The sequence below is a fragment of the Pecten maximus genome, chromosome 11 (assembly GCF_902652985.1).
Source record: "Pecten maximus chromosome 11, xPecMax1.1, whole genome shotgun sequence".
NCBI lineage: Eukaryota > Metazoa > Mollusca > Bivalvia > Pectinida > Pectinidae > Pecten > Pecten maximus.
Genome location: NC_047025.1, coordinates 1,536,761 through 1,642,294, shown reverse-complemented (window position 1 = coordinate 1,642,294; position 105,534 = coordinate 1,536,761). Strand labels below are relative to the sequence as shown.

Genomic DNA, 105,534 nt, shown 5'->3' with positions numbered 1-105,534 from the left:
GATATATGTAAGTTTTGGGTATTGTTATAACAAATGTGCGTGCCGTAGATCGTGAGCTCGAGGCCCGGTCAGGACACGAGTCATAAAAGTGTCTTACTTCGTCATTTGTGTTACTATGTTAAAATATAGGTATTGATACTGTGTATCGTATGTTAAGTTGGGAATATCAGAGTGTAGTTGTGCTGTGTTGAATATATGTAATATGTGTACAATTCACATGTATATATTGCGATCCAAGTGTTCATATAATTTAATAGACGACTTGCATCTTTGATCTTGTCAGGGTATCGGGCCGAACATCATTGCGCCATTGAAACGTACTTTTTAAGAACGTGGGTGTGGCGCAGTGGTATAAGCTGTGGGTATTTCAGATTAGGCGATTGGGTGCCGTAGATCGTGAATTCGAGGCCCGGTCAGGGCACGAGTCAAAAAAGTTGTCTTCCTTCGTCATTTGTGTTACTATGTTATATATCAATTTATTAGCACAATCTAGCATATACACTATGTGTTGGTGATCCGAAGATATAGATTTGAATTTCCTGTTGTAGTTGTACCGAGAGAAATATTTTAAATATATACAGTTCGTATCCATGTATGTAAATACATTACGATCCAGGTATTCATATCATCTTATAGACGACTATGTCAGGGTAGATACGTGGTGCCGTAGATCGTGAGTTTGAGAGCCGATCAGGGCACAAGTTGCAAAAATGGCTTCCTTCGTCATTTGTGTTACTATGCTATATGTTCATACATACATACACGATTTCTGATAGTTATGAATATCGCTGAGTTTAATTGAACAATAACTTTCTGTATTTCGTCAATACATATCCAGTAGCATCATTATAAACTACATGTATATTACAGTAATAAACTCTCAACTTACATTGGAAGGTGTCAAAACCCTGTGCCTTTTCTACAATCCTGACACACTTTACTTTAAACCCAAAACAGAAAACATGATACTCCAGAAGCAGATATTATTAATTAATTCTAATTAAGTGTTTTTTATCCCTTCGTGTTCTGTCCGACAGATGTAGACTTGTATTTGTCAACTTAAATAATATTTTGTCTGACAGATAATAGAAATGGAGGGACGCAATCTATTTAAATCATTTCTACATGACATTAGTATGCATATTTACAATATTACACGAAAATCATACTGAAAACATTTTTCCCGGTAAAAAAAAAAGCTACCATTTTTTGTATTAGTTTTGAAATCCCACTAAATGTATTAACCATCAACTTAATGTGTTAATGCCATCTCCAATTATTATCTTTTAATTAAAATCAGAAAGTATGTCGTATTTCTAAATCGACACCAGCGGATACTAGGCCTATTGTATCGTTCTAAGTGGATAAAGGGAGGTCACTGTTTATAAGTACAGCTTAATTTGATTGACAGATTGACAGTAATATCAATATAAGGGAGGCAACTCTTTTTAATATTTCACTTTAATGTCGTGTCAGATGTTGAGTATTGTACAACATTTATAATTCAAAGCACAAAATCTAATTTGAAGTGTAAGTATAGTCCCATGTTGTCTTATTTGCGATTACAGCTGATTGAAAACACATGATAAATATCAAAGATACAAATAATACAATTTTAACTGCTATAATTATGATTTATCTTTAGGTTAAATTACATTTCGTTTGTTGTAAGTTTTTGGTTTTCTTAAAAAAAAAAAAAAACAACAAAAACAACAAAAGCAAACAAAAAACAAACAAAAAAAACCCCCAAAAACAACAAACAAACAAAAAAACGCTTCATCGAATTACATTGAAACCATTCCCCTAGAAACCTAGATAATATAAAACGCTTATACCTGGTACCATTACTGATATTTTTATAGACCAAAAAGACCAAAATACATGAAGCATGCAAACTTCAATGTTACTTCTAGTGTACAGATTAGGTAAGGTTTGGCTGGTTTGGTTTGCATTGTTTAACGTCCTAGAAATAGCTATGGTCAGTTTCCCCTATGGTCAGTTTTCCCCTATGGTCAGTTTTCCCTATGGTCATTTCCCCCTATGGTCAGTTTCCCCTATGGTCATTTCCCCTATGGTCAGTTTTCCCTATGGTCAGTTTTCCCCTATGGTCAGTTTTCCCTATGGTCAGTTTTCCCTATGGTCATTTACCCCTGTGATGCTTGCGTGTTGTGTACGTATGTGTTTTGGGAGACAGTTATGATATCCATCTTTGTCTCCTTGTGATAGCGCGAGACTGATGTCGACTTTATAGTGCCACCTCACTGAAGCATACTGCCAAAGACATCCAGCAGGTTACCCCACCCGGACACACGATACTGATACAGGGTGAACCAGTGGTCTCACTCCCAAAATTTGCGCGCCAAGCAGAAGTAGCAACTGATATTGTATAGAATCTGTTATGTCTAAGCCAGGGGACATACCTCAAAGTCAAAAAAAAAAAGATAAATTACGCTCTGCCGATTACTATAACGTTGTTTGAAGAATGCGAACATTTTTAGACGGGGTAAAATTGTCACGCAATACCCAGGGTTATACTGTATAAGGAAGGGCGTCAGGCAGGCATTAAGAAGGTGATTTAAAACACAAATAGAAAGATCTGACAAGAAGAAAAAAAATGAAGATTCAAAGAGTTGCACTGAGGAAGCGGTAACTAAAGGTCTCTTCAACGTCCTCATAACGGAGGCCAACGAGAATTCCACAGGGGATGACGTCACTTTGAGTCAACTCCTTCGACATTAAAAGTACTCGTGACGTATTCTTGTGATAAGTATAATGTAGACATGTCTACAGAACCAGTCATGCTCGCAACAAGATTAACACTCGGCAACTCGCCTTCATCACTTCCAGGGTTATCGTCTCTGGCGAATTCCCTGAATGAGAAGAAAGAACAAAAGCTGACTTGTCGAGTGTGTATTGCCATTTACTTACGTATGTACTTATATGACCTATTGTTACGCCTGTCATTGTTCTCAGTGAGGGCTAAAACAAAACACTACAGATATTTTCCCTCGAGGCTGTTAGGCTCCAGATGTCTGATTTGTTTGTTCATATCATGTAGTCTATGTGTTAACTTGTCGATCGGTTTGCTCTTCGAGTTTGATGATAGATGTCTGCAGACGTCATCACAAAGCTTTAAACTTTTAACACGACTATTCACTATTGAGAGGTTCACAGATAATATAGCTAAAATGTCAACATATATTTACTGTGTTACCTAGTTCAGGTCTAGCGATTCATTTTGTCTATATAAAACATATAATAAATCTCACTAAAACGTCAAATACAATATTTAAATTGAATTAAAAAATGCATATTTAAGTGTCAGTGAGTATTTATTTCAATACTGTTTACATATCTACTCAAACTAGTTTCAACTTAACTATCAATAAAATTGACCTACAGAGGAAGCTTTAAATTTCGACTAACCGAACATGCGTAACACTGCGCACTTTAACTTTAGAAGAAAAAAAAAGATAAAAAAAAAATAGCAATGATAATAAAAAAATAAATAAATAAACAGCCCAGGCTTACAAACTTCTACTTCACGTACTTTTTTACCCTGGCTAAAGAATCGTACAACATTCAAACAGGGTAATACATGTATGAGTATATTTGTCCCCTATGTATTACATTCTGTGTTTAATTTAAAGGTGGTATCTGTAGCTTTTACCAAGATTTTTATGGTTGGTGCAGTAGATGAAGCGAAAGACGCTTATCTGTCCGACACGCCTGGTCTGATGACTAATCTTTTTTATCTTATCTTTTTTTATTTTATTAATTAATTTTTTTTAAAAATTTTTTTTTTATAATTTTCTTTTTGTCCCCGTATCATCAGCTTGGTGTTAGTATTATATACGGTTTCGGTATCCTGCACAGGCGTCTGCTTCTGGTTAGTAATAATAGAAACAAAAATATAACCTACTCATACTATATCAACCCCATCAATACTAACCAGAAGCAAACGCCTGTGGTATCCTACAATGGCTTTTGGAACCATATGTACAACATTATGTATGGACTGCTTTTCTGTAATATCCTAACTAATCAATGGGGACAGGAAAATTATGAAATATATTACATGTTACATTGATGTTAAAGGCTTTAAAATTATCATCAGTTACCATTATAGGAAATAATTATCTAGTTCTTTCTCTCACTTTTACGTCAAAAGTTCGGGTCAGCGTTTCTTTATAGCAAGGTAAAAAACAGCATTTAAAAACAATTCTCCGCAATATCAGAGTCGTATATCATAACTAAGACATGACCTTGTTACAAAAAAAGACACTAATGTACATGATTCTATCTGAAATACAGATAATTAAAGAAAAGTTCCACTAAAAAAAAATAAATAAAAAGAAAAAAATATAAAAACAATCAAACAAAATAACCAAAACCGGCGTAGAATTTAAGGTAAAACCTTTAAAAGAAAAGAATGTCATTGTATTGATATCTCGGTTTTATCGCATTAATGCCACATTGGTATGATAATACTATATATATAAAATCTTGTTGTCCTGAGATGGACCAAGCCTGTATTTCCGTAAGGTTACACATTCTCCACCATAAATCGCGTATGTATACATAACATAGTTATATTGATTGATGCATGGCTTTGATTTTATAACTTGTTTTGATGTTGTTTTGATGTAAGTGTACGCCTGACCGTATTATATATATCATCCACACCGTAGTCAGGCCTGGGGTGTGGGGATACCGTACAACGGTTCAGAAACCCGGGCGAAAACATGGTCTAGCCTTAGTGACGGGTTAGAGTGTAACTGAAATGAATTGGCCGTTTTCTAATAGACATACATCATGTTTGATTGCTAAGGTCCGGATGTTTGTATACTAAAAAGCGACAAGGTATATAAATACAATACACAAATAAACATCTCGTGTTTCTAATTTATCTTTCAGCAGCTGTGACGATTTCTCGGTTGTTGCCAAGCTACGGAAATGGTAAGTATTTAAATTTATTCACTTTTTGATTGGACATTATAAAAAAGTCATATTTTTCTTTTCTTTTTCATTGAAATCAGGTTAATTTTTATTTGATTGATGTGCATAAACAAAATATTGATATAAATGTTCATAAGAAATGTTCAGAATTTCCAAGAAATAAAACGTCAAATTTTCGTGTTCCAAATGACATTTTGATTGATGAATTGGTGCATCAGATATGTTTTTACTGCCAGAATTATTAAATTATAGATAAAACATTTCTAAACAAAAATCAATTGAAGTTTTAGTATTAACACGGAGGGTTGCCGTTGGTTGCTCGAAATTCCGTTGCGATTGCGATGAAGCTGCGATTGGATACATTTTAGATAAAAATTAACAAAATAACGAAAAAAAAAACAACAAAAAAACTTATAGCATCCAATCATTTTAATTTTACTATTTTACTTTATAATTTGACATATCTATTTTTTAGATAACTTTTACTTTAAAAGCATTTAAAAACACTTTAACCATCAGCTATGTGAAAACAGCATTTTAGCAAAAAAGGACCTGTTGTTTTTCTGTATATATGTGCCTGAACAACCAACAGAGGTAGATAAAAATATGATTAATCAAGATTCACAATCTTATATATTATACAGCCGTTTCGATTTTTAAATCATTGGTGATATTTTCTAAGATATTGGAAATACATACAGTTTAGAAGATCAAATCGTTTTACACAAATGCTGGAGTATTTGAGGAAACGTCCCCCAGTTAGTCATTAAATGATGTTCCTCTTATTTGGATATTTTAAAAGAACATTCAAAATACGTATGATTAAAGAATATTTTCTTAAAATTGCTGCGTCGTCAACAATGAGTAAATTTTGATGGATTAAACGAAGAATATGTTGTTTTACATATTATACAATATCACAATTTACATATTTTACACTATTACCACCCTCCAATAGTTACATATTTACACGAGTAACGCCCTTCAAAAGTTTACTTTATACTATTTCTGCCATCCAAAATTACATACTTTATGCTATAACCACCCTCCAAAAGTTATATACTTTACTTTCTTACCACCCTCTAAGAGTTACATACTTTACACTATTATCACCCTCCAAAAGTTACATACATAAGTTCATATGTCTGTGTGTCCGTATTTCATTTTGTGTATTGTGTATGTATGTGACCGATCGTCTGTCTGTATGTCCGTACCTTCCTGTGTATTGTGTATGTGACCGATCGTCTGTCTGTCTGTCCGTACATTACTGTGTTTATTGTGTATGTATGTGACCGGTCGTCTGTCTGTCTGTCCATACTTTACCGTGTGTATTGTGTATGTGACCGGTCGTCTGTCTGTATGTCCGTACCTTACTGTGTGTATTGTGTATGTATGTGACCAGTCGTCTGTCTGTATGTCAGTAACTTACTGTGTGTATTGTGTATGTGTGTGACCGGTCGTCTGTCTGTATGTCCGTACATTACTGTGTGTATTGTGTATGTATGTGACCGGTCGTCTGTCTGTATGTCCGTACATTACTGTGTTGATTGTTTATGTATGTGACCGGTCGTCTGTCTGTATGTCCGTACATTACTGTGTGTATTGTGTATGTATGTGACCGGTCGTCTGTCTGTATGTCCGTACATTACTGTGTTGATTGTTTATGTATGTGACCGGTCGTCTGTCTGTCTGTCCGTACCTTACTGTGTATATTGTGTGTGTGACCGGTCGTCTGTCTGTATGTCCGTACATTACTGTGTTGATTGTTTATGTATGTGACTGGTCGTCTGTCTGTATGTCCGTACCTTACTGTGTGTATTGTGTATGTATGTGACCGGTCGTCTGTCTGTATGTCCGTACATTACTGTGTGTATTGTGTATGTATGTGACCGGTCGTCTGTCTGTATGTCCGTACATTACTGTGTTTATTGTGTATGTATGTGACCGGTCGTCTGTCTGTATGTCCGTACCTTACTGTGTGTATTGTGTATGTATGTGACCGGTCGTCTGTCTGTATGTCCGTACATTACTGTGTGTATTGTGTATGTATGTGACCGGTCGTCTGTCTGTATGTCCGTACATTACTGTGTTTATTGTGTATGTATGTGACCGGTCGTCTGTCTGTCTGTTCGTACCTTACTGTGTATATTGTGTGTGTGACCGGTCGTCTGTCTGTATGTCCGTACCTTACTGTGTGTATTGTGTATGTATGTGACCGGTCGTCTGTCTTTATGTCCGTACCTTACTGTGTGTGTTGTGTATGTATGTGACCGGTCGTCTGTCTGTGCGTCCGTACATTACTGTGTGTATTTTGTATGTATGTGACCGGTCGTCTGTCTGTATGTCCGTACCTTACTGTGTGTATTGTGTATGTATGTGACCGGTTGCCTGTTTGTATGTCCGTACCATACTGTGTGTATTGTGTATGTATGTGACCGGTCGTCTGTCTGACTGTCCGTACGTTACTGTGTGTATTGTGTATGTCCGTACCTTACTGTGTGTATTGTGTATGTGACCGGTCGTCTGTCTGACTGTCCGTACGTTACTGTGTGTATTGTGTATGTCCGTACCGTACTGTGTGTATTGTGTATGTATGTTACCGGTCGTCTGTCTGTATGTCCGTACCTTATAGATCAAGTTTTTTGTCAAGAGAAATACACGTCACATATAACTAACAGGAAAATCGATCTTATTTGTCGCTTTCAAACAAAGTCGATTATGCAGAAATCATAATAATGGTTATCCCTTTGGTATTTTTTGTAGGAATTCAAAATCCTCGTATTCGTCTTTTTGCTTGTATTGCCAATGGACATCGCCACTGGAAGTTATGACAGAGAAAGTGAAATCGCTCGCCTTACAGATAAATGTATGCGGTTTCGATATCAGGATCTTCCCAACCATATTTACGACATCAATACTGCTGACGTCATCAGCTTCTGTGTATTGCAGGCAATTAACACGATAAACAGAAGAATGCAAAAACCGGATATTGCTGAGGATGTTATTTTGCATAATCTTGATTTGTACAGGAATATGCTACAGCGCAATTCCGGAAGTGAAAACCTACATTCAATAAAACAACATGAAAAACGGACGCATAATGCATCCGGTCGGAATACTTTCCTAACAAGTGAGAATTCCTTGAAACCAATGATGGTAGGTATTCCTAAATAATAAAAATAGCATTTGAAGAAAGTGTTAAAATTACCTGCACTCATCTATGATTAATATATATGACTGGAGTAGATATCACTCGGAACTCCACGGATGTGGTTCGGGTCACATGACCTCAGACCTAATGAGAAAGGTTATATTTTGTAATAATTCATCCGCACAAATTTCGAGTAATCATTTTTCGGCGAACAATATGTTTTGATTATTAACATATTATCATACCATCATATCCGAGGAGTTCCGATTGAAATAGTTAAAAGTATAACTGTGTTTTCCGTGAAGGTATGAATGGATGGGTGTGGTGCTTGCTGCAGTATACTTTCTGGAAAGAAACGATATATAGAGGATATCTAACAGTGTCTTCAGCGCGCACTCGTGAAAAATATCAAAATATTAACCCCACTCGTGAACTATATTTGGTATTACTGAAGACACTGTTAGATATTCTGTTTATTACATTTTTTATCAACGAAACCCCTACCACGTATGCTAACTAGGACTACAGCGATAGTTTGTAAACAAAAAATGTAGTTCCCCCTGTCCAGGTGCTGACATATATGTCGGGCTTTCTGATATATTGGTATTTTCTAATCATTAATTTGATTTGTCAAATCAGCAAAAATGATATTTTTCACTAGTTTTTTTAAATATCTTAAAAAAAATATCGCCGACGACTTTTTAACATTTAAATGATACATGGGGTGTTTTTTTTTTATTTTAAATGTTACTTGTTACAAATTAACCTATGGCTATCAATTGAGTTGGCGTCCCGAAGGAACGATCTGTAATATTTGACGATATTTTTACTTGGGAAAGCAGACAACAAGCTCCCTGTCAATGTAGGCGGACGTGTTTTGCCTCGTCCGTGACAGCTGTCCCTGTCACAGCTCAGCCCTGTAGTAAACATCTTGCTCTGATCCATCATGCCCGGACAGATCAATAAAGAATGGGAACGGAGTATATAGTAATATATTCAGTTCTTACGTTTGTATATACGACACACGAGATATTGACACCTTTCAATATAAATTGACCGGTAGATAAAGTACAGCCAAACATTAATTAAAACTGCATCATACAGCTATTTTTTTTTTATTTATTTTGTTTTTTGCTTTTTTGTTTTTGTTTTTGTTTTTTTGTTGTTTTTTTCGTTTTTTTTTTTTCGTTTTTTTTCCTTTTGTTTTTATATCAAGGTTCATAGTTTTATTTAAAATCGTTATCTGTAATTTTATTATTATAAGATATCCAAAAACATATCCCTTGGTCGAAAAATATCATGTCAATGTAAAACACTACACTAGGGTGATATTTCCGCCATATCAATTTCAAAAATGCGTGAGAAAGGACGTAAATGTTTTGACATGCTAGCAGTTTCAGAATAAGAGAAGATAGCGATATTTCAATGTGACGAGTAAATTTATCATATTTTTATCATATTTTTATCATATTTTATCATATGACATACTGCTTAAATCATAGCAGTGTTTCTGTTTACACAGTAAAATCCTTGCCTCGTAATCTGTTTTAAAAAGCAGTACCTCATCGAATTGAATCGGGGAGTCAGGTTGTTACTACTAAGAAAATGAACGTTCATGATACAATAATCAAATTATGATTGTTTGTGGATTCTAGTAATAATGTTATGAATGTCACCATTATGTGAATAAATGTAATAATATGATTGCAGGACGAAAAAAAGAAGATTCAAATTCTGGTGAATAAAACGGAACGCAAAATGATTCCACAATTTATGAATATGTTTGGGCCTAGTATGATCAATATATTCGTATTTTAATTTACAAAAAAGACGACAGGGAATTATCTTATACTGATGTACATAGAAATACACAAACATTTCGCATTTTTATTTACTTATTTTCGAAGGAATAAAAAGTAGATGCAAGATGTATTTGATAACAAAATATCAAATATGATACTTTTACTGAATATGACAATACAAAATAAGTGGGTACAAAATCGTCAAGAATGCACAAGATATATGATATAGAATGTAACAACTTTTTTTTTGTCGAAACTAATGCTCACAGTTCGAACAAACAAAAGAGAATTATTTTTGGCAAGGGAAGTAACTCGTCTAATCTTAAGACCGTATTTAGTAAAAATATGATATCCACATCAGATCGACTAAAATGGTTCGTTTGTGAAACTGTTCGTTGTTAAATTAATCGTTTATTGTTGAACAATGATATCTTTTTAATATTTCGATATATATTTTCCACATTGGAATCAACTAAAATGTTTCTTATATGAAATTGTTCGTTGTTAAATTGATCATTTATTATTTTACAATAGTATTTTTTTTAGTATTTCGATATCTTTCTGTTATTCTGCACTCTAATACCTTTGCTGTTGACACCATACCCCCAACAGTACTGACAACAGTCATTAATGCTTATAACCAAAGGATGACGTCACATAACTTTTATATATGTATGCCTTAAAATGATACGTCTTTTCAAAGAAAAGGACAAATTACGTAATATCATCATATGATATTTTACCAGATGATACCGTTTTTACATCTGGGCCCAGTTGTTCAAAAGGTGATTAGGCCAATCACATTTCAACAACATTTTTCAAACCCTAATATGATAATTTCTGGTAGATCTAACTTGATAAAACTTCATGGAATTCTGTAATTCCTGATTCTCTGTGAAGATACCAACTTTAAATTATGCCAGTTTAAGAGGTGATTACTTAATCATTTCATTAGTGAAAATCTCATTTTACCTTTACTTCAAAACTTGCGTTTGTTTATTTCTTAAAATAGGCAGGTACGAATCGAAGAGAATGAAGAGTGAAAGAGTTTCGTAAAATATGGTCAAGTTAATTTTACCAGAAATGATTTTATCAGGATTTTAAAATTGTTGTTAAATTGTGTTTAGTCTAATCACTGTTTGAACAGTTGTTTAAGAAGTGTTTAGCTTAATCACATGATAAGTGAAGATGTCATCAAACTCTCCCTTTCCTTAGAATTGGCAGGTATGAAGACATTGACGATTGTTACAGCTTAATAAAAAAAAAAAAAAGGTCAAGTTAGTTTTACCAGAAATGAATTTATCAGGATTTTAAAATTATTGTTTAACTGTGATAAGCCTTATCGCCCCCTAAACAACTGGGCCCACATCCGTATCCTCTATATGGCATTAAGGTTCATCAGGTAAGAAACAATACGTACGGAGTGTGACGTCATTAAAATATCTTACCTCATGCTTTAATGCTTTATTTTAAAGTCTTCCTTCTTTTTAAACTAATTTTACAGCTGTGTAATGCTATTTTTTCTCTAAACAATCCATCAATTTCATTTTTTATGTGGTTACGACTCATCTAATTTATTTATGAATTGTGACATCTGTTTTTAACAGTGATCTGGTGTAATATATCTCAATCGCTTGTATCTCGTGACCTATGACGTAGCATGATTGAAATCTGACATACAACAAATGGTGATCACTGTAGTCTGTCGCAAGATATATTACTGTAATATTTCGCCACAGGTATATAGGGCTTCATTACATAGTCAGCATTAATATCATTATTGCTAATATCTAACATTTACTGTTGTTTTACGAGATAGGAATTATCGTTTTCTGTAAACCCCAATATTTTTCGCTTGACCAACACAAATAATTAATTTTATAAGTCTCTTTCAAAACTAATTCAAAACTAATTCTAACAAATAACGTCATTTCGTAACAATATTACCATAGTGTTATTCAAAAATACATACTTTAACATACATGTTTCCATATTTAATGCGAGAACAGTAACATACCTTATTAGTATAGTAACATGCCAATATGTTCACGCTTATTCGTACATAGGACGTATCTTTATGTATATAGAATACATGGCTATAGTGTCTTAAATATAAGCCGCATTTTTGCGAGATTTTTTCTTTCTGTCCAGAGCCAAAAATACAGCTTATATTTTTAAAACACTGACCATGCATTCTACATGTATATATCCTGCAACAATCATCAAAATTTAGCATTTTTAAGTGAAACGATATCAACAATGCTCCAAATATGTTCGCTTTAAATGTTATTTCACTTTGTCAGTCGAATTGACGCACGTGCTAAGTTTCTAAAATGCAGATGTTTTCCGTCATTGCTGAATACAGCAAAAATATATGTGGTGTGTGTATTACGACAATGCGGATTACTGTTGCAGGATAAATATAAATATAAGTCTGCAGTTTCTTCTTGATAAATAATCATGGTAAATTCTAGCCCGTTTCCTTTCTTGGTCACTTAGTCTACGTTGTCTACCTAAATCTTCTAGGGAGGTTTTTTTGTGTGAATTAAAACAGACTGTTTATCCGTTTATGACATTTATGACGAAAGTAAGTTTGACATGACAATGGCTATCTATAACTTATTGCTCCCCCTAATTAACCTCGACGTTCCCCGTGATTGAGTACCACTTAACAGTACATACTTAGAAGTCAATCATTTCAAAATATATAATAGAGAATATAATTTTAGTCATTCAGCAAAAAAGGTCAATTCTCATATAATCAAATTCTATTATAGCATAAAAATGCTTTGGTTCTTATTTTGAGAATGTGACTTAAACTAGATTCGACCTAGATGTGTAAGGGTGGGGGATGTAGGGGGGGGGGGGGGGGGTCGTTGATGAAACAGAAGACGTTTACTCTCCTGAGAAATCTGGTCCGTTTCTCTTTGTACTTTTCAAATGTCACCATTTCAATGTATTGTTTTTGTTCCTTTTTTGCACTGGTGGTATTCATTTTGAATTAGGTTTAATTTTGTTTTCCATTTGCCAATATTTAAAGAAAGTTAATATTGTTCTTGCAGCCCACGGATCAAATGAAAATTTTCAAGCTACAGCAGCTGCGTCAGGGACGACTGTAAAAACTGATAAGATGAAATCACATGATATGACACATAACCATCGAGTCAAACGCAACACCCACAACGCCTTAGACTGGGCCGCCATTTATGATTTCTTCCTTCGATTGCGTCAATCTACACTGCCCAGGAACACTGGTCCACAGTTCGTCACCAACAACAGACTCACTGGTCAACGATTGGTCACGAACAATGGGCTCACAGGCCCACAGCGTGCAAGGGCAGCCATAGCAGCCATTGGACCACTGCCAATCGGCCGGCGCTTTACATCTCCGTTCACGGATCCCCGAACAAGGGGCGACCCTCTACCCATTGGCCCCCTCCGTCCAAGGTTGAGGAGGGGCTTTTATCCAATCATACAGCAGAGAGGCTCTGGAAGCTTCAAAGACTACACTCGTACATTCGTTGATCCTGATGCTGGTTTGAAATTCAAGTCAATACTGACGGATGCTAGAACCAAGGGTGATCCTATGGTCATTGCAGCTTACAAACCCCATGAGAATCAAATCAAATATACAGGTGTCAACACACTGCAGATAAAACATACGACTCCACAGGCAAAATAAGTTAATTATGATGTTTGGAGACTAAAGTTAGAATATGTACCATGGTACCAAAGAGAGATACTATATCCATCTTTATCTCGTTATACTGGACATGGATTTGAGGAAACTCTGATATCCTTCCTAGGCAGATGAAACACAAATGACCAAAGTGACAAAAATGTACATATACTGTTTATTCTGATTATATAATTGTATGGATTTGAAGAAAGTCTGAAATCGGAATACATTTAAATGAGACTGTTCAGACAATGTGCAAGAGGGATACATCAGAACCGAACGGAATGCATGTTGACTTCAAGACACTTGAAGTCCATGTGAATGTTTTATGTCAATATATATACTATTTTGATGGTTGTATTCATGTTAAATCAAGGTATTTCTCGAGATTAAGACGAGGATTCGGCACTGATTACAAAGAAATTCCAAAACCAGGGAAAAATTAAATAAAATTAGAATTGTGGTAAATAACGTGATATATATATATGAATTATCCTTGAGATATGAATAATCCATGTGTCATCTGGATATAAAGGTTATGCTTATATATGATATATCATTATATCTACCACTCTATGAAATTGTCACTATATAACCTTACCAGCAGTAGTTGAGCATTACCATCTCATAAACTGACAACCGGCGCATTGATAATGTGTCACGTGAAGCACACCGCAGTTATAGAAAAAAGTAACAATTTTCCTTTGAAAAACCTGATGGACAGTATAGAGTCTGTATTTTCGTAATGTTAATTAACATTAAATATTAGTACATTGTATTTCATTAGTTATTTTCGACTGGTTTTCTATTATCTTACGCACTATTTTCTTACGCGGAACAACATGGTGGAGCTGTTAACAGGCTCACAAGCGAGAATGGCGGGGAAACTTGAATTCTGTTACTATAAGTGTTAATCCGTTCTTTTACTAAGTATTTGTAACTAGTGCAGCCAAATCTTGTTATCTCAGTGCCATTTTGTTCATGAAAACTCCAGATATCCCGATTATTTTAGGTGACTTAGTAGATTTTATATGTAAAGTTTACTAGCTGTTATAACTGTTATTTTACTTCGAGTTAAGCAGGGTTTTCGAGTCATGAGATTTTGAGATAACGAAGATTGACACTATTTATATATTTAGTTGAATAAAACGCCTTGATCATAGCAGATGTGTTGAGTTTCTTTATGTCCTATACAATTGTATGTACCAAATTATACTGTGCATGTCACAGCACTAGTACGTCGAACAAAGAAAAGATAAAACAAGTCGATACAAAACTACCTACTGGAACTGAGGAGAACCAAGAACAAAAGATAGAAAGATAATCCTCTTGTACTGTAAACGTGGTTATTTTCGCGATTTCGATATGTAAACAATACGCGTTGGGGCAATTTCCGCGATCGATCAACCTTCGTTTGTAGTTCGAGATTACGCAAATTGATATCAAAATACGCGTGGGGGAAATCTTTGCGATCAAAAGGACTTGCGTAAATTTCCACGTTTACAGTATGTTATTTCATTTTTTCATATCTAGCAACAAACCATATTAATGAACTTTAAAGTCGCAAATGAATTTAACTCTAACCCTAACCCTAACCCTAACATTAGCAACTCAACGAACTTCATTCAAAAACAAGAGACCGTCGGTCCCGTTTCAGAGTTTATCTGTGTTCCAAGTTAATCATATCTAAGCTACGAAATAATGAACTGTTAATTACTCTAATTAAACAATTATGTTAATTAATTCGCTGTAGTTTTATCAGATGCGTTAGATATATGAACCATACAATATGACAATCAACATCAGCTTCTTTCTTTGTTCCATTGGTAGGCCCTTTGCACCTTTTTAAATAGGTTATTTAATTGAATCTGTAGTAACAGGGCCTTTAATCTTATTTGTATACAAAGTAACAAGGGATCTGTAGGGTAGTCCTCCAATTCCTCCAATTTCCAGAAACGTAAAAAACTAATATCAGTACATTCCATGACACTTAAATATAAGATGTTAGGCCTTCGTCACAACCAGACGCACGGGGTTTTCAAGTGTGTGTTATCTGTGTTTTTCGCCGTAGAGGTAGCAAAGTCAGAAAAAGGTGGCAGTCAATTCGTGAGGTGAGAGAATACTCCTGAGAATTCGCACGTGCGTGCTCTTTAAAGTTAGCAAGAAGGGCACATGGCAGTCTTGCAACGCAAACACGTTCTGTGAAAGTGTGAAAGTGCGACGCCCGTACGCTAACTTTACGTCCTCTCCCTTTCAACTCCCGTGTGGACGCAGTGGCCATACAGTCGCCTTAAGTGTTTTGTGAATGAGAGTTCCTTGCGTTTGGAACCCGGCATAGTTAAGAATGTACTCCTCTTTCAATTTCAACTTTCCATTACGTTCAAGTCTCGTTTTGATCTTGTGTAAGTTTTTTTGTTATATCAAGCAAAATATGGCCAATCTTATAAGCAAACACGAATCTAAAAAAATGTGTCAAAAATCTAGACGTCAGTTGTTTATAGAACATCTTTCACAAGAATTTTGTTAAATTACCAATTTGGCGGCCAATTTGAAAATGCAACTACTTACCCTTCATTTTTCATTATAGAAAGTTCATGTTCACTGTACAACTTAGTATTGTTCAATTAATGATGTAAAATAGCATACAAAAATGCGGAAAATTATATATTTTGATATGTTCTTTTTTTCATTTCTGCTATAACTTAAACACTTTGGATTTATGATACCGAAATGGTGACAAACAACACGAATGATAATAGGACACAAAATGAAGCACACAGGCCTCCTATTTTATGGCTGACAGATTAACTTGTTTTCTTTTGAAAACTTTAATAGTAGACCTTTTTATATTGAATATTAAATCTGTATGAAATGTTTTGTCATTGAAAATGAGATGGTAGGAGTAAAATAAATTGCTGTATTGAGTTTAGGCAATGTAACTTCCAAAATTGAAAAGAAAATACTATTTTTGTCAGTTCTGCAAGCATCAAATGGGAGATATTGTATGGATTTGTCCTGTAAAAGGTCAAAACTACAAAATCATACAACTGCATTATGTCAATTTTTTTTTATCTTTGGCCGATCATAGCAGAAAAACGAGCACACAGACATATAATTCATCCTTCAACTTCTGCCACGCCATTCACTCCCATTTCCAATAACGAATTCGTGAAAAAAAAATTGTCAAGAATTTTTGACATCACAGAGGCGTACATCCTCAATGGCATCCTTTGTGATTCTTGGAAATCGTAGAGATTGTTTAGTGAGTTCCTTTGCGGTTTTTTTATCGTACATACCCCCATTAAGTGGCCGCTCGGCCGGTTGTGACCGAGGCTTTAATAATTATCCCTGATAAAACCGATTTAAGTTGAAAATTTTATCATTTACATGTATTTCTGTAATTTCCGTTATTCTACTTCCGGGGGAAAACATCGACCGATTGCTAAAGCTCTCCTAGTTCAAACTAGGCACTCATCAACAGTGGGCGTATCCTACAGAAGCATATCACAGGGCATCAGATATTGATTTTGAATAAATTCAAAACAGGGTTTGGGATGATCAACTTGACAAAGACTGAGAGAAAAGTTAATGGTCGTTATCATTTCTTCGAAACCTACGTGGGGCAGTTGCCAGGTACTGACCGTAGGCCGGTGGTTTTTCTCCAGGTACTCCGGCTTTCCTCCACCTCCAAATCTGGCACGTCCTTAAATGACCCTGGGATGTTAATAGGACGTTAAACAAACCAAACCAAACCATTGCTTCATAAGAAACTACATGCTTGACGTCCGTCATTAAAGTAGCCACATAGGACTGGTTTGACTGTTGCCAATGTGACCGGGCAGTGTGTCATGCTACCGTGTCAGCCTGTGGCATCATGCTACCGTGTTAGGCTGTAACGTTATGCTACCGTATCAGACTGTGACGTCATGCTACCGTGTCAGGCTGTAACGTCATGCTACCGTGTCAGACTATGACGTCATGCTACCGTGTCAGACTGTAACGTCACGATACCGTGTCAGACTATGACGTCATGCTACCGTGTCCGGCAGTGACATTTCAGTGTGACGACACTACATCCATGTTTATAACTGTTCCTATTATACCCCAACCTGCTCTTTCACCTAGGCGGCCAGGGTTCGATTCCACGATAAAGGTATGGGGTCACCTTCCCGACCACGTGGGTTTTTCCCGGGTGCTTCAGTTACCTCCAGCAGTAAGACCCCTCGCTCGCCTCAATCCAGGCTAAAAAGTGTGATTGATATAATTTGTTTCGAAATTGTTGTAAAATAAATAAAAAACACCATATTTAATTCTTGATCGAAATAAGTACCCACTTTTATTAATATTTATTATCTTTATCAATGAAACCATTATATATAATGCTTCTGAAATAATTGTATAAATCAATAACGACTTTATAAAACATTTTTTTAGTTTGGTTTTTAAAACATAATAGAAAAAATCTGACAAACACAGGCAATATTCCTTCACGTGAAATTCACTTGAAATTTCACTTTTTTGCCCTTTTCACGTGAATTTCATGTGAATTTCATGTGAAGGAATATTGCCTGTGTACGAAGAATCAAACAGTTGTCAATTTAAACATATATTTTTAATGCTATGCCAACTTATTAAAACCAGAACAACCATATTGTCAGCAACAGCTTTTCGTGATATGTAGACTTATAATCGTATATGTATATTATTTTCTTTTATGATTTCGTTTCAAAGATCTCCTATTCATCTATATATCCGTAAAACACGTCAATTTTCAACAAAACTGTTCAAACTCTCTAATGATTTTAAACAGTTTGTCATGAAATAAACTATCATGGCTAAGAAAAGCATTTATAAGAAAAAGTTCCGTAAAATTTCTGTTTATTATCTATAGTTGTGACGTTGTATTGGCTGTTACCAGGGTAACGCTCAATTTTTCTTAATCAAAGTACCATGGCCATGTCATGTACGCGTCGCAAAAGAATGTAATAGGTACTTCATCTGAATTGCTTTCTGGTAGCAGATTGCTTCCTTTCTTCCAAATCCCCTTGACCGCGTCCTCATACGAAAGTCCGTACATTCGTGGATATGAAGAGGTTATTCGGAAGGTTCCGGAACATGGTCGGTAAGTTCCGTTCCTGAGACACTGGGGTCTACAAACACGTCCACAGGAGTCGTACGCGGTCATGTAGAACTGTGCTGCCCCTTCAGTAGGATTTTTTACCCCAACATACGTCATAGATGACGAGATAGGTAGTCTCTCATCTACTACAGCATAGTCCTTGTACCTGCCGGAATAGTCAATACCGTCGGTCTGGACGTAAACCTTGGACGCACCGGAACCGGAAACATGACATTTGCTATATGTTGCTGGCATTTTCTTCTTAATTTCAACTTTCAGTCCTTTATATTTTTGTGCCTCGAACATGTCATTTGTCTCCACCAAATGACCATCCTTTATAATGAAAGACTGGAATTTTGATTTCGGAGTCCTTTCAAATATTATTCTAACGGGTATAAACGACCAACGTTTGACATCGCTTACGCCGTTCAGAAGAAATGTGTTTTGGTAAGGCTTGTTGATTTGCGTAGTATCAAAACGGGAATTCGTTCCTGATGATGTTCCATTTGCTGAAATACTTCGTTTCCCTCTATTTCTGATAGGAGCGTTAGGGATAGTGTCCCCTCTAGTTCTGGGATCTCGGAAAGGTGTGCTAAAACGATTTCCTATTGGCAGAGGTCCAGTTTGTGCGATTGTTTGCTGTGCTCTAGATTGTCCACCAGCCGATGGCGATATGAATGCCGCTGGAGCCCCCGCCGCCATACCACCCATACCAGCCATTGCTGCTGGGCCCCTAGGAATAAGTCCTACACGGGAGCGACACCTGCTGTCAACGCATTCTAAATATGAACTTCCGCCGCAGGTAGGACATGTTGGGGATGGCTGATATGTTGACAAAGCCTCGACCTGGTTACTGTATCCATTGATGTTTCTGAGGCTGAAGGGAATCATTCGGTCAAAAGGCTGGTGAAGTGGAACATTAGTTGGGGGGTAATCATTAGCAGGATCAATGCCTAAGGATCTCTGTCTCCTCCGGAATAACACCCAGAAGTAGTTAACAAACGAGTGATGCATGAAGAATACTGGGTCTTGAGCTGCTGTTGCTGCAGCTGATAGTTGACCATCGACCCAGACATGGGGGCCGTTGTGGTGTATCTCCAGACTATACTGTGGATTAGGATTGGGTTCAACAATCTCACTGTGCCGTCTCCGCGTGAGGACCGCCTGTACATTAGCGTCACTGATCAGGGTGCCAGCATTACCGATATTCCGAGTGAGTGGTACATTGTCCGGTGTATACCAGTTGGCAAATGGGCCGTTTGTTACGGCACCAAATCCTTCCCCGAAAAATTCAGGGGTCCACAAAATTGATTCCGTAGGTTGGTCCATGTAGAAATCGAGTCGGCTATCCCAGTATGGGACCGGAAAGTTGATAGCTCGCTCAAATCTACAACAGAAATGATTCGGTTATCCCAAAGGACATTCGCGCTCCAGTATGTCTTTGTGTCGGTGTCGGTGAAAGTAGAAATTATTGTATCAATTGAAATGGTCTATCTCTGTTAAAATACTATGTGATTTAAAAGAATAAGACAATGTCCATTGATATAAAGTACATATTCTATAAGAAATGCTCAGTCGGAATTGTAATTTATGTAATTTATCCATGTTGGAGATACGTCCATGTTCCTCTAAACATTCGTAACATGAAACATTTTTTTAGCAGTAAAATCTATAACAGCAATTGTAACTTAAACAATATAATGCCATGTATTGTAAAATGTATTTCAAAGTGTAATGTTGAGATATTTGATATACTGCGTATATATAGATATGTATTGTTACTCTTGTTCATTAATACCTGTATCATTTTTAATAACGCTTTATCGTCCTGGGTGTATCCTATTGTTAAAACAGCAATCAACTATTCTTATAAAATACTATTTTTAGAACTGCTACATCAGCTTTATTATATGATATATATTTAACAGTAGCGTATAAGCGTTAATGTATGATATTGATATGATAATGGTATAGTAGTTTTTAGTGTACAATATTGATATAAAACTAGTATAGCAAACGGATATATAATATTGACAAAATACTGGTATAACAGGTTTGAAACATAATATTGATATAATACAGGTAAATATGAAGATTTGGTACAAAATAGTGATATAAAACTAGTATAGCAGTTTTGATATATACTATTGATATTATACTGGTATAACAGTTTTGTTATATAATATTGGTATAATACTGGTATAACAACTTTGGTATATGTTATTGATATGATAATGGTATAGCACTAATATAGCAGTTTTAGTATATGATGTTGTTTTAACACGGTTATAGTTGAACGTAATATTGTTATAAACTGCTTTAATTTCCTGATAAACATTCATACTTACAATATCAGATACACGGCATGCCACCCGAGGAAGTTTGGACCTCCGTGTGCTGAAGTTATTACCAAACGATGAATATCAGCGAACGCGTCATATCGGCTTATGTTGGGGCCGACCTTTAAAGAAAAGGAAATGAAATACATATTAGTATTAGCTGGGGACGCAATATGCATACATAGAAAAGTGGCGTGAAGCAAGAATTAACTACTCTGTGGAAATCTACTGTGCAAGTACTCTTATTCCTGTTTTTTGTTTTTGTTTTGTTGTTGTTGTTGTTTTTGTTGTTGTTTTTTCTTTACTGTGCAAATTTGTTTGTTTTTTTTGTGTGTGTATTTTAGACTTTCTCCTATTTTGTGTTTTTTGCCTGAATAGTTATAGACAAATTTCCAAATATCGATCACTTGTCATTCTGTGAGGTACATAGCAACTTGTGTGTTTACAGGTGATATTTATATGAAACCACAGCACTAAAATATTATTCCGCTATTTACATTATATATGGGTTTTTTTTCTACAGAAAATATGAAAATGTGCTTATTATTCATTGCGCTAATCTGCTATAATTTGGAAATGCGAGAAAATTTGAGTGCGCCAAAATTAACTCGTTTACAGTATTATTATTATGAACATTATAAATAGGCATAACGTCTTTACCATTTGATTCTTTAATAAGTTAATTCTCGTTACGAAGGTATTCCACATCTGCCTAGTCATCATACGGACTTCCCGTCGAACTCTTCTGTTGAATTGTCTTTTATTCCTGTGATGTTTCTGAGCGTCTCCAAACACTTGACGAAAAAGTTCCTGGGCATACTGAATTGTCTCATTCGCAATAGGTCTTTGAGGACGTAAGTTATAGGTTTTGTAAAGGAAATTGGAGACACAAAAAGCGCTGATTTCGTGGGCCGGCATGTCGGTGACATTAAGAATTTGGGTTCGATACCTGTAGCAGTCTTTAAGGATGTTTGGCATAGGCAGTGGTTCCACAAGGCCAGAGACATGTACTGGGTTGTTAACAATTAAGCATACCACCAACAGCAACCCTTGGACGAGGACAACAGATGATCTTGTCATCTACAATGTAAGGTAATGTTGTCTATATCCATAACGTGTAACAAATATGACTTGATATTAATAAGATAGCTAATAAAGATCAAAATTGATATTAATGAAAAACATGAAATTGTTTTTGATTCTACGATGGCGACATAATCTTATATTGACGGTTTGTAAACTTGATTGATAAATGATAATAAAATATATAAATCATAAATATGAATATTCATCAGTTAACTATCACAATGTAACATATATCATAATGAACTTACGGTTAACTTTGATAGACATACTATTTAAATATGACGTATTTGATAAACAATCATATAGAATTTAAATAAAGTAAAGTTATATTATCTATTTACCATATAGACACGTTTCCTTTTTTATGTGGGTCAAATATATTTTGAATCTTCGCATTATAAAAGGAAAAATTGAAATGCCAGAAATTAAGAAATATTTTCAATTTGGCATTGAAACTATCAGAAGACATTTGAAACAATCAACCCTAATAGATACTCTTTTGTTTTGATTGTATATTAATTAAAGTATTACTAATATGATATTATTTTCAGAGAAAACATTAACGATATATTAAAGAATTTTACAATTGATGGATTTTGCAATACATACCATGATATCCATACAGGGCTGTATATCCCCCAAATCGGCCACACAGGAAAATGAAATAATATCGTCTAAACAATACGATATAACAGAGTTTTCTTTTGTAATATTTAGAAAACATGACAGCATGCTCGTGTGGTTATGTTCTGGTCAAAGGTTGCACTTATTTCCTTGTTTTGAGGCTCTTTTTCTTAGAACACGAGAACGATAAAAACCGTAAGCGACAGACAGCTTATGGTCAACCGATTTTTGTATTTTGTAAACAAAACATCATTAATTGTTTTTATTTTAGTGTTTGTCATACATGAAGATGTTGATGATTGAGGAAGGGGTTTTCCGCATGGAGGATATATTAATTTCAGGATATATCTTTTCTCTATTTATTGCCTTTAAATACACAATATAAATCGTATGTCTATGTTATTTTTGTGTATCTATACGAGGACTCACACTTTTAACAGATGAACCCAATGCATATTATGTTAACAGAGAAGTTCACCGTGATTGAAAAAGCGTTCCGAATCTATTTCAAACATTCTGTATGTTCGAAACGGCCTTGAAGGTTTGAACAACGGCAGCGCACAGATGCTTTTAGCCGTCTTCCTTTCGGTGTCCTGTTGGATTATTAGTTGGCCGTTTCTACATCATTTGGATATTTTTGTATGGATTCTTATACTCCTTTCTTAGAAGGTTTCCCTTTGGTTTCTTAGAAATTTTGCTTTATAAATATCATTTTATTGTTTAATTTCTTTCGATACTCGCAAAACGTAACGTCAAAAAACAATAATTTAAAAATAGAAACATTATCTAAGTTATTTTTTCCATCTAGAGCATATCATCAATTCTTGTATGTAATTGTGGAAGTCAAAACAAGAATTTGTGAATTTGAAATCGACTCAAGAATATACAAAATGGTGCATGAAATCCAGAATTTGAAAATGAAAAGTTTGCTTTATCCAACTACTTATGAACATGTAGACGTGATATGCAAGGTATCGGCAGAGGCTTCCTCACAACAATATTAATTAATTAAGGAATTGCTGATAAAACCTCACACATGATCAGACAAACCAGTAAATTCAGGTAGGTGTGCATTCTTTATAATTACAATGTACCAATATGATTAACAGGATTTTACACGCGTTGCTATGTTATGAAATTATTTTAATAAGTTCAATTGTTTGATATGCCATGAGCCTTAAAGCACGTAAGTAAGATACTTTTGAATGAAAAAGATATTAAATGTATTTAAAATAAGTCGTTTGCACCTACCCAGCAAGATTTTAATATGTTTTTCTACATATTTGTTGGTTTTTGGTCGTCTATTAAAACATTACAAGTGTGAGGTTCTCATTTTCATTTATTTGGATTTTTCTTGGTTTCTTATTTTTAAGGTGAGTAAGTGGTTAATTGTAGATGGTCAGTTTAGTGGTAGTATGGAAGTGGCCTCTAAATGGCCTTGACGACTGTCGAGATCAGAGATAAGGTTTTAAGTAGTAATTGATAGAGTTAAAACCAGTGGAGGTTGTTTAGAGTCATGGTGTAATTATTAGGTCTAAGTATGTTAGATGTGAATAGTTGTCAGTCCCTTCTGGGGATGATATATTGTACCTTGGTGGTCATTCTCAGAGGCTGGTGTATATATGTTATCAGAGGCTGGGTTAGGTCCATATGGGTGGTTTATAAATAGACATGTGGTCAGTCTCCAGAACTGGTATATGCATAGCCGCCTGGTCAGTCTGGTCAGTCTGGGAGACTGGTTTATAAATAGGTATGCGATCATCCAGGGGGCTGTATTGAAATAGATTCTCAGCTCTGGTATAAATAGGTATGTGGTCATTGGGTAGACTGCCTTAAAATAGATATGCATGCTGAGGTATAAATAGGTATGAGGTTATGATCTGTTTATAGTCGGTTCCTAGAGGTTGTATATTTAGAACTTGACCATGATGTCATTCTTTTATTAGACTGTGTTGGTGTTTAAGTTTAGCATCTCTTGTGTAGGTAGTGGGGTTAAGTAAGTGATGTCACTGGTCAAGAATAGTTTGCTGGCCATATATAAAGGACTGTTAACTTAGAGTAGGGGCTGCTTGTTGAGATCGAGTTGTTCTAAGAGTTTTCAGAGTGAGTCTTTGGAATATGGAGTTAGTTAATTAGGGAGTTTTTAGGGTTAGTGTTTGGAGTTGGTCTTATTAACAGAGAGACTTTGGATTGTATTATCTTAGTTTAGATAGAGAGTATAGAAATGTGTAGAGTAGTTTAGTTTATGGTTTTGAGTTGTAGTTTAGTTAAGTCATAAGGAATAGCAAGAAACTTGTATCGTACAGTTATTTTCTTCAAGTTGGTTACTTCTAAAAGGAATTGGAGTGGATTTTATTTAGATACTGCTGGAATTTATTCAACTTCAGGCTTTCTTATTTACTTCGTGAATTATTTGTGAATTTATACGTTTACTCCTGGAGTATATATTGGATTGGAATTTGATATATCTTGATTGGCAAGTACTTTGAATGAAAGTCATATCTTAATAAAACTGAAGGAATTTTATATACTTGTGTATGTTTTGTTTTGAATTTCATCGATTAACGTAACGATGTGGTGTCAGAAGAAATAAAAGGGTTAGCGAGAAAAACCTAACAAATTGGTGTCAGAAGTGGGATACAAACTTTAACACGTGCAATCGGAAATGGAATACAGCCAGTAACAAGTTAATCCAGATTTCGAGCGACAGACTTGACATGTTTAAGTAAAATGTCTTGCTTATGCGGAATTATTTTGGAACTTTTAATTATTTATCTGATATGTGGACAACATGAATGTCTGTTTGTGTTATATGCGGACGATGTGTGTATTTCGTGTGTAACACCTGAACTCAGTTGTAAAATTGGTTCCATGAATTTGATGTTTGCTTCAAGGTATTGTTTTGTTTTATACAACTTAAAACAGTGGGATCCTGGAAAATATACCATGAACTACAGAATGCCTGTCATCGCCTAACGACTAGAACATAGAACGGACATCCGGTAATAAAATTAATGTATTGTTGATATGTTAGAATAACTTGTGATTCGATTGTGCAAAGATCATTTACTTGGAAAATGTTATCGGAATGTCAGAACACTGTCCATTCATGAGAGACTGTTTTGATGAGATTTCGGATCAGTGCAGTGACAGAGTCAAGTTGGAAATACACATTGTCCGGTTGTCTTAGTGAGATGGTTTTAATGGGATTTTAAAACGAGATATCGCTGGAAAAGAAACTAGGAAATGTTCCGTTATTGTCCAATTGTGTCATATTTTGATGGGATTTCAAAATAGTTAAGGCCTTGGAAGTGTTTGACATTGCTTGTATTAGTTAATCGAAGGTATACATTCTAAGCTGTGATATTTTGATTATCATATTTGTGTTCGACAGCTGGACGGAATATGGTGATGAACAATCTTGTGTTTTCATGGAATCTGATAACATAAGTCTCATTGGTTCACGTAGGTGAGGTGTTCATCAGCTAGATTCACGAATAACAATGGTTATCAACAGAATGTATAAAAAGAACTGGAGTGGGAGTCTACTCTTGGCAGGAGATCACCAGGAATACAGTCATAGATGGATTGTTTGGTGTTATCGACAATTATGGATAGTAATTGCTCGAGATATAGATAGGTGTTTATAATTTGGGAGAAATTATTGAACATGTAGAGAAAGTAGCAATATGGAGAAGGTGTTTTGATTGATAATGTCCTGTGTAAATCGGATTTTGAAAACTGACAATTTTGGATTTATTGAGAAGATAACTGTGAGTGTAATGTTGGTGACTGGATGTTTAGTTATAATTCACCTACATAGAGATAGTTCAGAAGTGACCCTGGATAGGAATTAATTTGAAATAGTTTTGAGTACAGGAAAGATGGTATGATGTGGTTAATTAATAAGAGACAAGTCACGGTGGAATTAATCAGATAATTTAAGAACAGATTAGAAGAAGCAAACATTGAGTATGTCAGAGAGGCACATTAAAAGAAAAGTTATGGGTGATCAACAGACAGACTGTTCCACCAAAGGTGTCAGAAAAAATCCAGATGTGGTCAATAGGGCAATTGAGAGGAACGGGTCCTGAGAACTTGAAAAGGAGAGCTAGAAATCAGTGTAGTGTGATAAATTAGGAGTGGACAACTAGATAACAGAACACAGTGCTTAATGAGAACCCCAAAGCGTATGACAGGATGATGTTTGGTCCATTCCTTGATGTGCTATATCTGTTTGAGACCCGTCAAGCACTGAAAACAATTAAATGTGTTTATGAACCCTTTGCTATCAAAGCTAAGGTACATGCACAGGTCATGGGGGATAAGTTGACATTGTAGATGCTAAGATTTTCATTGGTGAAAAATGTCGTCATATGTGATCTGATTGGTTGAAGAGGAAATTAAGGGGGGGGGAGATATACACTAATCGACTTTGGTAGGGTCAGTTAAGAAACTGTTGGCCAAGGCATTAGATGTGATTTGATTTAGATTTGGATATGAAAAGTTAAATGTTGGAAATATTAATGTCCGGTTTCAAAGGAATCTTGGAAGTGTAAAGTGATATCATTCTCAAGAGTATTGAGAAATGTAGATGTGTGCCTAGCTGGTGTTGATTTTATACTGGAAATACAAAAATGATTGCAACGGGGATGTCATCAGGAACTAAGTTTGGATTCAATGTGATTGTGAATCAGAATGTTTCAAGGAATTTCATGTTGAAAATACGAAAAATGATAGCTTTGTCTTCTGCGGATTTATTTTGTTTGGCCAATGGAATTGTGAATCGTGAGAATGTTAAAAAAGTTTTTGTTTGATATATTCAAAGGATATTCGGAAGGATTACAAGTGAGATATTTTGAATTTCTGAGGAATTATTAAAGTGTTTGAGATTACTTATACTTCAGTAGGTCATATTGAAGTGTGTTATAGAATTTGTGGTAGTGTGAATAATATTTGTTTAATATTTTGCGTTCAGTATGTGATTTTATAGTAAAATCCGCGTGTGTTATAGAATTTGTGGTGAAATTCTATCAGTGGTCCCATATTCTTTGGATTTATCAGTTCAGTATGTGATTTTATAGTAAATCCGCGTGTGTTATAGAATTTGTGGTGAAATTCTATCAGTGGTCCCATATTCTTTGGATTTATCAGTTCAGTATGTGATTTTATATTAAAATCCGCGTGTGTTATAGAATTTGTGGTAAAATTCTATTATTTTCGTTTCTTTTGTTGGATATCTCGAGTTCAGCTTAGTGCTAAGCAATCTGTGTGATTATCATTATTGTTAAAAGTAATAGTGTTTTTTCGATAGAGTTACCAGTGCCCTTATAGAGGTGATATGTGAAAGTCTATGAATTTCTGATTTTGTTATGACGAAGTCATTCTGGAAGAAAACATAATGTGGAAATTTACAAGTTCCATTCGGATTAATGTGTTAAATTTTATAAATCAGACATCGTTCTTGGATACACAAATGTACCTAATGGATTTAACAGAGTACGATCTGGGATCTAGGGAGATTTCGAAGAGGACCGTCAATTAAAGTTGTCTGGACCATCATTTTATGTAAAAATCAACATTTGGGATTTAAAGCTAAACTGGGTTAAACAAAGTAAAGAGTGACTGAGCAGTCAAACGAAAAGCACAGGAAGATAAATGGACTAGGTAACACTGCAGCGTGCGTCCATTTTGAACTTTAATAATTTGGAAATGGAGAAATGACTTATGAATGTGCTTAAGTAACTGTATTTAGGAAATACTAGAGACATTTTTTCGTGAAAAATAAATATGAAGAATAGCTAGTTAAGTGTTATACGGACTGGATAACTATCTCAAGGACTAAAATATTCTGGATTTAATCCTAAGGCGTTTAATGGAGATATAAACTGTGGACATTCTATTGTAGTACGTGAGGACAATTATCCTACCATATTGGGTTAGAAGTGCAGTGACGGATAAAATTAGTGAACTTGACAATAAAATTTATTTGTGATCATTAAATTTCCAATGTGTTTTCCAGGAGTAAAACAAGCTGGCAGGAGATATTTGTGAGGTTCTCATTTTCATTTATTTGGATTTTTCTTGGTTTCTTATTTTTAAGGTGAGTAAGTGGTTAATTGTAGATGGTCAGTTTAGTGGTAGTATGGAAGTGGCCTCTAAATGGCCTTGACGACTGTCGAGATCAGAGATAAGGTTTTAAGTAGTAATTGATAGAGTTAAAACCAGTGGAGGTTGTTTAGAGTCATGGTGTAATTATTAGGTCTAAGTATGTTAGATGTGAATAGTTGTCAGTCCCTTCTGGGGATGATATATTGTACCTTGGTGGTCATTCTCAGAGGCTGGTGTATATATGTTATCAGAGGCTGGGTTAGGTCCATATGGGTGGTTTATAAATAGACATGTGGTCAGTCTCCAGAACTGGTATATGCATAGCCGCCTGGTCAGTCTGGTCAGTCTGGGAGACTGGTTTATAAATAGGTATGCGATCATCCAGGGGGCTGTATTGAAATAGATTCTCAGCTCTGGTATAAATAGGTATGTGGTCATTGGGTAGACTGCCTTAAAATAGATATGCATGCTGAGGTATAAATAGGTATGAGGTTATGATCTGTTTATAGTCGGTTCCTAGAGGTTGTATATTTAGAACTTGACCATGATGTCATTCTTTTATTAGACTGTGTTGGTGTTTAAGTTTAGCATCTCTTGTGTAGGTAGTGGGGTTAAGTAAGTGATGTCACTGGTCAAGAATAGTTTGCTGGCCATATATAAAGGACTGTTAACTTAGAGTAGGGGCTGCTTGTTGAGATCGAGTTGTTCTAAGAGTTTTCAGAGTGAGTCTTTGGAATATGGAGTTAGTTAATTAGGGAGTTTTTAGGGTTAGTGTTTGGAGTTGGTCTTATTAACAGAGAGACTTTGGATTGTATTATCTTAGTTTAGATAGAGAGTATAGAAATGTGTAGAGTAGTTTAGTTTATGGTTTTGAGTTGTAGTTTAGTTAAGTCATAAGGAATAGCAAGAAACTTGTATCGTACAGTTATTTTCTTCAAGTTGGTTACTTCTAAAAGGAATTGGAGTGGATTTTATTTAGATACTGCTGGAATTTATTCAACTTCAGGCTTTCTTATTTACTTCGTGAATTATTTGTGAATTTATACGTTTACTCCTGGAGTATATATTGGATTGGAATTTGATATATCTTGATTGGCAAGTACTTTGAATGAAAGTCATATCTTAATAAAACTGAAGGAATTTTATATACTTGTGTATGTTTTGTTTTGAATTTCATCGATTAACGTAACGATGTGGTGTCAGAAGAAATAAAAGGGTTAGCGAGAAAAACCTAACACAAGTTTAGAATCACTGACGAGACCTAGAAGGACGAAACAGCTGTATGATGTCCATTACATTACTGACGAGACCTATAAGGACGAAACAGCTGTATGATGTCCCTAACACCACTGACAAGACTTAGTATGACGAAACAGCTGTATGATGTCCCTAGCATCACGGGCGAGTTCAGAAGGAAAAACCCACTGAGATATCCCTACCATCACCGATGAGTCATAGAAGAGCGGAACAGCTGTAATGGTTTTAAAAGGTGTTAATATCTTGAGTGTATTTTGTTCAATACACTCGTCATATGTGTTTGTCTTCATATTTTAAATGTTAACAAGAAAATATTTGCTCAAAGTTATATAATTAATTTTTCTTTGTTTTCATGGTAAATACTCAAATGTGATTGGTCGAAAAATACTTTTCATTCTTCTATGAAAGAAATTCCGAGAATGGCGCGAAAAATGTGACGTCACAATACGACAATTGACGTTGCGTATTGATTTGAGAAAAAAGAATCCCATTTAAAACCAGTAAAATTGTACATAAAACATGTTTTAAATTAGAAAATCATTTTCAAAAAATAATTATAAGCGTTGATGTCAATTTTTTTTTAGTTTCATCGGGGTATGAAACAAATTTTGTTTGTAAACTTCTGTAAGAATTCGCTACGCGGATTCATACAGTTTGCAAACAAAATTTGTTTCATACCCCGATGAAACTAAAAAAAAATGACATCAATGCTTAAAAAGATTGTAAATGAGAAGTCAAAGAGACCATTTAGAATTGTGTACTCTGAATAAAATATATTTAACACAATGCATTTATTACAGTCTAAGCAATAGCACACGCATACGCACATAAGCACCGAATATGCATGAGCTACCACTTACAAGTATACAAACTGTCGTGGTGTGTTTGATTAATTGAAGGATACCACATCCTTCTCAGCTACATTTAGTAAGTCTGATTATACAATGTTTGTATCGAATAGCAAAATAAGGAGTCATACTGTATGTAAATAACCCGGAATGATTGACGCCGAATTGTCGATTGAATAAGTACGTGGTCATTTGTGTGGATGTCTAGTTCACTTACTGCATATTGAAAGGTGATAACATCGTGTGTGCCTTGTGTACACCCCTTTGTCTTATGTAAATCTTTTGTTTTGTGTACAATCTGTTGTTTTTTTGTACAATCTTTTGTTTTGTGTACAATCCTTTGTCTTGTGTACAATATTCATTGTCTTGTGTAGAACCCATTGTCTTGTGTACAACCCTTTGTCTTGTGTACAATGTTCATTGTCTTGTGTACAACCCATTGTGCTGTGTACAATCCTTTGTGTTGCGTACAACCCTTTGTCTTGTGTACAATATTCATTGTCTTGTGTACTACCCATTGTCTTGTGTACAATATCCTTTGTCTTGTGTACAATATTTTGTCTTGTGTACAACCCTTTGTCTTGTGTACAATCCTTTGTCTTGTGTACAAATCTTTATGTTGTGTGCAATCCTTTGGCCGGTTTACAATCCTTTGTCTTGTGTACAACCCTTTGTTTTGTGTACACTCCTTTATCTCGTGTACAGCCCTTTGTCTTGTGTACAATCCTTTGTCTCGTGTACAGCCCTTTGTCTTGTGTACAATCCTTTGTCTCGTGTACAGCCCTTTGTCTTGTGTACAATCCTTTATCTCGTGTACAGCCCTTTGTCTTGTGTACAATCCTTTGTCTGGTGTACAGCCCTTTATCTTGTGTACAATCCTTTGTCTTGCGTACAGCCCTTTATCTTGTGTACAATCCTTTGTCTTGTGTACAATCCTTTGTCTTGTGTACAATCCTTTGTCTTGTGTACAATCCTTTATCTCGTGTATAGCCCTTTGTCTTGTGTACAATCCTTTATCTCGTGTACAGCCCTTTGTCTTGTGTACAATCCTTTGTCTTGTGTACAACTCTGTATCTTGTGTACAACTCTTTATCTTGTATAAAATCTTTTGTCTTGTGTACAATCTTTTTTCTTGTGTACAATCTTTTGTCTTGTGTGCAATCCTTTGTCTTGTGTACAATCCTTTGTCTTGTGTACAACTCTTTATCTTGTGTACAACTCTTTATCTTGTGTAAAATCTTTTATCTTGTGTACAACTCTTTATCTTGTGTAAAATCTTTTGTCTTGTGTACAACCCATTGTTTTGTGTACAACCCTTTGTCTTGTGTATAACTCTTTATCTTGTGTAAAATCTTTTGTCTTGTGTACAACACATTGTTTTGTGTACAATCCTTTGTCTTGTGTACAACCGTTTGTCTTGTGTACAACCCATTGTCTTGTGTACAACCCATTGTCTTGTGTACAACTCTTTATCTTGTGTGCAATCCTTTGTCCGGTTTATAACCCTTTGTCTTGTGTACAACTCTTTATCTTGTGTAAAATCTTTTGTCTTGTGTACAACCCATTGTCTTGTGTACAACCCTTTGTCTTGTGTACAACCCATTGGCTTGTGCACAGCCCTTTGTCTTGTGTACAACTCTTTATCTTGTGTACAACTCTTTATCTTGTGTAAAATCTTTTATCTTGTGTACAACTCTTTATCTTGTGTAAAATCTTTTGTCTTGTGTACAACCCATTGTTTTGTGTACAACCCTTTGTCTTGTGTACAACTCTTTATCTTGTGTAAAATCTTTTGTCTTGTGTATAACTCTTTATCTTGTGTAAAATCTTTTGTCTTGTGTACAACACATTGTTTTGTGTACAATCCTTTGTCTTGTGTACAACCGTTTGTCTTGTGTACAACCCATTGTCTTGTGTACAACCCATTGTCTTGTGTACAACTCTTTATCTTGTGTGCAATCCTTTGTCCGGTTTATAACCCTTTGTCTTGTGTACAACTCTTTATCTTGTGTACAAATCTTTATGTTGTGTGCAATCCTTTGGCCGGTTTACAATCCTTTGTCTTGTGTACAACCCTTTGTTTTGTGTACACTCCTTTATCTCGTGTACAGCCCTTTGTCTTGTGTACAATCCTTTGTCTCGTGTACAGCCCTTTGTCTTGTGTACAATCCTTTGTCTCGTGTACAGCCCTTTGTCTTGTGTACAATCCTTTATCTCGTGTACAGCCCTTTGTCTTGTGTACAATCCTTTGTCTGGTGTACAGCCCTTTATCTTGTGTACAATCCTTTGTCTTGCGTACAGCCCTTTATCTTGTGTACAATCCTTTGTCTTGTGTACAATCCTTTGTCTTGTGTACAATCCTTTGTCTTGTGTACAATCCTTTATCTCGTGTATAGCCCTTTGTCTTGTGTACAATCCTTTATCTCGTGTACAGCCCTTTGTCTTGTGTACAATCCTTTGTCTTGTGTACAACTCTGTATCTTGTGTACAACTCTTTATCTTGTATAAAATCTTTTGTCTTGTGTACAATCTTTTTTCTTGTGTACAATCTTTTGTCTTGTGTGCAATCCTTTGTCTTGTGTACAATCCTTTGTCTTGTGTACAACTCTTTATCTTGTGTACAACTCTTTATCTTGTGTAAAATCTTTTATCTTGTGTACAACTCTTTATCTTGTGTAAAATCTTTTGTCTTGTGTACAACCCATTGTTTTGTGTACAACCCTTTGTCTTGTGTATAACTCTTTATCTTGTGTAAAATCTTTTGTCTTGTGTACAACACATTGTTTTGTGTACAATCCTTTGTCTTGTGTACAACCGTTTGTCTTGTGTACAACCCATTGTCTTGTGTACAACCCATTGTCTTGTGTACAACTCTTTATCTTGTGTGCAATCCTTTGTCCGGTTTATAACCCTTTGTCTTGTGTACAACTCTTTATCTTGTGTAAAATCTTTTGTCTTGTGTACAACCCATTGTCTTGTGTACAACCCTTTGTCTTGTGTACAACCCATTGGCTTGTGCACAGCCCTTTGTCTTGTGTACAACTCTTTATCTTGTGTACAACTCTTTATCTTGTGTAAAATCTTTTATCTTGTGTACAACTCTTTATCTTGTGTAAAATCTTTTGTCTTGTGTACAACCCATTGTTTTGTGTACAACCCTTTGTCTTGTGTACAACTCTTTATCTTGTGTAAAATCTTTTGTCTTGTGTATAACTCTTTATCTTGTGTAAAATCTTTTGTCTTGTGTACAACACATTGTTTTGTGTACAATCCTTTGTCTTGTGTACAACCGTTTGTCTTGTGTACAACCCATTGTCTTGTGTACAACCCATTGTCTTGTGTACAACTCTTTATCTTGTGTGCAATCCTTTGTCCGGTTTATAACCCTTTGTCTTGTGTACAACTCTTTATCTTGTGTAAAATCTTTTGTCTTGTGTACAACCCATTGTCTTGTGTACAACCCTTTGTCTTGTGTACAACCCATTGGCTTGTGCACAGCCCTTTGTCTTGTGTACAACTCTTTATCTTGTGTGCAATCCTTTGTCCGGTTTACAACCCTTTGTCTTGTGTACAGACCTTTGTCTTGTGTAAAATCCATTGTCTTGTGTACAATCCTTTTGTTGTGTACAACCCTTTGCCTTGTGTACAACCCATTGTCTTGTGCACAACCCATTGTATTGTATACAATCCTTTGTTGATTCTAGCCGTTGGTTTTATAATTGTAAAACAATCGTTGTGATTTTTCTTTAGCAATTAACTTTGTCGCCGCTTGAAAATGCCTATTCTTGTGGAGCACCTGGTTTTATTTTCCTTGTTACTTGGTCTCCATCTTTCTCTGTGTATCGATTCTGAGTTTGAATTATAGTTTTGTTATTATGTCAGTGGTATTTGTTGATATGGTAGCTATTTAATAGTTTTGAAATTAATTTGTATACACCTTTGTTTATATAATGTTAGCATTAACATTGTATTGATACAATAAACCATGTTCGTTAAATTCGGGACCGCGGTCGTCGAGTGGTTAAGGTGTCCCGACACGTTATCACTAGCCCTCCACCTCTGGGTTGCGAGTTCGAAACCTACGTGGGGCAGTTGCCAGGTACTGACCATAGGCCGGTGGTTTTCTCTCCGGGTTTCTCCACCTCTAAACCTGGCACGTCCTTAAATGACCCTGGCTGTTAATAGGACGTTAAACAAAATAAACCAACTTAACCAATCGCTAAATTTGATAGATCATTAACAATGCAACCAGAAAGTAGATAACAGTATTCAAGTCCAATGAACAGCACTTTTTAAATGAAAACGACGTGTTACCGCTCGTTGTTGTATTTTACATCGTGGTTTCTAACACAAACTTTATCTATATACAATGTATGTATTTCCTACCGCCATAAGGTCTTAATTTTTTTTTTTATTTTATTCTCTATAAACCTCATAAAATTCTGCAAAGAGAAATCACAATGGAAGGGCATGTTTGATGTTTAATTATCATATTTTTTTTCTTTTGTCCATATGTTCAAGATCATACATTTGACATGTGAATGCCGAATTAATGAGTTTAGCTGTTTGTATTCATTCGTGTTAAATGTACATTAATTAAATCCTGTCATGAAATGATGACGTAGGGTAGAAGACGTACGTTATCTTGACAATCGCCAGGGTAATAAAGTTTTATTAAATAAATTGAGAAAGAATGACTTAGGAATTGTGATCGATTGAAAATCTCTTCTATTCCATGACCTTTTTAATTTCCTTTTCAGAAAAAAAAAAAAAAAAAAAACCCGCTTTTTGTTTCCGTAACATAAATTATGACAAAATTACATAAATAATGTACGCATCAGATGTTTTCTCGTCAGTATTTTATTATTTCACAAAAACAGATTAAAACAGATGTCCGGATGTCTGACAAAACAAAATGCAATAATCAATTCCTGAAATATATTATACAAAGTATAGAGCATCAAATTAGCTCCATGACCATGTCGTTTGAACTTCACAACTGAAAACGACTGGAGTTTCTACTGAGTGTAGTTCAGGTAATATTTTTCCATTTTTCATCCAATTTCTTTTTATTGCATCTTCATAGGTTATGCCATACATCTTAGGAAAGGATGACGTCACACGTAAGGCGCCAGAGCACGGTTTGTATCCCTTATCGGTGAGACACTTAGGACGACAGACTCGACCACATGAGTCATAAGCACTCATATACAACTGGGCAGCGCCATCTGTAGGATTTTTGACACCGACATACGTTATGGAAGACGACACTGGTAGTCGCTCATCCACTACGGCATAGTCTTTGTACCTTCCGGAATAGTCAATACCATCAGTCTGGACATAAACCTTGGCAGCGCCGGAACCGGAAACTTGACAATCCTTGTACGTTGCCTGCTGTTTTTGTTTGAGTCTTTGATCTGTAGATGGTGTAAACATGTCATGCTCTCTTGAGATGTTACCATTCTGAATAGGATATGCTTTAAATTGTAATTCTGGAGGTCTCTCAAAAATTATCTTCACCGGTACGAATGCCCAAAGATCAATGCTACTTTTTCCATTTAGTTCAAATGTATTCTGATACGGTACGTTAATTTGAGATGTGTCAATGTCGTTATACGAAGCATGTTCATCGCGAACTGCTCTGGCGTCGCGTTTTGCGCGATTGTTTCTTGGGTCGTTGAAATCTGATTGGAACTTCGGGCCAAATGACGAGGTATCAGCGTTGCCTGAAGCAGAGGAACTAAAAACAGATCCGAAAATCCCTGGTCTTCTTGGTATCCTTGAAACTCCTCCTCCGACTGATACACATCTTCCCCGTCTACATTGTGCGTTTCTGCCACAGTAAGGACAACTTGGTGGACGGGCATATATCACTCTTCTCTCAAGGAATTCTGAATAACCATCAATGCAACGATAATTAAACGGAACCATACGGGCCCCTGGGGCCTGATTACGATCTTGTGACTGTGGGTATGATGTTGCAGGGTTGATCCCAGCCAACCTTTGCCTCTGTCGATAAAGACTCCAAATGAAATCGATAAATGCATGAAGAAGGAAGAATATCGGATCGTATGAAGCTGTCAATGGGGCAGACATATGACCGTCGACATATACATGAGGTGCGTTGTGAATACGTTCAAGTGTAAAGGGTCCTGCGCTTGGCTCCGTGATGGCATTGATGTCAATTCGGGATAGAACATTGCCAATCATCTGGTCGGTAATCAATGAACCGGAACTGCCAACGTTACGAATCAGAGGGGTGCCCCTTGATGTTATCCAGTTTGCAAACGGTCCTGATCTGACTGCACCAAATCCGGATCCAAAGTAAGCATCCGTCCAGAGTATTGATTCGGCTGGTCTGCGCATGTAAAAGTCAAGACGACAATCCCAATACGGAATCGCCACGCCGATAGCCTGCTCAAACCTGAAATAAATAAATAAATGATAATAATAATGAAAAAACAACAACAAAACAACCATAAACATAGAAAATAGAGGCATAAAGTCAAGTCTAACGAAATAATTCATTTTCATGAAATCCGGAGCATTCAAAATACATGAAACGTGGACATAATATTTACTGTATTGAATATATTAATATTTTATACTTTAATACTTAAATGCCTATCCGAGGCATAACATTTACTGAAAAAACTAGTATTACATTTAACATGCATGTGGGGGCTAAAGATATACAAAAGAATAAAAAAAAAATAAAGAAGTTATATTTTGCGAATTGCATAACATTAAATTTTCAATAAATGACACGTTCCTTGTCAAATGATCATTGTTTCATGGTTTGAAATTCGGTGTATATATATAACTTACATTGCTAGGTACATTCGGTGCCATCCAGGAAAGTTTGGACCGTTGTGAGCAGATCTAACAACTAATCCGTGGATATCGGCCAGCGCGTCATAACGATTTGACTGGCCCACCTTTAAGAATAAAAAAACTAGTATTGAACGACAAAATACATTGCGTATATTTATATCCTCTAAATTGATGCAAATGTTGAACTAGAAACCTTATGTACACAGTATTTACTGAAGTTATGAATGGTTAAAAGAACTGTATTGTCTGTTGCGATCATTTAATGTCGGTAATCAGGTAATTTGACAATATATTATTTAATAAACAATCTAAAAGGTACCGACAGCAACTACATCAATTGTCTTGACCATCTTGTCTATCAACTTTCATTTAATGGTGGAGCCAATATTTTTATTCCACTGAAATGCCTTCGATACAATTGGTATTATCAGTCAGTGGTGGTATACTGGATGCAGATAAATATCTTAGTTGCTTTTTTATTTATCAATAATTAATTTTTCTTTGTTTTCATGGTAAATACTCAAATGTGATTGGTCGAAAAATTCTTTTCATTCTTCTATGAAAGAATTTCCGAGAATGGCGCGAAAAATGTGACGTCACAATAATTGACGTTGCGTATTGATTTGAGAAAAAGAATGGCATTTAAAACCTGTAAAATTGTACATAAAACATGTTTTAAATTAGAAAATCATTTTCAAAAATTAATTATAAGCGTTGATGTCAATTATTTTTTAGTTTCATCGGGGTATGAAACAAATTTTGTTTTCAAACTTCTGTATGAATCCGCGTAGCTCCACAAACAAACAAAATTTGTTTCATACCCCGATGAAGCTTAAAAAAAAATGACATCAATGCTTAATTGCAAAAAAAAAAAAAAAAAAAACTTTTGCTTACTCGAAAAGTATTACGAGATATGTTTTGAATTGGTGGTAGATTAACCATGCATTACAAACTCAGATATTTATCATAGCAGGGACGGTAGTTATCCGGAAACAAAAAAAGATCTGGAATTGACTGATATTCATTTGTGTTTTATGACTGAAAATGGACTTAAATGTCTATAAACGTCAGGTCCTATAATTCTGCTGTAGTTAACGATATGAAATTCAGATGAGGTGTATAACATACTGGAGGAATACGTATACTTAGACTTAAAGGAACATTCCTTCGTTCGGACATCAGAAACGTGCAAATTTGAATTGATAAAATATTTCCCGAATGAGGATTATATGAGCTTTTGCGTCTACCGGTAATGAAAGTAACGCCGAAATGTACATAAAATGACGTTTGGTACACAAATACCGTCTGCCTTTGCGGTAATTAGCGAAACTTCGGGTGGAATCGAGGATTTTTAGGATTAATACCTGAAGCACTTTAATTTCTCTTGAGAGTAAAACTGCCGTATTAATGTGAAGATGAAAAATGTTACAGTATCTGTGAATGACGGTGTGTCATAAACTTATAATCAAATTATATTTGATTCATAAATATATGATTTAGCAACTGATATATGGCCAATGCATTGATTATAACATATTCACATTATTTATAACATTAATAATTAAATTATACATTTATGATGACATTGATTATTACATCATTTATTACATTAATTATTACATAATTTAATATTGATTATTACATTGAATATTACATTAATTATTACATTAATTACATTATTATTACATTGAATATTACATTATTATTACATAATGCATTCATTATCACATCAATTATGACATTCATTATTGCAGTGATTACTACCTTAGTCTTCATCAGAGAAATAACCATTACCGGTGTTCTTTTCAGCTGATTTATCCGGTTAACGAATTCGACCCATTCCCTCCGGCTTAGAGATCTAACCTCCCGTCGGACCCATCTTCTTCCAGGGCGACGTGGGAGGATCGGCGGTCCTTGTCCCGGTATCTGTCCTAATCCTGGAATCCGTCCTTGTCCTGGTACCTGTCCTAATCCTGGAATGCGTCCTTGTCCTGGTACCTGTCCTAATCCTGGAATGCGTCCTTGTCCTGGTATCTGTCCTAATCCTGGAATCCGTCCTTGTCCTGGTATCTGTCCTAATCCTTGAATCCGTCCTAATCCGGGTATAAAATCGGGTCCCACTCTAGCTTCAAATGGTTGCCTGATTATCTGTCGTCCTGCTGCAGGAAATAATCTAATCTGCCGCTTGTGGCGTCTTCTTGCATTGTTTTGCCCGTAACTTTCTCCAAATACCTGACGCATGAGCTCCTGCGCATATAGTATAGATTCGTTGGCAACTTTATACTGAGGACGAAGATGTGTTGTGGAATAGAGGAACTGTGTTATACAGAACATGTTGATATCCTCTGAAACAAAGTCAGTGATGCTGATGTTCTGGGTTCGGAACTTATAACATTCCTCTAACTCTGAAGGCATTGGAATCTCCTCTACTAATCCTATCACACCGGTAATGGCGTAAAGACACGTTAGCAAACAAGTTGAAATCAAACCTGCTACATAACGTGTTTCCGCCTGTATAATAAATCATATATCAAATGTCACATAATGGCGGTATATAAATTAATCTTACGTTTGATTGAGAGTGTCGGCAATATAGCTCAATCTAATTATTCTAATGAAAATTGCACAGAGCCTATTACATTGTGAACTTTAAGAACCAAAAAGTATGAACTTGTTAAATCACAGCATGGCTATTTCTGCTAATACATTTAACGTTGAAAGAACACTAATACAATTAATGATTTATTGAAAATGTATTGAATTTTGTATTAACTTTCATGTTTACCGCCATTCTTTGTTAAGATACAAAGCAATAAATAAAACAAAAAAGCTGTCCAAATTGATCTTAATTGTAAATATATATTTATATAGAAATAAACTACAGAACGAAAAATTTCATAAAATCTAGAAATTAGATTCTAGAAGATGCTCTGATGAAGTCTTTACGAAAAAAGCAGACATATTCTGCATGCAAACGTATAATACATACCATGATTTCGACCGGGTTCGATTTCGTTGCAATAGTAAGCATCATGTAAAAGCTCGAAAATGTTTTTATACTTTCCCGAAATTACCATACTGTCATATATAATTAACTCATCAATCGTCTCACCTATTACGAAATAAGTGATGGGATGTATGTCAATTACACTTTTTCGCATACTGATTGTAACATATATATCTTTTGAAAGGTTTGCCATTTATTCCGAATTAAACTGAATAAAAATAAATAAGATAAAATAAGAAAATTGTATTTGATAACAATTTTTATGTATACCATCTGCCGTGCAATATTGCCGTTCATTAAAACCTATATGAACACATGCAAATGAGCCCTGTGAGGACCTTTAGTGGCGTCATTTAATCATTTAACCGCTGCTTTCTTATGCGAAGTTTAAGTTATATAAACGCCCACTGCTTTATTTTCCGGTTATGCAATGGGCGTTATTACTGAATACAATTGATAAGGAAAATAACTCAATATTTATAAGATACTTTCTACCGTGAAAATAAATTTTAAAACACCACTAAGAGTTTTTTTAATGATAAATTTGCGGATAAATCAGTAGTTTGCTCCCCGTCTCCTGCTTTCAAAAATAACAAAGAATACCGACATAATACGGGGGTAAAATATAAACAAAAAATATAAATTTGTAACAAAGACTGAAAAAGTACAAGAATAATCAGACCAGGTGCTACAGAAGATTAATCGTCTTCTGTTTCAACACAGACCTTGGAACAACTGATGGAGATTGAACTGCAAAGAGTCCGAGGACAAACACAACATTGCTGATAATCTGCATAATAAAACAAGAAGCCCATTGGTCTAAACGGTCACCTGGGATTTAAAATATTTCAGTTAATTCAATTAACCCTTTTTTGCCCCACCCATCAGTTCAACGGGTCAGACAAGGTCAACATGTGCATATCACTAAGCTGTCATTCCATGCTGATAATGTTAAACAAGTTAGAATGAATTCCAATAGGAATCAAACAAATGAGTCAAAAATGTTATTTCCCTATATAAACTATAGTAAAGTTTACCTCCGTAACAGGGTCATGAACTTCACAATTTTGGTAAAGCACATTAAGACCCTTCCATCTATGAAGAGTATTTGATTCTACCTTATTTTGGTCTTGAGGAGAAAATTTAGAAATTTCGGTCAATTTAACCCTTTTTAGTCCCGCCTATCAGCCCCTGGGAGTTAGTCAGGGCAAACATGTGCATACCATCAATTTGTCATCCCATGCTGATAATATTAACTAAATAAGAATTAATTCCAATACAAATCCAACAAATGATAGCCAAAATGTGATTTCCCTATATAAACTATTCTAAAGTTTACCCCCTCCCCAGGGGCAAACGTGAGACCCCAGTGGGGTGGGGACCATATCATTCACAATTTAAGTTCACCTTAAGCCATAGAAGCTTCCTGTCAAATGTAAATTGTCTACGGACAGACGACGCACGACGAACGACGACTGACGGAAGGTAATTAGAATAAAAAGAGAACAATTATATTACGTCATTGTCCTGATCGGTATTCTCCGATATTGATAAAAGATAAACATGAGAGAATCTTATGGCGCCTTGTAGCCTATAACTGACCATTTGCAGTTAACACTTCGCAGGCTGTCAGTTTTTGAAAGTTCTTTTAATAATATCGATTGTTTTATTACAATTAAATGTTCAACAGTCTGTTCAGATAGTTGAATTTCTAAGAACTTTAGGTTATCTTTGGATCTTTTGAGTGTTGTATAAAGGTAAAGTTTATAACTACTAATTTTGAAAAAAAAATATAAAAGATTCACGTTTATCAATTCAAATACGTGATACCCTTTTAGAAGAGTAAATAATATCTAAATTAAAGTAAACTGGGCTGTCATCTGGTTTTGCAGCTATAAATATAGATATTAATGATTCGTTCTTTCCTCCAAGATTACGGCCGGAACGGGCTTCAAAGAAATAGTACTAGTGCTTCAAAAATAAGAGATCTCAATTGGCATAATGGCGACCGACCAACAACACTAGTCATGTTATATACCGAAATGTTTGTCTGATAATTTACTATTTATATGACCTTAAGTAGGAGTAGTAACAACCATTTTTATATATGAGGGGAACTAATCCAAAACTGGGGCGAACGCTCACACTCAACTAATGCCACAAGTCAGGCAGTGTCAATGGAGATATAAGGGGGAATAATGATGTTTTAGAAAGAATAGAAAAGATCTCAAATTCAGTCGGGCTTTTTGCGATCATGCAATGAGGGCATTAGGGTGTAATTCTAACCTCCTACCTGCAGGGCACATATTATAAGATATCTCACAGACGAGTGTTATATATCTAGTATTTTAGTAAACATCGCTAGTTCTGTCTTTTATCGGCTTAAGCAATAATATCATGGCTATCCAGCACAAAAAATGATTTGAATATTTTCCCTCTAAAGAGATATAAAATAAAATATGCATAACAGCACCGCAATATTGATATAAAAACATTTCAGTATGATACAGTGCTTTACCGACCTCAGTGCCGTTTGTACAAAAACACAGATTGATAGAGCTCTTTTAGATTTGACTTCACTAGATGCCTGTAAATTTATCATGTATCTGAAAGTGCCTCATACATCATTAGCGTTTTTCTGCGGCTCGTCCGTAACACAAGGAAGCAAAAATGTGGAAATCTAGAAGTAAATTCCAAGAAAAATTATGTTGGGCCTTGACGAATTTTTAAATGCAGATGGGGTTGGGATGTATCTCTATTATGTTATCATTTGCATGGGAATGAATTTAGTGCGACTGAACCGATGTCCCTATCCTTAGGGAGCTTGCGTGACCTACAGGATAAAGCAAATATCGGTGATTTGAAAGTTTGCCGTCCTTCAATTGAATGACAATAGTTATGTCATTACAACGTTATATTTAGACTGGCCACCAGCCCTAAGTTTTTTTTGTTTGTTTTTATAATTGCTCCACTACATTCTAATACTAGATTAACCCACTCCCTCTAGTCCTCCAGACCAATATCATAAGCCTCAATTTAAATCATAATTCTAATATTCGAGAGATAGGTGGCTAGTCTATGTTACATTTTAAATCGCCTCCTTTACGTATAAAAACCATGGACACAAGTTTTAGTTTTTTTTTCATTTCATATTCATTTTGTATTTAATATGTATATGCTTATTTCAGGAACTCGAACAATAAGCAATTAAGCTATTTCTTAGGTTGCTAAGGTTTCGAACCAGGATTCACCGGGGCGCAGTAATCAATTTCGTGATGACGCAGTATCAACACGTACACTATAAATGAAACAGAAAATAACTGGAATCTAGTTGAGTTTACTCAATAAGACAGAATATTGATAAATTAGGGAGATAATACACAAATACTGATCATCTTTAATATGCCAATTGACTTATGGTGTGCATAGTACCTGTACCTTTATGTGTAAGAGACGGTGTATGCTTGTATGGTTATTACTATCATTTAATTGTTCTCCTTTTTCTCGTCCTCTTTTTTTGTGTTTATAATGTCTTTTTATTAATTTTATTCCTGTTGTATTTTTGTAATGTAATGTCTTTTCTTTACAAATATTTTACTCTCCATGCAGGAATGAAACTGAAGGTAAGATTAACATTTAATTTCATTTTTTGACCTATCAATGATTTGAAAATTTGACAATTTAATAAATTACTACACTTTGATTGTTCAATTAAAATTTTCCAGATATTGCTACCCGTTAATCTTTATGATAAGATATCTCCAAAAATGACTATACCGTTATGAATATTATAGACATATAAGTTATATTTGCAAATACAGTATGAGAGCCCTCCTGCGTGAGGACAACACTATTGTTCGGGGAGATGCTTTGCCATAATTGTATACACACATCTAGGATATTTCATGCTGGGGGAATAAAATGTTTATACCGAAAGAAATATAATACTGATCATCCGAACTGCTTTTTTTCTCTATTCGGCAAATCTAAATGATAAGTTTAACAATAATAATTCATTAACAGTACCGTTTTAATTGTGTGTTCGTGTTCAAACTTTGGAAATATTTATTAGATTTAATAACTAATCTATCATTAATGTATGATCAGCCCATTATCCAGTGAATTATCTAATGTAATTTTTTTGCTTATAAAGCTAGTGCGATATACCCTGGGTCGTTTTTCATTCGCAGTGCCAATGAGAAATCGATTGTGACATCATAACTGGAAATATCGCTACACTTGATTATGTCCTCCACAATTTCATTCTTAAACCTTTAGAAATGTAATGTTATGAGTTATATAACAAAAAAAAACAATCTTAAAATTTTCATTTTCTATGACATTTTATCAAACTCGCCTACTAGTTTTATTTTTTCTCGTAAAGACTCATAAAACTAGAAAAAAATTGATTCATAATATCTCGCATGAACTGGAAATTAATATGTTATTAGTTAGAGTTGTCTTCCATTGATCAATGATACAAGTGTATTTGAAGTACAGAATAAATAAACGTAATATATCACTTTGCATTATAATTTCGATGTGAAACACTAGCATAATCCGTATAATGACTACAACAAAAAAGTATATAGATTTAATAACAGGAAGAGTAAATGCCAAAACTGAACATAAACATTATCATGCAGTTGTTTCCTCGTATTATGCTAGGGCGAAACGGTGGGGAAATTTAGAAAGGAACATTAAAGATATTAAAGAAAGGGTAAATGGTTTTTATCCGTTTTAACATGGTATAATTATTGTTATATCCAATAAATTCTCAAATTACATCACTTTCGAAAAATATTCAAAATAATACCTTTGTTAAATGAAAACGCGTCATAACAGTTCAACAAGCTGTCATATACTATAAAGTGATGAATAACCATAAAAAATGCTTTTTGTTATGAAAAGAATCGATTTGTCATCATTTTTGAAAGGCAAATATTCATTCCGTATGGTAATTTTGAAAGCAACAGTTTGAAATCATTCTTGGATCTGGCAGTTATCACAAAAGAAGAAAAAATATGAACGCATACGTAATAATTTGTTCCTGTTCCTGTTGTGTATCCCTACTGACATGTTCACATGCTCAAAAACAGCTAACCTCAATCCTCATCTCGCTTGAGAGGCGACTATTGTGCCAAACGCAGATTTACGACGCTAGTTACAATACACGATTTAAAGAGCTGGATTCGAAGAATTGGCATGGTTAAAGGTCAAATGTGTTTTATAGTTTTTATGTCAGACATATTTCTCTTGTTTTTTGAAAGACATCAATGCGATTGTGTCGCAGATAACATTTCTGGAACAACTCTTGTCGTGTTCTCGTTTTGTTTGTAGATTTGTAAGAATTTTTATTTTTTCGATACGTTACACCTGAGGAAAAATACAAACTGTATAAACGAGTCACAACAAGGTCTGTAAGAGTATAGGCCTGTCATTTTTTTTACAATGAACATACTATGTATGTAGTGAACATCAATACCTTATATCAAATTACAAAAGAAATCCCCGTTTGATTCTAAAATAAATCAATGTCACAATAAAGCAAAACTATCTTTTGAAGGTTACGAGGCTGTTACATGTAACACACAGGGAAGCAAAGCATTGTCAGTTAAAAACCGGAGGTTACAGCACTTAGGAACTTATCAGTGACATGGATTTCTTTAGTCAGCACTTCGCTGTTACATGTCACTTTTAAAGAAGGATTCCTAATGTTACACAAGATTCCCCTGAAATGTCTTCACCTCTAACACTCCTGGCCAGGTATCCCTATTTTTGACACACCTCTGAAACTCTATATGATGTTTAAGTCGCCCGATTCACGTCTGTTTATACTGTCACGAAGTTCAGTTTAACAGGCTGACTTACTTTGTTTGTAAATACCGAGAGAATAGATTACTACCTTAGGCGACATTTTTAAATATATCAACATATACCTTAGGATACATTAGGAGACAGACACTTGTAAATAAGTAAACATATACATTAGAAGACACTTTTAAATATATAAACGGATACCTTAGGAGACACTTTTAAATATATATAAAAAATACTTGTCATCCATTTTTTACTAATGGATGTTGCAGTATATAAGTATAGAAAAGGCGAACAATGTGTTTCGACAATAACTTAATACATCGCCAGGTAAAATAGCTACAACAACGTATTTATAATAGAACTCTTGATGATCTACTAACAAAATAGCGTTATATCACTTTAAAATATCCATTCAAGATTTACACTCTAGTTTCAATAAAATGTTAAGCTAATCTGTTCTATCTAGTAAATTGTCAATGGATCTTTGTGGGAAAAGAGCTCTTTTTGAGACGTATTTAATTAATACGAATACAGTAAGGGGGCCACATTCCTGCTATTATTTGTATATCTTGGTTCCATTTTTTTTATTTTGTAATCAATGTATAAAGGACATAAATCGTACATTTAATATCAAAGAAGTAATAGATACTGCATATTTTGACGAATAATGAATAAAGACTGTATCATTATTTCACTTGTAAGTGATGCGAAGCGAAGGGACATCAGTGTTCAAATCTAGGAATTTTGCTCATTTCAGCAAAATGTTAACCTACAAGGTATGTTAGATATGGAAAGGGAGGTTGTACAAAGCAATAAAGATATATATGTTATATGTTATGTAAAGTCAATTTTCCTGCATACTTGTTGCTCATGATATTTGAACCCAAACAAATTCGTTATACTGTTTATTTATGATAACATATATAGGTAATATATACATTTTTCTCCATATTTGTTGTCAAAAATATCTGAACCCAAAATAAATCGCTATACTTATTATCTATGTTAGACCTAATCAGTTTCTAATCATGAAATTGATTCCTTGGTGTCATAATAACTGGCAGTTTGTGTTTCACTGTATCTAGCTGGTTGACAGGTTAGGGAATGACATTTAACGAGACTTGTCTATATTCCCAGCTGTATCTATGATATTATCAACACTGTTTGGTTTTTTTTGTGTGTGTGTGTGTGTTTTTTTTTAGATAGTTGATGTTTGTTAAAAACATGTGTTTATGAACCTTAGATAATGGTATAAGCTTTAACTAACTACAAGTGTAAAAATATATATATGCCAATCGATAAGGATGCATTAGTTTTTCATTGATTTTATGTTTGTTTGGTGTTTTAAGAGCATTGTTTAATGGTTAAAGCATGTTGCATTTCCCATAAAATAGAAGCAGAGGAATTATTTAAGCTTGATGAAAATAAATTACCGTTTTAAATATTATATTTTTTAATATCACATATTAGGTAAGAAAACTGATACATCATAATATATATACATAATGCGGAAATAAGATGTTTAAATGTCAAGTAATTTGACGACAAGTTGTATATCAAAATAAACAATCTTAATACAAATTTACAATTTGTCAATCAATTTTATTATGTTTATTTATATAAAACAAACAAAAGTATGAAAAAATAGGAATTTCAATTATTCAAGATTTCGGTTGTAAAGATATTTCCCCATAAAGTTCATCTATGGTGCATTTTGTAAAACAAAAGACGACTTTGACATATTAGCAGAAGTTCTAAAATGTTTCAGGCGACAAGTGCAATGGGAGGAAAATCCGGATCTAGAACTGACTTGTTTCCTGTGTCCAGGGCCAGGAATATTGGATTTCACAAAGGAAAGTAACAGGTATTCCAGCTCCATTTGATTCAACATTTAGACCTTCACCTTTCTTCCAGATTCCCTTGACCGCATCCTCAAAGGTTATTCCATACATCTTTGGAAATGAGGACGTTATGCGGAAAGCGCCTGAGCATGGCTGGTAGTTTCCGTTAATGAGACATTGCGGTCTACAAACACGTCCGCAAGAGTCGTACGCGGTCATGTAGAACTGTGCTGCCCCTTCAGTAGGATTTTTTACCCCAACATACGTCATAGATGACGAGATAGGTAGTCTCTCATCTACTACTGCGTAGTCCTTGTACCTGCCGGAATAGTCAATACCGTCGGTCTGGACGTACACTTTTGAAGCACCGGAACCGGAAACATGACATTTCTTGTAGGTCGCTGGCATCTTTTTCCTGATCTCGAGGGTGAAACCTGTATGATTCTTAATTGAGAACATATCAGAGCTCTTTACTAATTTGCCGTCTCGAATCAAATAGGATTCGAATTTGGCATCGGGAGGCCTCTCGAATATAATTCTAATGGGGACAAAAGCCCAAAGACTTGGATTAGCTTCTCCGTTCAGTACAAATGTGTTCTGATATGGCCGGTTTATTTGAGAAGTGTCCATGTTTGCATTGGAACTGGTTGCAGTGTCATTAGCTGTCGGCACACTTCTTCTGATGCGGTTTTCTGGAGCATTGGGTAAGGTATCCATTCGTGTCCTGGGGTCTCGGAAAGGAGAACGGAATCTTCCACCAATGTTGAGAGCTCCAGTTGCCCTCACTGTAGCCTGGGCACGTTCAGGACCGCCAACGCTTGCTCGAGCCATCCCACCCATTGCGCCCCTTCCTGCGAAACTGGCGGCCATTGCCATACCTCCACCCCCTCCTGGAGTAACACCTACACGAGATCTACACGAGCCTGACACACATTCGAGATAGGAACTACCCCCACAATCTGGACACGTCGGAGATGGTGCATACACGGTTCTACCAGCGAAATATTCACTGTATCCATGAATATTACGCAAATTAAACGGTATCATTTGGGCAAACGGTTGTTGTAAAGGGTTACCAGTTGGCGGGTAATCGAACGCCGGATTGATACCCAGTGATCTCTGTCTCCTTCTAAAGAGACTCCAGAAGTAGTCAATGAAGGAATGGTGCATGAAGAAAACAGGATCTTGAGCAGCCGTGGCAGGGGCAGATAGCTGACCATCTACCCAAACATGGGGTCCATTATGGTGACCTTCTAAGCTGAACATGGGGTTATTGCTGGGCTCCACAATATCCCGGTGGAAATTTCTCGTCAACACTGCGTTGAAGCCATCATCATTTACAAGGGTTCCGTCGTTTCCGATATTTCGGATCAGAGCAGAACCTCCAGGAGTTTGCCAATTTCCAAAGGCACCTTCAGTTACAGCTCCAAACCCGTTTCCGAAGAATTCAGCAGTCCAAAGAACGGAGTCAGTTGGTTCGACCATACGGAAGTCAAGTCGACTGTCCCAGTAGGGTATAGGAACACCACCCAACGCAATTTGAAGTCTGAAAGAATAAGCAGAGGTTTTGAGTTCAAACGGCCTAAGGATATTGTGTTAAAACTACCCAGCATGCTTAAATCTATATAATTGCCAATCTTTACTTAACGGATCTTTGAGATCAGGTGACCGCTTTTAAATCTCTTTTTAATATTATTTTTAAGTAATAATTTAAAAATGGGAATAATGATAACAAAAGTAATGATAAAAATAACAATAAACGATTATGAATCGTTTTCTATTATCCAAAGAACCACCACACTAACACTGATCTGCGTTATTTGTTCTAATGCGTGTTTGTTTCACCGTTGAAGTATTTATTTGGCCCCGCCCACATTTTAACGCATCACTAAATATAAATAGATAAATGCGATGATAAGTTGAGGAACGAACAAAACTTGTCGTAAATAACAAATGCAAACATTGCAATAAGCCCGAGAACAAATAGTTTCCAAAAACTTATTGCCAAATGTAATTAATTTTCTAGAGTAACAGGTATATGTCTGATGTAATGCAATATATGATATGGTTTCTCAGACTCTGATCTAACTGTTGAAAATGAGGATCAATTTCATCATTGTTTTACCCATAACAATCATTAGGACGCATTCCTGGCCATATACTCACAGCAACAGGTATATTCTGTGCCAACCCAAAAAGTTAGGACCGTTGTGCGCCGAAGCCACGACGAGTCGGTGGATTTCTGCTATGGAATCATAGCGATTCAGTCCGTTCCCTACCTAAATAAAGAAGGTAAAAATATATCTTTACAGCACGCAATATGTCATTAATTAATGAAGATATTTATAGTGGGGGACTTGGTGTTATAAGATTGAATTCTGAGGGGACGGACTTGATGGTACAAAGAGGGATTTAAAGTGGACGACTTGGTGTACAAAAAGGAATTTATAGTGGACGACTTGGTGTACGAAAAGGAATTTATAGTGGACGACTTGGTGTACAAAAAGGAATTTATAGTGGACGACTTGGTGTACAAAAAGGAATTGATAGTTGGTGACATGGTGTACAAATTGTAATTTATAGTCGGGGGGATGCTTGGTGGCAGAAGAATATATTCATAGTGGTCGACGTGGAGGTACAATGAGGAATTCAATGTCGGGGACTTGTAATACAAGAAATAATTCGTAGTTTGCGTCTCGGTTGTTAGGATGATGGAATTGATAGCTGGCGACTTGGTTATGCAAGATGAAATTAATAGTCTGATTCTTATTTGTACAATGAAATGATATTAAACGTCTCCTTCTGACAACATGGAATTTATTGCCGGGCGACTTGGTGGTGCAATAAGGAATTTAAAGTTGGCTACGTGAGTGTAGAAAAAGGCTTTAATGTTCGGGCGACATGGTTGTAAAGCTAGTAATTTATAATAGACGACATGTGGATAAAAGACAGGGAATTTATAGTGGGCGCCTTGGTGGTTAAAGGAGGAGTTTAGAGTGGATGACTTGGTAGAATAAAGAGGTATAAAAACACGAAAACTTGTTGTACACGAATGAAGGTGCATTATACGAGTTCAAGAGTAATTTCCCTAACTTAAATGTATGCGATATAAAAATAATGCAGGTCAAAAGTTTACCGGTGTATTTTTCAGGTTGTTGATTCTGCTGGTGAAAAGATTCCATTGGGGTCTTGTCAGAGTGCGAACCTCTTGTCTGACATTGTTGAATTGCCTCTTCACTCGATGTCCATTCTCCTCCGGACTGTACTGAGCGAGAAGTTGACGAAATAATTCCTGTGCGTACGAAATAGTCTCGTTGGAAATAGGACGTTGTGGACGAAGGTGAGTTGTGGAGTACAGGAATCGCGTTATACAAAACATGTTTATGTCCTGTGAAGGCACAGCTGTGATACTGAGGTTTCGTGTACGGAACTGGTAGCATTCGTCAAGGTTTTCCGGCATTGGGATCGGTTCAATGAATCCATAGACAGATGTTACAACAGCAGCAAATACGGCCGCTGTAGCTAGCAGCCACACGTTCTGGCGAACGTGCATCTGAAATAGAAAAAAACAACTTCAATATGAGTCGTGATAACATAGGAACTAAACACAAAAATATACGTCCTACAAAATAGACAACAGTTGGCAAGGTAGAAATAGGAACTAAAAAACAAAACCACTATGTCCTACGACACAGACAACAAACAGTTGACAAGATTGCAATAGGAACTAGGAACTGACAACAAAAAACCACTATGCCCTACGACAGACAACAGACAGTTGGCAGGGTCAAAATAGAAACTATCCAAAAAAAATGAAATAAAATAAAATAAAAATACGGCCCGCAACACAGACAACACGGGCTGGCAAGATTGCAATAGGAACTGACAACAAAACTAGACGTACCTTACCTTATATTATAATTAATTTTACAATAGTCCCTGAAAAAGACAATCGATTGCTAATTACACATGACAAGCATAAAACTTCTTGTTGTCAAACTTACTTAGTCATGTAATCCCCCCCCCCCCCCCCAAAAAAAAAATCAATGTGTTAACTTCTTATAACATTAGGAAATAAATGTAAGCATACAAGAATTCAATTTCATAAGCATTACTGAAATCCGTATTGATATAAAAGTGTGTTTTAACAGTGTTCTTCAACGAATTTCATCAATAGATAGTCCTATAAACCATATCTATTAAATATGTTAAGTCATTGAGTATGGTTTTCTTTTCATGAAAACAGAATCATTTTTTAACGTTTTCTATCAATTGCATTCTTACAATGAGGTTATAATAATATGCATATGCATGTTATGGAGTTATGAAATATGCTTCTGTATTGTTATAATTAACAAGAATTTTCCTTGTACGCTACACTGACTAAAAGTGTATTTTTATTACTATATAGCAAATTAATTGAGAACGCCGTTAACAAAAGTTTTCAGTTAAGATGAACTGGCATTGCATTTTGTCCAAATCAAATTTATTGACGTAAAAATATGTCCTAGCGGCCATTAATGACACAACAATATAACCGCTTTTAATATGAAACCCGGACACCTGCTTTCTACATTAGCTTAATTGATTTGCGTTAGGACATAAAACACACACACAATAATTTTTCGCATTCTGTCTTTTTTTTTGTGTGCTTCAGTAATATTTCAAATTAAATACATATTATCTTAAAATAAGATTTTAGAACAAAATGCATATGTTTTCTTCAAATCTATGTAGATATTTCAACATATTAAATATTTTCTCTCTTTTTGGATTATATATCATATGAAAATGTTTCATTAATATTCCCATTTCAGTTGATCACATTATGTTCTATAAAATATATCTTGATTCATAAAAGTAGTTAATGCCAGTGACAAGACTTACCATGTCCGTATAAAAATACGTGTCCTCCTTGATGGCGGCCTTATGAGATGACTGTTGGTGAATTTTTCGTTTGATTTATATATAGACAAACGTTTCCCATCAGCCCGGAGTCCCGACAACATCTTTGTATGATAGCCATGACACTTTGTGTAAACTGTTAATTGATTGGTCTAAAGAATATTTCCTGTTATCGTTTGTTGTTTTTTTCCCTTTGTTCTTTGAAAAATAATTTAACTGTTCATTACTTGTTTGTAGATGGGGATTTTCATATTTCATTGTTAAGGTAACAAATTTGTGATTTTTATGTCTGTATAATTCAATCCATAAAAAAAAACAATTACTCATCCTTAGTTTTGTGTATATTTTTTCAATATTTACAATCATTTTTCCATACGAAAATGATAAGGTTGCAAACATTTTATTACCACAATCGTGGTACATTCCATATATTTTCCTGAATTTAATTAAGCGACCTGATCCATCACCTGTATGTCAACGCATTGAACGTAAACAAATTTAGACGCCCGTTGACAGCGACAAGGTGCAATTTCGTGTTGCTGTATTTCCTAGATCTACGTTTTGATAAAAACACAACAATCCGCCCATTCACTTTAATGTGGCTAAGGCCTATCCCACAACAAAGCTGGCTGTGGTAGTATGTCGCTAAACACAAAGAACTTTCGTCACCTAAACACCTAATGAGCTTAGGTAAAACGTTTTTATATGACATTGTGTAAGTATGCAACAACATGGCCTGCCATTTGTTTTGGCTAGTGAAAAATAACAGTCAAACAAACAGATAAAGAATAAAACAAACAAAAAAATCACGATAATCTCAGTTCCATTTGCAATTGACAAGAAAGAGGATAGCATCAAAAGATAATATCACTGGTCAACGAAAGATTATATGATTACTGTAAATGAACAACATAACCATTATACAATGTATAATACATGAGCTTTCTACGTCCCTTTCGCGAAAGTTTTTGGTACGTTCTCTACATGAATAATTTAAAAAGGAAGGTTTTACAATATTTGAAATGATTATATATTTAAACACTGTTTTGTGAAGATGCATATATGTGTATGAGAGAAAAGTATATCTCTGGTAAAAAAAAATGGTGAGTTCGATTGTGACAATAAAGCGTCCTTTTTAAGACGAGGGATATTTCTCAAATATCATGTCATGCAAAATTATCAATATATGGTGATCTATTCGATGAGATCAATTTTATACTTCGATCTTTAATTACAGCATAACATAATGATTGCGCAATAAGAAGACATAATCGTATTACCCGTCTTTTGAACTTTTTTTTATAGTAGCATCCTTGCTGTTCAAACTATAATATTTATAAATCAATTTTGTATATCATTTATATACAGCAGTTTATTGATATTGTCAAACAACAGTTTATAAATATCGTAAAAGAACTATAGATAGTTTTGACTAATACTATCATGTTACTTTGACTTTTACAATTATGCAATCTAACCGTGTCTTAAATATTAGTGAAATATAGTCTTCATGATGAAAACAAATATTGTTTTCTTTTCCAGTCATATTGTTAAAGAGACATTCCTTCGTTCGGACGTCAGAAAGGTGCAAAATTTCTATTGAAAAATTTATGCCCGAATGAGGATTATATGAGTTTTTGTGCCTACCAGTAATGAAAGTAACGCCGAAATGTACAGAAAAATGACGTTTTGTTCACAGATACCGTCTGCCTTTGCGGTAATTAGTGATACTTCGGATCTTATTGAGAATTGTTATCATAAGATACTTTGATTTCCCTTGAGAGTAAAATTGTCGTATCAATTGAAAGATTACAGTTTTTGCTACTTGTTGAAAATGCAAATTTCACATTAACTTTCATTCTAGCGACATACACTTTATTCAAACGAAGAAATGTCCCTTTAACCTAGAATAGTGAATATGTACCCATTGGAAAAAGTACATCACTTTGTCATATCGAAACAGTCTAGGCGATAAATAAAGTCGTTCCATTAAATAAAGCGGCATCATGCAAAAACATTCATGAATCGATGATTTCAAGAGTACCGTACCGCAAAGCCTTTATTTTGCGAACGCATTGTTATACGCCCAGCGTCACCACATGAGTTAAATCAATGTATTTGCTTCTGATGATCGGCTACCAATAGTCTACATAGCATTATCTATACAGTTTGTGGTAACTTGATAATTTCACCATGTCGACACCTTTTGGAAATAATCTCCCTTTACGTAAATATATAAAAAGTAGAATTCAAGTCCCGTAATAAGTATGAAAACATCAATAAGAAAACAAATGGACGGTATGTTGTTCTGAGGGGTTACTATCCTTGATACATATATAACTGCGTTAAACATAAAAGGCCGTGGGTAGGGGAGTTTTACCATGCCACTTTGTCCCTGCTCCTTCTATAAGACCAGTCTATCCGATGGAAATCCCTATTGTTTTCGTTTTGTTTTTTCTTCTTCTTCTTCTTATTATTATTAACACTTTTTTTGTGAACAATTTTTCGCAAAAACAAAAACAGATAAAACGTTCAAATCTTAGTATATGATAGAGAACATCAAGCCGATGATCCCGTAATAATTTTATGTTTATAAGTTCAAAGGTCAAGGTCACAGATCTATAAATAGAACTTTTTGAACGTTTTTTGAACGACCATAACTTCATAAAGGATCGTTCTATTTCGTTCACGTTCAGTGTGTCATATAGATCATTTACGGAGCTAACTTTTCTCCATGCCATCTTATCAGAGAATATGTCAAGGTCATGACCTCGCCATGGCATAAAGAAAATGTCGGAAAAAAGTCCTGTTTTCACCGCAAATGAAAGAGTGTGATGCGATGCACTGAGACGGAATGTGAAAATGTTTTGATCATCGGATAAAAAATGAGGGAGATAAGGCACTTTGAAAATTTCGAAGTTTTCCCCGCCAAAATTCCAAAATTGAGCAAAAATGTCTTATTTTTTCAGCTCCTTCATTAATACACATACAGACCTGATATTTCGCACAACTATAGCACGTGAGAGTGGCTACAAAAGAAGTTACTTTTCATTGACCTTGACCTTCATTCAAGGTCAAATAATCCAAAACAAATAATTAATTAAAAAAAACATGGTCGGGGCTAACTTTTCTCTGTAACATGTTATCAGAAAATATGTCAAGGTCAAGGTTGCACGAGGTAAATTCAAGGTCAAAAATTCAAAATGAGTTCGTTTTTCAATTGCATTACAAGGTGCTTGATTTACCAAGGTGTACTGTGCAAATTGTATGGTCCTGCGATGAAAAATGACGTAGAAATGGCACTTTGACAAATGTTCGTTATCCCGCCAAAATTCAAATTTGTCCCAAAAATGCACTTAATTTCCCTCTTCTCCTATATCTTTACACATACAGATTTGACACTTGGTACATTGATAGCTTGTACAAATGCCGACAAATTCTATTACTTTTCATTGACCTTGGCCTTCATTCAAGGTTATGGAGGTCAAATGATAAAAAAATCGAAAATTTCAAATTCTGTTAAAAACGGTTTATTTTCATCATATATGAAAAAGACGTTCTTTTGAAGATGTTTCAATGTCAAATCATCAAAGGTATCTCAGGAAAAGCACTTTCGAAAACATCTAACTGCCGAAATTAAATATTATTCTACAATTACACTTGAAATGTTTTCTTGCAATACTCTGACACATACAGACTTGATAATTGGCACATCTATAGCATGAATGACTGGCTACAAAAGGTAGGTATATCTTTGACCTTGACCTTCGAAGTTCAAGGTCACAGACACGGTTAAAAGTCAACTGATCGGTTAAAGAAGGGAAGCAAAGAAAAAAAAAAGAGAAAAAGAAGAGAAAACGTAGGTAGAACGTATAAAATTGTCTGCCAGAACGATAATATGTCTGCGATCATTTTCTAGTTGGAAATCCCGTGTTTTTATCTTGATCAAATCTAGTTGCATGTGCTTTTTTTTTTTTTATCTTTTTATTAAATCTCACATTTAACATTTGTCCAAAGTTCTTCTTACCCTTTTAATCGATAAGTATTAAATTTGAAATGTAGAGTGATATTTGCATTTCGTAAAGAAGTTTGAATATCCTTGGTTGTTATGTCTTGATTTGATTTGATTTTTGTTTGTTTATTTATTTATTTTTATTTGTGCTTGAAATTTATATCTACATTGTATTTATTTATTTTATCAATGTATTCATTCATTTATTATTATTTTTATTTCAAAATCAACTTTCCTAGCTGATATTTTGACGAAAGATGTTTTATTTCAGCAATGTTGATTTTCAAATTTGAGTCTGTCTAAAGATTTTTTAAAATTAGAGACCATTCACCGATACATTGCTTTGTGCCATCAATCATGGATCCAACGGCTATACATTTAACCCAAATTAATCGATGATGCACTGGCCTAATTAACTAATTACGTAACTCAATTACTAAACTAAGAACGCATTTGTTACAAAACAGGTAAAAACTGTTTTCCTGAAACGTAGTCTGAATATTAGACTTAATACAAACATACTAAATTAGGAAGTATACCGCTGATATGTATTTTTAAGAATTTTGCGAAAATAAAGACAATTTTTGCGAGCATATAACATTTTGAATGTCTTTCATATTCAGTCCATTCAAAATTATAATTTAGTGCATAGAGGGGGGTCGCGGTGGCCGAGTGGTTAAGGTGTCCCGACACTTTAACACTAGCCCTCCACCACTGGGTTGCGAGTTCGAAACCTACGTTGGGCAGTTGCCAGGTACTGAATGTAGGCCGGTGGTTTTTCTCGGGTACTCCGGCTTTCCTCCACCTCCAAAACCTGGCACGTCCTTAAATGACCCTGGCTGTTAAAAGGACGTTAAACAAAAACAAACCAAACCAAGCATAGAGGGTTTTTTCACTTAATCCAGCCCAAAGATCAACACTTAACCATTTGTGCAAAAAGTTCTTTTTTGGCTTTGATGTGTGTCACCTCCATTGACTTGTTGAACGACAATGGACATAACAGACCACCCTGTAACACTCCGAACCTAATTCACACATGTTCTTTTCCTAATACGTATACAAGTGCGGCCGACATGTGTAGACCACATCCCTGCATGACCATCGCTGTCAATTATAATTAGGACGTTAATTACGATATATTACATGATATTACACGAAGCAAATCTACAAATAAATCTACCACATGTACCCAAATGTCATTGTTCTTCTGATATTATCGTTTACGTTTATTTCAAGTAAATATCATATTAATACTACTAATTTAATCATAATGACAATTTATATAATATAATAATTGATATTGTATTATAGGGCGCTGTATTCTTTGGTGTGTACATACGTGTCTATTTGTCAACGTAGGACTACGGAGGCTACCAATATCCCATATAAGCTATCATATTTGCTTCTTATGCCATTTTGAAACCACACCTTAAGTTTGAAGAAGAGATCGATAAGTCGAAGAGTTTACATCAAATTTCTTGTTCTAATCGCCAGTATAGCCATGAAAAACAACGCATTATCCCCATCCTAACACGTGTACTGTTAAATCCATTTAGCAACATTTTTTACATCGCTACAAGTACGCTGGTAAGTACTATGTGCCCTCCACTAGTGACGTGCAATACTGTAGCGGACTGACCAATCAGAAAAAAAAGCTTTCAAAATCAGTCGTTTGGCCACGCCCATACTAGCGAAAGTAAGATATGTATGTTGACGAAGCGGTGTATTCGGATTGCTGTGAAAGGCCTTAAACCGAAGCTTTAACGGCATATTTTGAATTACTGTGTAGAATGCATAGCAATATGTGCGTTTCGACAAAATCAGTGTTGATGGGTTTCTATAGGCCCCACTGGTATAGGAAGATGTGTGCACTTGGAAGACGGTAGAAACAATATTCATTATTTTGTTTAATTCATTTAACGTGATGGTTTCTGATATTCAACACCTTTACCTCCGCGAATGTCAGAGTATTGTCTTTTTTGCGATTCCGATCTGTCAGCATTATGATGATTTAGTGAAGACTCATTAGAGAGTTTCGCTAAAAGGCGAACTTGACGCCATATTGTTTTCGTTAGAAACGGGGCAGGGCTTAAGCGCGATGGGCGGGGCCTGAAACGATTGATCATAGATCTATCGCAGATTAGATCATGATAACCTTATCTCTTTGTTTCTGTTCTAATATATTATTTCCCTTTTCTTTATATCACCCCCCCCCCCCCCCCCCCCAATGTTATCAAGTTTTAGAGACAACAAATTGAAAACCTAATATTACTCATGGAAAGCTGACTTCCGCAAGACTTGATTTTGTATGTACAGTGGAACTTCGTTAACTCGAACTCGGAAAACTCGAATACCCCGCTTAAGTACTTCGTCAGTCCCGGCCGAATTCTCTCTTTATCCTAGTAAAAAAAACTCGGAAAACTCGGATTCGGAAAACTCGAAAAACTCGGATAATACGAAGTGAAACTTTGGTCCCAACAATAGAAATCCTACTTAAAATGATCGAATAACTCGAAGTATCATGTTTGTGTCCAACAACGATCGGTTGTAAACGCCGACATTTTTTCAACATCGAAATTCCGTTTGTATCGGCACTAGAATTCTACCGATTATTATACGCGATTATAAGTGTTTCATAAATTCATGAAAGAAATTGTCGGTGGAATCTTATAACAACAACTGTCGGTGATAAAAAGTACTGTTTTACTTACATCAGGTAATTTCCTAAGGCGGTCGCCGATAATAGTACACACGATAGTCAACTCATCTACCCGCTCGCTCAAGCGGAACTAATCTCTGACACACCAGTATATCTACTCGGCTGATGTTTTTACAGGTGTAGAAATGAAACAGTCACCGATGCCTATTAAATCTGTAAACTGCTGAAACAATAGCGTAATTACTGCCAAGGTGTTCAGAGTACGACTGTAACGGTCAGCGCTGTCTATTAAATCGGATAAAACGCCAACTCAGTAACAGTAACATTTTATACGCACATGCGCAGTACCAACTTCCTGTGCTAATACGCATGGAAATGGCGAGGTTGTCAGTAAAACGTAAGTAGGCCTATCAAACAGTATTTTATATGTTCAATATAAGGTAATGGTTCTGTTACGTTTTACATATAATCTGTGTTAAGTTTAAACGGTTATTTGATATAACATTAATAAATTGTTATTCGATTGAAGTCCATTTTATCGTTATTCCTTTTGCAAACATGACATGAACATCAGATCGTTATTGAAGTGACTAAGTGAAAGAAACTTGATTGAGACTGTATATCGGCAAAACTACACCAAACTTCCAGTGACAGAACGAAATATTACATATTATACATTTACATGTATTGACCAGTCTTTACACTGAACTGATGAGTGACAGAGCGGAGTTATAATGATTATACAATGTTGACAAATATTGACCACACTTTTCCACCAAAAATGTCAACTCGCTTTATTCGAACACTCGGATAACTCGAAGTTTTCTCGTGGTCCCGTCGAGTTCGAGTTAACGAAGTTCCACTGTATTTATATAAATAAGTTGGCAGAGTATCATCAAACCAGCATAAATGGCAAATACTCGCTCATCCACTTCCGCATTACGGTTACTAAACAGGGGATTCTGTTCTCTCGTCGATTAGTTAGACACAAAGCTACACTACTAAGCCCTATCCAAACATTACCCTAGAGTTTTACTGATGCTTATCATAACATATTGTGAAAAATAACAACCCATTTCTGCAAATGCTTTAGTTTATTATACATTTAATTTTCTTCAATACCTAGACATTTAAAACAAATTCTTTTGAAAAGAATTAAATAAGATTTTGATTAAGATAAATTTTCGATACCAAAGGACCACGGCCATGTACTATGTATTTCACAGAGAAACGCTACAGGTATCTCTGCTGCATTCGCTTCGGACAGCAAACCTTTCCCTTTCTTCCATATTCCTTTAACGGCGTCTTCAAATGTAATTCCGTACATTTTAGGGAATGATGACGTAATGCGAAAAGCGCCCGAGCATGGTTGGTATATCCCGTTAATGAGGCATTGGGGTGTACATACACGCCCACAGGAGTCGTACGCGGTCATGTAGAACTGTGCTGCACCTTCAGTGGGGTTTTTGACACCGACATACGTCAGAGAAGACGAGACTGGTAATCGCTCATCTACTACAGCATAGTCTTTATAACGACCGGAATAGTCTATACCGTCGGTCTGCACGTAAACCTTGGAAGCGCCGGAACCGGAAACGTGGCATTTCTTGTATGTCGCTGGCATTTTTCTTTTTATTTCAACTTTCAGGCCTTTGAACTCTACCGGAGAAAACATATCAGAGCTTTTTACGAGCGTCCCGTTTTGAATCAAATAAGATTCAAATTGGACTTCAGGAGGTCGCTCAAAGATAATACGGACTGGTACAAAAGCCCAAAGGTCAACATTACTTACACCGTTCAATACAAACGTATTCTGATATGGTCGGTTAATTTGTGTGCTGTCTTTAATATTCTTAGTTGCTCTTGTGTTGTTGGATGAGAGCACGCTTCTTCGCATTCTATTTGAAGGTGCATTAGGCATTGTATCGCCTCTAATTCTGGGATCCGTAAAGAATGACGTGAATCGTCTTCCAATTGGCAAAGGTCCAGTACGCTGAACTGTGGCCTGTGACCTTACTGGACCTCCAAAACTGCTTGGAACTCCAGATGCAAAACCAGCTGCACCCGATGAACGTAGAGCAACCCTGGATCGACAACGATCGCCGACACATTCCAGGTATTGACTTCCGCCACAATATGGACAGCTAGGTGATGGCTCGTAAACGTTCAGAGACTCGAAGAAGTTACTATAACCATCAATGTTACGCAACCCGAATGGTATCATTGGATCTGAAGGTTGCTGCCCTGGAGCGTTGGTTTGTGGATAATCAAGGGAAGGATCAATACCATTTGCTCTCTGCTGCGACCTGAATATACTCCAAATATAATCGATGAATGCGTGATGCATAAAGAACACCGGGTCCTGAGCAGAAGTGGCGAGAGCAGACATCTGTCCATCCATCCATAAATGGGGACCATTATGATGAGCTTCTAAACTGAATACAGGATTTTGACTTGGTTCTACGATCTCACCATTGAACCTCCTCGATAGAACTGCTGCAATGGCATCCCAACTAATTAAGGTTCCGGCATTACCTATATTACGAATTAATGGTACACCCTCAGGCGTCATCCACTGGAAAGGCCCTTCATCCAAGGCACCGAAGCCATTTCCGAAAAATTCGGGAGTCCAGATGACGGAATCCGTAGGCTCTTCCATGTAGAAATCAAAAGAACTATCCCAGTATGGAATTGGCATGCCTAAGGCGATCTCTAGTCTGGAACAGACAAACAAGAGCATATCCAATAAACATACGTCTATTTAACTATTTTCCAAGTTAAATTGTCTTTTCTATATTTAGGTAAAGTATTTTGTGGTTATTATGTCAATAAAGAAAATTATCAACCCAAGTCATGGAGTTATGTTCAAGTTGTTGAAACTCACAGTGCTAGATAAACTCTGTGCAGGCCAAGGAAATTCGGACCGTTGTGTGCAGTGTCTACCACTAGTCTATGGATATCTGCCAAAGCGTCATATCCGAAAATATCGCCTACCTGAAACAGAAACATGGACGTATGGATGGTTTAGTTAATTCATTTTTGTATCACCTTAAAATAACGTATAGGAAGGAGTTCATTCACATACAGTTGCGACATAACGTATATTTACTTACATGCGAATGTGTATATATTATTCCATGACGTAATACGAATGCGTTGGATAAGTATTTATTGTTACCTATCTTTATTTTCTTTTTTCTCTTTCAATTTTTTGACATGATGTATTTTGTGGGAAGATCATTTGAATTGCAGTCAATACATACAATACGATAAACAAATAAATAGCTCTGTAATTTAAGGAATGTTTTTACTATTTTAACTATACATATTTATCGTTACATAAAAACACGCAAAATTGTCGAAATAATTTTATACTATTTTAACTATACATATTTATATTTAAATAAAAACACGCACGAGTTTTGCTTTGTTTCACTAATCACTGGTGTAAACATCGTACAAACCACTTCAAAATGAATATAGGTAAAACCACATAAAATTTGAAAGGAAAACCTAGACCCTTAACCTCAGCATTTAAAGCATTTGTATTTCCATCTTTTAAGGTCAACAAGTTTTGCTATGTTCTCATTTATCTTATTACAGTATATCAATACATTGTCACTTATATTATGTTTTTTTTTTTTTTTTTTTTTAATATTTGAAGAGAAGAGCAACAACGCAACAAAAATGGTAAAAACTGCATCCTTATTGCGATAACGGTAAACACAGTTAACAGTCTTCAACATTTTTTTTATTCTAATAGAAAATGATTTACAGCCATTATCAGCCGATGGGTTATTTTGCTTTGAAAAAAAAATTCAAATTAGGTTTATCGGTTTGCCTAATTGCGATAATGAATACAAGTATGTTTAAATTTATTCAAACCATAGCAGAAAAGATACAGCATCAACTAATTTGGGCATATTCCAGGTAGAAAATTAAAATGTAAATTTATTTTACAACAATTGCGTAAAAATCATATGGACTTGTATTAACCGCGCTTGTTTGCCCAGCTGAAAGCGCGCGAGGCTCTTAATATGAGAGGAAACTGGAGTACCCGGGGAAAACCAGGTCGGGCAGGTGACCCAATACCTTTTCACGTCCGATCGGGGAATCGAACCCCGGCCGTCTAGGGTGAAAGGCTAGTGCGTTACCACTGTGCCACCTGACCATGCGCAATATAATGATAATTAATATGCATTTAATTATAAGTTAGCAACATGTCAATTAGCAAGGCAAGTTAAATCACTTACTGGTCTCCGTTTCAGTTCATTAAGCCTGGTCGTAAACGCATTCCATTCTGCCCGACTGAGGACACGAATCTCTCGCCTTACCATAGGATTAGATTGCCTCTTGGAACGTCTATGGTGTTGATGCTTATGGACAAGTTGTCTCAGTAGCTCCTGGGCGTAAAGGAGAGTTTCGTTCGCAATTGGACGCTGTGGACGGAGATCCTTGGTAGAATACAGAAACTGTGTGATGCAAAACATGTTTATGTCTTGTGAAGGGACATCCGTTATGCTAATATTCCCGGTACGGAACTTGTAGCACTCCTGTAAATTTTCGGGCATTGAAATGGGTTCTACAAAGGCATGGCAGCAGGCTATCAAACTCACAACCACTGTGAAACCTAGGAGGCAGACCCCCTGAAAAAGCCAAAAAAAAAAAAAAAAAAAAAAAAAAATCCGTAGTGCAAATTATCATTTTACGTATGGTTCATGTTAACTGGCATTGAAAACAAATTTTACTAATTTATTCAAAAACTGTGTCCAAAACATTGAAATTGCTCTCCTTTGAGTGACATTCCTCGAATAAAAATCACAGAGTTGTTGATTTTAGCGATTGAAACGAATTTGTTCCGTCATTTTAAAAATGACATTACACCCCAAAAGATTGTGAATGTCGCATTCTTCCAGTGGTTAATTTTCTTGTAAATGAGTTATATACTACATTTTTAGCAATATTCTTGAACATTTTCTTCACGATTGGAAAGTAAATATAATAGTTATATGACACAACAAATGTGATATTTAAGAGTGTGACGTTTCGATGACTACACTGTCACCTTCATCAGACTAATGACCAATGTGACGCGTACTAGCACTGTCTTATGTCATGATCCTTATTATTTTATTATATTTTATAACTTTTTTTACATTGTTAGAAGCAGTTGTTATTTAATATATTTGATTCATCTTTGCAAAGCATTAATTGACTTATTATATATATAATATCTAAATGAATGATTACCTTTCCAAAAATCAGGTAAAATTTTCGAACTATTCTCACGAAAATTCATATGAAAATATATTTGATATTGGTATAGATATAATTTCATGCGTGTGTTCTAAATGCAATGAGAAATAAAAGCTACCACTTCAATTAAATTATTTTAACAGTATCCGTGAGCAAAACACTTTTTGTTTCATCTGGTAAGTAAAGAGAATTTTGAGAATACCTGAATCAAAAACCATTTCGATATTCAACAGCTTATGAATATAACTTCTTAAACACTTTTCATCATAAGTTTTGACATTTTGTTTTAGTCATTATATTTTTGCTCAGCAGAGAATGTTTTCAACTTTGTTAATTTTGGTTGAAAGCAACTGCCAATCACTTGCATTACAAAATATATAAAGAAATGATATGCATCATCAAATGTAACTAAAACTACCAATAGATGATGGTCAATTTTAATAAATGATATACATTCTAGTACTCTTAAATTAAATGTTTGGTGTGACGAAAAATGTCTATATCAGAGATATATTTTTTCAACATAAATTTCATGTTAATTTTCAATCAATTAAAAAAACACGCAATCCCTGCGATATTTAATTAGAATATATTGTAGGAATATGATAGAATCAATGGACAGATATATTGTTTTTATATTTCTGTTATTCTGTTGAAATGAAAAATGTAACTAAAATTTACAAGTATACAGCAAACTTACCATGACTGTTTCAGTAACCTTTTCAGTACAAAGACCCTGTTCCTCTCCGGACTAATTAGCGAAGAACTGATTTAAATGTGGTAATTAGGCCTTTATAGTAACGGAAACCTCGCTCTAATAATTACAACATATATCAACTCTTCATGTGCTAGTCGTGCATTCTTTTGATTTATTTCATTATTCAAATCAAGGTGTGAAAAAGTGATTAGATTTGAATATACAATTATCAGTAAGATGTTTTTATTAACTAAAATAATTAAAGATGATTGTCTGTTGCAGAATTGATAAACTCACAGATCCCCTGTGATATGAATTGTGATTATGGTTATCAGTTATAGTACCTTTAACCTTAGTTTTACTGCCTCTACTTTTACTTTGAGGATGTGACATTTCTTATATCTGTATTGTAGTGTTGACGAGTACGAGGTTAGAGCATTGTATATGCTGTATTACTAAAAAACATTTTTTTTTCGCTTAGGTTTAATTTTGTGGTTTAAACTTGGAAACAAAATTCGTTATATTTCGTTGATTTCATGCGTCTCCGGCAAAACGAATATAAATAGTAATCATCAGCTGGTTTGAATTTGTATGTGTCTGTCATCAAACCAATGACACGTGTCAAATTGATTAATTAACATTATGCTATTATTCGTGTTGTGTTATTCGTGTTATGTCCGTGAAAGTTAATGATCTGTACAGTTTTACTCAATATCGCCCATTATTTAAGATAATTGCACTTTTTACTACATCATATATGTTTGATATGAAAACTTCGTTTAGCACAACTTGTTGACAAAACTCTATCATCTTCATCGGACAATGATCAGTTAAGCGTATGTACACTGAGATGAACTATTGGTATTAAATTGGCAGGTCTTAATGGCTAAACTATAGACCCATGCATTTGACTATAATATCATTACCGGAGGAATCGTTGCATAAAAACGCTTAAAACAAATCTCTGACGACATTAAAACGCGTCGATAATTCTAAGTTTTGTTAATCCTGCAAAAGGTGTAAACGAACTGAAGCCAATTAGGTCATTATGATTTTTTTCTTCTTCCGAAGTTTTGTTTTATCAGACGGCTATTATTCGTTTATTTTACGACTATAAGAGGTTCAAGAATAAGGTCAAACAACAGTCTCAAGAACAATCAGTTTTCTAACTCACTTTGATAGAACCTACCTGTTATTGTTACATAACGATATTCTTAAAAAGTTCAAAGGTGTAACGTAATAACAAAGGTTACCTCGTAATCCTAGCCGACCACAGAAAAATATCACGACAGTTGAAATAAAATAACAATGACATTTCGTTTCTCGGTCAGGAGCATGTGGCATTTAAATCAAGGATATGACAGATAGAAAAAGAACCGCATACATTTATCTTGTTTGTAATGAAGAGAAATGAAACCTAATTAAAGCTAATAATTAATGATTTGAAATTTGTAGTTAGCTGAATGTCAATAAACAGGCTGTGCATGTTTATGGGGAGGAAAGTGACAGTTATTGCTTGATTGATGATAATATTGACTAACACAGAATAAATTCCGTGTATATCATTATATATATATCACTCTAAATCCACACAAGGAAATTTGTTAAAGGTTACTATATGGAGATTCTGAAGATCCTGTTTCCTGGAAACAGGGCGAAAACTTCGAAGAACCGCCTCCACCATCATATATACCTACTGTCATTTGCTAATGTGTTGTGACAGTTTATCGCGCATGCGTTTAAGGCTCATAATAGGTAAAACCAGGTAGAATTTACTAATGACGTGTAATCTCATGACATAATTATCTTATAACATTGTGTACAAACATACCTACGCTATTCATACGAATTATAGATTTGTTGTTGCCTTAAATATAATTTCATGGGCGTGTTTTTAATGTAATGTGGCAGTATATTACCCATGCACTTCAAGGTCATAATACTTTAAGAAAGAAACAAGCGAATTCTGAAGTAAAACGTTATTTACAGATTATTTACAACAGATAGTTCATAATATTTTAGTGTCAGTTAGTTCCATCATTAGAAGTGATAATTTATGATTTTAGTGTCTGTTACTCCGATCATTCATAAATTTAGAACAGATAATTCACAATATAAGTTCAGTTAGTCCAAAAATTAGAACAGGTAATTCACAATTTTAGTGTGAGTTAGTCCCCTCATTCATAATATTAATAATAGTAATGCAACGATAATTAACAATTCGCTCAGTAAGTCCCATCATTCATACTTGGCATATTTATAACTTGCGAGGCTGTTTTGTAAAATAGATAAAAAAAAAAAAAATACAAAAAAATACAAAAAAATAAAACAACTAACAAACAAAACAGGCAAAAAAAAAAAAAAAAAAGAGAAAAGAAAAAAAAGAAAAAATAGTAAATCCCACACAATCAACACATAAAAACGCATTAAACTCTTATGTAAGGACTAGGGTAATGTTAAGTGACATCCAAACAGAGGGAAAACCGAGACACAATATCTTGTACAGATTGTAAGATATTCTGAAGTCACATATGGTACTCATCATGAGATTTGTCGGACCGTCAAATCTGGAAAAAAAATTGTATCTAGGTCATTGCCAATTTTACTGACAGTTATAATGTATGTTTTCTTTAAACCATTAAAGGTCTAAAGTGGGCTATACTACAAAATATAATAGGATAGATAAAGATATACTACACGCAGTGAGGTTGTGATATTATGAAAATGTAATTACATTTTGTACTATGTATTTTAATAACGTTAGATACAGGACGTTCCAAACAACTTGTCCCGACTTTTCTAAATTATAAGACAATAAAACATTTAGTATGGAAATATGACATAGATTAGATTAAGGAATAGCATCATACACTTCTATAAGTGTGTTATTTTCAATAAAACTAAAGCAGCATTCCAATTAATAAAAAATTCAATAGTGTCATGTGACGTCCATTTTATCAATAATAATCATGTCAGTCTGCTATCAATATAGGAGGTAACTTGACAATTTATTTCGATATTGAGCGCGGTAACCGAGAGGGCGATCCGGTCTCTTCATATATTTGTATACTATGTGCAGAGATTTTATCGATATTATTAAGAAATAATTCAGACATTAGTGGTATTGTAGTTGACAACCAAGAAATTCTTCTCTCTCAATTTGCGGACGATACTTCTGTAATTCTTGATGGCTCGGAAAAATCTGTAAATATCACTCTACAACAGCTTAATTATTATGCCAGAGTTTCTAGACTCAAAATGAATTTCACCAAGACCCAGGTAATTTGGATAGGTAGCAAAAAGTATAGTAATACTAAATATATAACAGCACACAATCTTTCATGGGGAAGCACAAAGTTTAATCTTTTAGGAATAGAATATGATGTTGATTTGCATAAAATAGTAAAATTGAATTTTGACAAGAAACTTATTAAACTGAAATCCCTCATTAACTCGTGGAGCCGAAGAAATCTTACTCCAATAGGGAAAATAACTATTATAAAAACACTACTTATTTCACAATTCAATCACCTCTTTATAGCTCTTCCGAACCCAAATGAATCGTATATAAAAAAAAAATCAACAATATATTATATGAATTTCTTTGGTGTGGTAAAACAGACAAAATTAAACGTGATGTTATAATTAAGTCTTATATGGAAGGTGGTTTAAAGATGATTAATTTAAAATCTTTTATAACAGGTCTCAAGACAATATGGGTAAGGCGGATTTATAAAGATGATGCTAGTTGGATGTATATTACAGATAAATATATGGATAAATTTGCTTTGGCAAATTGTGGACTTCAAAAACTCAAAATTACTTTGGAAGAATGTACAAATTTGTTTTGGAAAGATGTTCTGGAAGCTTGGTATATAGCAATAGATGGGTCCAATACTTACAATGAAAAAATTTGTGAAAATCCTTTGTGGTATAATTATAACATCAAAATAAACAACAAACCTGTTTTCTGCAAAGAATGGTTCAGGAAAGGGGTAATGTATATATTTGATATTGTCAAAAAAGATGGCTCATTTTATAATTTTGAAGAATTTCAACAAAAATATGGTATAAGCAAATTTTAACATTTCATGGTATTATTAAAGCTGTAAAACATTTTATAAATAGTAAACAGGAAACTTTCTCTTCAGTAATCTGTTTACCAAACATACCTTTAAATTTGAAAGTTATACTAAGAAATACAAAAGGGACACATGACATTTATAGAATCTTTTGTCATAGTCACAAAAGCCTACACCACAAAGAAAATGGTCTTTAATTTTTAGCATCCAGGAAAACCAATGGAAAGACATTTATGCAAATGTTTTTAAAACCACTAATAGTACAAAACTAAGATGGCTTCAATACAGAATCAATCATAGAATTTTAACTACAAATACAATTCTACATAAAATGGGTATAAAACAAGATAATTCATGTACATTCTGTAGAAATTTTCCAGAAACCATTGAACACATTTTTTGGGATTGTAATAAAGTTAGTGCTTTTTTACGTGAATTAAAACAACTACTTGCTGCTAACAACATTTTTGTCGATTTTATTAAACAGGAATTTATATTTGGAAAATTTAGTTTTAGTGATGCAGATTTGGTATTACATGTAGATAACCTTATTTTACTATTGATTAAACAATATTTGTTTAAAATGAAATGTTTAGGAAAAGATATCAATTTAATAAGTTTCAAAAACCATATACTGTTTGAACTGAAAGCTGATAAGCTGATGATAGTTAGGCATAAGGCATACCAAAACAACGATGAGTTACAAAATAATCTTGAAAACTGGCTTAACATATGATTTTAATGATTTTAATATCTCTATGGTGTGGTTTTATTTAATGAAACAGTTTTGTGCTGTCAATTTAAAGTTCATGTCTATACTTTTATGTGTAAATTGTATACACTATTTACCCTGTGTGTAATGAAACAATTAGTCCGAGGCTGCAAAAGAAACTCCCCCCCCCCCCCCCCCCCTGCCCAGTATGTTTGTGATGTGTATGTTTGATTTGTTGTCTTTATGTGTGTGAGTGAGTGAGTAAAGACATATAAAATGGCTAACCATATTATATTAATACATGTATGAACATATCGAATTATATTTAAATGGATATGGTGCATGTTTGTAAGTTTCAATGGACATGTATTGTATTTGTAATGTGTTGTTGATAAAATTAAAATTCAATAAAATATTTGTTTAAAAAAAAATTAATAATCATGTCATCAATTTTGTTGCTCAACTTTGAAAATACAAAAGATAAGGGTTTAACATCAGGCTGTATTTCCTCACAAACTTATTCCATGTGTCGTCGAATTTTCATGAACGTGGACTTCGTTGCTTGCTTATGGTTAAGAAAATTGATAAAAAAAAAGAGCTGGGAAATCCTTGTCATAGTGTCTGAATTATTCGACATGTAATAGGACGCAAAAAGGGGTTGTAATTTGTCTACGCACATATATATATATTCATTTATGTCACATCATACTACTTATATCGACCACATTCTTATTTCATATTGACGCCTTTGCAAATATCCTATGACATAACCAGTAGCAGCGAAAACATTAAAACATTAACACATTTAAAAAGAAAGAAATCAGACACATTTATTTTAAACATTTTTCACCACCACAGAGTGACATGTTGTAAACAAACAGAGACTATTATTTTAGTATACTTTTCTTCTTTATAACATAAAAGGCAAACAATGAATTTGGATTTAAATGACCGCAGCCTCATTTAATATGAAAGGTATACAAGCTCAGAATATGGCGAGCAGGCTTATCCATTTATGAATTAATATGACAATGGCCGCAGCCAAAACTTAGTATTACATGTGCATGCAAAGGCAAGGACCGATGATGCTAAGAGTCTACCCGCAGGTTCCCGGACATAAAGACCCTTGCCCTCTGACCTAGCAGATTTTGCATGCACTTGTAAAAAACCGAAACCACCTCTCGCAAGAGGAACCAACATTTCCAGCCTAGAGAAAACCATAATCCTGCCTTTAGCTCCCAGGATATCATGTGGCAAGCATTACAAGATCAGGATTATTATGTTTAGACTTAGCACTGGCCTGCCAGAAACTCCTAGGATACCCCATGCAGTAGCAAGATTTAATTCCCCAGGGTAAACCATAGCAAGACTATTGGCAGACCAGAGCACAGTCTGCTATAATTAATACCACCATAATTAAACAATATGACACCAAAAATTATATTTATATGCCTGCCCGCAATATCCAGCCCTGAAATAAAGACTGCAGCATAAAAGTACAGCACTCGCGATCGTAGTCCAATACACACTATTCCAAACCCGATGACCCTAGTTCGAGTCCTTATGCCGGAATGTAATTGTCTCCCTTCACAAAAGTCTAAAGTCCAAAGTCACTCGAGATACACTGATCTCATACCGTTTCTGATTGGAAACACTTCACGGGAAATGTTGTTACACACAAGGCCCATGTCAACCTGATGATGTGTCCACAATAATCAAGTACTGAAAGAGATAAACTCGACAGCAGAAAAGTGGTATTAAAATACGAGAACGTTCTACTTTCAAGTGCATTATGTAATAATTAAATATCAACTTGAATGTATGCGTATAACTTTGTATCTGTACATCAGCCACAGATACCTATACACCGTCAACGGTAAACACATCTATTACTACAACATAAGAGACCTTACTTTAAATACATGTAAATCTTACTTTGAAATTGAAATACAAAATTATTTGAAATATGGCGGTGTAAAGGGGATGGTTGGTGGGGAAACATATTTCCAATACTAAAAACCGGTTGTTATAAGGTTGCTGGTCATGAACGTGTCAAGTGCTACGAAATCTTCTGAGAACTGATCAGCTACATGCAGGATACTCCCAATATACCTTTACTTGATAAATGATTAACTAAACAATTATCAGATGCAAATAGGCATGCAGCTAAGTTGTGCCCCCCTGACCCCAGAGGGGTCATCAGTTAACCTTATCTGACATATACAAACGGCCACCGAGACCGGTGCCCTGACAGCTATAAAATCAATATTTCCCTGCACTGACTAATGGCAAGACCATCTATAATTGAAAGATAACTGAAACAGCCATTAAAATAACACTTGACATCCGGGTCATTATTTCACTCTTAACACTCGCCTTTTACTCAAATATATTGATCGAAAATCTAAAATAAATTTGTTTAATGATATAAGATTAATTAAACTGTATTATTTTAGTATACTTTTCTTCTTTATAACAAAAAAAACAACAACAAAAAACAATGAATTTGGATTTAAATGACCGCAGCCTCATTTAATATGAAACGTATACAACCTCAGAATATGGCGAGAATCAATAGATATATATAAGTAAGTATTTAATACGTTTATTGTTTGAGGTATTCATGTGAAAATTTATGTTTTGGTTTACAACAAAAAATAGGTCATAAATATGTAAAATATTAAAGTTGCTTAAGAGTGATTTGATAGATGACAGCAAACAACTAGAAATAAGATACGATCATTTTACATGCAAAGAATGTTTGAAACGGAGCACATCACCTTTAATTGTCAGTATTTTGATAACCATGGGAAACATCGGCTAAAATCTGTTCAGAAATAAGCATTCTATCACAGAATTTAATTGTTGTGTCTCGTGCAGAACCGACCTGGTGTCTACAGATGGCATGGCAGTTAAATGCACCATAGTCAAATGTCTGTTGGCCATATCATTTCTGCAACATACAACTATTATACCAGAGCTATGTTAATACTGATTGTTGAGCATATTTCACTAAAACAGACTTGAATTTCCATAGAAACTCCACGAAATGTTGGAATACCCTATTTGTATCAGCATACTATTCAACGTCCGACTGGGTATCGAACCCGTGTCATCTTTCCGAAAAAGGAAGATACTGTCCACAGGATTATCGATATTTAAGAATTTAGTACACACCACAGGACATGATAATAAAAGGCCTTAAATCTACATTTCTACGAAATGACATATGGCCGATTACGTTTAAAATAAAAGAAGGTTAGGTGTTTATCTGTTTAATGGTAGGAAGAAGTTGTGCAGCTTTCAATTTAGTCGTCATTTCGTCTTTAGGTCAGTTTAATTAATAACAAATCTTAAAATAATTTGAAATTTTAAAATAATTTGAATTTTTTTTTAAATAATTCAAAATTTAAGATAATTCAGATAATTGATAATTTGTATAAACCTTAAAAAGCTGATGATTTCTTTCATCTCAGTTTTATTTTTTAATTGATAATTTGAATAAATCATGTTTTTTACAACTTCCTGCACATAACTTCCTATGTCAGTCTGGTCCATTTGTTAACTTATCGACAACGCAATATTAATCAAGTAAATCACAAATACACCAAAACTACATTATATGGAATCTTTACGTTTTTCTTAAAACACAAACAAACATGATTGAAAACAGTGTTTGTAAGCTTTATAAAACCACTGTTCTTCGAAGACCCTTTTTTAATAGTTTTTTTTCGCTGTTTGTGTTAAAGAAGACATTTTTTCCAAATTATGTTGATACCAAACTGATGAAACTCTTCAAAACCACATTGTTTATTAATCATATATATAAAGGATAATCATTATATCATAAACAATAACAGTATCTTGCAAATTTCAAAATTATTTTTGTAATAGTAAAAATATGAAATATCGTTCTCAAAAATCTATTTGAAAATATTCTGTTATTGAGTAATAAAATTGTTTTTAATTTCGCCTTGACTAGATAAGGTTAAGGAGACAGATTGCCATTGATATAATTGTATAACATGTACCATATGATATTTCGCAGAAGCAAGCCACCAAAACCGCATTGACACCACAATGTCTGTTAAATCAAAAACTGGCTACATTTATATCTATCTTGACTGGTACCGTCTGTCATTTTTTTTTCTTGTTAGTAATAAGTTAACAGTTAAAGATTAGCGGTTTCTTCATTAAGTTCGCCATTTGACATGATCGATCAATTCATTGCAGGATGCAGGACTGCGGTTCAGGGTAATCAATTTTCTCCCTTTCCCTCATGTGTCAAAACGCCATTGAATTCGTCGAAATGTGTTGCTTGAAGAAATAGCATACTGTATACTGTATAATATTCGCGAAGGATTTAATTTCAATGAATTCTTGATAATTAAATATAGCGCGAAAATAACTGTCCATCTCATAATTATGTACGCACAGAATTTCTCGGAAGTGCTTATGTATTACTGTATTATGTTTTGTTTATTCCTAGAATGATAATAATAGACCGAGGGTGTTATAATATTTTGAATTCATGTTCAGATTAGATAAATATACAGATGTATATTTTTTGGGTTATTTACTTTGGTAAATGGGAGTTTTGTTTGAAAGCCTAAGCTTAATGTCATATATCTAATGCATAAACATACCAACGGGACTTTTCATTAAAATATATTACTATCATAAACCATGAATAACGTCTTTACCTATTGTTCCATTAATTAATAATATATACAGATGAGTGTTAATTGATATAAATGTATGACAGAAGGAAAACAAAAGCAAAAAACTTCCATGACTCATCCGTGACCACGGGACAAGAAGTCGTAATGATATATGGGAGTCAGGATAATCATAAACAGAGAAGATGCCATTTATCCTTAAAATTTAATCAATTTAGTAACTTGGATAAACTTGGATAATTAAAAAAAACAACACTAAATGCTGTCACAAAAACTAGCTGGAATAACATAGCTCTGGACGACGGACGGACGGACGGACGGACGGACGAACAGACGGACGATTTCTGATAGATATTAGGCCGGGTCAGATAGGCCGGGTATGAAGATTAGGAATTGGCGATGGGGGTTGGGTAGTACTATTGCTAAAAGCATTCCAGATTCAAACTTTTGAGCAAAGACTTTCGTTTTATTTTGACTTATTTATCTATTTATCTATTTCTTTTATCATTTATTTATTTAATTCTATTTATTTATTTACATATTTATTTGTTCATTTTCATTGTTGTTTGTATGCCAAACCATATTCACAGGAATCCAACAAAACATCTACATTTATTATTCAATTTATAGAGGGTTAAGTTATGTGTTACGTTTATATACATTGTAATAGTTTGTACTGTCAACAGGTTGAGACATTGACTTGACCTACTTTTGTAGTTGTACACTTTACTTGTTTTAATGAAATAATGTCTGTCGAACAACTACTAATGTTTTCTTACAACCGACTACACATGTTTTTCCATGTACTTCTAAATGACATAAAACAGTGGTGTCAGTCAAGACCCGGAAGTAAATAATTGTATCTCCTGTTTTTATTATGAGTTCTAAGAAGAGAAAGTAGATCAAACATTCACGGTGTCCGCAAGTCTAGACACGGGCAATTAATCACTTGATGTCATAAATGCTGGACACCTCATTCAAAGCATTGTTAGATTACCAATCACATATACAACCCAATGTAATGACTTAGCCTTCATATTACAGCTAACGCTATTTCTCGAGTTCAACTTTTTCTCGTTACAGTTTAAAACATGAATGTATATAAATGTAACTCTTTAAACCATCTAGGAGATATTTAGAGGAAATAAAGAAAGGCTTTAACGGTATTTATGGATCTCTTCTTTACCTGTGCTGTCAGTTTAACTCACCTTGACGAGAGTAGGTCTTATTTCATGTATATTTAATATGGTGTGAGATGTCAGCGCAAGATAATGCTGCATTAAGTATTAAAAATGATACTTATTTAAAGTGGCTCTCACATGGCTTGGCCATTTTAAAAATGTTCGTGCCGATTTTGATTTTGGGAATATTTTGTCTCGTCAATTTACGTTACAATCTGATAGTTTAGAAAATAGATAAAACAATACCAGTCCTTAAAGACATTTAACTATTGTTAATATCCTATAATGAAAATTATCTGTCTAAAATTTAGTCACTAAAGATAACATACGGATCAAAATAGACAAATAATACTACATTCCACAATAATTCATTTCCACCTCATGCCACTCGAAATATAAAATCAACCAGTAATCAAAATGACATGCAGCAGGCCCGCTTGCTCTTCTAGGATATCTATAACATGGAATCGTACTGTCGATCCGTATAAAAACAGGTATCCGTTCATATCAACATTCAGTAACTTCTCGAAGGCATTTCGATAGTGAAAGTTTCGTAATAAGAACGACATCTCAATAAACCAAGTACAAACTTAATTTTACAGTATAGATCCTAATTTTCGGTTCAGATGCGAATTATTCAATTTACCGAAACATATAACTATTTTACAAAATGACCTGTTTTCTGTTATCGTAACTACAGCTGTATTTATATATTAACGACATTGTAATCACTTGACACTTGTATTAACCGGTCAGCTGTGATGTTTTATGTAAGACGCGTCTTCATTAAAATGTGTATAATACGGTGGCATATATTTATATATATTAATTTGTGCATTGTTCGTCTGCCGAAGAACGGTTACTATCTACTACTAGTAGCAATTTTTGCTACATAGCTCTAGCTTTTACCACCTCTGTTTAACTTGAGCTGTTACTTATTAAACCCTTTTAGAATTTTTCATTTACATCCATCTATTCACCACCAAAGATGTTTTCTTATGTATGACAATAAACATTCGGTGGATGAATTATCGAGTTCTATGTTTGTATGTGATCGTTTATAATTCAATTATATCTTGGTAAAGGGGCGGATTACCTCGATAATTCGATATTTGACTTTACTGTACTGTTGTTATTACTACAAGACCAATATCTATTCCCAGTAATGCGCATCCTGCGAGCATCTGTTTGTTAGGATCCAGTACCTTTATTAGATTACACCGTCGTTACTACTTACTAAATCCAATTAAAAAACATCTATATACAAAACATGAAAACATAGTGATTATAAGATGCATGCTATTATTTGTGCAATGGAAAATGTTAACCAACGATTATATGCATAACTCTCTTTGATAGTTTGATGTCCGTTGAAGTATTTATGTGTTTACACAGAATATTGAAACAGGCAAAACATTGTTTGAAATATATTTTATTGATGAAACAAACAATTTAATACAAATTCTAACATTAAACATTATATGCTAAGATTACGTATTTAAAGTACTCAATATGCTTCCGTTGAAACAATATTTCCTCTGGATAAGAGACATTTTCTAACATAATACATTGGATGTTAGAACTACTGCTGTAAAACATGTAACATACTTCAATAGGAAGACTATTTCTTTTGTTTAGAATCGTAAAGTGTCTCTAACGAAATACTGCAAAGATAGCTTACCAAATTTTGATGAATGATATATTTGATGATTTTCATGATTACGAAATATACTGGAGGTAACAGTACGAATTTAACACGTGGTGTATTCAGTCTATTCACACATACGAACTCGAACGTCTTTGATTTATATACCTTGCTGTTCTGGTTAATGGTCCCTGAGAAATTACAACACTGATTTATTAGTTTAGCATGTTTATTCGTAAGATTTACCTATAAGACACCTAATTATTACACATGTTTAGCAGTGTAATAGCGCACGAGAACATCCCGTCTCCCAGTTACACCCGGGATACATGTTAGCAGATATTAAATTGTGACTTCTGTATCATAATGAGATATACGTCAACCAGGACAAGTAGTATTTGGTGTAAAATAAATATATTCAACTCACCGTTATAGCATAAATTGAAAATTTACAATTGAAAAATAGGAAATCGTTGCTATCAACGAGCTGTTCCAGATGAACTCCATAGAATGTCTCCATTGTTTAATTTTCCATTTCTACATAGCAGTATCTCTGTTTCTCGAACCAACATGTCCTAGTTGATTCGACATTTTTTGCATTGCTGTAATATTACGATTTCATTGATTGATGTCGACTAATCACGAAAGAAATTACCAAGGGATATTGAAAGATGCACTTTGATGAATATATAACTATCATTGACGAGTTGTTCCAGAATTAAGGTAGGAATAGTAAGACATTTTTACAGAAATAGACATATGTATAAAAGATTCAATCAGAAATTAACCACGGGACATGATATTATGTGTTTTAAACGGAAATAAGCTCCCAAGATCCTGAAATGAAGTTAGAATAGGAAAATGTTTATATAAAGGTAATTTCATAAAAACTTTAGAAACATACACTTTATTATTATTTTCAGACATTTCTGTAGCCTTATTTTAAGAAAAAACATAATTATATTCCATTTGACTATCATGATATTTCTAGTTTCTAGGAAACATCTCTCGCGCGGTTGATAGCAGGTCTAATAATATTCAATGTATTTCCCTTAAGGAGATACGATATGGTCAGGAAATAATGAACCGATTGTCATCGAAATTGACATTAGTGATATTTTATCACCATTTGCAACATTTTTGAAAGCAAAAAACAAAACAAAAAACATGCTTTTTGAAAAAAAGACTCCCAAAAATAAGAATGAAAAAGTGCACAACCGCTCTCTGTAAATGATAATTGGTTACAGGGATTTTGTCGTTTGGAGTTGAAAATCTATTTGTAAGAATGTAATTTTGCGGGAATATTTCATTTTGAAAGCATATAGAAATTTTGACATTTTTTCCACATTCATTTTGTCATAAATGAAAAAAACAACCTGTTTTAACATTATTGAAGAAAAAAATTATGACTTTTACGGTAATTGAAATGATACTACACATTGTAGTTTTCTTTTCTCTGTCCCTTTAAGGAGAGTCATCTCCCCTATAAGTTTTATCATCTTTCTCTGTCGATGATCTCATCGGAAAGTATTTCATTACTTTGTGTGAAATCAGACTTAGTGTATACGATGGTCATTGAGATATCGGGTTCCACCTTTTAAAATATCTTTAAAGAATAGTCATTACCTGAATTTGGCAAAGAAGCCGAAGACGCTTAACATTCAGAAACAAGCGGTCTTATTTTCCTTGTAATTTTAATTGCTTTTCTATATATTATATGTCGTACGGTTTTTTTTTTTTTTTTGTTTTTTGTACTCGGTTTTATCAGTATTGAGTTATAATTACAGTTTTCGTAAACCACCATGCATGTCCAATAAAAATACTATAACCAAAAAAAAAATTAAAAAAAATTTAGTTATAAAGCTAAATGAATTAATATGAAAGGTTATACTGTTTACTTTGTATTATTTGATATGGATTTATTGATTGAATGGTTAAAAAAACCTTTGAATTATCATTATTATATGAATATATCCACGTTATTTGCACCTTTGCGATGACTTTTGTGAGAAAAGACGGTTTGTCAGTCCGAACTATCAGAGGTGTTTTGATATTTTTGTTACAGTCTCTCCATGGCCACCCGTTAGCATAATCACAGTAAAATGTCATGAATACTTCCCCGTTAAAAGACTGGGGACAGTATTCTGATTTGAAATCCCATCGACCGAGAACTGCCTCACCAAAGGTATTGCCATACATCCGAGGCGTGCGGGTGTTTGCAGTTATCGCCCCTGAACAGGGAACGTATCGGGGTGGGTTGGAATGACGAACCATACATCTCGGTTGGCACACTCGACCGTATGAATCATAAGCATGTACAAATGTCCTGCTTGGTCCAAGAGAAGGGTTTCTGAAACCGACATAGGTATATGATTCCGTTACTGGCTGGCGGGCGTCAATCATGGCAAAGTCTTTATAAGTACCAGCATAGTTTATACCATTTGTTTCAATGAATATTTTTCCAGCTCCTGATTTGTATTTAGGACACTTAGGATACGTAGCCGGTGTTCCTCGATGCATGTACTTTTTCATCTGATTATATATCGTCGGGTTATACATGTCAAATCCATCTTGGATTTGTCCCTGGCGGACATTTCTCCCGTCAAATGTTAATCCTTCCGGACGACGATACACAACTCTAACCGGCATGAAGGCCCAGCGATTGACGTCGGAGACTCCATCTAATGTAAACGTATTTTGAATACCTTGATTGATTGCGGACGAAAAACCAAAGTTTGACTGAAACGCTAATGTCTGTGGGGGCATATTCCTAATGGGGGACAAACCCAGCCTGATTCGATATCGGTGATGTACCGGTGTGTGGCATTGCTTGTATACCGCTATGAAACATTGTTGGTATACTGTTTTGAGACATCGATGGCATACCGTTTTGGTTCATGGCTTGCATTCTGTTTTGGGCATTTGCCTGTATGACATTTTGAGCAAATGTTCCCATTGCACTATGAGGTACCTGTCGAGGTAACACGCCCTGTCTAGCCCGTAAATGTTGAATGGGGCTCATTGCTGCTTGGTTTATGTTAAAGAGTCCCCTGAATGTTTGAGCTTGCGAATGACCTTGATTTCCATTCATGGCACTCATCATTGCTGTCCTTACGTTAGCGTTGGCTTGGCCTCTTGCCGATGATGTACGTAAAAGACTCGTGGCGAGATTCGTTGCGGTCCCCGTTCCACCATCAGTAAACGCCCCAAAGGCACTTCCCGCTCCATCAGCACGTGGTCCTGCAGGCAATGGAGTGTTCCTGGCCCTTGGATCCGCAAACGATGACGTAAACGTTTCTCCAAGGGCGAGCGGTCCCTGCGCCTGTGCGGCGAGCGATGCTACTGAGACCCCTCCGAAGCTAGCTCTCGCTTCACCTATAGCAGAAGGATCGACTGGTACGCATACTCCACGTCTGACGTCACAGAACAAATAGGGGGAGCCACAATTTGGACATACCGGGCTGCGTTCGTATCCGTAAATATCCCTCGTAAATCGATCACTGTAACCGTCAATATTCCTGTAGTCAGGGAATCCATCCATCAAACGATTCCTGAAGTGAGCTGGTCGGTCTCTGAGGTAAAAATCTGGAAGGTAGTCATTGGACGAATCTATTCCCAAATTTCTTTGTTTTAGCCTAAATTGTTCCCATAAATAATCAATAAAACAATGATGAAAGAAAAAAACTGGATCATGTGCCGATGTCGACAAACCTCTCATCAATCCACCCACCCAAGCGTGCACGCCGTCGTGTTGTCGTTCAAGAACGTTCTGCCGAAGCCATGGTCGTTGGCCGTACCACACGATCATCTGCCAGTGAAACCGAATGTTGTTGTTTGGGTTGATGATGTTGTTGATCAGACGTTTCTGCATCAATGAAGTACCAAATGAAGCGATGTTTCTGGTTAGCAGGCCACCTCCCTCAACAACCCAGTTCGTGAAAGGGCCAGTGTTGACCACACCGTCACCATTACCAAAGAACTGAGATGACCAAACTATTGAACGGATGGGATCATTCATATCAAAGTCGATACTAGAGTCCCAGTATGGCAAGGTCACGGATGGGTTGACCTCCATCAGAGCTTCTTCTAATCTATAAAAAATTAAGGAAACAAATAATTAGTTATTTATATATGAATCAGTACTTTATTTCTTACTAGCTCCCCCGATAAGTATTTCCAAACTTTCAACGGGAGATTCGGTCGTTTGTTTGCTGGATTTACTGCCTCATTAACAACCAGTTTCATTTTGAGGGGGAGTCTCCTTGTAGTAGTTGGTGACTTCCTCACTGAACAACATATCGGAGAACCGTCACATGTCATCCAGAGCAATAATGGTAAGGAGTCTTTCCCAAAAACACAGCCACGACAACACAGACCGGTCTATATTTCGGCTTCCAGAGAAATACGAATCGCCTCGGGTAGGAAGCGTCAAACCACGCCCAACGGACTTTGACCTGACGTTACGTGTCCGATGCTCTGACCGGCTGAGTTATTGCGGCCCCCAAGGGAGAGGATAACAAATTTAAAACATATTTTCTATTTTACTAATTATGATAAGTTTAAACTTTTCTCTTTTTTTTTTTTTTTTTAACTTTTTACTAAGCCAAGCGAGGAAATATTAAAACAAGGCACTTATTCAAACTTACGCAAGCAGGTAGACTCTGTGCCAGCCGAGGAAGTTTGGGCCATTGTGTCCCGAGGTGATGGCCATGTTTTGGTGAAATGATGCCAAAGTGTCATAACGCCCATTCTAAAGGACAATAAAACATAAAAATACAATGAAACGTATCACATATTATTCCATGTTAATTCTACGGGGCATGTAATTCGCTGTTGCCCCAGTCGGACCTATTTTGCACGTCTTGTAAACCTTATGCAGTACACTTGTCTATAAACTTGTTTTGTTCGTATATCAAAGATGGCTGTAACATAATCGAAAGCGATATCGTGCTATCCTACAACATTTTGAAGTTTTGAATATAAATCAAACTAGAACATGCAAGAAAATAAGAATCGATAATTTATTCCTAATTATTTGAATAAGGTTGCTAAACATTTAACTGCAATGATGTTCTAATTCAAGGGATAGAGATAACTGAAAATCATTAAGAAAAATGCCTAAGCATGCAGAAGATAACACGTAACAACAAGGCTTATATAAAGAACAATTGTGATGAGTATACAATATGATACACGTTTATACCTGCTTAAGGACATTGAATGCTTGAAACAGAGCTACTCTTTGGGGATCTGTAAGTCGTCTGATTTCCTGTCTGATTCGAAGTACCCCAGTTTGACGCTTGTGACGTTTGGAAGCGTACTTCCGTACAAGGGAGCTAACCCATGCCACTTCCTCCGAAGTGATATTGGAGTGATATCTCAGATGAGTTGTCGATGCCAAAAAACTCTGCACACACGAATGCATTATTCCAGCGGCAGGATAATCCTCGACAGTCATATTCCTTGTCTCCATTTCCAGACAGTTGTACAAGCCCTTGTCAATGGTTTCCGCTTCTATGTACGCATGCCCAAGGCCAGACAGGAGTAGCAAACCGAAGAAGGCAAACTGCACAAGGGAAAGAGCTCCCATCTGCGATAATGATGGAAATCGGAAAATCATTTCTGCCCATTAAATAATTTTTGTGCTATAATATTTTTTAAGAAATGAATATTTCATTATTACATTAACAGTTACCGGTCCTGACAAAGAAGATGTAATCTCACACAACACACAGTGGATGTAGCTTTGCGGTCTAGCATGGAAGCATCATGCTCATTATTTTCCTTATCACTGACTGGACAAATATTTGGTGTATGCACTTTTGATATTTTCTTACACGAGAAAAAATATGCAATGTCATATCTCTTTCCTGATGGTAGCAATGTTCACACTAAATCATATGTTCAATATATTGTGTCTGTTTTTGCATGTACATCACTTTATGTATAACATATATTAAAAGATATGTAATTGACTTTGTCGTTTTAATTTTTTTTTTTTTTTTTTTTTTTTTACTTCAGGTGGGATTTTGAAATAATCATACAAACCGCGTCGTCACACAACTTAACACAATCAAATACTTGATAAAGATATCGAAAATCACTTCTTTTTCCTAATACTAAAAAATGTATTTTTAATAATTATGCATCAAAAGATATTTGTTGGACATCCTGGTTTTCTTTATTTGAAACTAACCAGCCATTCGTTAAAGTCGATCACACTGACACACTTTTTTCAGTTCATACATCAAATTTAATGTGAGTTTATTGTTTTCCAGTGGGGATGTTTTACATTTGCTATTTTTGTTAGATAACATCATTAAGTGACAAAAGCCAATTTAAAAAGTCAGCATTCGATACTTACGAACATCTAAATAAGTTAATTACCAATCATGATATTTGGGCAAAAAATGTAATAATCTTACAAATTTTTTCAGCATGCAGACTACAAACATTTTAAGGATAAAAATTTGAAAGAAAATAAGAAACACGCCATATTGATTCTTAACCATGTTAATTTTAGGATGATATTCGTGAAGCTTGCGATGCTAAGACAAGTTGGGGAGGCGTTTTACATGACCTGTCAGACTTCAGGAATGGTGTTTTATCGTTAAGGATATTACCAGAAAAAAATACAGTAAAATATAAAGATCATGCTGAGGGGTCTTCAGATATATATATATATATTACATACAAAAATTAAACGTTATAAATACTTGAGAAGTGGGTCATTAAATTAATGATTATTTGATTATCAATTAATAACTTTGGATATTTACAAACATATTTGCATCAGGTTGATCTGCATTTTGTTATTTTTTGGAAAAGATGGTAACATAAATTAAATAGATAAGAAAAAAAAACAAAATAAGTGTTATAACATTGATCTTTGACATAAAAATATTAATCCTACCTTTTACTGCGTCTAAGGTGTGTAGGTTTTGCTGATCCTGGCGATGTTTTAGATATGTCTTTATCAGCACAGTGATATTTATAGGCGGCCCAACATCACAGCGATGTGTCGCACAAGGAAAATGTTCATTCAGCCACCACAAAGGTGAAATCATAAAAAAACACCGACAATATTATATAGGCATCTACGTATTAGTCGTCCGTCGTTATGCTGACGTCACCGGAAATAAAATTTGTTCCTTAAATGAATTATCAAAGAATGCTTCATCAAAGTATTTATTTATTCATATATTTGTTATTTATTGCGTGCAAACTGTTTGATAACTTTTGTATGTTACACATGTATTTTTTGCATGACACATTATGTTAATGTTTGATTGATGGCATAATAAATTCTAGGTTTAAACAAAATCTGATAAATGTAATGCTTAAACGTTACAACCAAACATATACCAGGTATGTGAAAAGTAATATCATTAAGGAAAGGTGTATTTTAATTTGTGATATTTAAACCGAAACATATTGATAAGATATCTGTGGAAATGTGTACTTTTGCAATGACGATGGCTATTTTGTAAATAACAAAAGATTGCTTCTACGGTCATTCTTTCAAAGTTATATACCTATTTGAGTCACTGGGTCTCTGAGGTTTTTTTGTAACCCGCTGAGTGCGTTTAATTTATACACATGTACTTAACAGTCTTTTGAAATCCATCAAAGAAAACTATCAAATTTATTGAATAATGCGTTTTTTGTCACTCTCAATCCAAATTTTGACATTTCATTTGACCTATTTCGAGTTTTTTCTGTCGCCTCATCTTATCAACACTTTAAGCCCTTAGCATCATTTGTGTACATCGTTTATGAACCCCAATTTGTAGTATATCGTTATGTAGCAACATTCATCTTACTCTTAGATCTCTGTCTTTCATTCTGTCATTCTTCTTTGCTTTTCTTTCCTTATAATCATTATAAGTATACCCTGTCGCTATCACCATCTTTGTAATATATTTTTATGAAGAGGGCTTTTATAAGTTAAACACTTGTGCTCAATCCAATTGTGTCTTAACAATAAAATAGTTTAAAACAAGCCATCATTGTCGAGTCTAAAAGGCCGAAACAGGTGTATGATGCAGTTGAATTTATTTTTAGTTCTTCTGTATTGATCTATTTGTATTGAAAGTTGTTAATGTCTTGTTTTTTTGTAAAATCCTTTATGTCATTGATTCAGTGAATCGATCGTTCTTACTTGTGTTATTTAGAATAAGGCCGTTATTTAAACACTGGATTGTTTAATATTCTCTTGAAAAAAATTGTTCGCATTATAGTCATAAGCCTCATAAACACACCGGAGGGTTGGATCAATATTAAATAATTCAAAAATATGTTTTTTTTTAGACAACTTATACGGCCATATTTAAATATCACATGATCCTATATATAAAGACAAATTAGCGAGTGAATTGAATTATAAAATATTGCTTAAAGTCAATTAAGTCGTATTGCTTATAATAAGAACTTTCATTATATTCATGTGTGTATCAAATGATGTTATAGATAAAAATAACAAGCGGGTAAATTATGTTAAAAATGCTTATACTCAACTTAAATTCTTTGAATAAAATTAGTTAAGAAATTCATCGCACCTTAATAACCACATCAAAACATTTAGTAATCAACCACAAACAAAATTTAAAAGTCTAATAAGTTACAGAAATTTTCCATATTATCTTTAATTAAGTTTCTAATTACGTTAGCGACAATGTTCACATCTGAATGAGGATGTATTCAAATTGTCAACAAACATTTAAAAATTTCCTCATAACGCAATGTCAGATGGTATGTGGTTTTCCTTGAACTATCAACATGTCTCCGCGTGATGAGTAGTTAATTAAAAGTACAAAGCTCATTAGTGGTTGACATATTTGTTGTCAATCAGCTTGTGGTCAAATGATTTATGAATTGTTTAAGTGGAAAATACACACAACATTATTTCCGTAAACTTTAGGGGATTTTTTCAAGCGTAAATTATTTTTAATTTCATACGTAACCATCGCATGGTTGTGTAACGCCCAAAAGTGTGACGTCATTTTACAGAGACTGTTTTAACCGCAGAAATCTCGTCAAGGAGGAAGACACTAAAAAAATTAACAACCACCAACATTGTTTGGAAATGAAACCGATAGTAATAAACTAGTTTGTATTTTTTTCAATGCACATATCTTTATGTTATTATCTTTTCTTTTATATGTATATTTCCGAGAGAAATATTTATAATATATGTACAATTCGTATCCATATAGGTAAAAACATTGCGATTCAGGTATTCATATCATCGTATAGATGACTCCCGCAATGATCATGTCAGACAGGGTATCGGGCCGACCATCACTGCGCCATTGAAACGTTCTTTGTTAAGAACGCCGATGTGGCGCAGCGGGTATTTCTGTCTAGGCGATTGGGTGCCGTAGATCGTAAGTCCGAGGCCCGGTCAGGGCACGAGTCAAAATGTTGTCTTCTTCGTCATTTGTGTTACTATGTTATATATATTATAAGACTCTTTCATATGTGTATATGTAGGATAGGGATATTCCACCCGAGGGGTCACAAAATGTGATGAAACCCGAGGCTTGCCGAGGGTTTTACCACATTTTGTGATCCCGAGGGTGGAATATCCCTATCCTACATACAAACATAATGAAAGAGTCTTTTTCTCTCATATCATTACCGAATTTCTGGCGAAAGTGTCCCTCAGCCATCCATTTTCTTCAATTTTTTAATTTCTTTATTTGACGTTTTTACTAAATATACTTGGGATATTCTGAAAGATCATACCCTATTTTGGCAAACTATGTTTGAACACAAATTTCATTCATTTTGTGGTTAAGTGATGAACGAATGAACTATTCGCCGATAAAAATTACCGTAACTTGACCGACTTTTACGTGGCCGTGATCAAATTGTCAACATCCGAGAAAAAGAAGTTCTATCAACAATACTGAAAGCCAAACGCTGAAATGAGTTTTCCATCTTTACATATAATTTGATATCTGTGGAAATGTGTACTTTGGCAATGACGATGGCTATTGTGTGAATAACAAAAGATTGCTTCTACGGTCATTCTTTCAAAGTTATATACCTATTTGAGTCACTGGGTCTCTGAGGTTTTTTGTAACCCGCTGAGTGTTAAATTTATACACATGTACTTAACAGTCTTTTGAAATCCATCAAAGAAAATGATCAAATTTATTGAATAATGCGCCTTTGCCACTCTCCATCCAAATTTTGACATTTCATTTGACCTAGTTCGAGTTTTTATCTGTCGCCTCATCTGATCAACACTTTAAGCCCTTAGCATCATTTGTGTACATCGTTTATGAACCATAATTTGTGTTATGTAGCAACATTCATCTTACTCTTAGATCTCTGTCTTTCATTCTGTCATTCTTCTTTGCTTTTCTTTCCTTATAATCATTATAAGTATACCCTGTCGCTATCACCATCTTTGTAATATATTTTTATGAAGAGGGCTTTTATAAGTTAAACACTTGTGCTCAATCCAATTGTGTCTAATCAATAAAATAGTTTAAAACAAGCCATCATTGTCGAGTTTAAAAGGCCGAAACAGGTGTATGATGCAGTTGAATTTATTTTTAGTTCTTCTGTATTGATCTATTTGTATTGAAAGTTGTTAATGTCTTGTTTTTTGTACAATCCTTTATGTCAGTGATTCAGTGAATCGATCGTTCTTACCTGTGCTATTTAGATTAATTCTGTTATTTAAACACTGGATTGTTTAATATTCTCTTGAAAAAATATTATCGCATTTTTGTTTGTTAAACGCGTCATAGGCCTCATAAACACACCGAAGGGTTGGATCAATATAAAGAATTCAAAAATATGTTGTTTTTTTCGAGACAACTTATACGGCCATATTTATATATCACATGATCCTATATATAAAGACAAATTAGCGAGTGAATTGAATTATAAAATATTGCTTAAAGTCAATTAAGTCGTATTGCTTATAATAAGAACTTTCATTATATTCATGTGTGTATCAAATGATGTTATAGATAAAAATAACAAGCGAATAAATTATGTTAAAATTGCTAATACTCAACTTAAATTCTTTGAATAAAATTAGTTAAGAAATCCATCGCACCTTAATAACCACATCAAAACATTTAGTAATCAACCACAAACAAAATCTAAAAGTCTAATAAGTTACAGAAATTTTCCATATTATCTTTAATTAAGTTTCTAATTACGTTAGCGACAATGTTCACATCTGAATGAGGATGAAATCAAATTGTCAACAAACATTTTAAAATTTCCTCTTAACGCAATGTCAGATGGTATGTGGTTTTCCTTGAACTATCAACATGTCTCCGCGTGATGAGTAGTTAATTAAAAGTACAATGCTCATTAGTGGTTGACATATTTGTTGTCAATCAGCTTGTGGTCAAATGATTTATGAATTGTTTAAGTGGAAAATACACACAACATTATTTCCGTAAACTTTAGGGGATTTTTTCAAGCGTAAATTATTTTTAATTTCATACGTAACCATCGCATGGTTGTGTAACGCCCAAAAGTGTGACGTCATTTTACAGAGACTGTTTTAACCACAGAAATCTCGTCAAGGAGGAAGACACTAAAAAAATTAACAACCACCAACATTGTTTGGAAATGAAACCGATAGTAATAAACTAGTTTGTATTTTTTTCAATGCACATATCTTAATGTTATTATCTTTTCTTTTATATGTATATTTCCGAGAGAAATATTTATAATATATGTACAATTCGTATCCATGTAGGTAAAAACATTGGGATCCAGGTATTCATATCATCTTATAGATGACTCCCACAATGATCATGTCAGGGTATCGGGCCGACCATCACTGCGCCATTGAAACGTTCTTAGTTAAGAACGCCGATGTGGCGCAGCGGGTATTTCTGTCTAGGCGATTGGGTGCCGTAGATCGTAAGTCCGAGGCCCGGTCAGGGCACGAGTCAAAATGTTGTCTTCCTTCGTCATTTGTGTAACTATGTTATATATATATATTTTTTTTTTTCGTGTTTTTTGTTGTTGTGTTGTTGTTGTTTTTTTGTTTTTGTTTTTTATTTTGATTTTCTTTTTTTTTTTTTGCTTTTGTTTTTGCACATGAATTAAAGGAAAGTTGTTAAATGATCAATCGCCAGTGAACCTTTAATAGTTGTGCATTGTGTAAAAGCATTGTTATTTTAAAGTGACCGTTCATTGTGTGACGGTGGCGTTTGTATTTGATAAAATACGCTTCAGTTTAACAGAACATTGCAAGAAAATTATACCATTATATAGGTAAGATATCCAATTGTTTGTACACAGTATCATAATGTTATTAAGCTATTATGTTTTAAGAATGAAATCCTTAGATATGTATATACCAAAGCGAAATGGTATATTTGATTCGTTAACATTTGTAAAAGATAAACTTTTTTCACTCGGTCTTGGTGATATGCTGATAAATCAAAACAATCTAGATATTTCTGTAGACATTCCATGTATTAACCAATAATATCTTGACAGTGCATGGCAGGATATGTTTGCATTATTGGAGAATTCCTCAAAATGTTTTCTGTATAATCATTTAGTAGATGATACACCACTGCATCATTACTTATGTAAATATTTACCAAAACGTAAAAGAATTGGTTCGAGTAGAAAACGTCTCTCTGTACCCTGCATGAACGACTGTGTAGAGTTTGCCACGCTGGTGGTACGGAAGATCAAGATCAATATCATTGTTTGTTAATTTGTCCAAAATGTTAAGCTTTAAGATAAAGATGTATTAAAACTAACTACTAGAAAATATATCGGTATTCAAATTGATCTAATTGATAAGTACTTGTACAACAAACTTTACAGATTTAACAATTTTAAGTTGATATGTATTTTATGCCACACAATTAAGGAAAACATGATATATTGCTCATGGTTTGAACAAAGTAGATGTTTTATCCTCCTATACATATGTGATATTACTCACCTTCACAAAATTGTTTTTTTTTATATTCAAAGTATAATATAATAAAAACAATGAATGATCAAATTTGTTATGTACTAGGAATGTTAATTAGCCCCAATCACCTTGAAGCGACACGCAAAAAATAGTTTCAGCATACTTTACTTAAGAACAATATCATAATATAACATGTTACCTTCTATTTTCTTTTTATCACTTATACTCAAATATATTGTTGTTTGACGTAAGCTCTTGTTGAATAATAATTATAAATGTGAACTTTTATGAATTGGCGACTTCCATATTTCTATTTCAGTCTCCACTATGATAAAAACTATTCACAGTTATAAATTACACGATATATTTAATATATAAACAGTAACTGACAACTAACTACTCCATGGGGAATATCTAGTAATGTTGAGGCAGATAAAATGTTCAAACTTCGGTCAAGATCTCATCTCAACCACATCACATGTCGCCAAATACCATGTCAATATCTTCTGAAATGGCCAAGTCTCATCTCAATCACATCCATATATGCTGAATATTACCTCAATCTCATCACAAATGGTAAAGATTCACCTCAATTTCATCTCAAACGGCAAAGTCTCATCTCAATCTCTTCACAAGGCGCTAAAACACATCTCAAATGGCCAATTCTCATCTAAGTCACATCACAAATTGCTAAATATTACCCCAATCTCATCACAAATGGCTAAGACTCAGATCAACTCCATTTCATCACATATGACAAACATTCACCTCAAATTGATGTAATAATAAATTCCTAAGTAATAACTACTTTAAATACATTCTCACGTCATTTAGAGTTGTTTTGTTATAACTAATGCATATATTTCCAATTATCTAAAGTCATAATGCAAACAATACGGCAAATATCAATGTATAATGTTTACAATGACATATTATGGTCTGTAATCATTTGTTCCAAGAATATTCACTTTGAGTCGACTCCAGAATGTTTTGTATTCCGGAAGTTCAGGATACACGTAACTTTGCGCATGCTCTGTTGACGCAGGTTTCCAGTGCTGAGAGGGTTTACATGCGTTTGTGATTCTCTGGAATGAACAAATATCAATCATAATCAACTATTTATCACAGAAATAGTACAAAGCATTATCTTTAAAAAGAACAATACATGTGGATCTTTACCCACAATCCCGCAGACGGTCATTTGAGACAATTGGCACCTTTGTATTTACTATACTGTAATCATTATGTTCATTTTACGGCAATGCTTATGTATCTCGAAATCAGACCGAGACAGTAAATAGTGGTAAACAATGCATATCGATAGTCAATAGCCGATAACATATTATAATCAATAGACAACGAAATGAAAGAATGAATAGCTAATTGTGCGAAACAAACCATCCGATAGTTATACCTGATACTGTCAACGTACATATTTTAGCGGTAATCCTATTTTAGCGATTTTCGCGGTGGGAGAATTTCGCTAAATTATGACTGCGGTAATAGTAGTTTATCTACAATGTTTTATATGGCAAGCATTATTGGTGGATTTATTCACCTTTTCTATTAATATCGGCTTTGCGCTAAAATTGAGCACGCCGAAATAATTTCATTTACAGTATATCGACAACATCTGATAATTGTTTATCGTCTCTCTTCCCTTTTAACATACGCATCATATTACCGTGTTTTTCTTCAGTTTCCAATAAATTTTATTTTTGAGAAACAGTTACAAAAATGACCTCATACAAGAGGGCTTTCACACGTCATTCATTCATTCATTCATTCATTTAATTCATTCATTCATTCATTCATTCATTCATTTAATTCATTCATTCATTCATTCATTCATTCATACATTCATTCATTCATTCCGGATATTCTTTATTATTACTAAATTTAAACAACAATATTACCAGTACAAAGTGGTTGGGGAGCCCCTTACCTAACAAAGTACTAGTATATAATCATCCGTTTTTAATTCGTGCATATTATGTTACATCCTAATCTGTTACACTTCCAATCTGCCAGAACGCATATAACAGTGTTAGTGAATCAATTAGAATAATTTAGATAGGCAGATATCAATATTGAACAGCTGGAAGTAGATGTAAGTACGCATACCTCTGTGAATGTTTTACCCTGACTCTTCCTGATGGCTACATAAGCCATCACAACGACAGGTACTAGTGGGACTGTTCCTATCAATACTCCTACTGCAGTGGCGTAGGTGGGGTATTTATAGGCCCCATAAGATGGGGCTTCATATGTACCAAACGCGAAAACAAACACAAACTGTAAATAAAGAAAATGACAAAGGAAAAATAAAAATGAAAAATATAAGTTTTAACAGGTTTTAACTACATTTCTGTAAAAAGAAGTCAAAATTGTTTTGTTTTGTTTTTGTTTGTTTGTTGTTTTTTTTTTCATCGAGTTTTATCCAACTTCCATTCATTTAGTTCCAACATTAGTTTACATTTTCAATTTCATTGTCGCATTTTGAAATCTTATTTAAGACGTAGTTTTACACTTGCGAGATATATGTTTTTGTTAATCTTTGTATTCATGCAATATAAAGTGAAAATAATGAATAAAAAAATACCAGAAGTGCAGCCGGCGCTACAAAAATGATAGCAATTCTCATCACCACAGGGATTCCATATCCTATCATCATGGTGACGTCACGGGAGAACCGCTCCGTTCCTTAATGGAAAAACAAGATAACAATTATATTTCAAAATATTCAAATTTGTCTTTGTCAATGAAAACTACAGAAAATCATTAGTTTGCGTTAGTATTCATTCTTGTATCGGATAAAAAGTAATAAAACAAATACAAACACATCACACAGATGAAACTGAAAATGAAGCCATACCACAAAACTCTATGATCCTTGATCGTGGTGATATAGAAAAATGTAATGTAAAATGATGGTATATGTTTAAATAGAGCCACGGCTGATTGAAAACCTCATCACAGGAAGAGAAAGAAACAAGAGTAAAACTTAAGTACATACCATATATCCAACCAATGATAAGAAGCTCTATGAAACCAAATACCGGTATAGACAGACCGATATACCAGTCCATTAGCTGGAACACGTACATACCGCCCTAAAATATAAAAAGAGCACGTGCACATATTTGATTGTATTATCTTCACAGTATATTCGCCGAGAATCTTACAAATATTGCCACTATACACGTACATGTAGTTTCCTAGACATGCATTAGCTTCAACACAATTGTTTGGGGTTTATTTGGATTAAAGTTTCTTTAAAACAAGCAAGAAACGAAATTAGCCAAAGTATATGCTCGTTTTCTATACTGTATTTCATTGGCAAAAACGCTCAACAACTCATTTGATTTATATGTACATTCAAAGTGCTAACCATTATGACGCGGCGGCCATATTGCCACGCTGCCGACTACAGAAATTCATACGGTCACCACGTGACGTCAACTAACCAATGACAATTAAGCGTGAATTTTATCCCGAGGTAAATATTAATGAAATTATTTCTTTTCGTATTTACTTTTTATAATTGCATGCTCACCTGGGAACATAAAACAAGTCCAAGCAAGAACCAGATGGCACAGACTAAGGCATGTACAATAGTTCTTTTCCTCCTCAGGGTAGGGAACTGGTCGAGCAAAGCTGTCACTATCGTTTCCATGTGTGAAAACTGACATCATTAAAAGAATGAAACAAGAAATAAACAAACGAAATGCGAGTTGGATTTAAAATAAATGTGAAAAAAAGGCTTTAGCAAGATCATTTAGTTTTTACGACACATTATCAATGTTAAGGAGCGATATTTTTTATTTGTTGATTTTCAATCTAATAATTAAACTTTTGTGTGAGATTGCGTTTATACTGACAATAAATGCCGTCTGGGTAACCCGTCAATAGAATGGCGCCTATTAGGGTTACATGGATATTTATCTGTCACCCAGATTACATTTACATTGGCATTAAATACAATCTAACAATCGCTTAATTGTTGTATTTACATACGTTGAATTCTGATTTTATTTAATAAACACACTTTATTGCCATCCATTTCCTTGTATGGTTATTTGAAAGGATAGCATCTTTAAATCGAATTCATTACTGTGATTGATTCGCAACATACATTGTATCTGGGCACACAGAGGGCCCTAGACCGTTCAATTACGTTAAAAATCGTTAATTTATGACAATTTACCGTTCACAGTGCGTGTCTGTCGTTCAATCTAGCAATCTACTGTTAATTCTTCATATCAGTGTTCACAGTACAAAGCCTCGCCGTAACTAAGATCAACATAGCGCCAAACTAACATCATAATAATGTAATTGTCCTAAACGTATCATTGCTGCGTTTGATTCTTCCGTATCGTAGTACTAAGCCTTTCCGTGACGTTGATCAAAATGATGTAATAATCAAGTCATGTGATCTAGACTGCATCACGCCGAGGTTATGGTAACAACGGCGGGGATGTCACGATTTTATCCTCTATAAGAAAATGTATTCACCTTCTGCAAAGAATACCCAATCGGTACCAATGATTTTTCTTTCGTGCAGTTGACGATAAACTTTACCTTGACAATATGACATTGTAGTTCACTATCATTTCATTTTACATATGTAAACCTTTGTTAATTATCACAGTAATTTCACCATTAATTCCATTAATCGCTTAATCATTATTTCTTTGTTCTCATCAGTATAACATGCCATCATAACTAACTACCTGAGTGTCCAGTCCAACACTAAGCAGCATTAGGAAGAATATCACGGACCACACATTGGGCAGTGGAAGTTGAGCAAGTGCCTCTGGATAGGCCATGAAAACTAGACCTGGTCCTGCAGTATAATAACAGTCATGTTTACTTTCACCAAATAAGCATGCAAACTTCTAAGGTATAAATGTATTGTTTATCTATACTAATTACTGTGGAAAACACTACTCCTCTCTGGCCTCCTTCATTCTTGTGAAATCCTGAAGACTCCGCATCTCTAGTAGTGATACAATTTTCGTATGATAATATTTGAGACTTTCGTTTTTGATGTGTCGTGCATACAAATATTTTTCTGCAAAACAAAATACCCTTTAGATAACTATAATTTCATGAATGGTAATTATCAGTGCTTTGCTCAGCTGAACATTTTTACTTGTAGGGGACGTAAATTGATACAACGGACGGATTATTAGAACGAGTCCTCGTTCGTTTGATAGAAAACAACAAAAAATCGACTGATATAAATTTTAAGTACTTCTAACCAACAGATATTCATGTTAATGAATTATTTACAAGGCAGATGTAAAATCTCCATCGGACATACTCCTTAAGTTCATATGTCTTAACGCAAGCAATGCATTCTACTAAGTGTATCAAAATACCCGAAATGATCAATTTAAGAAATGTTACCTGACGTGACAACTTCCGGTATGGTCATTCCATTCTTCTCAGCCATGAATCCAACTACAGCAAACACTACGAATCCACCAAATATACTGGTCCCTTCACATATAAACGTCAACATGATGGAATCCCTGACGAATGAAAGGCATCTGGTTACTCTGGTGAAGTACCCGTTTTGTTTTGAGGGAGTGTGGTATAATTTCTCTAATATCATGAAGAAACAAAATCAGGGAGGTCGAGAAGTGTATAGCTTATAAAAGCCCGATGACTTATATAACTGATATTATTTTATCATGTTAGTTCTTAATCATTTGACAAAATTAAATAATTTTCAGATAATACAACACCGACAAAGATTGATAACGAACGATTAAAAACAAAAAATATTAAAAACTTTTTGATTATTTTATTAATACTCTCCAGATATTTCTGTTTTATCTTCACATATAAAATGAATTTATGAGTTGCAACCCGCAGGAATTTGTTAGTTTATCGGTCTTTTTTTGAGAAAGTTGTTATTTTCCTCAATTGGTTGGTGTTCATTTGACAAATTTCTATACCGTCGGTGTCTTCTTATGCATGTTTCATGGTAAGGAGTGTGCCCACTTTCGGCGCAGTAACATCTCTGATGTGAACTGCTATTACTACATTTAATTAACGACAGAATGTCCTAAAATATCTTGCTATAAGATAACCTCTAGCAAGTAACACGACGATCGCAATGAAAGATATAGTTTAAGAAAAATCCCTTTAAAACATTTGTTTTGTAAAAGACTTCGATAAGAAATACACGACCCTGGGTTTCAAAACGTTCTCACCTGAAACAGTTGTTGTTGAACTTGTTATAACTAGCCAGGGTAATGATCGGTCCCCAGGCTGGACACAGTGAGTAAAACACTTGAAGTGCGGCCTCTAGCCATACCTTTGGATTTGAAAAGACATCTCTAATTGTAAAATGTCTTTACACATAATAATTACGTTAGAAAACTTTTATCAGCTGCCGGACAGTTGGTTGATCAATTTTACTTAAATTAGAAACCTTTAACAAAACACTTAACAATTCAATCTAGATAAATATATCTGATGATACGAGGGCTGATTGATAAGATTTGAGACTCATATTGAAGAATTTGAATTTTGCCGGATATATTGTATTATTTTTCAATATAACCCCCTTCAGTATCTTTTTCCAGCGGTGTTTAAGGGTCTCAATGCCCCTTTTATAGAACTCCTTTTCTTGGCTGTTCAGAAAGTCATCCACTGTATGTTAGGGTGCCTGTAATAGCTGTTTTCAGATTTGGAAATAGAGATGAAAGTCTGATGGAGTGAGATCAGGTGAATAAGGTGGATGCTCAATCAATTTAAAGCCACAATCATGAATGGCAGCCATGGCAATGACAGACTCTTTCACCCTAACCCTTACCAATTTTGTCGAATTTGCAGAAGTCGCTTGTATTGTTTACTTTAGAGTGCTACCCCGTCGATATAAACTAACCAAATGAGACCAGTCCTTGGGTACACGGCCCTATATAGTCAGAGAATAGTAGGACTTAAAGAGAACATCATTGAGTACCTCCTTCAATACGAGGATCACAACATATCAATCAACCCTCGTAATACATTTATTATATTACTGATGATTTAAATTATAATCAAATTGTACGTTATCATATTCCGTAGCACTGAATAATAATTACGTTATTCCAATAACGAATTGAAATAATGTGAACTATCAGAGATCTACATAAAATGTCCTAACTTAGTTATATAGAGATCTGTATAAATGTACTAACTTGGTTATAAAGAGATCTGTATAAAATGAACTAACTTGGTTATATAGAGATCTGTATCAAATGTACTAACTTGGTTATATAGAGATCTGTATAAAATGTACTAACTTGGTTATATAGAGATCTATATAAAATGTACTAACTTGGTTATATAGAGATCTATATAACATGTACTAACCTAGTTAAATAGAGATCTGTATGAAATGTACTAACCTAGTTATATAGAAATCTGTATACAATGTACTAACCTAGTTAAATAGAGATCTGTATAAAATGTACTAACTTAGTTATATAGAGATCTGTATGAACTGTACTAACTTAGTTATATAGAGATCTGTATAAAATGTACTAACCTAGTTATATAGAGATCTATATAACATGTACTAACCTAGTTAAATAGAGATCTGTATCAAATGTACTAACTTGGTTATATAGAGATCTGTATGAAATGTACTAACCTAGTTATATAGAAATCTGTATACAATGTACTAACCTAGTTAAATAGAGATCTGTATAAAATGTACTAACTTAGTTATATAGAGATCTGTATGAACTGTACTAACTTAGTTATATAGAGATCTGTATAAAATGTACTAACCTAGTTATATAGAGATCTGTATAACATGTCCTAACTTAGTGATATAGAGATCTATATCAAATGTACTAACTTAGCTATATAGAGATCTGTATGAAATGTACTAACTTAGTGATATAGAGATCTGTATAACATGTCCTAACCTAGTTATATAGAGATCTGTATAACATGTCCTAACCTAGTTATATAGAGATCTGTATAACATGTCCCAACCTAGTTATATAGAGATCTATATAAAATGTACTAACTTAGTTAAATAGAGATCTGTATGAAATGTACTAATTTAGTTATAGAGAGATCTGTATAAAATGTACTAACTTAGTTAAATAGAGATCTGTATAAAATGTACTAACATAGTAACATAGAGATCTATATAACATGTACTAACCTAGTTAAATAGAGATCTGTATAAAATGTACTAACCTAGTTAAATAGAGATCTGTATCAAATGTACTAACCTAGTTATATAGAGATCTATATAACATGTACTAACCTAGTTATATAGAGATCTGTATAAAATGTACTAACTTGGTTATATAGAGATCTGTATAAAATGTACTAACCTAGTTAAATAGAGATTTGTATTAAATGTACTAACTTAGATAGAAATCTGTATGAAATGTACTAACCTAGTTATATAGAAATCGGTATAAAATGTACTAACTTGGTTATATAGAGATCTGTATAAAATGTACTAACCTAGTTAAATAGAGATTTGTATTAAATGTACTAACTTAGATAGAAATCTGTATGAAATGTACTAACCTAGTTATATAGAGATCTGTATAAAATGTACTAACTTAGTTATATAGAGATCTATATAAAATGTACTAACCTAGTTAAATAGAGATCTGTATCAAATGTACTAACCTAGTTATATAGATATCTATATAACATGTACTAACCTAGTTAAATAGAGATCTGTATAAAATGTACTAACTTGGTTATATAGAGATCTGTATGAAATGTACTAACCTAGTTATATAGAAATCTGTATACAATGTACTAACCTAGTTAAATAGAGATCTGTATAAAATGTACTAACTTAGTTATATAGAGATCTGTATGAACTGTACTAACTTAGTTATATAGAGATCTGTATAAAATGTACTAACCTAGTTATATAGAGATCTGTATAACATGTCCTAACTTAGTGATATAGAGATCTATATCAAATGTACTAACTTAGCTATATAGAGATCTGTATGAAATGTACTAACTTAGTGATATAGAGATCTGTATAACATGTCCTAACCTAGTTATATAGAGATCTGTATAACATGTCCTAACCTAGTTATATAGAGATCTGTATAACATGTCCCAACCTAGTTATATAGAGATCTATATAAAATGTACTAACTTAGTTAAATAGAGATCTGTATGAAATGTACTAATTTAGTTATAGAGAGATCTGTATAAAATGTACTAACTTAGTTAAATAGAGATCTGTATAAAATGTACTAACATAGTAACATAGAGATCTATATAACATGTACTAACCTAGTTAAATAGAGATCTGTATAAAATGTACTAACCTAGTTAAATAGAGATCTGTATCAAATGTACTAACCTAGTTATATAGAGATCTATATAACATGTACTAACCTAGTTATATAGAGATCTGTATAAAATGTACTAACTTGGTTATATAGAGATCTGTATAAAATGTACTAACCTAGTTAAATAGAGATTTGTATTAAATGTACTAACTTAGATAGAAATCTGTATGAAATGTACTAACCTAGTTATATAGAGATCTGTATAAAATGTACTAACTTGGTTATATAGAGATCTATATAAAATGTACTAACTTGGTTATATAGATATCTGTATAAAATGTACTAACCTAGTTAAATAGAGATCTGTATCAAATGTACTAACCTAGTTATATAGAGATCTATATAACATGTACTAACCTAGTTATATAGAAATCGGTATAAAATGTACTAACTTGGTTATATAGAGATCTGTATAAAATGTACTAACCTAGTTAAATAGAGATTTGTATTAAATGTACTAACTTAGATAGAAATCTGTATGAAATGTACTAACCTAGTTATATAGAGATCTGTATAAAATGTACTAACTTAGTTATATAGAGATCTATATAAAATGTACTAACCTAGTTAAATAGAGATCTGTATCAAATGTACTAACCTAGTTATATAGATATCTGTATAAAATGTACTAACTTCGTTATATAGATATATGTATGAAATGTACTAACCTAGTTATATGGAGATCTGTATACAATGTACTAACCTAGTTAAATAGAGATCTATATAAAATGTACTAACCAGGTTATATAGATATCTGTATAAAGTGTACTAACTTAGTTATATAGAGATCTGTATAAAATGTACTAACCTAGTTATATAGGTGTCTGTATAAAATGTACTATCTTAGTTATATAGATATATGTATGAAATGTACTAACCTAGTTATATAGAGATCTGTATAAAATGTACTAACTTAGTTATATAGAGATCTGTATGAAATGTACTAACCTAGTTAAATAGAGATCTGTATAAAATGTACTAACCTAGTTAAATAGAGATTTGTATGAAATGTACTAACTTAGTTATATAGAGGTCTGTATAAATGTACTAACTTAGTTATATAGAGGTCTGTATAAATGTACTAACCTAGTTATATAGAGATCTATATAAAATGTACTAACTTGGTTATATAGAGATCTGTATAAAATGTACTAAGTTAGTTATATAGAGATCTGTATAAAATGTACTAACCTAGTTATATAGAGATCTGTATCACATGTCCTAACCTAGTTATATAGAGATCTGTATAACATGTCCTAACCTAGTTATATAGAGATCTATATAAAATGTACTTACTTAGTTAAATAGAGATCTGTATGAAATGTACTTATTTAGTTATAGAGAGATCTGTATAAAATGTACTAACTTAGTTAAATAGAGATCTGTATAAAATGTACTAACATAGTAACATAGAGATCTGTATAAAATGTACTAACCTAGTTATATAGAGATCTGTATAAAATGTACTAACTTAGTTAAATAGAGATCTGTATAAAATGTACTAACATAGTAACATAGAGATCTGTATAAAATGTACTAACCTAGTTAAATAGAGATCTGTATAAAATGTACTAACTTAGTTAAATAGAGATCTGTATAAAATGTACTAACTTAGTTAAATAGAAATCTGTATAAAATGTACTAACCTAGTTAAATAGAGATCTGTATAAAATGTACTAACATAGTAACATAGAGATCTGTATAAAATGTACTAACTTAGTTATATAGAGATCTGTATAAAATGTACCAACTTAGTTATATTGAGATCTATATAAAATGTACTAACCTAGTTAAATAGAGATCTGTATAAAATGTACTAACCTAGTTAAATAGAGATTTGTATGAAATGTACTAACTTAGTTATATAGAGGTCTGTATAAATGTACTAACTTAGTTATATAGAGGTCTGTATAAATGTACTAACCTAGTTATATAGAGATCTATATAAAATGTACTAACTTGGTTATATAGAGATCTGTATAAAATGTACTAACTTAGTTATATAGAGATCTGTATAAAATGTACTAATTTAGTTATAGAGAGATCTATATCAAATGTACTAACTTGGTGATATAGAGATCTGTATAAAATGTACTAACTTAGTTATATAGAGATCTGTATAAAATGTACTAACCTAGTTAAATAGAGATCTGTATAAAATGTACTAACCTAGTTATATAGAGATCTATATAACATGTACTAACCTAGTTATATAGAGATCTGTATAAAATGTACTAACTTGGTTATATAGAGATCTGTATAAAATGTACTAACATAGTTAAATAGAGATTTGTATTAAATGTACTAACTTAGATAGAAATCTGTATGAAATGTACTAACCTAGTTATATAGAGATCTGTATAAAATGTACTAACTTAGTTATATAGAGATCTGTATAAAATGTACTAACCTAGTTATATAGAGATCTGTATAAAATGTACTAACTTAGTTATATAGAGATCTATATAAAATGTACTAACCTAGTTAAATAGAGATCTGTATAAAATGTACTAACTTGGTTATATAGATATATGTATGAAATGTACTAACCTAGTTATATGGAGATCTGTATACAATATACTAACCTAGTTAAATAGAGATCTATATAAAATGTACTAACCTAGTTATATAGATATCTGTATAAAATGTACTAACTTAGTTATATAGATATATGTATGAAATGTACTAACTTAGTTATATAGATATATGTATGAAATGTACTAACCTAGTTATATAGGTGTCTGTATAAAATGTACTATCTTAGTTATATAGATATATGTATGAAATGTACTAACCTAGTTATATAGAGATCTGTATAAAATGTACTAACCTAGTTATATAGAGATTTGTATGAAATGTACTAACCTAGTTATATAGAGATCTGTATAAAATGTACTTAGTTATATAGAGATCTGTATAAAATGTACTAACTTAGTTATATAGAGATCTATATAAAATGTACTAACTTAGTGATATAGAGATCTGTATAAAATGTACTAACTTAGTTATATAGAGATCTGTATAAAATGTACTAACTTAGTTATATAGAGATCTATATAAAATGTACTAACCTAGTTAAATAGAGATCTGTATAAAATGTACTAACTTAGTTAAATAGAGATCTGTATAAAATGTACTAACCTAGTTAAATAGAGATCTGTATAAAATGTACTAACTTAGTTAAATAGAGATCTGTATGAAATGTACTAATTTAGTTATAGAGAGATCTGTATAAAATATACTTAGTTATATAGAGATCTGTATAAAATATACTTAGTTATAGAGAGATCTGTATAAAATGTACTAACTTAGTTATAGAGAGATCTGTATAAAATGTACTAACTTAGTTATATAGAGATCTATATAAAATGTACTAACCTAGTTAAATAGAGATCTGTATGAAATGTACTAACCTAGTTATATAGAGATCTGTATAAAATATACTAACTTAGTTATATAGATATCTGGTACTTTTACCTGAAGGTCTCCAAGCCTTTGGATGTTTGGTGTGATGTAATACAGTATCCCTTCCTTTGCCCCTGGTAAGAATACTACCCTGATCAGTAGGACGGTAAGGAGAACGTACGGGAGGATGGCAGTCACATAAACAACCTATGGAGATAATAAAATGACATACTGATACAACTATGAACCACAGAATGTAAAATGATTTTCATCAATCGTTGACGTCCTATCAACAGCAATGGTCATTTAAGGACTCTCTCCAGTGTATGGGTTTGGTTTGTATTGTTTAACGTCCCATCAGCAGTCATTTAGGACTTTCTCCCCTTCGTACGAGATGCACGTGTGGACCCGGCTACACCACTGCGTTGTGTAGTTTTCGCTGTTTCTTTATTTAACGTTACACCATATAAGGAATACATTGCGTTGTATTTGCTGTTACAAATTGATATACGTCGAATAATAACATAAAAGTCTGAAACTCATAACATTTTTGCTTACCAAAGGCAACCATGATACAAGATATCAATCCTAAACCTGAAACGCGCATTTTACGACACCGACTAATTCGAATTAACGTAGTTTGTGGAACCCGATCGATTGGTAGGGCATTAAAGCTACCACAATCAACGTGTGACCGGTACTGAAAATATCGACAGCGAAACTTAAGATTTTAGGGAGCATTAATATTTTGACCAATGATGACTATGAACTGAAAAAAAGCCATTTGCTATTTGGGATTAAGGCCCTCGCAACAAGCAGTATTTCGTTTTAAGTATTTTGCTTAGCTTAAAAGATGTTACATGTACATCGTCCAGGTAACACAATTAGTATTCATCACGCATTGATTTAAATATCAATATCGTCCGGGGATTATCAAATCTCGATTTAAAAGACAGCATGTCATTTGTTCCAACATAAACAAGTTGAAGTAGAATTCCCTCCAGGGTTTACACCAGAATGATCCTTGATACTTTACTTCACGTGTTTAATGATCCTTATTGGGTTGATTGCATATTTTACGATGTACTTTACAAAATATATTGAATTGAATTTCATGTTTTTACATTACTATCATGTTTAAAATATCAGTAGTGTACCTAAAACCACGATCCCAAGAAAGGAACATAAAATTAGATATATACTGATTTAATCACTTTCTATATAACACCGCGGAATCGGAGATGAATATATAGATATGTAGATCGTGCGGTTTAATTTATCTTGGCTCTTCTGTATGTAACACTCAATTTAATTTGAAAGGTGCTGATATCTTATATATGTGGGGTTTTACGACCCATTGATCTATTGAAATGCTTGTTTATGGAAAAGACAGGATGTATACATCTTATTCAATGTTAAAAAACCATCTTCATAATCAAAATACAATTTCTATCACGGTAAATAACACTCTGGGCTGAGCTATCTGCTCAATATAAACACATATTTAGTATTTCCAATCGCTCTGCATTGTTGGTACTTAAGCTACAACTGGTGG

The 105,534-nt window shown here is 34.2% G+C and overlaps 6 protein-coding genes and 1 long non-coding RNA gene across 7 annotated transcripts; 1 reads left to right on the top strand and 6 right to left on the bottom strand.

Annotated features, from left to right (window-relative positions):
- Positions 1-4,357: 4,357 nt before the first annotated feature.
- On the top strand, positions 4,358-14,753 carry LOC117338039. The gene is made up of 3 exons (XR_004534952.1): positions 4,358-4,959; positions 7,723-8,115; positions 12,975-14,753. It is a non-coding gene; the product is annotated as an uncharacterized LOC117338039 (long non-coding RNA).
- Positions 14,754-17,896: 3,143 nt separating this feature from the next.
- Positions 17,897-22,846, bottom strand: LOC117338036 (tyrosinase-like protein 1). The gene is made up of 4 exons (XM_033899195.1): positions 22,745-22,846; positions 21,710-22,129; positions 21,059-21,171; positions 17,897-20,097 (listed from the first exon to the last, which is right to left on the bottom strand). The coding sequence occupies exons 1-4, from the start codon at positions 22,754-22,756 to the stop codon at positions 18,528-18,530; spliced, it is 2,115 nt and encodes a 704-aa protein (XP_033755086.1). The 5' UTR covers positions 22,757-22,846; the 3' UTR covers positions 17,897-18,527.
- A 12,971-nt stretch (positions 22,847-35,817) lies between these two features.
- On the bottom strand, positions 35,818-40,819 carry LOC117338035. The gene is made up of 4 exons (XM_033899194.1): positions 40,799-40,819; positions 39,604-40,320; positions 37,804-37,913; positions 35,818-37,399 (listed from the first exon to the last, which is right to left on the bottom strand). The coding sequence occupies exons 1-4, from the start codon at positions 40,799-40,801 to the stop codon at positions 35,941-35,943; spliced, it is 2,289 nt and encodes a 762-aa protein (XP_033755085.1). The 5' UTR covers positions 40,802-40,819; the 3' UTR covers positions 35,818-35,940.
- Positions 40,820-48,217: 7,398 nt separating this feature from the next.
- LOC117338037 (tyrosinase-like protein 1) lies at positions 48,218-53,423 on the bottom strand. Its single transcript, XM_033899196.1, has 4 exons — positions 53,365-53,423; positions 51,614-52,030; positions 50,644-50,756; positions 48,218-50,023 (listed from the first exon to the last, which is right to left on the bottom strand). Exons 1-4 carry the CDS (start codon positions 53,365-53,367, stop codon positions 48,436-48,438), a joined length of 2,121 nt encoding a protein of 706 aa, XP_033755087.1. The 5' UTR covers positions 53,368-53,423; the 3' UTR covers positions 48,218-48,435.
- Positions 53,424-61,134: 7,711 nt separating this feature from the next.
- Positions 61,135-81,071, bottom strand: LOC117337715. Its single transcript, XM_033898813.1, has 4 exons — positions 80,295-81,071; positions 64,307-64,699; positions 62,938-63,047; positions 61,135-62,770 (listed from the first exon to the last, which is right to left on the bottom strand). Exons 1-4 carry the CDS (start codon positions 81,069-81,071, stop codon positions 61,225-61,227), a joined length of 2,826 nt encoding a protein of 941 aa, XP_033754704.1. The 3' UTR covers positions 61,135-61,224.
- Positions 78,077-84,279, bottom strand: LOC117338034 (tyrosinase-like protein). Its single transcript, XM_033899193.1, has 3 exons — positions 83,509-84,279; positions 82,952-83,055; positions 78,077-82,396 (listed from the first exon to the last, which is right to left on the bottom strand). The coding sequence occupies exons 1-3, from the start codon at positions 83,923-83,925 to the stop codon at positions 81,076-81,078; spliced, it is 1,842 nt and encodes a 613-aa protein (XP_033755084.1). The 5' UTR covers positions 83,926-84,279; the 3' UTR covers positions 78,077-81,075.
- Positions 84,280-91,574: 7,295 nt separating this feature from the next.
- LOC117337713 (sodium- and chloride-dependent glycine transporter 2-like) lies at positions 91,575-97,750 on the bottom strand. The gene is made up of 9 exons (XM_033898811.1): positions 97,721-97,750; positions 97,449-97,552; positions 96,637-96,761; positions 95,958-96,070; positions 94,781-94,909; positions 94,241-94,337; positions 93,827-93,927; positions 93,349-93,519; positions 91,575-92,309 (listed from the first exon to the last, which is right to left on the bottom strand). Exons 1-9 carry the CDS (start codon positions 97,748-97,750, stop codon positions 92,157-92,159), a joined length of 1,023 nt encoding a protein of 340 aa, XP_033754702.1. The 3' UTR covers positions 91,575-92,156.
- Positions 97,751-105,534: the final 7,784 nt, after the last annotated feature.

Coding starts and splice junctions, on each gene's coding strand:
- LOC117338034 (XM_033899193.1), bottom strand. CDS start 83,925: ATGATTTTCCGATTTCCATCATTATCGCAGATGGGAGCTCTTTCCCTT. Junction 83,056..83,508: donor CATTCAATGTCCTTAAGCAG/GTATAAACGTGT, acceptor ATTGTCCTTTAG/AATGGGCGTTATGACACTTT. Junction 82,397..82,951: donor CACAGAGTCTACCTGCTTGC/GTAAGTTTGAAT, acceptor AATTTTTTATAG/ATTAGAAGAAGCTCTGATGG.
- LOC117338037 (XM_033899196.1), bottom strand. Junction 50,757..51,613: donor ACAACCTGAAAAATACACCG/GTAAACTTTTGA, acceptor TTCTTTATTTAG/GTAGGGAACGGACTGAATCG. Junction 50,024..50,643: donor CACAGAATATACCTGTTGCT/GTGAGTATATGG, acceptor TTATTCTTTCAG/ACTTCAAATTGCGTTGGGTG.
- LOC117338036 (XM_033899195.1), bottom strand. Junction 21,172..21,709: donor ACTTATTAAAGAATCAAATG/GTAAAGACGTTA, acceptor TTTTCTTTAAAG/GTCGGCCCCAACATAAGCCG. Junction 20,098..21,058: donor CATGCCGTGTATCTGATATT/GTAAGTATGAAT, acceptor TTTCTGTTGTAG/ATTTGAGCGAGCTATCAACT.
- LOC117337713 (XM_033898811.1), bottom strand. CDS start 97,750: ATGAGTCTCAAATCTTATCAATCAGCCCTC. Junction 97,553..97,720: donor AATCTTATCAATCAGCCCTC/GTATCATCAGAT, acceptor TCAAATCCAAAG/GTATGGCTAGAGGCCGCACT. Junction 94,338..94,780: donor GACTTGTTTTATGTTCCCAG/GTGAGCATGCAA, acceptor TTTATATTTTAG/GGCGGTATGTACGTGTTCCA.
- LOC117337715 (XM_033898813.1), bottom strand. CDS start 81,071: ATGCCCCCACAGACATTAGCGTTTCAGTCAAACTTTGGTTTTTCGTCC. Junction 64,700..80,294: donor TCACAAAAGTCATCGCAAAG/GTGCAAATAACG, acceptor TGGCTTTTTCAG/GGGGTCTGCCTCCTAGGTTT. Junction 63,048..64,306: donor ATGAACTGAAACGGAGACCA/GTAAGTGATTTA, acceptor TTTCTGTTTCAG/GTAGGCGATATTTTCGGATA.
- LOC117338035 (XM_033899194.1), bottom strand. Junction 37,914..39,603: donor ATCAGCTGAAAAGAACACCG/GTAATGGTTATT, acceptor TTATTCTTAAAG/GTGGGCCAGTCAAATCGTTA. Junction 37,400..37,803: donor CACCGAATGTACCTAGCAAT/GTAAGTTATATA, acceptor TATTTATTTCAG/GTTTGAGCAGGCTATCGGCG.